At 33.4% G+C, this 126,415-nt stretch overlaps 8 protein-coding genes, 1 long non-coding RNA gene and 1 pseudogene across 16 annotated transcripts; 4 read left to right on the top strand and 6 right to left on the bottom strand.

Annotated features, from left to right (window-relative positions):
* Positions 1–18,867: 18,867 nt before the first annotated feature.
* On the bottom strand, positions 18,868–19,365 carry LOC146937812 (uncharacterized). The gene has a single exon (XM_085749528.1). The coding sequence runs from the start codon at positions 19,363–19,365 to the stop codon at positions 18,868–18,870; it is 498 nt and encodes a 165-aa protein (XP_085605654.1).
* A 12,736-nt stretch (positions 19,366–32,101) lies between these two features.
* LOC146937811 (ribose-phosphate pyrophosphokinase 4-like) lies at positions 32,102–43,045 on the bottom strand. 2 transcript variants are annotated; one of them, XM_085751928.1, is made up of 7 exons: positions 42,829–43,045; positions 34,138–34,453; positions 33,714–33,809; positions 33,517–33,585; positions 33,312–33,440; positions 32,769–32,865; positions 32,102–32,681 (listed from the first exon to the last, which is right to left on the bottom strand). In XM_085751928.1, exons 1-7 carry the CDS (start codon positions 42,951–42,953, stop codon positions 32,548–32,550), a joined length of 966 nt encoding a protein of 321 aa, XP_085608054.1. In that variant the 5' UTR covers positions 42,954–43,045; the 3' UTR covers positions 32,102–32,547. The 2 variants fall into 2 exon arrangements, with proteins under 2 accessions (XP_085608054.1, XP_085608053.1); XM_085751927.1 differs by lacking the exon at positions 42,829–43,045 and adding an exon at positions 36,728–36,935.
* Positions 43,046–50,221: 7,176 nt separating this feature from the next.
* LOC146937810 (histone H3-like 1) lies at positions 50,222–50,791 on the bottom strand. Its single transcript, XM_085749527.1, has 2 exons — positions 50,498–50,791; positions 50,222–50,392 (listed from the first exon to the last, which is right to left on the bottom strand). Exons 1-2 carry the CDS (start codon positions 50,789–50,791, stop codon positions 50,222–50,224), a joined length of 465 nt encoding a protein of 154 aa, XP_085605653.1.
* Positions 50,792–51,001: 210 nt separating this feature from the next.
* On the bottom strand, positions 51,002–53,961 carry LOC146937809 (uncharacterized). 3 transcript variants are annotated; one of them, XM_085751925.1, is made up of 7 exons: positions 53,671–53,961; positions 53,523–53,592; positions 52,588–52,737; positions 51,855–51,929; positions 51,606–51,652; positions 51,333–51,522; positions 51,002–51,054 (listed from the first exon to the last, which is right to left on the bottom strand). In XM_085751925.1, the coding sequence occupies exons 3-7, from the start codon at positions 52,720–52,722 to the stop codon at positions 51,013–51,015; spliced, it is 489 nt and encodes a 162-aa protein (XP_085608051.1). In that variant the 5' UTR covers positions 52,723–52,737; positions 53,523–53,592; positions 53,671–53,961; the 3' UTR covers positions 51,002–51,012. The 3 variants fall into 3 exon arrangements, with proteins under 3 accessions (XP_085608051.1, XP_085608052.1, XP_085608050.1); XM_085751926.1 differs by lacking the exon at positions 53,523–53,592; XM_085751924.1 differs by lacking the exon at positions 53,671–53,961 and having other exon boundaries at positions 53,523–53,661.
* A 17,122-nt stretch (positions 53,962–71,083) lies between these two features.
* On the top strand, positions 71,084–71,797 carry LOC146937808 (uncharacterized). Its single transcript, XM_085749526.1, has one exon. It carries the CDS (start codon positions 71,084–71,086, stop codon positions 71,795–71,797), a length of 714 nt encoding a protein of 237 aa, XP_085605652.1.
* Positions 71,798–72,568: 771 nt separating this feature from the next.
* Positions 72,569–75,791, top strand: LOC146937807 (glycerol-3-phosphate acyltransferase 1-like). The gene is made up of 2 exons (XM_085751923.1): positions 72,569–73,306; positions 74,708–75,791. The coding sequence occupies exons 1-2, from the start codon at positions 72,578–72,580 to the stop codon at positions 75,581–75,583; spliced, it is 1,605 nt and encodes a 534-aa protein (XP_085608049.1). The 5' UTR covers positions 72,569–72,577; the 3' UTR covers positions 75,584–75,791.
* Positions 75,792–86,477: 10,686 nt separating this feature from the next.
* Positions 86,478–92,655, bottom strand: LOC146937806 (uncharacterized; annotated as a pseudogene).
* A 3,227-nt stretch (positions 92,656–95,882) lies between these two features.
* On the top strand, positions 95,883–109,122 carry LOC146937805 (uncharacterized). The gene is made up of 4 exons (XM_085749524.1): positions 95,883–97,007; positions 97,925–98,026; positions 98,726–98,948; positions 109,091–109,122. Exons 1-4 carry the CDS (start codon positions 95,883–95,885, stop codon positions 109,120–109,122), a joined length of 1,482 nt encoding a protein of 493 aa, XP_085605650.1.
* Positions 109,123–116,427: 7,305 nt separating this feature from the next.
* LOC146937804 (glycerol-3-phosphate acyltransferase 1-like) lies at positions 116,428–120,309 on the top strand. Its single transcript, XM_085751922.1, has 2 exons — positions 116,428–117,275; positions 119,252–120,309. The coding sequence occupies exons 1-2, from the start codon at positions 116,562–116,564 to the stop codon at positions 120,125–120,127; spliced, it is 1,590 nt and encodes a 529-aa protein (XP_085608048.1). The 5' UTR covers positions 116,428–116,561; the 3' UTR covers positions 120,128–120,309.
* Positions 120,310–120,652: 343 nt separating this feature from the next.
* LOC146937803 (uncharacterized) lies at positions 120,653–124,447 on the bottom strand. 5 transcript variants are annotated; one of them, XR_015031044.1, is made up of 5 exons: positions 123,979–124,445; positions 122,643–122,747; positions 121,893–121,941; positions 121,609–121,741; positions 120,653–121,443 (listed from the first exon to the last, which is right to left on the bottom strand). It is a non-coding gene; the product is annotated as an uncharacterized LOC146937803 (long non-coding RNA). The 5 variants fall into 5 exon arrangements; XR_015031042.1 differs by having other exon boundaries at positions 122,643–122,751; positions 123,979–124,444; XR_015031043.1 differs by having other exon boundaries at positions 121,889–122,751; positions 123,979–124,447.
* Between the last annotated feature and the right edge of the window lie 1,968 nt (positions 124,448–126,415).

The raw sequence follows: 126,415 nt of genomic DNA, 5'->3' as shown, positions 1-126,415 counted from the left end.
AGCAGAAATGAAGGGGCATGTAATTAAAGAACTACAAAAAGCTTGTTTGAAGTAGAATTCAATTTGAGGTTGATCATTCAAGAACATTATTGGTTCATGTGTAAATTTGTTCCACCCTTGTTTATGATGTCATGGAGGCTCAATCAAAATTTAGAATTGCTAAGTTGGTAGATAATGTGATGAATGGTAAGGTTATGAACTTCTTAGTTGATTTCGATGGTGTTTTGGTGGTTGAAGTCTTGACTGTGTGTCTCAAATGTTGGTGATTTAAGGAGAAAAATATTAAGAAGAGGTACAACTACCATTCACCATATTCTAATACGACATGCTAAGCCATATGATAATTGTACTGCTGAGAAGGGAAAAAGAGAGATGTGATAGATTTTACCTCTAAGTGCTTGGTGCGCTAGAAAGTGAAGGTTGGACACCAAAATCGTGCAAGTTTACTTCAACTTGTTGAAATACACAAATGAAAGTGGGAATCCATGGCTATGGAATTCATTACAGGGTTACCACTAACTCAAAAGAGAATTATTACTTGGTGTGGGTGATTATAGACCGATTTACGAAGTCTGCACATTTCTTACTGGTGAAGGTTCCTTATACGACATCTCAATATGCTAAGACTTATTCAGAGGAGAACATTTCTTAAAATGGTGTATCTGTCTCTACTGTCTTTGAATTGGAGGCTCGTTTGAATCATAATACAACTTCCATCTTAAGATTGATGGTCAATATGTAGATGATATGCCATGTGCTTGTATTCTTGATTTTAGACGGAGTTGGCAACGATTTTTTTGCTTATGGTGGAATTTGCATATGACAACAGTTACCAATCTAGTATTTAGATGTCACTATTTGAGGCATTGTATGGTAACTAGTATAGGATTACAACTTGATGGTTTGAAAATGGAAAAGCTAGAGTTGATCACAATGTTATTCAAAAGATTAAATTGATCCGAGATTGTTTAGTAACATTTATGAATTGGAAAAGTCTTATTCTAACAAGAGACGCCATCCCTTAAAGTTCATTGTGGGAGAGCATGTATTCTTACGTGTTTCATTAATGAAGGATGTTTTATGATTTGGTAAAATAGGGGGAAAGTTAGTTAAACATTCATAGGAGCATTTGAGATTTTGGAAAGTCGGACTTGTAGCTTTTCGTTCGGTACTTCCACCGAATCACTCAAGATTTAGTCATGTATTTCATATTTCTATGCTTCGGAAATACCTTTATGACCCTTCTCATACAAGTAGTCGTGAAGATATGTAGTTGAAATAAAATTTGTTATACATTAAACATTCGGTAGCTATAGTAGATAAGGAAGTGTGATGTTTACGGTAAAAGGAGATTGTTTTAGTAGGTTCTTTGTAAAAGACTGTGCGGTAAAGAAACAACTTGGTAATCGAAGACATAATACGGGGAAAGTAACCACGCTGAATTGAAACCAAAGTTATAGTGGAGAAAAATTGGAGGATGAATTTTTTTAAGAGGAGAAGAATGAAACGCATCGTTCCTTTAAAGAAAATAATACTCCCTCCGTTTCAAAATGAGTGTCGTTTTAGGTGTTTACACACATATTAAGAAATGCAATGATTAAAAGAAAGAGAATGGTTATTTTACCAAATTATCCTTATTAACTATTGGTTAGTTTTAAAAGTAATACTTTGGAAGTAGTGTGTAGAGTATTAATTGGAGGGTACAATTGAAAAGAAAAAGTTATTATTGCATTGGAAACTGAAAGCGACACTCATTTTGAAACAAATTTTTTTGGCTAAAGCGACACTCATTTTGAAACGGAGGGAGTACTATAAAGCAAAACAAATAAAATAAAATAAAAATATAAACTAAAGCCCCACCCTTAATTTCCCTCACTCTGTCTCTCGAACTTTCCTCTTTTTTCTTCCACCAGTGCTATCCCTCACCTTGTAACCCATTCTTCTTCTCTCTCAATCACCAAATTTCTCCCATTTACCATGCATTCTTGGTGTTCAATTACACTTCTAATCAAAGATATCTCATAGTACAAGTGCAATGGAGTAGGATTTTGAGCTACAGTTTCTGCTTTAAGGAAGGAGAAGGAAACCCATTTTATGAAAATTTCTCATTAAGACTTTTTGAGGCATAGTTATCAACTTACAATGGAATTGGTGCATATTTAGGCATAACTAGTTTGTTAGAAATTAATTTTAGAGATTTGAGTAGATATTAGAGTATGTTATGGTAAGCTATAGTTATAGAAGTTGTAGAATGAGTTTCTAATTCATGAGAGAATATTATTCATGCTCAGATATGGCGCCGAAAGCTTCACATGCTTAGTGGTTGGAGAGCAAAGTTTGTTGATTCGTCATAACAATGAATTGATGACGATTATTATCACTTATTTTAATTATCCTTATTATTGATATTTTGGTGATTTTATAAGTTAAAGTATTTATCCAAACGGGAAACACACCCTTGAACATTTTTCTTGTCATTTAAATTTTATGTTTAAGGTCATGGATATTAACATGGTCTTTATTTGAACTTGTCTATGATTTATTGAGCACAGGTTTTGCAGTTGAGATTTGGTTGCATACACTACTGACATAAGTTTTGAGATGTTGACAAAAATGGTATTTGATAAATATGTTTTTGTTTTGAAAATTATTTTGATGCTATTATACACTCCATTTGGATTTGGGTTTTGGATTGACCTATGTTTTATAAAGTAGTGGATTTAAGAATTGAAATTTGATTTCATGTATCTTGGCACTAGTTTTCATACTTTGTAAAGCATGGTTTGAAGTATGCGTTTTTGAAAGGATTTGATATTAATATGTACGCGATTTGGATTTACTTACTGTAAAAAGTAGTAGATTTTCAATTGAGTTTTGATGATACATATTTTGACATAAGTTTCGTTATGTTGCGAAATATGGTTTTAGACATGTGTTCTAAGAGTGGTGTTTTGAAAATTACGATTATAATGACGACGACCTAGGTGCACCTAGTATGTGATTATGGTTATGGAGAGTTACTCATTATATGGAGTCGCCCCTATGGAAAGGCCACCATTAATTAGGAGGAGAGGGCTATCAATTAGATGTAAACTCCCTAATTGAAAATGATTTACAATTTATTTTGAGTTGAGAGAAAAGAGCTATCCGTTAGATGGAGCTACCACTAAGAGAAAGGCCACTGATAGTAGGAAAGAGTTATCAACGAGATGTAGTTAGTTTTCGATTCACCCATTTTGATTGTTTTCATTAAAGTTGGATTTTTATACTATCTTTGAAGTTGATTATTTTGATTCCATTTCATTAAATCCGATTTTTTTTAAGGAACGGTGCGTTCCAGACTATGTCGTTTCCCTAATGATTTTCTCACAAGGACAACATTTGCTAACCTTGTAGGGTACGTAATCTCATTAATGAATCGTGCCCTTTCATATTCTTAACATCTTTATCAACAACTTTTCTTCTTTCTTCTCCCATTTTATTTGCTTTTTTTTCACAATAGGCTTGGAGTTGGGATTAAGGGGAAGATAATGACATATGAGACTGACGTCAATTCTCGGAATGTTCAATGCGTTCTAGTTGTTCTTCCTCAAACTCCGTAAGGGTGGTGCCTATCTTTTTAGTTTGAGAACATGATTACCTATTTGGATTTCTTTAAGGTCCTTTATAGGTACTAGCCTATCCTGAATGTACTATTCCCTTCGATATCTAAATTAATTTTAAGGTTCCTATGTGCTGGTGAAATTTCTTGGTTTTGATTTGCCACTCTTATTCTAAGGCTATCTTGGTAACTGATGCATGAGGATTTTATTTGTAATTTAGTAGTATTTATAATTTTAGCTTAAAAGGATAACTTTTATTCAATCAATAATAATTTAGAGAATTTTCTCAATTTTTGGTGGATTCCGGAACCCTGTTTTCACAAGTTTGTCGCTTGCGAACTTGTTCTTTTCTATCTAGGTTTATCGCTTGCTAGCCTACACTTCCGTACTGTGTTACTTGGTATCAGAGCAGGTTTCTCCTGTTCTTTTCCTAACGTGATCAATCACGGGAGATCAACCGGTTATGAGGGCAGAATTTCACGGTTTAATTGCGACCGTACTGATAAGTCTACGTAGCCCAAAAATCAAGATGGGGTGGTGATGGCGCTACCACCACCTGAAAACTTGATTGGACTTGGAATCAAGTTTGGTGGTATTAGAGATGATAATTTACTTAGATGTAGAAAGCACGAAAATATTCCTGATCATGTTGATTCATATCACGCCCAAGAAAAAGGCTCAACTGCATCGTCTACTTACGCAGAGACTGTTCCTGACCAGCACATAGTCACACGGTTCGCAATTCGCTTCGGTACGTGGTACGAATTCGGGTACGCGGTTCGCCACTCTTAAAGAATTCGGTACGCAAGGGGGTATACAGAGTCGGTACGCTTGGGTTCGTTGTAAGTTTAAATTTAATAATCAGTATACTATTGATAACAAAATTATTTAATTAAAAATATAAAATAAACAATGAAAGTATTAATACCATCAATAAAAATAATAAAATTTAACCTTTACAAAAATTTAGAGTTATAGAGGTTTGAAAGCATGAGTACTAGTAGTTCAAATTGTCCCACATCGGCTAGTACAACAATGTTGAGTGGAAGGCTATGTTATAAATAAAGAAGCTTTGTATTGCATTTCACATTGAATAACCAAGAGATTCCCATGCCATTAATTGGTGGGACCAGGGCTTATTTCCTGCCTCTTTTCAAGAGCAGGATCACTTCCCTAGGCAATCTCTTAATTAGTTCAAGTTTTTTAGCGTGGTTCGCTGGTACGTGTATTTCCAACAATTCCCTTGCGAATTTTGGCGAACCGGTTTGTGAATGTACTGCGAACCAGTTCGTGCGAACCTGGTTCGAGGTTCTCAGGCTAGTACACGAATTCTGTGACTATGGACCAGCACTCTTCGTTGAGATGTGAGGATGAAAAAACCGAGAGAGAATAGTAAAGATGTTAAGAATATATCTCTGGAACATTCTAACATTCAAGAAGACAATGGGGAAATAATTATTGGTCCAGAAGTAGATACATTATGTCGTGATAACAAAACTGAACAAGTAAATAAAGAAACAAGCGATTGTGGTATTAATAATGAACATATGTCTGCCAATGATGATGTGGTGATTGCAAATGCTGTTAAGCATGATAATGAAATAGATGTTGTTTTCTTTGATTAAAGTGGCTTTAAGGGTTTGTTTGACTGGAAGCATTTTATTGATACACTGAAGGATGATGACCACCTACCTGGAATTCAGCCGTTGCGCAATAAATTGGGTGAGGCAAAATTTCAATCACTCTCACCTAACCGCTTCAATGTGTTTGCACAAACAGTTCCTTTAAGCTTCGACTGTCTCAAATGTTTCGATCCCGGGGGATCCATGCCGCTCTTGTTTCTCCCACAATTTTCTGTTTCTAATTCGTTGTTTTCATTGCGGTGTACAATGGCTACGCCATGGGCAGCTTCTGAATGGTGGATTTTTTCTGATGCTCGAATAGACAATCAAACACCGTTTCCGTTTCCGTTTCAAAACTGCGAATACAGTGAAACAGAAAACCATGATGAAGTTGTTGAATCTGTTAAGAAGGATATCAACACTATTGACATACTTGTGCACTCACTTGCTAATGGACTAGAAGTCAGTCAGCTATTGTCTGAGAAGTCTCGAAAAGTATATCTAGCTGCCTTCTTCGCATCTAGTTACTCGTATATTTCTTTACTAAAACATTCTTCCAATCATGAACCAAGATCTTCGCTATTTCTAACATATATTAGTTCAGAAAGGATTATTCCCGAATATGGTGGGGGTATGAGTTCTGCTAAAGCTGCTTTGGAAAGTGATACAAGCGTGCTTGCTTTTGAAAGCTAGTAGAAAGAAAAAGAATCAGAGTTAATACTATATTTGCAGGTCCACTTGGAAACCGTGCTGCAAAAGCAATTGGTTTCATTGACATGATGATTGATTATTCATCATTCTTTATGGACCAACAATACTCAAGAGAATTCAATTCTCCTATGGTAGTTGCTGTTAAGGAAGCTTGATGGAAAATGTTCTTCACCTTTCATGGATTGCTCAACTTCGTATTTGACAGAGGCAAGTTTTGGTGTGAAGGAAAGGGTTGGCTGCAAGGGATTCATATTTCACCCTTGAAGCTCTTAAGCATTTTAGTAATCACATGCTCACCAATTCCACATTATTTCATTCAATGGATCCCGGAGGGTGGTCTCTTGTTCATTGGAGGATGCAACATGCATGGGAATTTCTTTATCAGAATGAGAACTCGAGGTCGAGTTCTTCAGAGGTGGAGGAGACTGATGCAGGAGGGTTTTATTAGTAATTTAGTTATATTTATTATTTGTTTGTTTTATTTTCAGTTTGTTAATTTTAGGCCCATTAGGGTTTATTATTTCCCTATTTAAGCTTGACAATTGTACTTAAGAGGATAACTTTTATTCCATCAATAATAATTTAGACAGTTTTCTAAATTTTTGGTGGATTCCGGAATCCTATTTTCACAAGTTTGTCGCTTGCGAACTTGTTCTTTTCTATCTAAGTTTAGCGCTTACTAGCCTACACTTCTGTACTGCGTCAAAATAGACCGCCATCTTGTTCGTGATAAAGTGCAAGTTGATGTTTTGAGGTTGCTACATGTTTCTTATAAAGAACAATTGGTTGATTTCTTCACTAAATATCTACTTCCCAAGCCTTTTTCCAGTCTATTGTCCAAGATGAATTAGGTAAGCATTTACCAATCTTCATCTTGACAGGGGGTCTTAAAGGATATAGTTGATACAAGTGCTTCCCATCTTCATCGGTTATAGCTAGTCATCTTGACAGCTCATCAACTTCATAGACCCATAATTACACTAGATTCTAGTTTTTTATAGTTAGTTACAACTGTTAACTTGCTAGTCAAGTAATCTAGTTAGATAGCTAGCTCAATAAATAATCTTCATGTGACTAGCTTGTATTCAGATCATTAATTTAATAATTGAATTTTCTCTATCAACTCTCTGTATTCTTTATGTGTGCGAGCCTAAGTCATTTACATTAAGGATTGTGCTCAAGCAAGTGTTGCTCCATGTTTTTGCCATTACTGCAACTTTTCTTGTTTAGTAATATTCGGAGTGCTTGGAGAAGATCAGCATGGACAACAAAACTCTACTGTCAAAAAAACTCCATGTTCAAGGAAGAAGAATGTTGAATTACCACATTCAAATGCATCTCCGTGATCTTCTTCATCTTCTCTAAGACATCCAATTCAGTTAGGCCAATTTTAATGGAAGGGTTTCCCATACCAATACACTAGTCTTCATCACAGTCTTTTTCTCACGATTCATCCAGTTGGACTTGAGAATTTAAATAACATAATTTGTGGCATATACATCCCTCATGCTTCTTTGAACAACACATCTTCTTCGCCTAATGAGAGTAAGAATCTGGATTACGAGATTGATCTTGACACATGTGGTGAAGATACAAGGACTATTGTAATTATTAGAAACATTCCTCACGAGTAAGAACAAACAACAATTTGATCAATTGACGACTTTCTTTATGAATTTCTTGATGACTTTTGTGTGTTGCAATTGACTTTTAAGGTACACTTCAGATATGTTGCTTTCTGAAATTGAGAAGAATCACCTGGGGATTTATGATTTCATATACTTTCCAATGAACTTAAAAGTATGCTATCTATATATCTTTTTGATTCGGAATTTAGTTAGGATTTTCTATTTCTGTTTTCTAATGATTGTTCTTCTTGCAGGATTAGTGTAACTTGGGTTATGCTATCATCAATATGGTCTCTCCTTTACACATCGTCATGTTTTACCAGGTAATTATACTTTTCTCTATATTTCGATTTTCATGTTCATAGTTTGTAATGTTATTAGAGAATAAGGAGGAAGACAATAATGTTGTTACATAGCTTCTGATCACCAGAGTCTGAAGTTACAACTTCTGATCACGAGAGTCTGAAGTTACAGCTTCTGATCACCAGAGTCTGAAGTTACAGCTTCTGATCACTAGAGTCTGAAGTTACAGCTTCTAATCACTAGAGTCTGAAGTTAACTAGTTTTACAATTGAGTTTGTACTTGGATTAGCTTGTTCATAGGATGATTGTACTTTACTTTCTTCCTATATATACCTCTTGTAAACTCTTTCACATTTGTGAGAAATGAGAATATTCATTTTACACATTTCATAACATGGTATCTAGAGCCTTTCTCTCTCTCATCCTCATGAAGAAAGTTTGTTACAAAGTTAGTTACAACAACTTTTCTTCTTCATCTTCAACCTTTCGCCATTGATTTTCTGCAACTTTTTTCTGCATTTTCTTTGATTTCTTTGTGAATCCTTGCTATTTCTTTGCATTTTCTTGCTTTGATCTCGTCTCGTCTCGTTTCAATCATGCCTCGCCAAAATCCAGTTGATACTAAATCTGTGTTCTATGTGCATCCAAGCGAAGGTCCGAATTCTGTTCAGAGTTCCTCTCTTGGATGGATCCAATTATCTCTCATGGAGTCGCTCCATGATTCAAGCTTTAGGCACGAAAAACAAATTGAAGTTTGTTGACGGTTCCATGGAAGTTCCTGATGAAGAGGATTTGAATCGTAGTGCCCGGGAACGGTGCAATCATCTCATACAATCATGGATTATCAACTCTGTTTCTCCGCCAATTGCTCAGACTTTGGTTTTTCATGAAACCGCCATTGATGCGTGGTTAGATCTTAAGGATCGTTTTGCAAAAGCTGATAGGATTCGAATTGCTACACTTCGTTCCAATATCAATAGCTTGAAACAAGGTTCAAAATCTGTTTTAGAGTACTTCACATAGATGCGTACTCTATGGGAGGAGCTGAATTCTCATAGGCCTATGCCTCATTGTACTTTTCCTCATCCTTGTCGTTGTGCTGCTATGAGAGAAGCATGTAATTACAGACAAGAAGATCAAATCATCCAGTTTCTCACTGGATTGAATGATAAATTTGGAGTTATTAAAACTCAAATCCTCATGATGGATCCTCTTCCTACTATCAATAGAGTTTATGCATTGGTGATTCAGGAAGAAAGCAACAATAATTCAGCATCTCCAAGCATTGATGAATCCATTTCTTTGATCAATGCATCTGATTCTCGTAACAAATCAGATTATTCATCTGGCAGAGGCAGAGGGAGAGGTCATTCATCTAGTTCAAGGCCTACACGCCAGTGCACCTTTTGTGGAAGAAGCAATCATACTGTGGATTATTGTTATGCCAAGCATGGATATCCAAATAATTTCCAACGACAAACTCCTTCTGTTAATGCTTCAAGTAGTTTTGAAACAAATGAAGCACCATCAGGAAGTTGCAATGAAGCATCTTCATCCATTGCCAATATCTCACAAGAGAAGTATGATCAGCTTGTAAGTTTGCTTCAACAAGTGAATTTGTTGCCTTCATCATCCACACCTTCTGCCAGTGCCAATCAAATCAGCTTTTCTCCCTTTTCAGGTATATCATCCATATTCTCTTGTTCTATTTCTGCTAAGTCTGATATATGGATTTTAGATTCAGGAGCAATGAACATATCACTTCCTCTGCACACTGGTTCACATCTTATCACAAAATTGATCCTAAACCTGTTAATTTGCCCAATGGAACCTCAGTTTTAGTTCAATATGCTGACACTATCCATTTTTCACCTCAATTTTACCTTGAAAATGTCTTGTATTCATCATCATTCACTATGAACTTGATCTCTATCTCTAAAATATGTGAGTCTTTGAATTGTTATGCAAACTTTCATGACAAAAAGTGTTTGTTGCAGGATCTTCACTCCCAGAAGATGATTGGTTTGGGTGAACAGATTGAAGGTCTATATAGATTAGATTTAGATTTTTATAATAAGCCTTTGTGCAATAGTTTGTCTGTTAATCACATTTCCACCCATACCAATTTAACCATACCTTCATCTGCATTGTGGCACTTTAGATTAGGGCATGTTTCACCCAAAAGACTCATTCATATGTCTCAATTATATCCCACTCTCACTTTTGATCACAACGCCACATGTGATATATGTCATTTTGCCAAACAAAAGAAATTGTCTTTTCCTTCTAGTGTATTTGTAGCTTCCAGAAAGTTTGATCTTCTGCATTTTGATATTTGAGGTCCCAGTTCCACTCCTTCTGCTCATAATCATAGATATTTTCTTACTATTCTTGATGATTTCAGTAGATACGTTTGGATTGTGCTTTTAAAATCTAACTCTGAAGTTTCTGAACATGTTAAAAACTTCATTTCTCTTGTTGAAAACCAGTTTCATATAACCCCTAAAGCCATCAGGTCAGACAATGGGCCTGAATTTTTACTTCATTCTTTCTATGCCTCTAAGGGCATCATACATCATAGGTCATGTGTTGAGACCCCGCAACAGAATGGTAGAGTTGAGAGGAAGCATCAACACATCCTCAATGTAGGTAGAGCTCTTTTATATCAATCCAAACTACCTGCTCCATATTGGTCATATGCCCTTTTACATGCTACCTTTATCACCAACAGAGTCACTTCCCCTAATCTCCACAAAAAATCACCATACCACATTCTTCATAATAAACTCCCTGATATTGAGTCATTCAAAGTTTTTGGTTCTTTATGCTACTCCTCTACTTTTCAAACACACATATCCAAACTATCTGCTAGAGCCAGAAAATGTGTTTTCCTGGGTTATTCTATTGGTTTCAAAGGTTCAGTTCTTTTAGATATTCACTCAAGGGAGATTCATATATCTAGACATGTTCAATTCCATGAACACATTTTACCCTATCCATCCAACCCTTTGTACATAACCACTAACTGGACCTATTCTTCCTCTGATACTTGCACTGCAAGCAACCCTATACCTCCTACTTTCTCATCTCCACCACCACCTATTATTAACCCTGACCCACCACATGATGACTCTAAACCACCTACCACTCCTATTTCACCACCTATTCTCAGAAGATCTACCAGAACCAGTCACCCTCCATCTCATTTACAAGACTATATCTGCAATAATACTTCTGGTTCATTTCATGTTTTATCTGCCAATGTTAAATATCCCATTTCTGATTCCCTTTCTTATACTAATGTGTCTCCTTCTCATTGTGCTTTTTCTCAATCCATTGATTCACACATTGAGCCAACCACGTATGATGAGGCAAGCAAACACACTTGTTGGCAGCAGGCTGTGCAGGCTGAACTTGCAGCTCTTGAGAATACTGGCACTTGGAAACTAGTGGATTTTCCACCACACATCAAACCAATAGGATGTAGGTGGATATACAAGATCAAACATCATGCAGATGGTAATATTGAGAGATACAAAGCAACATTGGTTGCCAAAGGATACAATCAAGTTGAGGGACTGGACTATTTTGATACTTATTCACCGGTTGCCAAGCTCACCACAGTCAGAACTGTTATTGCTTTATTAGCTGTCAACAACTGGCACATACATCAACTTGATGTGAATAATGCATTTCTCCATGGAGACTTGCAAGAAGATGTATATATGATTGTTCTTCAAGGTGTCATTACTTCTAAACCAAATCAAGTCTGAAAATTACAAAAGTCTCTCTATGGTCTCAAGCAGGCAAGCAGAAAGTGGTATGAAAAACTCACTTCATTACTTCTTGCCAATCAATATACACAATCAACCTCTGATCATTCATTGTTTATCAAGAAAACTGCCACTACTTTCACAGTTATGTTAGTGTATGTTGATGATGTGATAATTGCTGGTGATTCATTGCTTGAGTTTCAACACATCAAATCCATCTTGCATTCTGCATTCAAGATTAAAGATCTTGGACAACTAAAATACTTTCTTGGTTTGGAGGTGGCACATTCTTCCACAGGCATCTCATTGTGTGAAAGGAAATATTGTCTTGATCTTCTCACTGATACAGGTCATTTAGCTTGCAAACCTGTATCTACACCTTCTGAACCTGCATGTAAGCTTCATCAAGACAATAGTGCACCTTACAATGATGTCCCCTCCTACAGAAGACTGATTGGTAGGCTGATATATCTCACCAATACCAGGCCAGATATCACCTTTGCTACTCAACAGCTCAGCCAATTTCTTTCTTCTCCAACAGAGAAACATTTTGCTGCAGCTACTAGAGTTCTCAGATATCTGAAGAAATGCCCAGGTCAAGGCCTCTTCTTCCCTAGAGCTTCTTCTCTATGTCTCTCAGGGTTTTCAGATGCTGACTGGGCAGGGTGCATAGATTCCAGAAGATCAATCTCTGGTCAATGCTTCTTTCTTGGCAGCTCTCTCATTTCATGGAGGACTAAGAAGCAATTGACTGTTTCAAGATCCTCATCAGAGGCTGAGTATAGAGCTTTGGGTGCAGCAACATGAGAACTGCAATGGCATTTGTATCTGCTCAAAGATCTTCATGTTTCCCTCATTAAACCTCATGTGCTCTATTGTGATAATCAGAGGGCTTTACATATAGCTGCTAATCCAGTTTTTCATGAAAGGACAAAGCACCTAGAGATAGACTGTCACTTGGTTAGGGAAAAATTGCAAGCAGGAATCATGAAGTTGGTACCAGTTTCTTCCAAAGATCAATTGGCAGATTTCTTCACTAAACCACTTCTTCCTCAACCATTTCACATTTTATTGTCCAAGCTGGGAATGCTTGACATTTACCATGTCCCAGCTTGTGGGGGACTATTAGAGAATAAGGAGGAAGACAATAATGCTATTACATAGCTTCTGATCACCAGAGTCTGAAGTTACAGCTTCTGATCACCAGAGTCTGAAGTTACAGCTTCTGATCACCAGAGTCTGAAGTTACAGCTTCTGATCACTAGAGTCTGAAGTTAACTAGTTTTACAATTGAGTTTGTACTTGGATTAGCTTGTTCATAGGATGATTGTAATTTACTTTCTTCCTATATATACCTCTTGTAAACTCTTTCACATTTGTGAGAAATGAGAATATTCATTTTACACATTTCATAACAAATGTAATAAATATAAGTAGAATTATTACTCTTCTGACTAAATTTTTAATGGTAGGTTTTGTTAAGTTGCTTGTATTAAACTTGACATAGTATGTTAAATGCATGATTAAAATTTAAGGATGAACATTTATGCAGGTTTATCATGGGAAGAGTTTACTACGAGCCACAAAGTTGCTTCAGTGACGTATGCATGGATTCAAGGAAACGCTGAAAAACTTGCGTTATATTTTAAGAAAATTTTAGACAAGGCCAAGACAATAATGACCATGTAATTAATATTTCATTCAATTGCTTACATAGTAATCACTTTCAATTACTTGAATAATTTTTAACATGGTTTTGAGTATAGCTTGGTTTTATTATGCAATGTATGAGTTCTCAATATCAATTACAATTGCACCTTTAATTGTAAAAGCTAAATCAATTTGTGAATTCATTCATGTAACTTTCAAGTGCTTGTGTAATTGTTTCTCTCTATCACCATTTAGGAAGTTCTTCCCTCCAGCAACTTGAATATGTTTTATTATGTTATGACCTAAACTATAACCTTAAGTATGCTGTAAAATAAAAATTATACATATATGCTCATACCCTGATGAAACTGGATATATAAAAAGCAGAACATAGAGACTGAATATGAAGCTAGAACTGTAGAGTATACATGGTATTTACTTTTATTTGCTTATAACAGATAAAAAAGATAATATCCATGGTAATCTGAAGTGAATATCATCTATTAAGCTAAAATATTATGGCTAATGTTAACTTGTGCCCTCAAGGCACATGTTAAGATACTCCTTATAGAAATACACATATCAAAAGACGTGCATTCAACTTCTTAAAAGTTGTTATATTGTGTTTTCCAATGCAAACTTGCTCTATTTAGATTGCTTAACATGTGCCCTAAGGGCACAAGTTAACATGACCCAAATATTATTTATATGTTTTTCTTTCTCCAACATGTATTCTACACATGCTATTGGAATAACAAAATTACAACCCAAGAGTGCATAGATGAGATAGTGCGGGACTCTTCTAACTTAACCAAGGTCCTGGTTCAAACGCAGCGTTGGGCATGCAACAGCGTTAAAACTCTTAAGGAGAGTTTGCCGTCCATTTGAGTCAATAAGGCTCGAGGGATTAATATCTAAAGTTGTGCCCGGAAAATATCTAGTGTAGACCAAAAAAAATATAAGTATTATAGAAGTACGATGTAAACATGATGCACTCATCATACATAGCCAGAAGAGGAAAGAAACTGCAACAACATTTCTATTAACAATGCAATCCAAAGCCGAGGGATAACAATCCAGGAGAAACTTTACAATGGACTCGTTACAATATTGTTCAAAGATGATTGTGAGTTCCTACTTTAAAATATGATTGTAACCACTTTTCTTTTAGTCAAAATGGAAAGAAGAATATTTGCTAGTGAATAGTGGTGCTAAGTAACGAATGGTTAACAAGGTTTGTCTTAAAATGAAGTTAAATATTTTGACAAAGAACCTCTGCATTAATAAAACCGTTTGTTAACAAGCTTCTAAGTAACGTATGGTTAACATTAACAATGAAAAAAAATTAAAACCATGACACAATTCAAATCCCTCCTTTCTTGTTTGAATTATGGAGGAACTAATTTATATTGGCATAAATCTTGATTAATCTTATTCTTTAAGTGGTGAGTAGTCTACGCTAAACCTTACCCTTATTTGTGGTTAGTTCTCTGGTCAAACTATAGTAATAGTTTGCAAAAGGATGTTGAGTGTGTTTTCAAAAGTGTTAGAGCATTCCCAACTATTTTATTTAGTAAGAGTCAATTTTTGACATGGTTTGACCTTCATAGCATTGTTGTGTAATTGATATATATATATATATATATATATATGGTTTTTGAATATTAGATAAATTATACATGATAGATTCTCCTTCTCATGAATTAAATATGACTATTGAAATCATTCATTTCAATTATAAAGAAGACCACCAACTAACATATATACATGTAACCAACATCACATATTGTAGAAGAATGCTCCTCATTTTCATTTATTCTATATGACTCTTGAAATCATCCATGTCATTTGAAAATGAAATATTATTATTTATGTATCTATTACAATTACGGATTATGTATCTATTATTTATTAGGTAACTAACTTTTGTTTTTAGAATACTCAGGTAAATTGTAAGGTTGTTTTTTTTCATAGACAAATTTTAAATTAAATCACTTCTCAGTTTTTTTTTTTTTGAATCAAAAAACTTAGATGATGAACATCATTAACACTAAGTTTTTGGTTTGTCTCTCATTTGTTTTATATTTTCTTCTCCGTCATGTTCTTTTTCCTCTTCTACTTCTTTTATTTTCTTTCTTCTTTTTTCACATATACTAATAATAAAAGACATATATGCAAACGCACGGGTACCTTACAAGTATTAAAACAAAAATTATTTCAGAAAAAAGTATTAAAACAAAAATTGTTATCTCTTTAACTATTAACATATATCATTAGTTTTAGACCCATCTTTAACTATTAACAAAAATAAAAGGGACTTCTTACGGGACTTCGCACTTCAAAATCTAAAATTTCATCGTTTAGACCTATTTTTTTAATTTTTCATATCCTCAAAAAATCTGAAAAAAATTTACATTAGTTTTATTTATTTTTAGAATTTTTTGGGTGGTATTTTATATTTTTATGATTTTATTTGACAGGTTTTATCATTTTGTATTTTGTTTTTTAGTTGTTTTTAAAAAAGTAAAATTCAAAACTGCTGAAATGGGAGAGATGGGTCCGTTTGTTACGGATTAAAATAAAAGTGATTTTGATATAAAATAATTTAGAGATTATATTTTAGAGATTATATGAAAAATCAGAATCTATTTTGCGTTTGTTTACTGTAATAAAAATCACTTTTTTTTAAACAAATAATCTAGTTTGTTTGGATACAACTATATAAAAGGGATTTTTTGTTACAAAATTAGTTCAATCTTTTAAATTATATTTTCTCTCTCCTCTAAAAAAAATCTATTTTATTTTAAGTTGCTCCTAACAGCTTCTCATTTGAAGCTGTTTTTAGATTATTTTTAGATTCTGATTTTTTTAAAAATCTGTAACAAACGGATGCAAAACTCTTAAAAGTGATTATTTGTTTAAAAAAAGTGATTTTTTTCTTAAAAAAACTATAACAAACGGGCTCATATGATTGTTGATTATATATAACATATTTCGGATTATATTACCGAACACATCTAAATTGTGTTCGGATTTTATAATTTGAAATCTCATGGCCATTTTTGTAAAAATTATAGGACGCGTGAGAAGTAGATAGGATGGGAAAAAGTAATAGTCAAAACAAAATATGGGCAACCCAAGAAAGGTGGGGAAACCGGCGTACAAACAAGCCAAAACCAATAGGCCCTAAACCAGAAAATCCCTCCCTAGCTACTAAGACAGTCTACAAATAACATAATATTATTCATCTATACTTCCTCATTGAAATATCAATAGAACGGGCGCGGGAGAGAGGATTACATTATGCTCCATGTCCCTGTAACCTAACATGGTCATTGTCCACGTCTCCAATGCCCTCCTAACCAACTCCCCTCCTAACCAACTCTGAACCCAACCACCTACAAACATTGTACTACACCTGATAAGTAAAGACACATGTGACAAATAAATGACGATCAGATTTGATTAGATCCCCATAAAACATACACAATGTACCTCTAAGATCAGTGATGACTTCTTAAGAGATTCTAATAGGTAGGAACATTATTTTTGTGCATCTGTCAAGTGAAGATAATTGCTTTAAAATGGATTCAACTTTTCCAAACTTTAATAAGAAGTTAGACCCATTTAAGTTAGAGACCTCTGCGGCGAAAGTGCACAATCACTTTGCAACGCTGCATTCTTTAAAATAATTTCAAGTACTGCACAATTGTTAGAACGATTTGTATTTTCTTGCATTAAATGTTGATGTTGATTGTTCATTACCACTTAAAATTGTCTTTTTCCTTACGGCTTCTTGTGACTTTTGGATTGTATTAATTTTATTTTTGGGTCATGCTAATTAGTGTTGCAAAAGCAAGACCAAAAAGGAAAATTTGACATTAAAAACATTATTTTTTACCTTAATACTATTGGACATTAATTAGCATTTTCATTTTCTTTTGTCACGATGCATTAACCAGATGAATTTTTATTTAAATTTATTGTTTAATAATGTTGAGAGGTTTCAGCAGCTTCATATCAATTGTCATACATTTTTACATTTTCAATACACTTTAAGCCTTAAGAAATCAATATATCAGTATATTTAGAGTATTACTTTTCCCACCCTATGGCCTCCTCGCGCGCCCTGTAAAAATTCCAAAAATACCCCTGGTCCGGATTACATTTTCCGAACCAGATTGTTAGTGTTTCCGGATTATAAAATCCGGACCAATTCGATATGCACATTTTGTGTCTTTCTTTGATGTCAAGGGTCTCTGTTGACCGTTATACGACCCCCGCATAAGCTGCAAAGCAATTGCAGGGGTCGTATGACCGGTCAACAATGACCATGACACCACAAACACTCCTAAAAGCTACCTAAAAAACTTAAAAAAATTGAAGAAAATGTAAGAAAGGAGGTGAAGAAGAATGAAGGAAAATGTTGAAGATCCATGCCTTTTTATAGTCTTATATGAGTCATAGGTCTTAATTACAGTCAAATAAAACGTGTTACACATTCAAAACCGTAAAAAAATGCATTCAAACTCCACTAACCGGCCTAACCTTTGGTGAAACATCACCGGCCAAAATGTTACTGAGGGTTTCCGGAAAATACGATCCGGAATGCATGCAGTGATTCCGGATTATATAGTCCGAACTTCACCTGACCCTTTATTTGGATCGTTTTCGTTGTGAATGCCTTGGAAAAAATAGATCAAAGATACATAACATAAATAAAAGCAACATAAGACAAATAAACAGTTAAAAAAAACCATAATAACATAAATGATGAATCTTTTGGGAAGGTGGTTCGAAGAGGAGCATTTGAACTCGATCTTGCCGGGCTGCCAACTGACATGTTACGATCGGCAGGCCGACATGATCGAGTTCATAAGAACCTCTTCTTTGGAGTTAGATCTGCAACACAATGAAGCAAGGCAAGGTGTTTTCAAGAGGATTTCTTTGAGTTAGATCCTGCTGCCTTGCCAAATGACATATTCATCTGGCAGGCAGCAAGATCTAACTCATAGAAACCTCTTGATATTTTTGAGTTATCTATCTATCAAGGAGGCATCAAGGACTATCTATATATTTTTGACAGCATGCTGAAGATCTTCATCATGCCGTTATATAGAGATCTATATATTTAAACCAGCATGAGAAAGATCCTCAGCTTGATGATAAAAATTTGCATGGTTTGGTTTGTTGTGTTTGTGTGTTTTGATGGTATTGAAGGTGAAAATCGGAGAGGATGTATTTATAGAGGTCCTTGGATGTTGTGGACCACATAAACTCTTAGTGCAATGTGGTCCATACAAAAGAATCATATGCTGAGGAATTCCGGATTACGTATTCCAAAATACACTTGCGCCCTGTGGTTTCCGGATTTAGTAATCCGAAAAGCATATATTTGGTTATTTTTATCTCATCTTTTCCGTAAATTAAAACATAATAACGCCGTACGCAATTAAATTCAACAACAGATAACTAACACGCAATTAAAACATAATGCAACAACTTAATTCAACAACACATTACTAACACGCAATTAAAACAACATAAAACACGCGATTAATTAAAACATAACACATTATCATGGATCATTCAAACTAACTTCTTCCTCCTCTGGTCCCTCCAGCAGAGCCCTGATCTCTTCGTAGTTCCTGGGCCGGTGCAAACTTTTCAGAATTTGTTCAGTAGATCTAACCAAAGAAGCGTCCAACTCGATCGGTCCTCTAGCGCTGTGTTGACCAAAGACATAGAACATGGTTCTCACGTCGTCGTCGTTTGTGAGTTTCATCCGACTGAAGCGAAGAGATCCGGCTAAGTCGGACAATGGACATCGATATTCGACACCGACCACCCTCCTTGTGTCTATGCGGTTGAGTTGACGGTTTATTTGATCCAGCTCATCCTTCAGCCCAGAGAGGGTGACATCGTCGCGAATCCAAAACAGATGGGGTGGTGTTCCACCGTTGTAGTAGACTGCCGCTACCTTGGTGTTCGGATCAAAGCTAGGGAATTCCATGAATTTTTTTTCCTGGCGTAGTTTACTTGTAATGAAATCAGGGACCCCTATTAATAGAGGCATTTGGGCGCTGTGGACCACAAAAATTGTCGGTGCAATGCAGGCCACACAGAAGAATCCAATGCTGAAGCAATCCGGATTATACAATCCGAACCAACCCTCACCATACACAACGTCCCAAGTTTCACTTTGGGACACCCCATTATCGTCTTTTTCCGGAATACGTTATCCGGAATGCATGTCTAATCTGGATTATATCTTCCGGACTGCAGCAGAAGCTTTAGGCCGGTGGTCTGCACCACAAAGAAAACGTTTTTCAAAAGTTTTGGGCGGTGGTCAAGTGTAAAAACACGTTTTTTGACCGGCATTGATGGCCTCCCACACGTTTTTTAACCCCCCTCCCCTATAAATATGGTTCATTTTCTCAAAAAATTTCACACCTTCTTCTTTCTTCTCTTCTCCTTTTCTACAACGATGTGTTTCCATCGTTGGCCTTTCATAGAAAGAGGCCTCTTTGGAAATCCATCAGGGGTCATATGATCGATCAATAGGGTATGGGTGAGTCTGAATCTGAGGTGGGTTTGTCTGGGTGTCATGTTGACCATCATGGTCTCTTGTTCCTTAGAGGCCCATGTGCCCCCTCTGTTTCCCCTCCAACAGATTTTCTTCTTCCCCGCCATCTTCTTTCCTCCCACCCTCTTTCCTCTTCATCAGTGACTGGAGTTAGAGCTGGAGCCACTGGTATAGCTTATTGTTATACCCTAATTTTGGACCTAAAAATACTAGTTCAATTCTTCTTTTCTTGCATTTCAAGTCGTTTGATATGTCTCTGATCAATTGCATCTTTCTCTGCATTTTATTTCAATATTATTTGCAAAATTCATGAAAAAGGGTATTTTAGTCATTTCCTGTATCCAAACTCATTTTAGTCCTAAAAAATTGTTTGAGTCTTTTCAAATGGTTTGAATAAGTCTTTATTTCAATTCTATGTCAAAATCCATTTCAAAAATTGCATTTGAAGTCATTTTGAGTCAGTTTAGCCCCTAGGGCCATTTTAGTCTTTTCATGTGTTAAAACTCTGCTTAATTTCTAAAAATTGTCTCTGGGTCTTGATGACATGCTGTCATTACGTAATTTTTAGGACTTATTGTGACATTTTGATAGAGTTCTCATGCAATTTATACTATTCTGGAGTGCAAAAAGCTGAAATATTGAAGTCTGTTTGAAGGAAATCGCGCCACGCCAATTTCAAGCCATGCTGCGATTTTGGAAGCAAAATTTCATCTTCCCTGTTTAGAGGAAATCGCGGCACGCCAATATATAGGCGCGGCACGATTTTGACGGGTCAGGCCCATGACTTCTATAAATACTGCACTCAATCTGAAGAACAAAAGAGGACGATTTTGGAGAGCAAAGTGCGATTTTGAGACATCGGAGACGGCTAGGAGGACGATTTCTTCAACCTTTTACCAATTCATGTATGTTTTAATTATTTCATTGATTATGCTATTTGTAAACTCGATTATGAGTAGCTAAATCTCTTAGAGATTAGATCCGAGATGAATCTTTGTAACCCTAATTGACACATGTTGCTGTGAAACTCTATTTTGTTTATGAATTCAATTCTAGTTTATTCAATTCAATTGTTCTTAATGCTTTTTATATCTTGATCACATATAACTTGATTTTGTGAGAACGAATGACCACTGACCATGGCTTTCGACTTAGACCTAATTGAATTGTTCTAATAAACAGGGTTAGTCTAGGAATAGATAATCGTTTGTTAGTGATAATAGGTTAACGTTCGGTAAAAACTTCAAGAATTATTAGACCACCTAAGGAATTAGGGGCTGTAGTTTAAGAAGAGGGTCCTAACTCAAGGGATTGATTAGGGCTAATTTGTTAATCATTGTAAACTAGAAGAGGGTTCATAACAAATAGGTGCAGTAGACCAATTAGGGGAACTTAGAGGATTCGACGGATCTGATCTCATCTTTCTCTCATATTTTCTTAATCAAATCTAATTTCTTTTATTTGATTTCATAAAATCAAACCAAATCTTCTGCCTAGTGGCAAAACAAAATAAACTTTACACATCCTAATTATATAACGAAATTGAATTATTGAAGTTAAAAACAGTCCTCGTGGGATCGATATTTTTACTACTTCGATAGTATTTGGTGCACTTGCCAGAGATCTATCAAGTTTTTGGCGCCGTTGCCGGGGACTGTTGAATTATTTCAACAAGGCAATTACGTTATTATTTAGAATTTCTGTCTTTTATATTTTTGTATATATATATATATATATATATATATATATATATATATATATATATATTAAAAAAAAAATATTATGCTCTTTGTTTTCTTCTCATTGTACTGTGCTAGTGAAAAGTTTATCCAAGTTTTGCAGCTATGATAGACAGGGTACTCCTCTATGACACAGAAGAGATTGCTAAGTTGTAGTATGAAAAATATATGCTATCTTTTAAGATCAAAATTTTGGACAACAAAATCTCGAGTTGTGATCATCATGAGGCAAATCAACCAGGTAGTGATGGTGAAGGGAAGAAAGAGATGATCAACATCGATTACAATACTCAACTTCAGAATATTTTAGATGATTTCTTGGTGTCAAATCAAGTTTCATTTGAGAAGTTTGATGTTCAGTGTGGTGATCTTGTTGAGAAAGCACATGAGTCTCAGAGGAAGCTGGTTCAGATGAAGAGTGAGTGTCACAAGGTTGAGGTGGAAGAAAAACGCAAAGTGAGGAGTGTTGATATATTCCCAAAGTCTGAACCAACGGGGGTTAAGGAAATCACTCGTGTGCAAATGGATGCTTGTCCTTCTCTAAGGTGGGAGAGCTTAAATTCCAAAGGTTTAACTGCGAGTGCATGGGAGCATCTACTTATTTGTTACAAATTCATGGAATTCCTACCAAACAAGAGGAAGAAGAAGGATGATGTGTTCTTTCTGACATATTTTCCACCCTAACAGTGGTTGAAGCGTCAAGCTCAATGACGTAAAAGAAAGCGCTTGGTGGGAGGCAACCCACTATTTATTTTTTAGGTATGATTTTATTGCTTTCAAATACAAAAATACAAAAATATTTTTCTTTTCTTTTTAATACGAGGCAGGAAAGTTTTAAAAAATTGTTCAAGTATACCTCCTGCAAAGAAAATCATGCAAGGTACTGATGTCTTGCATGATTCTTTCCTCAAAAGTTTTTCAAAAATTCAATGAACTCAGGCATTTTTCAAGAAAACAAAATTTTTGGCCTGAGGAAGCAAAGCATGCTCCCTGTTTGATCAAAATCGCGCCGCGCCTTGTTATATGGCGTGCCGCGATTTTGCCTACCAGTCTATAAAAACCCAGCTTTTCCACCATTTTTCCCATTCCATTCTTCCTACCTTTCTCTACCAAAACTTCCCTCAACTTCCACTCACGAATTTTTATCATCTTCATCTCCTTTTTCACTTCCTAAACATCATCTACCCACAATCCTATCACAAATTCATCAATTCAAAACATCATCTACCCACAATCCTATCACAAATTCATCAATTCAAAACACCATCAAACCACAATCATTCCCAAGTTTCCCAAACTTCACAAAATTTCCCATTCACCATCTTCCTTTCACTCACAAATGGCCTCCAACCAAAGAAACACCCGCTCAAAGAAAGCCACCAACCCCAAACCATCCACAAGCAAATCCAAACACCCTCGTGCCGCATCCGAACCACCCGAAAACGCCATCCATTTCATCAATGACCAAGCCCAAGAGTTCCATCAATCTATGAAGAGTTTCGAAGTCATAGGGGAGAGGAAGTTTGATTTCACAAAGCTTGTGAAGTATCCTTTCTTTGAGTCTGAATTACGAAGGAGGGGGTGGACGAGGTTGAATGAGATGATCGACGAAGCAAACAACAAAACGGTAATCGTCGAATTCTTTGCAAATGCAAGGGTGTCCGATACACCCTTTCAATCTTTTGTGCGAGGCAAATACATTGATTTCAGCCCGGATGCTCTCAATGCATGGCTGAATGTTCAAGCACCGGAGGAGTGTTGGGTTGAAAAATTAAGGAGGGAGAGATTTGGTATTACGGAGGATACCTTTGATGAGATAATCACCACCATGTGTAGGCCTGGGTCGACTTGGAAAAGGTCCCGGATGCTTACCAATGCAGAGATGCTGCCGATACCCAAGGCGTGGGTGTCCTATTTGGTCCAGACTCTTGAGAGTGCATCTTGCACTTCTGAAATTCCTCTCAAGAGGGTGCTTGCTGCCTACGCCATCATCAAGGAGCACCCTATAGATATTGGCCGCCTCTTGGCTAATAGTCTTCATGTTCTAGCAACCGGAAACACCACACAATTGGGGCATGGAAGTCTAATTAATTGGTTGTGTGAGCAAGAGCTTGTGCCGGCTTATGATAGTGATCTCAACACCAGCAATATGAAGCCAATCACGGACTCGGTAATGGATGGATTTGTGAAGAAATATGAAGGCTATATGAAGGAGAGAGAGAGGGAGGCAGCAAGGCAACAACAAATGGAGCAAGGAGGGAGTAGTAGCCAAGGGGGTTATGCTCCTCTTCACCCAAAGCTTGAGGAATTCATGCATGTGCAAGCTAATTGGATGAATGAGACTTCGGACCAGCTGTGGGTGAACCGTCCTAGGTTCTCAGCTGCGTTTGCTGCGGAGGCTCAATTGCATATGGGTCCGATTAGTGGGTCTTATGAGAGGTTTGGAGGCTCCCGTGAGCGCATAGAGCAATATTTTACACATCAAGAAGAGTATGGTCTGCGCATGAGGAGGGAAATCACTGATGATTTCAATACCACCGAGCAAGATCAAGGAGATGGCATCTTTGAAGGATTGAGGACACCGGGGGCTGGACACTCGGATGATGATGTGAACATGGGCTGATCTACTGATGGATTAGCACTTTCTGCTTTGTATTTTATTTTCAGTCATTTTTCTTTTGATGTATTTTCTTTATTTTCTTTTTATGTCGAAGTCCATTGAACTTATTTCCCTATTGTAATTGCTCCTGCACTTGTTTATTATTAATGAATTTGTTTTGTTTCATGTGACCTATTCCAGTTTAGTAACAGTTGTTTGATGAAACGGTATTCCAAAAGTTCTAAAGGAGGGGTGACTTGATTCAAAGGCGAAGTGTACGGCGTTGCTAGGTAGTCACATACTCCCAGAAATCTCAGCCATAAGGTTCATTGCCAAATTTGTTTTTCAATTTACTTATATTTAGATTAGTTTTCCATGCAACTACATTTCTAGAACTTGCATTGTTTCTCTATTATTGATTGGTCTTTGTCGATTACACACTGAGGCAAAAATGCTTGGTCATGTGAGCCTTTTTGAAGCCTACCCTGTTTTAGTTTGTTGAATTTATCCTTTCTTAACCAATTGTGAGCCGGTAGGATTAGAACTTTTTGTTCGGTGACAAACTACATTACAAGCCTAGAGACTTTTAGGACTTGTCCCTTAATGTATTTTCTGAGTTAAGGCATTGTAGAATGTTGCTAAAGATTAAGTTTGGGGTTGCTATTGGAATTTGCAACCAACTAAGTTTGGGGTGGGGGTACTAGAGAATAAGAGAACAAAAATGAAAGAAATAGGAAATTGTCATGCAAAATACACACAAAAATGGTGTATAAAAAAAAAGGAGAAATTGAATGACGAAAAAGGGACAAAACATTGAAAATTCGAGTAACTTCAAACTCGATTGTCCCTAAATGTTAAAAATGTTCTCTAGTACCTTTGCATTGATTGTATTTCCACAAGGTGAATGATTCCGTAGGAATGCCTAACTCAAATTTTGTGTAGCCTACTTATCCAAATATATCCCACCTTTCACCTAAGCCCCATTATAACCCTAAAGACCTCAAAAGTGTGTAATGATATTGACTTTGATTGATGTTTAGAAACTTTTCAAGCGTATGGTAATATGTAGACCTGCATGTCGACTGGTAGAACCCTATTTCAATTTGATGCGAGGAGTTGTGAATTGGTGGATGCGAACAAGTCAAACTAGCTCATCTTTAGCTAGAAGGAGAATGAACTTTTGGGTACTATCGTTTTGTCAGGTAACTGTTATTTTACTGTCGTTTGTCACTGTTGCAAGCAAATTCCTTGAGGACAAGGAATGGTTTAAGTTTGGGGTTGTGATGACATGCTGTCATTACGTAATTTTTAGGACTTATTGTGACATTTTGATAGAGTTCTCATGCAATTTATACTGTTCTGGAGTGCAAAAAGCTGAAATATTGAAGTCTGTTTGAAGGAAATCGCGCCACGCCAATTTCAAGCCATGCTGCGATTTTGGAAGCAAAATTTCATCTTCCCTGTTTAGAGGAAATCGCGGCACGCCAATATATAGGCGCGGCACGATTTTGACGGGTCAGGCCCATGACTTCTATAAATACTGCACTCAATCTGAAGAACAAAAGAGGACGATTTTGGAGAGCAAAGTGCGATTTTGAGACATCGGAGACGGCTAGGAGGACGATTTCTTCAACCTTTTACCAATTCATGTATGTTTTAATTATTTCATTGATTATGCTATTTGTAAACTCGATTATGAGTAGCTAAATCTCTTAGAGATTAGATCCGAGATGAATCTTTGTAACCCTAATTGACACATGTTGCTGTGAAACTCTATTTTGTTTATGAATTCAATTCTAGTTTATTCAATTCAATTGTTCTTAATGCTTTTTATATCTTGATCACATATAACTTGATTTTGTGAGAACGAATGACCACTGACGATGGCTTTCGACTTAGACCTAATTGAATTGTTCTAATAAACAGGGTTAGTCTAGGAATAGATAATCGTTTGTTAGTGATAATAGGTTAACGTTCGGTAAAACCTTCAAGAATTATTAGACCACCTAAGGAATTAGGGGCTGTAGTTTAAGAAGAGGGTCCTAACTCAAGGGATTGATTAGGGCTAATTTGTTAATCATCGTAAACTAGAAGAGGGTTCATAACAAATAGGTGCAGTAGACCAATTAGGGGAACTTAGAGGATTCGACGGATCTGATCTCATCTTTCTCTCATATTTTCTTAATCAAATCTAATTTCTTTTATTTGATTTCATAAAATCAAACCAAATCTTCTGCCTAGTGGCAAAACAAAATAAACTTTACACATCCTAATTATATAACGAAATTGAATTATTGAAGTTAAAAATAGTCCTCGTGGGATCGATATTTTTACTACTTCGATAGTATTTGGTGCACTTGCTAGAGATCTATCAGGTCTTTTCAATATGCTTGTATAAGCTTTTGCTTAAATTCCTTGTTAAAAATCATTTTAAAATTACATCTGAGCCATTTTGAGTCGTTTTGGTCCCCAGGGGCATTTTGGTCATTTCACACGAAATTTCGACAGAGAGAGGTTACTTTAAAGTACCTCATTTAAGTAATTGGTTCGTTTTAGTCCGTTTTGTTATTTTTAATCGTTTCACTTTACGTTCAGTCAAATTTACCAATTTTTAATCCAATTTTATTTTTAATTTTTCTTAAAGTCCTCAAACTTCTAATAATTGCATCCAAGTCCTTTTTGTTTCGAAATTTTTTTAAGTCCTTTTATTAAAATTGCAAAACAGTCCATATATTGTCCAAGTTTATTTTTTAGCCTTTTTTTTTAAATTTGCAGGATGGTCCTTTTAAGTTTCCAGAATTGCAGATTGGTCCTTTGATTTTTAAGAAATTGCATATCAGTCCCTCAAGGCAAAAAAGTCCAGATTTCAGTCCAAGCAAGTCCAGAGTACGTGGCAGGTCCTAAGTGGCTCAGAAGTCCACATGTCAGCCTATATAAGGCTGTGTCATCAATGCAACAGGGAGATACGATTCACTCAGTGACACATCAACAAAAAGTCCTAACAAACTTTCTCTTTCTTCTCCAAACCCTAGCCACCGTAACAAACCTTCAACCACCACAAAAACAACCGTAACAGAATCTCAACCACCGTAACAAACACAAATTCACACCAATTCGCACCAAAATCCTCATCAATTCAACACCCAGACACATCAATTCACAACGACTTTCGCGTAAATCCAACACAGAATAATCAAAACTCAGAATCAAATCAAGAACACGAAGGAACAATCACAAACCCTAAAAATTATAGAATGCAGATTCAAGGTCAAATGCGAAGAATTCATGATGATTCTCAATGATTCATCAAAGAATCATCATCATCGAATCATCACCTCTGCAATTCGAGTGCGAATTCACCATTGTTAACGGTGAACTCAAGCACGATCACAGAGGATTTGAAGAAGAGAAGAAGAGAGATCGAATTCGAAGTGAATCAGAGAAGAAGAAGACGAACAACAACGAAGTACTTACCAGAAGCTTAGGGAGAATCCGAGAAGGTTTTCTTCGTCTTCTCACTCGAATCTCCATTCGAAACCAGGTAAGCATACGAATCCTTCTCGTTTTTGTGTTTAAATCATCATCGAAGGTTCACAATCGAAAATAAACGGTGAAACAAAGTAGATCAACAAGTCCTAAGACTTGTTCGTTCGAAAAAACTGAAGAAGCTTGAAAAGATTTGAAAACCGAAACCCTAAGATATGGATCTGCCGTGAATCACCGTTTATTTTGTAAAATTAGTTGCGAATTTGTAATCAGCATGGAAAATAAGACAAATTAGGGTTTTGAATTGACGAACGGTGAGAACACCGGTTAAACCTCGATTTTCATGAGTATACAAAGAGAGAATGAACGGAATCCGTCGTTCTCATCGGAGAAGACGACGATTCCGTCGTTCTATAAGGTTTACAAGGTGTTCATCACCTTCCTCTTGTCCAACAGCGCCGTTAGGGTTTTAGGTTAGAGAGAAGGAAGGACGAGAGAGTCTGAAAGGAAGAGAGAGAAGAAAGAGTTGAAAATGGTAAAGGAACCGGTCCACATGTTTTATAGGAGTGTGAACCAAGCCGATTCACCTGAACCAGTCTGGTTCACCTCCAAACCGGTCCCTCATCCCTTTTTTCACCATCAGATCAACTCTGTGACACGTGTACGTCCTGGATCTTGTGTTTCCATGGCCTTACCATGCCTATCATATGCCACGCGCTCTCAACCCTTGGATTTAGGGTTTGAGAAGGAACTGGGTTGATCTGAGGGCTGCAAAGCAGTTGGATCACCCAGATCCAACTCAAACCTTTGGGCTTGGGCCTGTGTCTGCTGAATTTCGTTTTCTTGCTAGTTTCTTGCTATTTTACACTTTGTTTTAGCTTTTCACACCCCTGTCTGTCCAAAAATTTTCATAAAAAATCCTAAAAAAATTTCTATGTGTTCTTGATCATTTTCTTGACGTTTTTGTGATGTTGTTATGTGTTAAATCTTGATTAAAAAATATGTGGTATTTTCTAGTTAATTGTTTTCTATGTTTGTTAAAATTTGTGAAGTTTTATACGTTCTTATGTCTAAAAATTCTTTAAAAATTCTAAAAATTTTCATGCACACTTCTTGATAGTTTTGTGGTATTTTTGTGATGATTTTTGCATATTAAAACTTGGAAATAATGATTTGATGATTTTCTTGCTATTTTGTGATGTTTTGTATTAAAAAATTTGTGAAAATTTGCTTGATTCTAGTTCCAATTTCTTGATAAATGTTTGTGACCTATACCATATGATTTTGTGAAGTTTTAGCTACTGTTCGTATGTGTTTCTTGCTGCATGTGAATATGTGTAATTAGTTTCTTGTGTTACCAGTCATGTAAATGTGTGTATGTGAAAATAAAGTGCTAAGTGTACCTAAAAATATGTCATGATCCTTGACTTGAATATGCCCTATAATTCTCATACTCATAATACAATGAAGTCTTTGAAAATTGCTTATGATAGGAGAATTATAGGTCATGTACTTATTGAGAGGTTATGGTGAATTTTTACTACATTTTGACACTTTATTCTTGTCATTTTTACTATCCTTTGTTTAGTATTTCCTTGCCTATCTTTCTATCATTTTATGCCTTATTTTCACTAACCACTCTACTTCATGTTTCATACATCATGAGCATTTCATCCTCCATCTCACATTCTCATCCTTTTATTTCTTGCACTTTAGAATTCATGCAAAAATTAGAATGTAACACCTAGGAGCTCTTGTATTTTACTTTATGCCTTTAAAATTCTTGCAAGACCATAGAATGTATTTAGGCCAATGATGTAAAGGACAATAGACTCTAATGATGTACACCGACACAAGCACCGACACATGCACACACATCACATAGATATTTTTAGATGTATGTTTAGGATATGCATGCCTTAGATGTATGTTTAGGGTTTGAATGCTTTAGATGTATGTTTAGGATTTGAAACTTAGCAAAAATCATTTTTCCAACAAATATGAATAATATCACTCAAACCATTTTCTAAATAAACCTTAGGATCAAAATCCCATTGCATTTTCCTTTTATTTTCTTAAACAAAATTTTAATGAATTTTAATCATACTTTGGCTTTCTTTTGCAAAATGGCTAATTCAACTTCACAATTTTACAATCTTATGCCCTTGAGGCCTCTCTCTCTCATTCTTCAAATTCCAATTTTCAAACTTAAAATCAACCAACAAAAACAAAAACATTTTTGGAAGAGAACTACGGTGGATTTGATCCCTTAAAAGGGTACGTAGGCAAGGAATCAAGATTCCTTCAATTCAAATAAAATAAAAATTCAAACACATTCTTCTCCCTCCAATTCTTCACTTAGAAAACTCTTAGGTTTAAATAAACACTTTCAAAATAGCATTTAAAAATAAAGCGCGCGCGTAGAAAATAAAGACGGTTCCTATAGGTTACTATAGTCGTTATGGGTGCCTAACACCTTCCCGTAGCGGAAACAACTCCCGGACCTCGATTCTCAAGGGTTTTGCTTATTTTTTCCCTTCCCAAGAAAAAATGAGATATCATCGGTTAAAAAGGTTCAAACGTAATCAATGTTTGACACCCGAAAACCAAGATAAAACACTTATGTAATAGGATATGATTAGAAATAGATTTAGGATATTATGTAATAAGCTTAAAAAGCTTGAAAGCTTGAAAATTATTGTAATGTATTGTTCATATATTAATAAAATGAATTTGTTTTATGTTTTTGTCTTTTTATTTATGTTTTTTAGTTTATTTCCATTTTCTTTTACGAATTGTAGACCTTACAATTGCAAAAGTTCTAATAAAACACTATTCCGGATTATATAATCCAGAAACATCTGCAAATTTCTATCAATGAAATCCGGAAAACATAATCCGGACATGGGGTAAAATTGGAAAAAAAATAGGACGCGCGAGGAAAGTCATAGGGTGGGAAAAGTAATACTCGTATATTTATGTTATGCGGAGAAAGTAGAATAATCTAGAATTGCATGTGCTGTGTCAATGGGTTTTCTATTAGACAACGCACACATAAAACACTTTGATGTTTGCACCTTTCTATGAACAAATTATTGATCGGAAGGAGCAACTCAAGGTTGAACATTTACTAGTACACGTTTTTAAAAAAATTTGACTCAAACTTTCTATGAACAAATTAAGGTTGAACCTTTCTATGAACAAATTCGTTCCGTTATATTTTCAATGTTTTACTTGCATCAAAATACACAAGCATGTACTATATTTGACATAAGCATAAACCACTGTACTATATTTGACATAAGCATAAACCACTAGTGAAATAAAATGTTTAGAAGAGTTTATGACAATCTCAATGATGAACGTATATATTATTATGGTCTAAGAAAACTTATTTCACATACAATGATCATGAGCTGGAACATAAATAACAACAAGCTTTCAAGAATAAAAAACCCAACTCCATGTCCAAATAAGTGTCATTTTGATTGTCATAAAACATTGCACTAATGGAAAAGTTGACATAGTAACATTTGAATCCTAAGAATAATGCTATATTTAAGATAGCCATGCAACCTAAAATGAGTTCCTTCATTTCTTATTGAAGATGCTATATTTAAACTTGTGGCAAATACAAAATAATACGATGGTTTTTATCTATGGGGAAACCATGGAACAACCAGAGTAAACACAAACACAGGTTTGTTTATGCTATATAAAAGTCAAGCAGGACTCAAACTTCAATCACGCCAATGATGTGTGGCACTACCAGTGCAGGGTATTGCCACTGTTGTAAACGTCCATCAAATGCTACCATCCAATGTTGCTTCTGATAAACAAAATTTATAAAAGTAGACTTACATATCAATGTGTGCATAAAAAGAGTGATTTGTGTGTGTTTGAGAAACAACAGTGTTCTAAAAGTCACTTACAAAGTTTTGTTTTGGTCAACAACAAAGGTAATTTCTTCAACAAAAAAATGTGATTTCTCCTTAAAAAAAAAAAATAAAGGTTATTTCTCCCCCGTGTCAAGTTTTAGTTTTTAATAAAAGAAAGATAAAAAACAAACGCACTGGAACCCTAATATACCTCTTTTCAAGTTTACTCTTTCGGAAAGGATTGAAAGAACATTTCGGTATATGTCCCGGAAACCTACACATGAGTATTCCGAAAATTTCTCGGAAACATACGCATGAGTTCCAAAACAATTTCAGAAACATTTTACATCAAAGATAAAAATCTGATATACATAATTGGAACAATATCATGTGGGGGTGAACTCATACTGGATTGAGATTGGAAAATTTGAAGGTGAGAGTGGAAAATTAATGCATAAAAAGTTAAATAGAAAAAAGGGCAAAATTGGAATTTAAAAAAATGTGTAGGGGTGAAACTACGTATGTCGGGGTATAGGGTAAAATTTCCCTATCCAAACTCTATCTGAATCCTGTAAATGTATAAAAGTAAAGTTACACATTTCAAAGTGTTGTTTTAACAGCTTAATACAACTAAGGATATTTCCTAGATAAGATCTAGATTCTTCTCCTACCTTGAGCTTCTTCACCAAACCTTCATTGTCACTTTCAAAAACCACCTTTCTAAAACAACATAGTTCAATAAGATATAGTAATGTGAGGCATTATTCTACATTCAAATGGCTAGTACTTAACACTCAACATAGTTCAATAAGATATAGGGTTCAAAATGTTGGAAATTTAATCCACAGGTTTCAGTGTGCTAAGCTTATAGCAATGCACATAATAATGAAAGGATGTTATGGTAATAAGATTAAACTCTGAAAAGGTTGTACAAGAGAACCCCTTTATTCACAAAGCTGAACTTTTGCCTTCAAATTTGAAGGGCATCAGCAATTGACCCTGCTAGACTCAATACTTCAAAAGGAGCTTGATTCGCTAGAGCTTTGACAGTAACTGGACAAGAATCTGTGATCCAAAAGTAGGCAAATGCATTCTTTGTGGCGTCTGCGAGTTACGGATTAGATCACATTAACATTCAAATATATGAAAATATAGCAATGTATAAGTTGATGAGACGATGCTAGGACTGACCATCTTTATGAGTGAATCGCAACCATGATTGGTTAGGGAACACGCCATGAGTGACATAGGCACTCACTTTTCCTGCACCATTGGCTGCCAAAACTTTCTGGGAAAAAGAGAGAAAGGATAAGTTGTGTTTCGATGCAGAGACATGCATTGAAAATATAGGCATAAGCTGATGTGCATACACATGCATATAGAGATTAAGGGTCTATTTGGTCAGAGAATATGCTCTATTTTCATTTTCACTTTTAATTATAAAATACCATTTTGTTTTCATTCTATTTACCATTTTCAAAAATTTGTAACAAAATCAGTGGAAAAAATCTTTATTATTTTCAACTATCTTGTTCAAATATTTGAAAACAAGAAAAATGAAAGCAATGCAACAATCTTGTAATTAAAAATGAAAAAGAAAAATATGTTTTCTCAAACGAGTCTGAAGTGTTGCCTATTTTCAGTTGGTAAACATAACTGTAATCATCTTCAAAGATATACAGAATCTTTTGTATTAAGTATACATCTTTTACGATTTAGAAATTAATAATTCACCTGACACTCGATTAGGGTGCCTCCAGATTGGACTAAATCATCAACAATCACAACATGATGACCAGAGACATGACCTTCCTTGAGCCGAACTATCCTCTTGTCACCTTCACGTACCTTGGTACATACAACCTGCCACTCCAAAATTTAGACAACTATAAACAAATAAAATTAAAATTAAAAACATATATCCTTATGAGAGACTGACCACGGAATAATTGTCGAACAGCTTGTGGAATCGCTTCCATGCACCGTCATCTGGAAATGCAATAACTACCTGATAATAACAATAATAAATTCAGGCTGCAGGTATGAAAATTTGCCAAGTATAGAAAGTACATTGTTTTAAGTTTTAACAATTTTTTTTGTTTAAGAAAAGTGACTGAAACAATACAAAATACTTACATTATCCGCATCAGGAAGTTGTAGCAGACGTCGCTTTAGGAGAGGAATACCAGTCTCAAACAATGGCAAAACCTCATCTCCGAAATAAAACCTCTCCTGCATAATTTCAAATCATAAGTAGTAATAAAGAATATAGTACACTGTTAAAATATCAAGTACATAGCCTAACCATGCTCTTAAAACTCAATAAGTTTCTATATAGAAGCCATGATCTCCTAAAAGTTTACGAGAGAATGTTATAAAGACAATTTCATAAGTTTTATTATGTTGCTACTTAGCTTACGTAAGTCAAATTAATGGAGACCAATACTAGTATATTCAATAGTAGAAATTCATGAGGAAATTAAATTATACACCACAAAGTGAAGCAAAACAAAGTATATAATACAATAGAATTTGTTTTGAATGAATTAAAAAGACAAACCTGCAATGCATGAATGTCATATATGACTATACTAGTTGGGCCACCTCTTGAAATTGGAATATTTGACAACATCCTTGCAAGGGTGAAGGCAGTTGCTACATCTCCTTCTTCTTCCATTCGCTCAAATGATCCAGTTGGGAAGAAAGGCAATACCAATGTAAAGGAAGCAACAAATAGACGAGGGAGTGCATATATGACAGAAAGTTGTTCAAACACTTGAGCTGGAGAGCTGAATGACGCCAAAAAGGCAACGTGTTGACCTCTGAGCTCTTCTGCGTTATTTATAAATATATTGGGAAACCCATCGGCAAAGGACCTGGATAAGCATAAAATAAGTTCATTATTATTAGTCAAAAGTAAAAAACTACATTCATCATTCAGTTTGTTTGTTTGTAATGTTATATGTACAGATGGGATTTCATTTGAGAAGTCAAGATCCCCAAACTATGGAGGATATGAAAAAAATGACATAACTTAAGAAATTGGTATGACCAAGAATATAACTAAGATTTCTACTAAAGTAATTAGCATAACTAAATATCATGAGAATAAACTTTCAAACAAATGTCATTGAAAACATCAAATTAAATGAAGAACCAGATAAAGAACGTGTAATTTCTTCCATGCAAAAAATGATAACCTAATACTAAAAAGTAAAAAACTCCTTTCATTGGGGTGGAGGAAATAGTTGGATCCATTACAAATCTATTGTATCCAGTGTTGTTAGTACCACCATGGAAGAATGGAATTTTGACAACCGTCATAGGAAATTTGGTGGCGCCACAGGCTGCAAGGGCGTGTTTATATGGCGGATTTCAGGCCTTCATCCATATTCTGCTATCCGCCGTCGACAAGATTGATTGTAGGCAGTCTTATTAGAGTATAGTGAATAAACCATAGTTAGTTGATATGTAAACTATGGTTAGTTGATAGGTTAGGTGGTTAGGAGTTAGTTAGATTAACTCACCCCTATAAATAACTCTCACTATTGTACACTCTATTCATTTTTTATCAATATATGTTCACTCTACTATGAGTCTCTATGGGTATCTCTCACATGAATACTCTTATGCTATCTTTCTTGCTGATAATTATGAAATTTATCCCTGGGATTCCATGATTCGTAACAAGTCTGACCTTGCAGATCCTATGATGATCTAAAGCAGTGTTCACCACTGACATACATTGCATCATTAATCATCATTATTGTTTTCATCAGCTCCTCCACCACTGAATTTATACTCCTTCCTTCCTATTTTATGAGGGAGTCTCCTCCTTTTCAAAATACAGAGCTTTCTAGTTTGAATCTATTGAAATCAGCCTTTGATCTCTCTAGTTCCACAAAGTGTCATCACTAAAGACTTGGTATCAGTTGAAAAACACACCTCTATCTAAAATGAATCGTTCACTAATTTATGAAATCAAAGAGCTATCAATTTATCACAACCAATACATGTAAATTAACATATGATCTGATCATAATACTTTCTCGACTTTTTTTTTTTTTTTTTTTTTTATCTCAGCATCTACCTCTGCTGGAAGATTCCATACAGTCAGTCAGGAAAGACTAATTGTAATTCAACCCAAAAAAAAAGGACTCATAATCTTTACAAAGGATATACTGAAAAGCTTTAGAATATCTAAGCCTGATTAAATAGTGAGGTTCAAAAGTTGTGTGTTCAGAACATCTATTTATTGATCTCCGAAACCCAAACAGAGTTTTCTCCTAAACTACAACCCACAAATAAATTATTATCCAATGCTAAATCATAAAGAACAAACCAAATCGGGCCGGAAATGTGACACTTTTCAAATGAAAACAATAATAATAATTTAAGCAGATTCATCAAGAGAGGGGTAGATGAACTGTCTAGTTATTTCAAACAATGATTACACGAATTACCTTAAAGGGGAATACAACAAATCAAAAAGAATCTTACATATATTTATTAATCAGCTCAACTAGTTAGTTAGAAAGAATCCAATCAAATCATTCAAGTTATGTAGTTGCTATTGACAACAAGCAATTAAAATCTCCTAAAATGAATCATGGACACTGCTCGTATTAGGCATGTCCTAGTGTCAGACACACACCGACGATACCCTGACACATATGATTACATTGTATTATGTAGTTTTCTCAAATTATTATTGGTGTCGACGTGTCAATGTCAGCGTTTGCGCTTCAGTGTAAAACTATTGACCAGAACATTGTAATTTCTGACCATTCCATGTTACACATGAAAGTGGTAATGAAAGGTATCAGTGATGATGCCAAAAATTTAAAAAAAAAAAATAACAAAATTGATAGTCAACGGCAATTACACAAATCATGAAAAAATCACGTAATTCAAACACTAACACTAAAATTCAAAGAGTAAAGAGTAAATATGAAGCACGGATACTGATAGGGACACTAACAGTAACAGTAACACTAACACCGTCACCAACACAGTTAATAATTTGAAAAAATCACGTAATTCATTGTAATTATATGTATCGGTGTTGTGTCAGAGTCAGACGTGACACCGGAACACGCCTAATCTGAGGGGTGTCTGTGCTTCATAAAAGAGAAAGAGAGGAAGCTGACCTCCATTTGATATTCTGAAGAGTGATGTTAGTTTGTGAGTGAAAAGCAACTTTGTTGGCAAGTTCTTGACAATCAAGTGAGTAGAAAAGATTAACATGTTTCTTTGGTGACTTCACCATTGCCATTCTTCAATTTTCGCGTTGAGAGAAAGCAGAGAATATAGAGAAGAGGAGAATACAACACACGCCAAAACAGTAAAGTAGAAAACAAAAGGAAAATGGGTTTTTGGTCAGCCCCTAAAGAACAACGTAACGGGTCGGGTCGGGTCGGTATTGATTATTGGCCATGATGTAGGTTAATGTGTCAGCCAAACTCATTTCGTTTTTTATTTTTTGGTTTATTTAACACTTTGAATATTAACAGTTGTCGGATATTTAGTTGCTGTGATATGATTGTAAATAGAAAATCATTGTTATTTTTCATTTTCTTCCAAAAAAAATATATTTAAATATTTGTATTCTTTTTAATATTATGATGTTGATATTTTAAATTTTAAAAGTTGGATAAATATAGTTTCCCTCAAAAAAAAGGTGGATAAATATTTAATGGACGATGTTTTCTCTCCAATTCTAGGAGACAGATGCTCTATTAATCTAAACTCCAAGAATCTATCATGTATTAATTAAATTAGATATCAAACTTGTAAATAAAGAAATGATAAACAATTAATATATATATATATATATATATATATATATATATATGGAATTTGCTAGAACACACCCACTAGTTTTTATGTGGAAGTGTTTTAGCAAAGCTACACTTTAGGGTGTATTTAACCACTTTTTAGTTATTCACTTGCTAAAATACTCCTTCTAAAAAGTAAGTGGGTGTATCCTAGCAAACCCCTATAGGATTTGCTAGAACACACCCACTTGTTTTTGTTAGAAGGTGTGTTATAGCAACATACACCTTAAGGTGTATTTATTAACTTTTTAGTTATAACTTGCTAAAACACTCCCACATAAAAACTAGTGGGTGTGTTCTAGCAAACCCCTATATGTATGTGTGTATATATATATATATATATATATATATATATATATATATATATATATATATATATATATATATATAGACACACATACACACATATATGGATATATATCAATTTTAAAAATTTGATATCATACTTTTTTTTAAAGGATTGATAAATCATACATGATTGATTCTCCTCCTCATGAATTACATATGACTATTGAAGTCATTCATCTCGATTACAAAGAAGACAACCAACTAACATACATGCAACCACCATCACATATTGTATAAGAACACAAGCTCCTCATTCTATAACATCCCAAATTTTAGGATATTATTATTTTAATTGTTTGGTTGGTCTCTCATTTGTTAGTATTTTCTTCTTTGTCATCTTCTTTTCCCTCTTCTATTTCTTTTATTTTCTTTCTTCTTTTTGCACATATACTAAAAATAAAAGACATTTATGCAAATGCACCTTTTGTCAAATAAAAAAATTTTTATGCAAATGCACCTGTACCTTCCAAGTATTAAAACAAAAATTATTTTAAAAAAGATATTAATTAGAATAGACTGACGGTGTAAACACAACTTTACACAGACAACCAATTAAAATCACTCAATTAGACACATAATTTTAAGTGTTAAAAATAGAAAAAATTCAAATAAAATAAATTCTAATAATTGCCTTCTACCATTTTTCTTAGTTTAAGGTGGTTGTTGTTTTCTTCCCTCCTCGTCTTCACACTTATCATCATTCTTGTTCGTCTCTTCTTCTTTTCAATCCCTCTAAGTCTGGAAATACTTTGGTGCCATTAATGGCACCATACCATTAGATCTGGGTCACCCATTGCCCAAGTGTGTGTGTGTGTGATGTGTGTGTGTGGGTGCCATTAATGGCCAGGATTTAATGGCACGGTGCCATTAATGGCACCCAAGTGCTGCTCCTCTAAGTCCATGTAACTTATTTGTTCAATTTGTTTATTCCTTCAATATTAAATGTTTTTCTTGTGAAACACATTTTTTTTTTAAATGGGTCAAAAAATTTATCAAAAAAATGAAATTTGTTTAATCTATTCTATGGTCGTTTGGATGATCTTTTGGTACTAAATTAATGACAAAAACAAAAAGGGCTGTTTATTTGTGTTTGTTGGTGAATGTTTTTGATGATTTTGTTTGATTTTATCATGAAGAGATATTATTCTTAGGGAATGCAGTCAATCCATGGCAGAAGAAAACGGCTACATCAAATGCCTAAATTAATGGTGCAAAAAAAAAATGCCTAAATTAAGAAACGTGGTAGAAAGTAGTTATGAGAAAAGATTTTCTTTCATTTTTCATTTTTAACATTTTAATATGTCATCCACTCTTTTTTATTTATTGACCCACTCCGTTGTTTATTATTATTATTATTATTATTATTATTATTATTATTATTATTATTATTATTATTATTATTATGATCATCATCATCATTATCTATACTATATATAAAGAAAACAGGGTCTTTTGAGATGATTTTGGGCCGACTTTTTTGTAATTCCAATTATACCCTTAAACAAAATTTTCTATAATAATGTTATATTGTTTGTGTTATTAAAAAAGATAAGAAATTATGTTATATTTGTTATATTATTGTTTTCATTGAAAAATAAAAATATGATTTGTTCGGTTTGTTACATTTGAAAGTCACAAATATCTATACTTATAGTTTTAATCTATATCAAAAATTTATATAAAATATTGTTTGTAATTTACATGCATAATTTCTATAAAATATCGTTGATAATCTACATGCGTTAGCGAAATAAGAAAAAAAAAGCGGATAGACGGACACGCGAGTGCCTGTGTTTTCGATAGTAATGATAATGATTTTAACTTGCATTTCCGTCTCTTCATGTTTTCGTAAGTCTTTTCACTCTATTGCTTTCACAAATTATCACAAAAAAATATGAAAAAAAATGAAAAAAAAAAAAAGAAACCAAAAACAGTGTTGAGACGGTAGAAAAGACATAATTGAACTCTACAACATAACAAAATCATTTTATTGAGACATAACAACTGCAAATTTAAGAGGAAAAAGGTTTTCTCCTTCTAAATGATGGCTTTTTCTCACAACCTACTAAATAGTTATCCTATGTTGAGCTGAATAGTTATCGTAGCAGAAGAAACAATGGATACGCAATTTTAGAAAAGAGGATAAATAAGCTAGAAACAATGCTGGCAAATTTAAAAGCAAATTCAAACCATCTGAAAGAAATTATTCAACAGAAAGCAAGGCACAATTGCACAACGATCCCATCCTCGTGTGGGTCACCTCCTCTGTTATAACCATCCTCGTGTGGGTCACCTCTTTTGTTCTAAGCTTATTTTACAAAGTAATCAGAATCTTAATTATGCATTCTTAAATACGTTATCTCCAAAACACATTATCACCATCTACATGGCTATCATCCTATCTTTTTAAATTGATAGATTAAATTTCCTATATTTAATTCTAGTCCTTAAAATATACGAGTTATCTTTTTAAATGAGGGATGCTATATATCCCGATGAAATATATCCTGAAAGCTTCCCGATTGGATATTGCTTTGACTCCAAAAAAAAAAATGCTCCCACTTACCAAACTTGATGTCAGCAGCAATAAATGTATTTGTGTTTTAAACGGTCGGGACACTCTCGTGTAGGGCTGTACAGATTGGGCCGACCCGCCCAAAACCGGCCGGCCCGTGAAGACAAAAAGGGAAACGGGCGGGTTGAATATGGTCGTCGGGTTGTCGGGTGTCTTCTAACCGGTTTCGAATGGGTAGTTACGGTCGAACATGGGGGATGAAAATGAACCCGTAAAACACCTGTAACCGTCCGAACCTTTTAATTTAAAATTGAATTGGTGATATGACTAGGCACTGCTGCTGCTGAATTCTTGAAACCCACCCTCAATAGTTTGACTCTTTGACTTAATAATGCTCCTTGAAAGTGGGAAAAGTAGCTGCTTTTAGAAAATCTATACTCTATCAGATAGAGATAGAGTCTAGCTGTCTATCACTTTAATTTTTTTACTAGAAAAAAATAAGAAATGGACAAATCTTAATCACATTAACCTTTCACTGAATGTTTTTCTATTTCACTCCTTTTAGGTTCACCGGCCACTAATGCATCCTAAAACAAAAACAAAGAAGCTTAAGAATTTTAGAAATTTTTCTGGTGTACCAAGGCTTTTGATATGTATTGTATCTCTAAAAGCAAAACTCATTGCAGTTTGCGATCCAAATCTTGTCATACTTGCTACCATGGTTCACCACTGCAAAATAAAGGAAAAAACAACGTTGATGTTGTTCTCTACCATGGTTCTGTACTAAGCGAATTTCTCTTCTTCTTCATATTCTTTCACCCGCGGTTACCCGTCCGTTCCGCCTGAAACCCGTAAAAACCGTCCTCCGAGTTAACCGAACACAAGAACGGACGAAGATGGGTTGGCATTTCTGGACCGCGGGTTTCAACGGACTGAGGTTTCGAGCCCGAAAACCGGCCGAAACTGTCCGCTGTCCACCCCTACTCTCGTGATTCAAGTTATCGGGATATACATCATTTTCCTTTTTAAATTGCTAGTATTAAATTTCAACCACGAACATTTATGCAGTAATTTAACAAGAATAAATGGGATGATAACATTATTGACACACAAATAAATGCTTCGTTTAAGTATTCAAAGGTTCAGGGCTATTAAATTTGGATCATTTAAAGTGAAAAGTCCACTTTAAAATATCAATTAAGTATGTGTCCTGCTAACCGGTGCCCAACGACACTGGTTAAACATACCATAAAAGGGAATTATTACTATAAAAGAAAATTGCTTGACTTTATTATAAATTAATTACACAATTTCAATGCATTAATTACTATATAATTTCCTTTTTCATATCCTTAACCAGTTCCCCCAAGGGCACCGGTTAGCATTTCCCATTAAGTATATATAGGGGTGTAACGGTTCGGTTTGGACCGGTTTTTAGTTAAAAAAAATATCTGATTCGATGAAATATTCATCGATTCGGTTGGTTCGGTTTTCACTCTTTTTCATAAAAGGATCCGAACCAAATTAATCGGCTTGGTTCGGTTTGGATCGGTTCGGTTGATCGGTTTAATTGAAACAAAAATCTTCTAGAATATGGTAATTGATTCTATATATTCTTACTTTTTTTATTGGTACATATCTGTTATACCTACCTTAAGATAACAAAAAGATAAAAGGAAATGCATTCTTTTTGGTGTTGGCTTTCTAATCTTCATTAAACAATGGTATATAATGAGTATAAAACAATGAAGTAAAAAAAGAGCATAAAGAACAATGTACGATATAATGAGTATAAATCAATGACATAGAAAACAATGGTATAAAACGATTTTTTTAAATAGTTTGAAGGCATGAACATAATAAAACTAACCAACATATGGACGATCTCGACGGTGGTAAGGAACGATGGGTTATGTGTGGTTGACGACTAGGGTTTATTTATTAGAAGAAATGAAATAGAGTTTGAGTGATGAGATGGGATGAGACGATGATGGGAGTAAGTGAATGAATTAAGGAGTATTTTATGTTGGACTTTAGTTCTGGGCCTAATCATAAGTGTGTGAGAGGAGAGATAATATTAGTAAAATGGGGAGTGAGATTAGCATTTGTTCGGTTCATCGGTTCCTTGGATCTCGAAATGAAAAACCGAGAACCGAACCAAATAAGGTCGGTTTAGATTGGATCGGTTCCTTTTTTAACCAAACTAGACAAGATCATATACTTTTTCGGTTTGGTTCGGTTTGGACTTTCGGTTTCGTCGGTTATGTCCGAGCCGCTTACAGCCCTAAGTATATAAACCAATATATGAAAAATTTAAAGTAAATATTGTATGTATATCATAACAAATTACGAGTTTGTTGAAATAACAAATTTCCGGCCATTCCATGTTACACATGTAAGTGGTGATGAAAGGTATCAGTGATGCCAAAAATAAAAAACAAAATTGATAGTCAACACTAAGTACACAAATCCATTAGCAAATTGTAACAGACCCTTAAACTGAAATGAAAGACCAAACACATAATTGAAAGAGTAAAGAGACGAAGCTGACCTCCATTTGATATTCTGAAGAGTGATGTTAGTTTGTGAGTGAGAAGCAACCTTATTGGCAAGTTCTTCACAATCAAGTGAGTACAAAAGATTAACATGTTTCTTTGGAGACTTCACCAATGCCATTCTTCAATTTTCTCTTACAAAGCCAAAGCGTAGAGAGAAAGCATAATATAGAGGAAGCGAACACGGTCCAAGTAGAAAACAAAAGAAAAAAAGGTTTTTGGTCAGCCCCTAAAGAACAAGTTTAGGTCATGGGTCAGGTCGGGTCGGGTCGGTAAACTAGTCAACTAGGCTTATGTCACATCAAACTTTCATGACCAATGTCTATGTGTCAGCCAAAGTCATTTCATTATTCATTTTTTGGGTTTATTTGTTATTTTATTCGAGGTAATAGTCATTTTGATTCTTGAATATATAACGAGTAGTCACAAAAATTCTTTAATGTATCGAAATTTAAAATTAGTTTCTGATTGTATCATTTGTTAGTGATAATAGCCTGTGACATTAAAATACTACGTTAATATTGTCACATTAGCATTTAAATATACTTGATTATTGTCATATTATCTTTATAAGTATTTACTTATTATCATTTCAGTCATGTATGAAAAGAGTTATTGTGTGTATAGAGAGATTACTTAAGAGTCGTGAATTATTTTGACTAACAAAGTGCATAATCAAAGATTATTTTGAAATTTTGATACATTGAAAGACTATTCTGACTATTACTCCTTTTATTTATTGTCTATGACACTTTGAAATACTAATAAGTGACAAATATTTATTTGTTGTGATATGATTTGATGTAAGTGTAAATAATTTTTACATTAAAGTTGAATATCAAATATTTTTTACTTTTTGAAGAAGCCAAATACAAAATATATCAAAAATCATACTAGTTAAGCACAAGATGTGTCTAACTAAAAATAGTACAATGAGTCAGAGTAGTAAACAAGGCAAAAACAAAAACACTAATTACAAATTTTTGTAACCTATACAAAGAGATGGTATAAACAGAATTAGATTCACTCTATTCGAAACCTATGCATTTAGTTTAGTTTTGGAGTTATTTTGGTTATTACAATAATCAATGTCATCTCCCTCCTGTTGGGTTTTGTCTTGTGTTGGCTGCATTTTGTTAAAATAAGATGTTGTAGTAAGATGTTGCACCAGATGTCTTAGACATGTAAGTGTGACATCTTAGCATAAGGTGAAGTGCTTTATTTTGCATTCTTGGAAGATTGTGTTTTCTCGTGAGATCATTTAAGATATTTTTGAAGATTTAATTCATGTAGCTTGTGCTCCAAGAGGCGTGTGTTTCTACAAGCTTGATATGTCGGTTTAAGATTTGTCGTATTTTCTAAGTTAAATGTCTTAAACATTTTAGGAAATAATATATTTGCTTCTAGAATATTGTAACTGAAGACTATTTTGGTCAACTGATTTTTTTAGCCCGGTTGAAGAATATGCCCATGCATTCTTTGGCTATATAAAGGAAGACTCAAACTTTGTGAAGATTGATCAAATCCGTCATTTTGAAAGAGTGACATTTAGAGTTTCATGTTTGTCCTTGTTATTTGTATGTCTCTCTTTGTATCACCTTGATGCATTGAGCTGGACTGTTTTAGTTGAGTTGTATTATTGTCTTTGTACACCACTATAGTGCATCTTGCAAGAGTTTGTTTGTTTATTAGAGGTGTTATCCTATTTGATTGTAGTCATTGTTGAATTAATCACGGGTTGTGTGATTGAGAGAGAGTGAGATGGGATATCATATCTAGGCGGAGTCTTAGATAGAAATTCATGGGTAATGTTTAGGTGTCAAGAAAGTGAACAAGGTTTGTTCACATAAGACTACGAACCAAAACTATTATAGTGGATTTCTTTTCTTGGCATGGCTGCCCCTAGAAGTAGGTGATGTTACACCGAACTAGGTTACCAAATCTCTTGTGTTCTTCCTTCCATGCACTTTGTTTTATTACTATTTATTGTTTGTTGTGCTACGTTGTTATATCTAGTGTCCAGAACATTCCATAAGACATTCCTGGTGTCCTGGACATCACGTAGGACATGTCCAGCGAGTGCCAGAATTTCACCTCCAATCTCTCTTTTGACGTATTTACACTAAATGCAGAACCCTGTAGTTATTTGCAACTGCAGAGGATCGTGTAACCCGACATAAACCACCAATAAAGAAAAGCAAAAGAGAAACTTGGTTTATGCCTTCGGCCAACACGAAAAATTTAGCTTAATATTATCGAGAAGTGAATCTTGAGAAGACACTTTGCTGTTGAAAAATTTCGAATTACACTCCTTTTATATGACCCAGATACAGGCCAACAAAAAATCCTGAAAACAAGAAAAAAATTTCCTTCCATAAAGCATATGTGTGACATCCAATGTTAGATGGAACAATAGTAGAAATACCTAACCAACGATGAACGAGATGCCAAATCTTACCAAAGAAGTCGCACTCCAAAAATTTATGTTTAATAGTGTCCGAGCATAAAATAGAATCGGATAAAATTACTCCTTTTCGAATTAAGTTATCCTTGTGGAAATTCTCTTATGATTTGTTCTACATGCAAAAAGTGACACCTTGAGAGACACTGTTTTGCTCCAAATTAATTTCGAATGCATGTCGACAAGAAGTTGATATGTTTTTGTAAGAATATGATAGCCACTTTTTACCGGGTACCCTTCTTTAAGGTCATTTTTCCAAATCTATTTGTCAATTATGTTATCCTTCAAGAAAATGTTATCAAGTAGACCAACACAATCTACCAATTGTTCCTCGTTCCAAGAAAACAGTCTCCTTCTCCACCTCCAACCCACAACATCAACCTCTCAACCTTCGCTTCTCATCACCGCCACATAAACAGTACGATACACACTTAGCTCGAACAAACGGCTAAATCTATACCGCAATATCAAACGCTCTAACCAGAAATAACTCCAAATGATGTATTTTCACCCTTAATGATATCACACAAGTCCTTCCACCAAATAGAAAACAATCGACCCCCTTTTCTAACATGTCCTCCCTCATTCCCGTATTTAGCAGCTACTTTAAACCAAAACCCACCATCATTATCATACAGAATGATAATATGAAGTTGATGTTTGATGAAAGCGTACACGGAGACAAAAATGGGTTTTATTGAATTGTAAATGTAATTTAAAATATTCTTTTTAGTGTACTATGTTCTTCTGTTAGAAAATAATAAATTATGAACAATAATTTTCTTTCAATTTATTTAAATAGCCTATCTTTCTATTAGTTTCATTTCAATAGTTTATTTATAAAAAAAATAGCATCATACTTTCTAAAGAAAATGAATATTTTTAAGTAATCTCTTGAAAAAAAAGTCGGGGCGTTACAGCTTTCACCCTTAATGATATCGCACAGGTTCCTCCACCAGATAGAAGACAATTGAACCACTTTCTAACATGTCCTCTCTCAGTCTCGTATTTAGCAGCTACTTTAAACCACAATCCACCATGATTATCATACGAAAGACAACACCATTTCACTAACAAAGTTAAATTAAACTCCTTAATCCTCGTAACCTTTAGAACTCTGTACTTCTTACAAGAACAAACATATCTTTCTTTCAATTTCGCATCGTCCACCACCTCATTTGCAATCCTCAACAAATGTCATTTGTGCTTCAGATAACACATTATCGATGACCAACTTTAATATGTTTGATAGGACTTCAAATAAAATTTTGTACATACCCCGTCAAGAGAGATTGGTCGAAAGTCATTAAAAGCGCAGTTCGATCCTTTCACTAATTTGTTGTGCATAAAAAAATGAGATGAACCACATAACATCAAATTTGAGCTCTCCCCGAAGATTTTTAACAAAACCAAGATTGACGTCTTCAAGATCTGGAGTTATCTTGCGGTACCAATTTTGGATTGGTCTAATGGTGATAGTTGCTCTCTCTCTCTCTCTCTCTCTCTCTCTCTCTCTCTCTCTCTCTCCCCCTCTCCCTCCCTCTCTCTCTCTCCCTCTCTCCCTCCCGCCCCACCACACCACATATCTTAGGGTGTTGCAACCCATTTGCCTAAAAAAATATACATTATGTCTCAATTTCATTGAAATTTTTTATTGACACAAACAATAACATTTACAAATCCACATTCTCTATAATTTTCCAAATTCCTTAAATTTCTCGAAAATTACGTTAAAAACCATTTTTTTAGAGTTATGCTAAAAGACTCCTTAACAAACACAATATTTTTTTATAAATAATTAATAAAAATAAAATAAAAAATTATGAATACTATAATAGAATAGAATCAAGCGTTGTTATTTCAACAATCCCATAATTTGTTATGATATACCTATAATATCTACTTTAAAATTTTCATATACTTGTATATATACTTAACTGATATTTTAAAGTGGACTTCTCACTTTAAAGGATCCAAATCTAATAGAAAGAGAATAAAATAAATGAAAAGGAAAATTGACCGGTTGAGAGAGACATGCGCAATGGGACTTTTTCTTATTGATGATCCAGCACGGGTGTGGTTATGGTGCATAAGGAGATCCTTATGCACCGTGCATAATTGCTTTCTACACCCAACATAATTGCTTTCTACACCTCAAGTAAGTCCACTATAAAATCTATTTATTTGTGGGCCTAATAAAACCCCATATTATAATTTTTTTCTTAACAATTTATTTATGCAAAACAACTTATTAGAATGATTTTTTAAAAACCGCTTATTCAAAACAACTTATTTATGCAAAACAGCTTATTCCGATCTCATTTTAAAAAACGACTTATTCAACCGCTTATTCAAAACAACTTATTTATGCAAAACAGCTTATTCCGATCTCATTTTAAAAAACAACTTATTCAAAATAGCTTATTTATGCAAAACAGCTTATTTGAAACAACTTATTAGGATCACTTTTTTAAAAACTGCGTATTCAAAACAGCTTATTTATGCAAAACAGCTTATTTGTGCAAAACAGCTTATTCAAAACAGCTTATTTATACAAAACAGTTTATTCCGATTTCATTTTAAAAAACAACTTATTCAAAACAACTTATTTATGCAAAACAACATATTTATGCAAAACAACTTATTCAAAACAGCTTATTTATGCAAAACAGCTTATTCGAAACAACTTATTTATACAAAATAGCTTATTTGTGCAAAACAGCTTATTCAAAACAACTTATTTATGCAAAACATCTTATTTGTGCAAAACAGCTTATTCAAAACAACTTATTTATACAAAACAGCTTATTTGTGCAAAACAACTTATTCAAAACAGCTTATTTATGCAAAACAGCTTATTCGAAACAACTTATTTATACAAAATAGCTTATTTGTGTAAAACAACTTATTTATACAAAACAGCTTATTCCGATTTCATTTTAAAAAACAACTTATTTATGCAAAACAACATATTTATGCAAAACAACTTATTCAAAACAGCTTATTTATGCAAAACAGCTTATTCGAAACAACTTATTTATATAAAATAGCTTATTTGTGCAAAACAACTTATTCAAAACAACTTATTTATACAAAACAGCTTATTTGTGCAAAACAGCTTATTTATACAATACAACTTATTCCAATTTCATTTTAAAAAACAACTTATTCAAAACAACTTATTTATGCAAAACAACACATTTATGCAAAACAACTTATTCAAAACAGTTTATTTATGCAAAACAGCTTATTCGAAACAACTTATTTATACAAAATAGCTTATTTGTGCAAAACAGCTTATTCAAAACAACTTATTTATACAAAACAGCTTATTTGTGTAAAACAACTTATTCAAAACAACTTATTTATACAAAACAGCTTATTCGAAACAACTTATTTATACAAAATAGCTTATTTGTGCAAAACAGATTATTCAAAACAACTTATTTATACAAAACATCTTATTTGTGCAAAACAGCTATTTTGCACAAAATAAGCTGTTTTGAATAAGCTTTTTATGAGTTAGGGAGAGAAATGAGTATGGATTATGAGTTTCTTTACTGGAACGTTGTTTAACATGTTATACACTGAAATTATTATTGAAACCATAATTATGGTTTAATGGTTTTGATAATCATGTATGTGAAACCAAGATAAATGTGTAATGGTTTTTAATGAAATTATTATTGTTAGATGGTTTTGAATAATGATTAAGATGTTATACACTGAAATTATTACTGAAACCATAATTATGGTTTAATGGTTTTGATAGTCTTCTATGAGAAACCAAATTAATTGTCTAATGGTTTTGCTATGGCTATGGTTTCTGTGAGTTGTACTCCAAAACCATTTTGCAGTGAAAATGGTTTCCGTGAGTTGTACTCCAAAACCATTTTGCAGTGAAAATAGTTTCCGTGAGTTAAACTCCAAAACCATTTTGCAGTGAAAATGGTTTCCTTGAGTAATGCTAACACCAGATCCGAACCGGATTGATCATAAACAACACAATTCATCACAACATTCTCAATAATACTAGTTGTTTATAGTATCTATCATATTATATTATTCATCTTATTTAATTTTTGGCCCAATAATGTTCAATTTAATTTAATTTTACTAAAATTAGGGGTATGGAATACTGAAACCATAAGTACGGTTAAATGGTTTTGATAGTGTTCTATGTGAAACCAAAATAACTGCCTAATGATTTTAAATGAAATTATTAATTTGTTTTAAACAATTTATCTTCTAGAAAAAGAAAACATACTTTTGCTTTATTTTATGTTTGTTTTTCGTGTTAAACCTCTCGAGTTTCTACGAAAAGTGACATAATCAGTTGATTGTGTCTTTTTATAGTATCTATCATAGTATACCGTTCATTTTATTTAATTTTTGGCCCAAGAATGTTCAATTTTATTAAAATTAGTTTTCAATGTAACCACTTAATAGTTTTCAATGTGAAACCAAAATAATTATCTAATGGTTTTGTAATAAAAAAAATGTGATAAACATTAAAATCATTATTAAGTAACCACTTAATAGTACACACTCATAACCTATTAAATAATTGTCAAATGGTAAATAAAATAAAAGAATAGTGAAAATTATTATTGATAAATGGTTTTAAATAAAAACAATTACTGAAACCATAAGTATGGTTCAATGGTTTTGCTAGTGTTCTATGTGAAACCAAACTAATTGTCTAATGGTTTTGTACACCTATAATCATGAATACGTAACAACAAAGAATGTGAATGTTACAAACTTATAATAGCACAAACTAATCATAATCCAAAATATGTCTGTTGTTAAAAATTGAACATTATAGGTTCAGAACTATACAACGCATAAAAGAAAATTCAATTCATAAAACCCTAAATCCTTCCAAAATACTAATCCGCCATAACCCTAAAAGCACCTTCACCACCCTAAGTACATTCACTACGAATGCGACGAGCAAGCTGAATGTCCTTTGGCATAATTGTCACCCTCTTAGCATGAATTGCACACAGATTGGTGTCCTCAAACAATCCAACCAGGTAAGCCTCAACTGCTTCCTGAAGTGCAAGAACTGCATGGCTCTGGAATCTCAGATCCGTCTATAACAACAATATCAAAAACAAAAATTACAAACTAAATAAACCAAAGAGGAACAAGATTTCACACAAACTCGATTATGAAACTAATTAACAATATTTACCAGCATTTATAAGCTGAGTCATTATCATAAACGGGATGTGATTATCAAGGTGGAAATCACTCTCAGGATGCTTCACAACGATATCAATATACACACTAACTGTTTCATCCATTCTACCATGAGCACAAAGAGCGGTTACTAGTTCTGTAAAACAATCTTTATCTGGTATAAAACCTTCAGAAAGCATGACATTGACCAAATGCAAAGCATCATCCACCTTATTGGAATCCAGAAATGCCTTCAATAAAACATTATGTGTGACAGGGACAACCCTAGAAGAACAATCAGTTTGAATCATGTTAAAGAAAAACTTGGTAGCATCATGGATTCTCCCTAATTCACAACATTTAAGAATGATTGAAGTCCAACCATCGGTAGAGAATTCAATTCCTAACTTAACTTTAGACCCAAAAGTTGATACACGGGCGACATGACATCAATCTTGTCATCATTTGGGTTTTGAGAAGTTCTAAATAGAGAATTGACAAGCAAATGTATTTGGAGCAAACCCGTGAGATTTTACCATGTGGTGATAAGCATCAGTGAGCATCTGGTTTTTACCTGCATAGGCCAAAAGTGATAACAAGTTTGTGCTTGAATAATCATTGAGAAGACCAATAGATTGTAATTCTGATCTAAGAGTTTCAACTGATTTAGAACCAATGATACGGTCTAGAACTACACAGATGAAATGAGAACTACACAGCAGATAGCGTTAAAAACTAGTAAACGGAAAAATGGATGTTATGATCCTCCGAAATCGAAACCAAATATACGCTAAGTAACTCAAAACAGTGAATATATACGATCATCATTAACCATTAAAAAAAGTAATGAACCTGAGAAAAGTAAACATTGTTATGATGAAGGATCAAATGGTTGAAAGGTTTAGAAGCACGTCCATCAAAATGAACTGTTCTAACAAAAGGATCACGAAACTTGAACTGATGCAAATCAGTGTGTCTAGAAATGTACAGTTCTCTCGCCGGCACCGATGTCGCATCCGGTAATTCTCGATTCCAACGATTTCTGCAACAATAACAATATTTTCGATTAATTCAATTGAATAATTCGAATTCAGAATTAGAATTTTGAAGAGATTTGGGGTTCACCCGACATTGTTTTCCAACGATGTTGATGTGTAACTGTTATCAGTAATCTGCATAGATAAAACACAAGAAATCCTTAGGTGGAACACAATATGAGACGGTAAAACACAAGAAATATAACTTTGGACTTGGATAAATGATCCAGTAAATAATTCTAATAAGTTATCACATCATAATTTGTTCTGAATAAAAGACATATTTGAACGAAGTGCCAAAGAAAACTAAAGACTTCTTAGAACATAACTGTTTTACCTTAGGAATTCTCAATGGATTTTTAGAAGCATAGTCACATAGCTTTCCAATTTTTCTATCATTAGGTTCAGCTACCTGCCAAAAACAGCAACCATCATGCGCATCAGACACTAGGAAGAGGAGAGATAGAAAGAGAGAGGGTTCAAGGCATTAAAAATATTAATGAAACTTTCAGAAAATTTACAAGAACAAGAAATAATTTTTTTCATAAAGAACCCTCCAGTACCCTTTTTCTTCTGAAAATTGAAGATAGCAGTCATCATAACATAATAATGCAATAGCTACTACGAGTGGAAATGATGAACCGCAAAATTTCATTACAAATAAGAGTGCAAGAAAATACAGTAAATTAAATACAAAACGTAGATTAAAAATTACATAATCAAATCACTGATAATATGTTTCAAACATAAAACTCTAGCCTTCACTAAACTTAAAAACCATCTCACCAGTACTCACAAATAATTACTAAAATCAATATAAGCATTTTCCCAGATACCGGTACCTTGATCATTAGAGTCAAACATATATAATTATCAGTTTTATGGTCATTGATTTTCACAATAAATGTTCGGAGTCCACCAAGTATTACCAAACCAACAACCCCAAAGTACAGAAAGCTATGCAAACCATAGTGCTAAGTAAGTTGGCAACTCAAACAAGTACCAACATAAACCTTCCAAATGTAGCTGATATGTCAAACAAAATGGCCTAAATAAGCTGAAAACCTCACCTGATTACGAGGGAAAATTTCAGCCAACAACTTCTTGTAACGCTTCACCGGTTGTCTCGAGCTAGCACGAAGAGAAGGACAAACACAGCAGAGGTTGCCACAGGCGGGCACAACCCTCCTTGACATAACCCCCATTTTGCTACTAAGACCCTGTTTGGATAAACAACTTAATGAAGCACTTATATCATAAATACTTATCATATAAACTACAAACTGTTCATAAACTATCTTGCACAACTTATGAAAATAAGCTGAAAAACAACTTGTGAACATATCATAAATTGTTTCCATAAACTCTCTTAAACAGTCTCACGAGTGATTATATCAGTAGATAAGTACAAATAAGTCAATCCAAGCAGACCCTAAATTACAAACCCTCATCCCATCAAGAATTTCCTCACAAACAAACCTACCTACGACCAAAATTAACGCATTCGATCAATAAGAACTTAAACTCACAATAATCCATCCAAAAAAACCTTGTTCATCATGTGTATACAATTGCAAAACATCCAAACACGAACAAAAATTAAAAGACATACATAATTTTTCTAAGCTCGCTAATAAAAGAGAATTATGACCTCACAGGATCTTAGAACTAAACATAAAATATAAACTATCATGGAAAGCTTATAGAAATAAGCTTAAAACAGCTTATGGAGAGGTCTTAAGTTGTTTCCATAAGCTCTGACAAGTGATTACGTCAGTACATAAGTTCAAATAAGTCAATCCAAACCCAATCTCCAACCAAAATTCACACATTCCATCATTAACATCTTAAATTCACACCAGTTCATCATTCTTGCAATTGCAACTTTTTTTAAGAAGCTCTTACAATTGCAACTTACAAGCAAGAACTAAAATTCAATAAAATTTAAAACCTCACCGAATTTTAGAACTAAACAGAAAAAAAAAATAAATTAACATTAACATACCTGAAATCCAAAGAAGGAAATTCTAGTTGGTAACAAATTCAAGTCACTCAAACAACGATCTGAAAATAAACTAATCACACATTTCACAAAATTAAAAACTTAAGATCAAATTGAAATGAATGAATTAGAATTAAAATTAAAATAAGACCTCTCGGAATAATAATGAGAATGGGGTTCACCCGACAAATTGTGCTGTTAACAGTTACACATCAACATCGTGGGAAATTGTTGTTGTCGCCGGCGGAGACGGTGTCGACGACGGTGACGGTGGTGGTGAAGCGGCCATTAAACCGTAAGGTTTTGGGAAGAGTTTTTGGGAGTGGTTGTGATGAAAACAATGGAAAAGAGCTGAAGCACAAGATTATAACACGTGTCCCTGATCTGACGGTTGTGATTAACTTATGCATGGTGCATAAGTTATGGCTTATGCACCATAACTTTTGCCATCCAGCACATGACTACAAGATTGAGATACTGGTTTATCTCCAATTATTTAGTATGATTGATGTTTTTTCTTTATTTTGCTTAATTTTTTTTTTTAGAAAATCATTATTATTTTTCATTTTCTTCCAAAAAAAATATATTTAAATATTTGTATTCTTTTGAATACTATTATGATGTTGATATTTTAAATTTTAAAAGTTGAATAAATATTTAATGGACAATATTTTCTCTCCAATTCTAGGAGACAAATGCTCTATATTTATATGGACAATATTTTCTCTCCAATTCTAGGAGACAGATGCTCTATTAATCTAAACTCCAAGAAAATGAGTAAAATCTATCATGTATTAATTAAATTAGATATCCAACTTGGATACTTAATTATGATTGATAATTATGAACTGAATAAAAAATTGATAATTTTAATTTAAAAATATTAAGTGTTGCAAATTGTAAATAAAGAAAATATAAACAATTTTATATATATATATATATATATATATATATATATATATATATATATATATATATATATATATATATATATATATATATATATGAGACAGGATCCGTTGACACCAAATCCCAACCGTCCAGATCTCTTAATCATGCGGTTCACAATATATAGACACACACATGGATATATATCAATTTTGAATATTTGATAAATCATACATTTTTTTAAGGATTGATAAATCATACATGATTGATTCTCCTTCTCATGAATTAAATATGACTATTGAAGTCATTCATTTTGATTACAAAGAAGACTGCCAACAAGCATATATGTAACCACCATCACATATTGTATAAGAATACAAACTTCTCATTTTCATGTATTATGTAACATCCCAATTTTTAGGATATTATTATTTTAATTGTTTGATTGGTCTCTCATTTGTTAGTATTTTCTTCTTTGTCATCTTCTTTTTCCTCTTCTACTTCTTTTATTTTCTTTCTTCTTTATGCACATATACTAAAAATAAAAGACATTTATGAAAATGCACGGAGACCTTACAAGTATTAAAACAAAAATTATTTAAAAAAAAAAGTATTAAAACAAAAATTGTTATCTCTTTAACTATTAACATATATCATTATAAAATATCTAGTTTCCTCATTATTTTTATATATTATAAATCTATTATCTATATAAGAATATTAATTATATATATATATATATATATATATATATATATTTACATTATTATCCTTCATTCAAATAAATAAAATAAATTTTATTAACGATAAATGCTAACAAGGAACTTTTGATTTTCTGTTTTTGCCCATGGTGGTGAGTTACATAATACGTATCAATTTCAAGTTTAATTGCTATTTTTTGTTCTTATCAGATTATGATTATATTAATGTCACTTTTGCCTAAACTCATCGTCCCCTTATATGCATACTTTTTTCATATGTTTATATTCTCTCTTGTGTCAATTTTTATCTTCGTATTTTCTAATATAATGTATAAAGTATGAATAATTTTTATTAATCAATATGCAGGAATTGATTGGGAATACACGGATAGCTGCCAAAAAAGTGGTTTGAGTAATGTTAGGGTCACACCCTTTAACACACTATTTTAGTTTTTAACACACTCCAATAATAATTAAACACCACATCCACTCTTTTATTTATTTATTTGACCCACTCCGTTATTATAATGATAGATAATGATTTTAACTTGTATTTCCGTCTCTTCATGTTTTCATAAGTCCTTTCACTCTATTGCTTTCACAAATTCTCACGTGTACACGTTTTTTTGTACTGTCGGTTCTCTTTTCTCTTTTAATCTTAATCAACATGTTGTTTGGATTTGAATTCTTATCATAAAGCATGAACTTCATTCAACCATTGTAAGAAAAATAATGGAAGAAATTCAAATAAAGGAAAATAAAATAAAAAATCACATTTGCTATTGAATCAATAAGAGAATCCCAACAATCACATTCACCGGATTTGGTTTAGGTAAAAAAATATGAAAAAATTTGAAGAAAAAAAAAAAACCCAAAACAGTGTTGAGACTATAGAAAAGACATAGAATTAAACTCTACAACACAGCAAAATCATTCTCTAAAATCTGAATATCTATTCACCACCGAATCCAAAAACGAAAGAAATGAAACTTATAAAAGTTGACCGCGACAAATGAAACTTATAACAGTTGACCGCGGCAAACGAAAGAAAACGAAGCCCAACTGCATAACCATCCCATCTGAGTCCTCGGTTCCACATAGATGTCACAAGAGTGATACACAAGTTATATGTTGTCTCCAAAACATATTGTTGCTTTTTACTTGGTCATGATCCTATATTTAATTCTAGTCCTTAAAGTATCCGAGTTATTTTTTTTTAATTGCTAGGATTAAATTTCAACCACAAATGTTTATGAATGAATTTAATAAAAATAAAAGGGACGATAAACGTTCGAGAATTCTTTTGTTCAATTCAAGTGCTCAAAAAACCAATATTAAAAAGGTAATTTTCATGCATGAATATTTTTTATTGAAAAAAAAAATCAACAATTGCCCAATTACTTTTGTAATAGGAACATCTTAATGTTGCGGTTCTAAACAAGCGTGGATCCTATTCGACTTTTATGTTGGAAAGCTAGAAGGGGATCCTTAACCACCTTAGATTCTCACGTTGTTCATCTTGGTTTATAAACTAGACAGCTATAATATATTCTCTTGTGTCTCCAAGCTTGCAATGTGAAGTAATAAACTGGTTTTTGAATCTATTTTTGATAAACTTTTATCATACTTAATTATGTTATTTCAAACAATCATCTTTTCTAGAGTCAAATTAAATGCAAATTGCATTTAATTTGTTCTTCCTATCATTTTCTCCATAACAAATAGCCAATGAAAATTGTTTTTAGATCTTCTCATAAAACCAATTCGTTACTTAGAAACAAAGCAATATGGCCTGTGTAATAACTCCAACCCGATAGAATCAAATATCATGAATGAGAGTCGAATGTTGTCATCCTCTCCAAAAAGTGGTAGTTACTTAGAAACAACTCATAAAATAAATACATAAAAATTTAAACATAAAACAGATATGGCCTTATGGAAGAAAAAAACATTGGAATCAAGATCCGTCTAAACATATCATATTACATGTGCATAACAAAAGAGATGCAATTTAATTGAATATGATGATTCAAATGCAATTCAGCAGCAAAGAGAACAAAGCAATATCTAGCCAATAATCAGATCAATATCTAGCCAAGTTGAGAAATACTATTGTACCTTATAACTTATTAACCTCACTCAATATGATAAACTAGCCTACGATAAAACAGATTCAAGTTTTAAGCATAAACTAGCCTCAACTTCAGATACTACATTTCCTTCAAAAGTATCAACTAGTCTGCACTCTGCAGTAAAACAAAAAATAAATATAGACACATATGCTACTTAGTGTGAGTAGATTTTGACAGGCTCTCCTCTAGGCATTTTCAAATATCCTAAATCCTCATTTTCTGCATTGTTGCCATTGCAATAAGAACTCACATCTGTAAGGTAAAATGTAAAATATCTATTATTGTTGTTAATTAAAATCCACAAAATGAAAAAGAATACTATGATATATCTTATGCACATATTATATTGTATATCAGTCAAAAAACCAAACCAGGTGGAACATTAATAGACAGGGAGTAATCTAATTGACTTAATTTTTATAGTGCAGTGATCCTAATCAATAACTTCAAAAGAATGATCTTGCAAGTTCAAAGTTAAGCAATAACTATATATCGGAAGACAGAGAAATGTGCCTCAATGTTGCCAAGCAAATTCAAAGTAAGAGAAATCTCCAGAAACCAAAGAATTTCAGTTGGAACGAAGCCGGACAAGAATATACTAATTCATTATCTGGCTGAAAAAGGAAGTGTTGCAACACCATATGCACCATGTTTTCCATACAAACAGTAAATAAAGTCTGATAAGTAGTCCAATACACTAAGATCGTGCTCGACAGTATTTACATAGCTGAAAAAAAGAGGATTTCTGTACATGTTCTGTGTACAGCAGAAGAGACCCTCCTTGCCATGGTGATGACAATGGGGAGCTCTTAGGATGGATGAAGGTGCCGCTGGCTTTGAACAAACGGGTGGGGTAATGTTACTACCTAAATTATCGTGGCGGTAGAAGATTTAGGTTCCCATCACGATCTTCAGTTCCCATCAAGGTCCCTTTACTATAATTTTCCTATAAGGTATACGTACACGACCCAAATTAAGAACTCTAAAGACTAAATCATAATACACCAAGTCATGAAGCATCTGGGACTGCAAGCGGCCTAAGTAAAAATTATTTGGAGACATGCAGGTCCTAACAGAAACCCTTTTTATCCTTTATGAGAACATACATAAACATGATAATACGAAATTCCCTACTAGCTTTTCATTTGTACATCAATACATCTTTACTATTAATATAAAACATGTGCACGAAAGTTTGCAACCATTAACTCCTAAAATAATGCAACATATGTAGAACTGTAGACTACTTCCCATTAACTTAGTGCATACAATACAAGTCAGGTACTGCACAACTAGAAACCGGTTCGTATAGTATACTCCCTATATTCTGTTAGTTTATCCAAAAAATGTGCATTGCTTTGTGAAATTGAGTTTGACTTGGTATACACACTGTTAATTCATTTTAGTATAATTGTTCAAATACTCCTAAATCAATTCATTCTTAGAAATCAAGGAAACTCACAGCCTATTTGAAACACTTCCCAAAAACTCTTTTTTAGTTTTTAAAAACTTAAAATTAAAAACTTGTTTGCTAAACTATTTTTAAAATTACAGTTTTGGAAACTGTTTTGAATTTTTAAGTTTTGGGGACTAAAAAACTAAAACATGTAAAAGGATAACCATTGTGAAAAGAGGACTTGTATATTTCAAAAACTGAAAACAAAAACTATTTCAAACAGGCCCTTAAGTGTTCCGAAATTTTAAGCACATCGAAATCAATAGCTTTGGGATCGATAACTTATTATATTAAATTAAAACAATAACATACATATACATACTGGGATATAAATGAAGGAAATGACACTGTAAACCACAACTGTACACCATATACACATGAAATCCAAAACTTTATAGCATTCACAAAATTCCCATTGAAGCACAACTGTTGAGCCATTTGATTCACGTAATAAACCTTGTTTTTTCTTGTTGTTGAAGTGAACACAACAAAACTTACATTTTTTAGAGAGAAAAAAAAAACTTACTTAGCCTAACTATTTCATACTGCTTTATGAAAAACCTAGCTATTTTATTTAAATTTCCCGATTAATAAAACATGGTAAAGAAAGTGGAGCCCATGTTGACCAATCTAGTCTAGCCAAACATAAATTAAAAATACTATTATTACTAGTATTCGAAAAGAACAAACCAATCAAGGAACGTTCGTTAGAGAAAAGATATAGCCCACGACGATTACCTAATTACACTCAGTCATAGGAAAAGGATCCAAATCTAATAGAAAGAGAATAAAATAAATGAATGAAAAGGAAAATTGATCGGTTGAGAGAGGCAGGCACAATGAGACTTTTTTGATTGATGATCCAACACAATGAGCAAAAAAAGATTGAGAGATATTAAAGGCACTACATGACTACAAGATTAAAATTTAATTCAAATACTTTTACCTCCAATTATTTCGTATGATTGATGTTTTTTTTATCTTGCTTGAATATATTTTTTTATTTTTAGAAAATCATTATTATTTTTAATTTTAGGGTTAAATAAGTAACTAGTCCTTTTGTCAAAAAAAAAAATAAGTAACTAGTCCTCTTAAATATACCAACTTTTCATTTGAGTATTAGATAAATCATACAGGACTGATTCTCCTTCTCTTGAATTAAATATGACTATAGGAGTCATTCATTTCAATTACAAAGACCACCAACTAACATTCATGTAACCACCATCACATTTTGTCAACAAAAAAAATGTAACCACCATCACATATTGTATAAAAATACAAGCTCCACATTTTCATGTATTCAATATGACTTTTGAAATCATGCATGTCATTTGAAAATGAATATTATATATATTAAAAATATGAAGTAATGGTAAATTCTAAAATCTATTTTTTTTTTGGTAGTGAAATTCTAAAATCTATTACAATTATGGATTATATATGTATTATTTATTAGGTAACTAATTTTTGTTTTTAGAATACTCGCATAGATTTGCTCAAAAAAAAAAAAAGTACTCGCATAGATTGTAACATTGTTATCTCTTAAACTATTAACATATATCATTATAAAATATATAGTTTTCTCATTATTTTAATATACTATATATATATATATATATATATATATATATATATATATATATATATATATATATAAGAATATTAATTATCTATATATTTACATTACTATCCTTGATTCAAAGAAATAAAATAAATTTTATTAACCGTAAATATGAGATGAACCACATAACATCAAATTTGAGCGCTCCCCAAAAATCCTTAGCAAAACCAAGATTGATGCCATCAAGCCTGGAGTTTTGTAACTATCACAATCCCAAACAGTCCTCCTTACCTCATCTTTGGTAACAGACATCTGGCGGCTGGCGCCCACCAAACTAAGAGTCTTGAAAGAAAGATTCTCCATACCAGGTCTGACCAACATAACAAATTTGAAGTGATTATCAAAATGATTAAAAACCGCTTCTCTATCATTATTAACACCTTCAATCCTCTCACCATTAACCTCAACACGCATTATAACATAGGTTTGTGTCCTACTAAACATCACACCATGAAAAATTTTTGAGTTAGCATCTCCCCTTTTATCCAAAGTACACACGGATTTTGCCATTGCATACTACGCTGAATCTTGGAAAGAGACAAAATAGAGGAAGATGTGAAATGCAATCCCTCTTGTTTAAAATCATTCAAACCCACCTTCTCCCTCTTTGTATCCAACTGAAGATTCTTAGCCTATGTTATTTTTCCATCAATATTAGAGCTATGTATTGAATGTCATTCATGCAAACTGCTCTTGATCATCTTCAACTTCTCCTTTAACACAAACCCTCCTCATCCGTCAACCTCAAAAGATGTCCACTTGTTTCTAACAAATTCCTTATAACCCGGAAAATCCTTTTAACATTTCAACATAGAGAATGGCTCAAGACCCCGATTCTTATCAACAACAACAAGCATAATTTTATTCCTTCAATTAAACCAAATTAATACTTGGTATATTTTGAAATTTTTTTACTAAAAAAAAATTACATATTAAATATACTTTTATTAATAATTTGTAAATTCGATCGTAATTTTTTTTTTTTAGAAAAACTGTATGAAAATATCGATAGTGGTCATGTCAGAAATCCGCTGTCTCGTTTATATCCATTAAACTCTTGTATATATATTAACAGAGATTATTATAATTTTTTTTTTTAGAAAAACCATATGAAAATGTTGATAGATGTCATGTCAGAAGTCCACTATCCCATTATATCCATTAAACTCCGATATATATATTAACAAAGATTATTACTCCCTCCGGTCTCAAATATAAGAAAATATTCCTTTTTTAGGTTCATTGAATAGTTAATGTATCTGGTCTACATTGTAAAGCAAATACATTAATTATTCAATGAATCTAAAAAATGAATTTTTCCTTATATTTGAGACCAGAGGGAGTACCTTATACATTCGTGAACACGAACATTAACAATTTTTTTTGGAAGAAGCCAAAATGGCCAAAATGGTATATAATAAATCACCATGAGTGATTCGTCTCGCACAAGGTGTGCAAAAGAGAATCACTCAAAAAAAATACAATGTTAAGTATTTGTTGCCATAGAAACACAACGAAAAAATAACAAGAAGAAAGCTACTCTATAACACCCATACATAATAAAGGGTGTCGCCACCAGTCAGTATAACTGAAAGCAGAAGTGAGCATATTAGTTTTTAACCATAAAAAAGATATAGAGTGAAAGCACAAATATATCAAATATATCAAGAAAAGTCTAAAGATTCGTATGTTCTTACTTTGGAATATTTTTGATTCCAGGCATTGTTCTATTGTCCTCTGTAAATACCTTTATTGTATTTAATTCAAAAATCTTATATAATAAAATAAATATATCTTGCAATTGGTTGTGATATAAGTACGAAATGTTATGTTTATTTTTAGAGAAAATTACATTGGCCTCCCTCAAAATTTCACTAAACAACACAAACACCTCGTCTAGTTTTAAAAAAACACTCACCTCCCCTCAGGTTAACATGGTTGGTTAGAACAACAGAGTTCTACACTACCTCGTTAACTAAGGCCTATTTGTAGTTAACACCGTTAGAATGAGAACCATTAGATTAGAATACATTAATATAGTTTGAGGGCTTTTCATCATGTGCTTCTGTCATGACAGATGCTTATCACATTGAAAATTAAGTAAGGGAGGTTTATGTCTGATCAAAAAATAGAAGGGGTGTGTAAGTGATATGCAAACCTCAAGGGAGGATTTTGCAATTTGCCATTATTTTTAAATGGGTTAATTAAGTAAATGGTCCCTATAAATATCCAGAATTTTGTTTTTAGTCCTTACAAAATAAAATCACACTTTTTAGTCCCTATAAAATTTTTCGTCAGCATTTTTAGTCCCTATAAAATTTTTCCATCATCATTTTTAGTCCCTGTCAAAAATTTCTGTCAACATTTTTGGTCCCTAAAATACTTAAGGAAAATGTCACAGGGACTAAAAAGATTTTATTTTATAGGGACTAAAAACAAAATTCTGAATATTTATAGGGACCATTTACTTAATTAATCCTTTAAAAATTAAAACAAAATAGTCACGTTCCCCTTAAAAACAGTCACATTATATGCATTCATTGACATTAATTTAAATCAATTTTATTGATTGAGTTTGATTGTCTTTTATGTAAACTTTTTGAATGTAAATTAAAATTTTAGATTTGAATCAATTCATTGATTTATTACTTTAAAAGTGATTGTGAATCAATATAACTTTTGAAATCATGCATGTCAATTGAAAATGAATATTATGTATATTAGAAATATAAACTAATGATAAATTCTAAAATCTATTACATTTAGAAGAAACATGTAGCAACCTCAAAACACCAACTTGCACTTTATAACAAAGAAACAAGCATTTGCGTGCTCTAGACTGTAATTTTGTTCTATGTGTAGTAAGAGTTGAAGCATAGCACAAAGAGCTAAAAAACCTTTAAGGTATGTAAATCAGGTACATCATTATACAAAAGATTATTTGGTGATTGATTTTTAAGTAAAGGATTAGAAACTCTATCGACTATGTAAGTAGTATGAATAACAACATAATACCAAAAAGAAAGAGGAAGTTTATATTGGAAAAGAAGAGCTCTGCCAACATTATGTAGATGTTGATGTTTTATGTCAACCCCATTTTGTTGTTGAGATGCTTGGTGAATGATACACTTAGATTGATGAAATTGAGTAAGAAAAAAAATTCAGGGCCATTATTAGTGCATATGATTTTAACTTCGGTGTAAAATTATGTTTCGAACCACGGACACCTCACTTCTCCACATTAAAAATGTGTAAGTTCCAGCCACTAGGCTGCCTGACAAAAAAAATAAAAAATTGTGTTTCTACCATAATAACAAAACTTTTGACCAAAGAAGAAACTTATAATTTATGTTTTAACAAAATAATGCATACAAATCTTGAATGATGATCTAGCGCAGTTAAGAATTATTTATGACCATAAATAGAAGTAGGGCCCCATATATGAGAATGGAGCAATGCAAAGTTTGAACTAGCTTTGTTATTACTTGCGGTATAAGGAAGCCTATATTGTTTGGAAAAATGGTAGGTATCACAAACAAGCTTGTGATCATGATTAGACAAAAAAAGAAAAGTTTTATTCATAAGCTTCATTCTCTCATGAGAAAGATGTACTAACGTAAAATGCCAAATGGCTGACTAAAGAATGGTACAGGTACTGTCAGTGTAGAATTGTTTTGAATCCACTGAAAGATAGTATGAACCATCTATTTGCTTAACTATAGTATTAATTAAATCATGTGTCGTAGGAAATGTCATGAAGAATCTAGAAAGAAGCATTGATAATATGACATCCACATTATAAATAGGCAAGTATGTACTTATTTGTACTCTATTTTTGAAATATGTTTTTAGTCCCTGCAAATATGTCTCCTTTTGGTTTTAGTCCATGTAAAAAAAATTGTACAAAAAAGTCCCTCCAATTTTTTTGGTTTTTTAAAGTAGTCCCTAACCCTATTTTTGTGATGATTTGCATACGTGACACATGATGACTGTACGTATTTTGTAGAAAAAGGTTCTTGCAAAATATTTTGTTTTTTAAAATAGTCCATACAACTGGGACAAATCAGCAATAAAGTGGGTCTAGGGACTATTTTAAAAAACAAAAAAATTTGCAGAGACTTTTTTCTAGATTTTTTTTTTACAGGAACTAAAACCAAAACGAGACATATTTGCAGGGACGAAAACCATATTTTAGCCTAATTAAATCATATGTTGTAGGAAATATCATGGAGAATCTAGAATATGACATTCTGGCTATAAATAGGCAAGTATTTACTCATTTATAATCAATCCAATTTAAAGAGAAATGGAATGTATTCTTTGCTCCAAATCCTCGCACTACTTACTACTATTATGGACTATTTTATGAATCAGGCTCATTCTTTTCAAAATCCATGGCTGCCATTTTCTTGCTTATTGGATGGTATATGTTCTCATCTCTGATTCTCCAGTTCCAAACAATGTGCCATCACTAAAGGCTTTGGTATCATTTAAAATACCCATCTATACAATGAATCGTTCACTACTTTAAGATATTGTATAAGAGATATGGGTTTACAACAATCACTCTATTCTGAAAAGCACAAGAATACTATATTGTACTGTTGATCTTCATAAATATCAAAACCTAATAAAAGTTCTCTGTTCAAAACATCAGCTTTCTGATCTCTGAAACGCAAACAGAGTTTTCTCCAAAACTACAGCTCTCAAATAAATTATCATCCAATGCTAAACCTTAAAGAACAAACCAAAACCTACGAGACAAAATGACACTTTTGAAAATAGAACAACCAAGCCTTATCCCACTCAATGGGGTCGGCTATATGGATCAAATTTGAGATAATATTATGGAGAGTCGTTGATTTAGTAAAGTTGAGTGGAAGTAAATTTATATTTAAAGTTTAACGTGTCGATTATATTTTATTTAGTCAACTTTGATATATGTTAATTGTGTGAAACCTAGAAAATCTCTAACAAAAGTTTAAAGATAAAAGATCTTGGGGACACCTCTTTTGTATTAGGCATTTCGATACTAAGAGACTCTTCTCAATGTATCATTTAGATATCAGAAAAGAGTTATATCAATAAAGTTGAAAATGAATTGACATAATTTATGGATGACATCAATCACCAAATGACTATTTAGTCTCAAATGTTGCCCCTTAGAAAATTTATAAATTCAGAAAATTAAGTATTTTCCTACGTTTTGTCTATAAGATTCTTACATATGATCTTATTTATATGCATTTGGAATAACATATATAATCTGATTGTTTGGCAGATAATTGAGAAATTCAAAACTTGAATTGCTGAAAACACAACCATAAGGATTTTTCTAAAGAGAACAAGAGAGCTTATACTCACATCAGATATTTGACAATTTGAATAGTAAGCGGTGTCCCCCCACCCCACTGTGGCACTTAACTTTTGACTTTTCCTTCTAGAATAATTCTTCAATATTCAAAGCATTTTCAAGGTTGAGCTGAGCAGATATTTCTTGATCAATAAGAGAGTCTGAATGGCCAGTAGTATCTGTCCACATTTGAATATCTTCAAAAGCTTTAGTTGCAATTGAAACTTGTGAATGCACATCTCCAAAAGTTTCTTTGTTCCAAAGTTTCAGCTTTTGAGATAAAATGAACATGGGGCATCCAACTATATTGGTGTTCCAGATTTGTTTAATAATGTTTTCACAATCAGGGTGAGAGGACCACATTTTCATGAATTTGAAGGAAGATGAGAATAGAGGAAAGTGAAGGGATTTAAAGAGAGGTTTCTCAAAATATTTAATTTCTTGAGAGGACCAACTATATAGGGTGAGAAGACCATCCTATTTTATTAATTTCTTGGAGGTGTTTTTCACCAAGAAGAGTACATGTAACCCGAAATGAGGACGAAAGGGTGAGCTACTATAAAAATCTCGGTGTCGTTCTCTTTTCCCTATCCTCTTTAATTTTGATAGTTGTATATGTTAATTGATTAATTGATAGAGTAGAAATTAATATTGATCTAAGTTGTTTTTGATAAAAAATGATCTAATTCCTTGAATTAGGTTTTTACTATTTTACTTGGATCAATTAGTTTCAATTCCTATCCAATTCATCAATTGCATATGCATTCTGTTTTTGATTGACAGATTATTATATTTTCTTATAGGTTTGAATTTGAAATTGTCTAGTTTAGCAAATTGTTCAAGAACTGTTGATATTTGACTGTAATAAGATTTATCTTGTGAATCTCTGGATCCTATTGTGAATCTTATTAGCACATAGTCTTAACTTTTTGTAATTGTGGTGATTGGTCAAGTTTGTTTCCAATTAGTCAAAACATTTCAAATCGCTTTCGCTAAAACTCCGCAAAAAAATATCAAACCGCTATTCACCCCAACTAACATACATGTAACCAACTAAATTTTCCTTCTCTTAAATTCAATATGACTATAGGAATCATTCATTTCAATAACAAAGACCACCAACTAACATACATGTAACCAACATCACATTTTGTCAACAAAAAAAAATGTAACCACCATCACATATTGTATAGGAATATAAGCTCTTCATTTTCATGTATTCAATATGACTTTTGAAATAATGCATGTCATTTGACAATAAATATTATATATATTAAAAATATAAAATAATGGTAAATTCTAAAATATTTTACAATTATGGATCATGTATGTATTATTTATTAGGTAACTCATTTTGTTTTTTAGAATACTCACATACATTGTAACATTGTTTTATTTTATAGACAAATTTTAAATTAAATTACTTTGAAATTTAAACTTAGACGATAAACATAATGTTAAATTTTTGGTTTGTAAAATAAAGTTTAAATTTTTTATTGGTCTCTCATTTAGCTAGTATTTTCTTCTTTGTCATCTTCTTTTTCCTCTTCTACTTCTTTTATTTTCTTTCTTCTTTTTGCACGTATACTAAGAATAAAAGACATTTATGCAAACACATGGGTACCTTCCAAGTACTAAAACAACAATTATTTAAAAAAAAAAGGTATTAAAACAGATTAAAAATTGTCCTCTCTTTTTTTCTTTCAAGAATTGTTATCTCTTTAACTATTAACATATATCATTATAAAATATCTAGTTTCCTCATTATTTTTACATACTATACATCTACTATATATATATATATATATATATATATATATATATATATATATATATAAGAATATTAATTACCTATATATTTACATTACTATCCTTGATTCGAAGAAATAAAATAAGTTTTATTAACCGTAAATATGAAATGAACAATATAACATCAAATTTATGCTCTTCCCAAAAATCCTTAACAAAACCAAGATTGATGCCATCAAGACCTGGAGTTTTGTAATTATCAAAATTCCAAATAGCCCTCCTTACCTCATCTCCGGTAAAAGACATATGGGTCTGGCGGCTGCCGCCCACCAAACTAATAGTCTTGAAAGAAAGATTCTCCATACCTGGTCTTACCAACATAACAAATTTGAAGTGATTCTCAAAATGATTAAAAATCACTTCTCTAACATTATTAACACCATCAATCCTACCATTAACCTCAACACTCATTATAGCATTGTTTCGTGTTCAATTAGACATCACACTATGGAAAAATTTTGAGTTAGCATCTCCCCCTTTTTTATCCAAAGTATACACAGCTTTTGCCATTGCATACTACGCTGAATCTTGGAAAGGGACAAAATCAAGGAAGATGTGGAATCCAATTCCTCTTGTTTAAAACCATTCAAACCCACCTCCTCCCTCTTTGTACCAATTGAAGATTCTTAGCCTATGTTATTTTGCCATCAATATTAGAGCTATGTATTGAATGCCATTCATGCAAACTGCTCTTGATCATCTTCAAGATTCTCCTTTAACACAAACCCTCCTCATCCATCAACCTCAAAAGATGTCCGCTTGTTTCTAACAAATTCCTTATAATCCAGAAAATCCTTCCAACGTTTCAACATGCAAAATGGCTCAAGGCCACAGTTCTCGTCAACAACAACTAGCATAATTTTATTCCATCAATTAAACAAACTTAATACTTTATATATTTTGAAATTTTAAATTTTTTTAATTAAACGTATCCCTTTTTATTAAAATTGCATATTAAATATCTTTTTTATTAATAATTTTTAAATTTGATGGTAATTTTTTTTTTTTAACAAAAACCATATGAAAATGTTGATAATGGTCATGTTAGAAGTTCAATGTCCCATTTATATTCATTAAAATCTTATATATATATATATATATATATATATATATATATATAACAAAGATTATTATAATTATTTTTTCTAGAAAAACCATATGAAAATGTTGATAGCGGTCATGTCAGAAGTCCACTATCCCATTATATCCATTAAACTCCGGTATATATATTAACAAAGATTATTACATTATATATTCGAGAATACGAACATTAACAATTAAATACACAGGAAAAAAATAACCTTATAAAAAAGCATGATCAGATAAGGGGATAAGAGGTTAATAAAAGCATAACCCATAGTTATATTACCTTGCAAGAAGTCAAGTAAATAATTTGAAAAACAAAAATAACAAGCAATATAATATCCTTAAAATTGATACATAGTATAATAATACTCACCACCATCGACAAACACAGAAAATCGAATGTTGATACATAGTATAACATTAATTGCTTGTAACAACAAGTTTAAGTTAAACCTTAAAAAACTAATTTTCCAGATATATGAGTGAAAGCACAAGAATATATCAAGAAAAGATTATTGATTCGTATATTCATACCTATACCCTTGTGGAATACTTTTTATGACGGACATTGTTCTCTTGTCCTTGCCTTCAATCACCTTATGAAGATTGATCCCCAGATTTTTACTATTGTGCGGAAACCGAGGTGGTTACCCACACGAACTCTGTTTTGAATAACTCTCCTCACGTATTGATGTTGGAGTAAGTCCTAATAGTCAATCTATTTTGATTAAATTTGCCTTTGTATAATGACTTTGATATAGATTTATGAATATATAATAAAACATTTCTTTATTCTTTAAAAAAAACATTTCTTTATTGGTTTCAAAAGACGATTAGTTTGAATGTAACCGTGTGGTACGATTCCAATTATTTTATTTTAATTTTGGAGAATTAGAGTTAAGTAAACCTGTTATTTGATCTGCCAAACTGTAAAGTTATACCGATTACTTTTGTTATGTTAGAAAATTATTTTAATACATCCGAAAATATGTACCGAAAATATTGATTGAGTTTGAATGTCATTTATACAAATCTTTGATTGTGAATTAAAAGATTAAATCTCTAGGTTTCTTTTGTTTGACCTCACTTATATTAGAGGGTCATAATAAGAATCTCGAATTACATGGTCAAAATATGCGTTTTTTATTTTACAGGATCATTTTTCAGACTTTGTGTATATTACAAGGTCAATTTCAATAATTAACCCATTTAAGAATATTAATTAAAAAAAATAGAGCACATGGAATTAGGGGTGATATCGCTTTCCTGTAACACAATCGCTTTTGTCACTGTAACAGAAAGAAGTAGAAGAAATCCGATAAACTTCTCACAAAAAAGGAGAGAGACTTCTCACTAGGTTAATTGAAAGCCTAGGAGAGAAAAACTATTACGGCACCGCAAAATAGATTTTTTGTTAAATCGCTAATCTTCGTATATAGTTCATGTTAAAATTTCCATTTTCTCGCATAAAATTGAAAAATTATTAAGACAAAATTGGAATGCTCGATCTCTTTCACGTGCAGGTAAAGAAGTGCTTCTAAAATCAATAGCCCAATCTATTCCCACTTACTGTTGTATGAGCGATTTTCTTCTCCCTACATATTTTGGGGAGGAAATAGAGCGCATGATGAATTCCTTTTACTGGGGTTCGAAGAAGAATGGAGGTCGAAGTATTAATTGGTTAAATTGGGATAAGATGACTGCTTGTAAGGATCAAGGTGGTCTTAATTTTCGTGACCTTGAAGGTTTTAATCTTGCCATGCTTGGTAAGCAAGGATGGAAGCTCCTCAAAAACTCTTCCTCTCTCCTCACTAGAGTTCTCAAAGCTAAATATTTCCCTAGAAGCGGTTTTTTGGGCGCCAATATTGGTCACAGCCGAAGTTTCACATGGAGGAGTATCTGGAGCACTATTCCGATGTTATCTCTTGGTTATAGGTGGAAAATCGGCGATGGTAATGATATTAATGTCTGGAAAGACCCTTGGATCCGCAATCGTCAGAATTTGCGGCCTTCCTCAATTCCGTCAAGCAATCTTCTCAACATGACTGTCTCTAAACTTTTCAATCCAACCACCAACACTTGGAATCAAGACTTTATTGCTTCTATCATGAACACACAAGATACATCTGATATTTGTAAGTTACCTTTGCACTCTCAAACTCATTATGATACAATTATTTGGAACGCATCTCCCAACGGCTCAGACACAGTCAAATATGCCTACAAGATGTGTTCGAGTATTTCTGACCAAAGGACAAACTATCATGTCTCTGGTGATTGGAAGTTGATATGGTCATTGCGTGTTCCGCCTAAAATTAAACATTTTTGTTGGAGATTGCTTCGTATTTGCTTACCCACAAGGTCTAATTTGCAAAGTCGTGGAGTCCATTGCCAGTCAGTTTGTGTGGTTTGCAGTAATGACCTAGAAGATGAAATGCACATGTTTATGCACTGCAAGTTTGCTATTGATTGTTGGAAAGAGGCAAACTTTTAGGGAAAGATTGAGTCGTACGTGATGTCAAGCGGTAGTTTTTCATCTATTATGTTTTCCATTCTTAGAGCGCTTGAAGTGGACAATCGTGCTAGATTTGTCGCTATTTTATGGAGTATTTGGCGCGCGCGTAATGCTTGTTTATGGGAGCAAAAATCTGTCAATGCACATGCATCTTGTGTCCTAGCCATGGATACGGTTCGCGATTACATGTGGTGCCACCGTCTCAATGATGATGCACAGTCTGATACTCCAGTTTGGTCTAAACCACAAACAGATTGGATCATGTGTAACGTTGATTGTGCCCTTTTCGAAGCTGAAGGAAAATTTGGTGTTGACATCTGTTTTCGAGATAACCTTGGACATCTTATCCAAGCTAACTCTATGGTTTTTCCTTCTTTTACAACCGCATCTGAGTGTGAAGCTACCGCTCTACAACAAGCCTTCCAAATTGCTCTTGAACTTGGCCTGAATCGGGTAGTGTTCAAAAGTGATTGTCAACTAGTTGTGAATGCAGTCCTTAATAATAGATCTTATATGAATGAACTACGAAGTTTACTCTCTAATTGCAGGACTTTGCTTTTATCTAATGCTAGTTATGCTCTAGCTTATATTAGGAGACAAGCTAATATAGTCGCTCATAACCTTGCTCGAACGTCTATATTACATGTTAGTCCTAGTATTTTCTATCATCCTCCCGATTATATTCACTCTAATATTTTGGATGAAATGAAATGAGTTACCTTTCCCTAAAAAAACAAGAACTATAAGGTGGAGTTAATTAATGCGACTAGAGTGTTTAACCAAATGCTACTTTATATATGTATACCTTCCCTTGCAGTTTAGCTAGATGCCATTTTAATGACTCTAAATATTCTCTACTATGTCCCTTTTCATCACCAAATTGTCAGCAACATCAATATCTCAAGCATCATAAACAATCAATATCATTAGTATTCCAAAGGCTAACAGAATGGTTATGGTACCATGTGATTGTTAAGTTATGTTATGGAGCTAGAAGGAAATTGAAAAGTCATGGATTTAGTTTGTTTGACTTGTCATCTAAGCCCACTTCAGAAACCTTCAACTCTTCCTAGTCTTGCAACAATGATATAATTATCTCTCTTAAAGTCAAATTAGAGACTACGAAGCACAAACACTCCTCGGATTAGGCATGTTCCGGTGTCGGACACTTGTCGTGTCTGACAGTGACACGACATCGACACATAATTACACTGAATTATGTGATTTTCACAAATTATTAGCGGTGTCGGCGTATCAGTGTCCGAGTCGTGTCCGTGTCTGTATCCGTGCTTCATTTTAGATATAATTATATCAAAGTAGGGTGGTACCAAATGCTACTATCTATTTCTATAGTCTACCTTCCCCTGCCGTTCAGCAAGATACAATTTTAATGACTATAAATATTCTCTACTATCTTCCATTCAACACAAAAATGTCAGAAACAGTGATATCTAAACTATCACAGACAATTAATAGGGAGAAAAACTGAAAAAAATGGTTTTTCTTTTAGCACTCATAAGCCTTACAAAATGGTTTTGGTACCATGTGATTGTCAAAACTTGTTATCAAACTGCAAGGATATTGATAAATAATGGCTTTAATTTTGTTGATCTTTCATCTAAGCCACTTCAACAACCTTCAAATATCCCTAGCATTTCGAATTGTGATTTGGAAGGTAGAGAGTCACAAACACTTGTTTGTGACATTCATAGTGTCCTCTTAAAGACTCATTATTTCTTTCCTTATTTCATGCTTGTTGCCTTCGAAGGTGGTAGCATTTTAAGAGCTTTTCTTTTACTTTGTTCATGTCCTATATTATGCTTTTTGAGCTATGAACATAAACTTAAAGTCATGATCTTCATCACTTTTTGTGGACTGAAAATAAAGGACATGGAAATGACTGCAAGGGTAGTTTTACCAAAGTTTTACATGGAGAATCTTAACCTTAAGGCTTATGAGGTTTTGTCTTCAGTAGGATCAAGAGTTTTCTTCACTTGTGTGCCTAAAGTTATGGTGGAAGGGTTTCTTAAGGAATATTTGAATGGTGATGATGTTGTAGCTACAGAGTTACACACTGTTGGATGCTACTTCACTGGTTTGATTTCTAGGCATGGTTTGGTTGATAAGGATAGTGCTCTCATTGATTATTTTGGATATACAAAGCCTGATTTAGGAATTGGAAGCACATGTGTCAATGATCATCATTTTATCTCTTATTGTAAGGTATATGTGAAGTTAGTTACTCTTTTAGCTATATATCATGTTCTTGGTATTAATTAACTGGGTAGTGTTAACTTGTGCCCTCAGGGCACATGTTAAGAATCTAAAAATGGAATTAAATAATAAATTTTGTCTTGAAAAGATAAGATTTCAAATTTCAAGAATATTGAATGCACAATTTCCAACAAAATATTTCTATCTTTGGCTTCTTAACTTGTGCCTTGAGGGCACAAGATAACATTTCCCTAATTAACAATAAGTTTTTTTTGGTAAAATGGTTAACAATAAATTTTTTAAAGGTAGTAAGTTCTTAAAATGAAAGGAATGGAATGATAAATTATCATAAAACATAATGTTTTGATCGATCCGTATAAACATTTGATTTGAGCCAGAAAATGTTCATATGTATATCATGATGACTCTTCTGTTAAAACATTTCATTCATACCCCTACATCTGATCCTCTTACCCTCACAAGCCCAACGGATTTCCCATTTTACCCTTAACCACCTGTAATTATAACTTATTTCACTTTTTTATTTTGCATATTTTTCACTTGTGTTGACAAGCTTGGTGGATTTTAGAAACTAACGATTTTTATTAGTCAAAAAAATTTACAACTAACGAGTTTTAGAAATTAGCCTTGTGTACCGCCTCACTTGAATTTTAATTTAGTTAGCACATAAACATAATTTCATAAATATATACACCATTAATGTAAAACAGTTTTACATTGACATTCGATCAAAATCCTCTATTTTGTCACATAACCTCATTTTTGTAAAGGTAATTAGAATTTATTTCGTCACATCATCACACTCTTTCATGAGTAGTTTTTTTTTTTTTGAAGGAACTCTTGTATGAGTAGTTTTTTTTTTTTGAAGGAACATAAAAGTATTGTGATCTCTCATTGGATTTATTTATTTTTTTTTTTGAAGTGATCTCTCATTGGATATCAACGTCAAAATTACATTGACGGTGCATGTGCATTATACACTTCTTGAATACCGGTTGTTCTTGAAATCTTTGAACACTCCTTATCTATTTTAAAATGCAGTTGTTTTGAAGAGAAATTCGCAAAGCTGAGAAAAAGATATTTTATGAAAAGTGATTCAAGCGAAATGGGAAATTTGTCAAAATATGTAAATGTGGGGGGTTAGAAATTAAAATTTTACTATGTTATTATAGTGGTCTATATTTTTTTTTTTAAATCCACAAGTATCATACCTAGATGATACAAGCCAAAAGAAAGAAATTGAATACTTTTTTGTTTGGAATAAAATAAAATAAAATGTGGTGAGAACCCAAAGCTGTACGTTTTCATTTATTTTTGGCATATGATTATAATTGGTACACAATATAACAAACCTTATCTAACTAACTACATTATTACAATGAATGATAGGAAGCTTATGTGGTGAGCAATGAAATATGTCCAAGTTCAATTATGCCAAGGGAAAAGTATCCAAAGCCATTAATATTTCATGATGGAAGACTAGCATTTTTCCCTACACCTTCTTCAACTCTATACATGTTCATGTGGCTTCCAATTGCAATTCCATTATCAATTTATAGATTATTTCTTGGGACAATAGTTTATTACAAATGGGGACTTGCATTAGTAGCATATAGTGGTATAACTATAAATATCAAAGGCTATAGTATTAGTAACCCTAAAAAAAATTCAATAACAAATAAAGGTGTACTCTATGTTTGTACACATAGGACATTATTAGATCCTGTTTTTCTTAGCATGAGTTTGAGAAAACCTTTGACTACGGTAACTTATAGCTTAAGCAAAGTGTCAGAGATTATGTCTCCTATAAAGACAATGAGTTTAACAAGGGACAAAGAACAAGATAGAGAAACAATGCAAAGGTTGTTAAGTGAAGGTGATTTAGTTGTGTGTCCTGAAGGAACAACTTGTAGGGAGCCTTATCTATTGAGATTTAGTTCACTTTTTGCTGAACTTGCTGATGAGATTGTTCCTGTGGCTATGAATGTTAATGTGAGTATGTTTTATGGTACAACTGCTAATGGATTAAAATGGTTGGACTCTTTTCTATTTTTGATGAATCCATGGCCTAGTTATAATATTGAAGTACTTGAAAAGGTTCCAAAAGAACTCACTTGTGCTGGTGGAAAGTCTTCTTTTGAAGTGGCTAACTATATACAAAAAGAGTTGGGTAATGCTTTGGGATTTGAGTGTACCGATATTACAAGGAGGGATAAATATATGATGTTAGCGGGGAATGAAGGTGTTGTTCAAAAAAAGAAGTGAAAATTATGGTGTTTGAAGTTTCACATTCAAGAAGATACCCATAAAATGAATGAAAGAAAATGAGGGTGGCTATGTTTTTTTTTAGGTAAAGAGTGTGGCAATGTACATACATAAAAGAATGTATAAAATTATATTTACATCAAAATGATTATTTCATACATGCTTGTATCGCACTCAATTATGAAATATTAGAGTCTATATTGCAATAGGTAATTTATCTTCTTTGGTTAGAAAAAAAAATGCTAACAAGTGTCATTGAGGTATTGTATAAGCAACTAAATGTAGTAATGTTTACATAGAAAGTTGTGTAATTATTACTTTTACATGTGTTTGACTTATGTTTTTAAGATAAAATTTCTTTGTTTGCGAGTTTGGAGGAGAAGGGAGGGGAAGGCTTGGGAAAAAAGGAATGAGCAAGTGGAAGAAATAGAGGAAAATGGAAGGGGAGGGCTTTGGAGGGTTAACTTTTGTTCATAATACTAAATCCTCCTCATTTGGGGGAACTAAAAAATTGTATTAGAGGAGGGTTTTGGGGGGTTTTATATGAATACTTCAAATTTAATCTATGTTGTTATATTATTTTTAAAATAAAAAATATAGTATCATATGCATTAATTTATCATTCTCTAAAAAAAACTACTCTTTTAAATTTTTTAAAAGATTTCTCCATTTTCCCTCATATTTTCCACCCCTCAAAGCCTTCCCTTCCCCTTCCCTCCAAACTCGCATCGCAAACAAAGCCTTAGGCTTTGTTTGGGAGTTTGGAAGGTAGGGGAAGGAAGGGCTTTGAAGGGTGGAAAATATAGAGAAATGGAGAAATCTTACACATTTTTTTTTAGAGAATGATAAACTAATATTTATGATTCACGTATTTTTAATATTAAGAATATTATAACATAGAATAAACTAATGTTTATGATTCACAACTTTTTAGTTCCCCCAAATAAGGTGGGTTTTGTATTATGAAGAAAAATTATCTGCCGAAAGCTCTCCCCTCCCAATGTACTCTATTTCTTCCACTTGCTCCTTCATTCTTTCTAAAAGCCTTTCCTCCCTTTCCCTCCAAACTCCCAAACAAAACCTTAAGATATTTGTTAGCATAACCCATAAAAAAAAAAATTAGTGTAAAGAATGTTGTACAAAAGAATCCAAATATTGTTGGATGAATGTATACGATTGATGTTTATTACTACCTCCGTCCCTAATTATAAGACCCTTTTGAGAAATTTTTTTGTCCCTTTTTATAAGACCCCTTTGCTATTTCCAATTACTTTAGTTATTTCTTTACCACCATACCCCTATTTATTTTGCATCTTTTTCTTCAATCAACAATAAATATTATGTTGAAAACATAAACTAACTCTCTCTCTTAAGGATAAAATTGTAAAAACAATAGTAATTATAAACAAATTTAATACTATTTTCAACTTTCTTAATTCCCGTGATTTTGGCAAAAGGGTCCTATAATTAGGGACGGAGGTAGTACATTTTATTTTGGGTAATGGTATCAAATTTGAAAGTTCAATTCGATGCATTGTCAATATCATAGTGTTATTACTCAATTATATGTAAATCACACTATCATTAAAATGTTATGACGTTTGAGCTACCACAATTATACGCCAAACGTATTTAATTAGTCAGACTCAACTCACTACCACAAAATGTTGTTTGTCGCAGGTATATTAGTTAGGTCCATGCTAATTTGTGTCTTAAGGGCACGTATTTTTAAAAAGTTGAATGCACAACTTTTGATGTGTACTTTTCTATAATGAGTTCCTTAACATGTACACCCTCCGGTTACAAATATAAGCAAAAATTTACTTTTAAGGTTCATTCAATAAATGATGTATGTGGACTATTAATAGTCCACATACATCATTTATTGAATGAACCTTAAAAGTGAATTTTTGTTTATATTTTTGACCAGAGGGTGTATCCTTAATGGCACAAGTTAGCATTTGCCGATTAGTTAAGGCGGTGACATCCTAAACTAAAAAATACTCTGCAAAGATATCATTTCATTTATAATTATAAATCTTACAAGTTCTTAACGTCAAAAAAAAAAAAAATCTTACAAGTTCTCTAATCATTTTTTCTCGTCCAAATCCTCCTATTCCCTCCAAAAGCTCCTATTGATTCTATTGATCCTTTCCCTCCAAAACTTCCTATTAGTAAATTAATTTAATTAAAAAATGAAAATGAAAATAACCCCACTCTTTAAATGAGAATAACCCCACTCTCTCCAAAACCTCCTGTCATGTCTATTAATTAATTAATTTAATTAAAAAATGAAAATGAAAATAACCCCACACATTAAATGAAAATAACTCCACTCTTTCAATTTTAAATTAATTAAATAAAAAATTAGGAATTAAAACACACGGTAAAATGAAAATGAAAATAACCCCACTTTTTAAATGAAAATAACCCCACTCTCTCCAAAACCTCCTATTAGTTCTATTAATTAATTAATTTAATTAAAAAATAAAAATGAAAATAACCCCACTCTTTAAATTAAAATAACCCCACTCTTTCTATTTTAAATTAATTAAATAAAAAAATAGGAATTAAAACACACGATAAAATGAAAATGAAAATAGCCTCACTCTTTAAATGAAAATAACCCCACTCTCTCCAAAACCTCCTATTAGTTCTATTAATTAATTAATTTAAGTAAAAGATAAAAATGAAAATAACCCAACTCTTTAGATGAAAATAACTCCACTCTTTAAATTAAAATATCCCCACTTTTTCTATTTTAAATTAATTAAATAAAAAATTAGGAATTAAAACACACGGTAAATTGAAAATGAAAATAGCCCTACTCTTTAAATGAAAATAACCCCACTCTCTCCAAAACCTCCTATTAGTTCTATTAATTAATTAATTTAATTAGAAAATCAAAATCAAAATAACCCCACTCTTTAAATTAAAATAACCCCACTCTTTCTATTTTAAATTAATTAAATAAAAATGATAATAACCCAACTCTTTAAATGAAAATAACCCCACTCTCTCAAAAACCTCCTATTAGTTCTATTAATTAATTAATTAATTTAAAAAATGAAAATGAAAATAACCCCACTCTTTAGATGAAAATAACCCCACTCTTTAAATTAAAATAACCTCACACTTTCTATTTTAAATTAATTAAATAAGAAATTAGGAATTAAAACACATGGTAAAATGAAAATGAAAATAACCCCACCCTTTAAATGAAAATTGTTGGAACAAAATGTGTTTAACATTAACCTTTGAGTTTTGATGATAACAGGGTATTAAAAAATATCAATTGGATATGTTAATATTTGTTCAAGTGTGCAGGACCATATACAAAAATTTTAAGTGTCTTTATATCAAGCATAGGTTCTGAAAGAACAAATTAGAGCAATGGAATCTACAAAAAGGGAGCTTGTGTTACAAGATAGAGTTGGAAGAAGATAACATCTGAAGACATTTGAAACAGCTCATTAGAAGCAGTTCATCAGAAGCTGTTACCAGAAGTTGACGTCATCAGAAGCTGAAGATCATCAGAAGCTGAAAGACTGGAAGCTTCAGAGTTTGTTAAAAGTTGTTATTCTCATGCCTGTGTTTGCAGAAGGAATGGAAGCCTGGAGCAATGGCTAATTCAGAGAAATTTGAAGGTATTGGATGCTTGTCCACTGAAGAGCGCCGAAAAGTACAATAGTACAATTGAACAACTACTACTCCACTCTTCATGTCTGCAATAGTACAACATAACAGCTATATCAACGCTGATGTCACTCTATTCTTGGAAGAGATTTGAAATTGGTCCTTCATAGGACAATAACCAAATCCAGCAACAGATCATTGGTGATTTGATCAAGCTCCAACAACGACTCTTTTTGATGTGCTGACAATCTACAACGTTCATCTCACACCTCTATATAAAGGAGTGGAGACTTGAAGATTTTAAGAGACTTACAACAATTTTACAAGTGCCAAAACTCTGCTGAAATTGTTTCACATCAAAGTTCACTTAGAATTTCTTAACAACTTTCATATCTTAGAAATTCTAGAGTCTTAAGAGTCTGTATCTGATTTGTATTGTGAACACCACTGATTGTATATCAAGTGTTCAACCTCAAACAAGTAATTCTATTTAAATAGAAGTCTCTTGCATTTGTGCTTGAGCATATGAAGTCTCTTGCAGTTGTGCTTGAGCATTAGGAAACCTCTTGTAGTTGTGCTTGAGTTAGTTTGAAGTCTCTTGCTTTGGTGCTTGAGCAATTGTAATCAGATATTGATTTTAGTGAACTCTCCTTGGAAGTGCAAGGAGGAGTGGACTACTTCCGGATTGTGGAAGGAACCACTATAAATTGCTTTGTGTCTTTCTTCTTTCTCTCTCTATCTTTATTTATCCGCTGCAACTAGACTCTGAATACTACTTCAGAAGCTTAACTCTATCAGGTTCTGAATAGTGATTTCAGTTTAAGGAGAAGAAAAAGAAAACACAATTCAACCTCCCCTTCTTGTGTTTTTCTCACCTTCAATTGGTATCAGAGCCTTAGTTTGTTGTCTTAACACTTAACAGTGTAACAAATAAAGATCTGAGAAAAACAGGGCTTCTGCTGATAGCTCAAGCTCTGGTCAGAATAACAATGTTGTTCATTATGACAATGGTACCTCTGAGGATAAGAATCTGACTCCAGCAAAGCTCCAAGGTTTAATGGAAATTCTGAAGAATTTTCCTAGTGGAAAACCAATATGTACAGTCACATCATGGGATTAGATGAAGAATTGTGGGATATTCTTGAAGATGGTGTTGATGACTTGTTCCTTGATGAAGAAGGAGCTGCTATTGATAGAAAGAAACATAATCCTGCTCAGAAGAAGCTTTTCAAGAAACATCACAAGATCAGAGGAATACTTGTTGCTTCTATACCTCATACAGAGTATATGAAGATGAGTGAAAAATCTACTGCAAAGGCAATGTTTGCTTCACTTTGTGCAAACTTTGAAGGTAGTAAGTAGGTTAGAGAAGCAAAGGCTACCATGCTTGTTCATCAGTATGAGTTGTTCAAGATGAAGGATGATGAAAGTATTGAGGAAATGTACTCAAGATTTCAGACCCTAGTCTCTGGACTTCAAATATTGAAGAAAAGCTATGTAGCTTGTGATCAAGTGAGCAAGATTCTAAGAAGCTTATCTGCTAGATGGAGACCTAAAGTTACTGTTATTGAGGAAGCTAAGGATTTAAACACTTGAAGATCTTATGAGCTCTCTCAAGGTTCATGAGATTACTCTTAATGAACATGATTCTGCTAAGAAGACTAAATCTATTGCTCTACTATCTAAAGGAAAGTCTTCAAAAGCTCTCAAAGTCATTAAGTCTGAAGAAGAATCACCTGATGGAGATTCTGATGAAGGGCCTGCTGAGATGATGGCTATGCTTTCCAGCAAGCTTTTGTATCTGGCTAAGAAGAACAAAAAGTTTTTGAGCAGAAGAGGTAGTTACAAAGGCTCCAAGAAGGAAGATCAGAAGGGTTGCTTTAACTGTAAGAAGCATGGACACTTCATTGTTGACTGTCCTAATCTTCAGAAGGAGAAATTAAAGGAGAAGTCCAAGAAACCAACTTTCAAATCAAACAAGTTCAGGAAGCAGATTAAGCAGAGTTTGATGGCCACTTGGGAAGATTTAAACAGTGAATCTGGGTCAGATAAGGAAGAAGCTAGAGATGAAGCAAATGTAACTAGGGGGTTAGTTGCTACAGTGACTTCAGAAGTTGAACCCGAATCAGACTCTGGAGATGAAAATGAGGTATATTCTAAAATTCCCAGAGAAGAACTTATTGACTCACTTAAAGAGCGTCTTACACACTTTGAACACAGAACCAATGAGATGAATGATTTAAAAGAAAAATATGTTGATTTAATGAAACAACAAGAATCAACTCTATTGGATCTGAAAGCATCTGATGAAAGACTTAGAGGCTTTGACTTCATTTGTAGAACTTATGAAGACAAACTCATGTTTCTTTGTCAGAAGCATCAAGAAAAGTGTGAAGGAAAACCTTTAAGCAAGTATGAAATTGCTCTTGAAGATTTTATTATATCTGGCATTGACAGAAGCAAAGTAGCTTCTATGATTTATAGCATTTACAAGAACAATGGTAATTGGATTGGATTCTCAGAAGGGAGACCTAATGGAATCAGTCTTAAAGCATGTTGTGAATGCATTAAGGAAGCGTTGAAAACCTTCTTTGTTCTTGAAGGTGCTAAATCTGAAACTGTTGATCAGTCAGAACCTGAAGCTTCTAGCTCTAAGACTAAGATTGTTTCAAAGTCAAAGAACTCTAAGTCTAAGGTAATGACCAACTCTAATTCTAAGACTCCAAAGATTATGATTTTGAAGAGATCAGAATCTATACCTCAGAGTCTGATGAACGCAGAGTCTGGCATCTTAAAGCCTAAGTTTCAAACGAAGAAAACAGTTGTTGCTTCTTGGGAACCAAAACCAAAAGGTATTAAACCTAAGGTATTGAGTGAATAGAAGTCACTAAACTTTCAGCACAAGGCACAAAAGAAGAAGAGTAAAACTCTCAGTACTAACCCCAAAGGACCCATAAAGATATGGGTACCTAAATCTGAAATTGCCAATGTTGCAGATATGTCTAAGATCAAAGGAAAAGCAAAGATCATGGTACATAGACAGCGGTTGCTCAAGACACATGACATGAGATAAGTCTATTTTCCTTACTCTAACAATGAAAGAGGGAGGAAATGTGAAATTTGGAGGCAACCAAGCTGGCAAGATTATTAGTACATGAACTATTGGTAACTATTCTATCTCTATTAATAATGTGTGGTTGGTAGATGGTCTTAGTCATAACCTGCTTAGTATCAGTCAGTTCTATGATAATGGTTATGATATGATGTTTGAAAAGACCAACTGCACCGTAGTTAACAAAAATGACAACTTCATAGTATTTAAGGGAAAGAGGATAAATAATGTCTATAAAATTAACTTCTCTGAACTGGTTGATCAGAATGTAGTTTGCCTTCTATCAATGAGTGATAAGAAATGGGTGTGGCACAAAAGGTTGGGACATGCTAACTGGAAATTAATCTCTAAGCTTAGTAAGTTACAACTGGTCAGAGGCTTACCAAACATTGACTATCATTCAGATGCACTCTATGGTGCATGCCAGAAAGGGAAGATTGCTAAATCATCTTTTTAAATAAAAGACATTGTCACACCCTCCAGACCCTTATAATTACTCCATATTGATTTATTTGGACCAGTTAACACAGCATCTTTATATGGATTAGTCATTGTTGATGATTATAGCATATGGACTTGGGTTAAATTCCTAAGAAGTAAAGATAATGTATATGATGTGTTCAGCAGCTTCTGCACTCAAATATAGTCTGAAAAAGAAATGAAAATTTTAAAGGTCAGAAGTGATCATGGTGGAGAATTTGAAAATGAGTCATTTGAAACTTTTTGTGAAAAACATGGAATTGTCCATGAATTCTCTTCTCCTAGAACTCGACAGCAAAATGGGGTTGTAGAGAGAAAGAATAGAACTTTACAAGAAATGGCAAGAACTAAGATATAGTTAATATTAGGCCATTAATTCATATTTCAAAAATTTGAAAAAATACCATCGTAGACGAGTTTCCAGTAGAAAAGAGATCTTAGGGATTGGAGTTTGGAAGTTCGTCATATTACAGACTCTTAGCTATAACATTACTTTTACAAATGATTCATGTTAACACCAACAACCTATAGTCACTATTTTTCTATTAAGAATGAATGTTTCAAGAATGAATCACATTATTTATTTTTTCTTGACAAATATACTAATTCTTGGCATTTTTTTTTCTTCTTGATATCAAAGTCCATGGAATATTTGATTTCAAACAATATACATATTTCAGTAAATAATCTAGAACTTTAAGCTAAGATCATAATTGCATAAATGTCTGAAATCCTTACTGCTAAGGATCCCTTTGCCATTACTTTATTCTTTTCTATCATCTTCATTTCATATTACATAGGTTTCTAATTTTGTTGATTTGAGAGTTTTTGTTTCAATTTTTTCAATTCTTTCTTTATGTGAGTACTTTTGTTGGTTTGTGTGTTTATGATAGTAGTTATGAGATGAAAGTGCAATATGATGGGATGTGGGATGATGAAAGCAAGATAGAAGATGAGCTTCAATTTGAGATTTATGAAAGGATAAAAGATGTTGGAATGTAGTGGTCTCCATCTCCATGATATGACTGTATTACATTTGCTATTAATTAATTGTATTACTTTTTAAACTGACTTCTATGTACCTAACAGTTAGGGTGTGTTTGGAAGGAGGGTTTAGGAGGGGAATGGAGGGGATGGTTTACTCTTCATTTTTAAATTACGTACATTAGGAAATGTTTTTTTAAAAAAGTTAACATATTAACATGATAAACGATCATATAATACGTCAATCACACTTAATTTATTTTTTAAAAAAAACATGTTATATAGTTCGTAATTTAAAAAAGAAAAGTAAACTCTCCCCTCCCTTCCCCTCCTAAACCCTCAATCCAAACACTCCCTTAGTGACCGGTGTCTTTTTTCTTCAAGGTTAGGAAGTTTAGCATGTTTATTTTATCATCTTAGACTGCTCCATCTTCAGTGATGTGTCAGTTGTAAAAAGTAATACAGTTTTTTTTTTAAGAAGCTAAGATGAAATATACATTATTATGAACATTAAACACGGGTAGAAGTTGTACCAGTGAAACAATCAAAATATATCTATGTGGTGGGCAAAATGGTCACCCTGTATTGTTCTTGAAAAGGAAAAAGAAAATGGGGAAGAATGTCAGCTACCATGATTTCAGGTTGCTTACTAATTTCTATCAATTAAGTGTAGCAAAATTGCAATTTGTATACTAAATGATGATGATTTTATGAAGTCGCAAGTCTATATGAAAGTTAATGATCTACCATGGTTAAAAGTTTTTTTTTCTTACCCATCAAGTGCATACAAGATTTAACGGTCTAATTTTCTAATCAAGAATAATATTCCATTGTACTTATCCTAATCCAATGCTAAATAAAAATTTATATAGGCAACAACCACATATAATCATTAAGAGAAACTTCCTTATCCACGTTTAGCCTTTGAAACATTAAGAAAGGTAGTAGATATAATATCCTATTTAAATAGTTCAATCATTCATAGTGTAACGGATTCTTCAATCTTGACAGCTCTTAATATTGGCAACTATTACATAAGATCGTCAAGAGCAACCTCTAATAGGAAAATAGAGAAATGATTCTTGTTGATGTGTTTACAATTCATATATATACAATAGTGAAGGTGCATAGTAAGTAAATATATGCTAGCAAGTAGAAAACTATGGTTGCTTGAGCGGCAAGTTATCTTGTTCTATAGCATTTTGCACTTCTTCCTCAGCACTATGTGATAGCCCCCCACAAGATGGAAGCTGATAGATGTCTTTCAACTCCATCTTGGACAGAAAGAATGAAAAATGCTTAGGAATTAATGACTTGGTGAAGAAGTCAGCTAATTGATCTTGAGAAGCAACTGGTAAAAGTTTCAATATGCCATTGTGAAGCTTTTCTCTGACTATATAACAGTCAATCTCAAGGTGTTTGGTCCTCTCATGGAAAACAGGATTTGCAGCAATATGTAGAGCACTTTGGTTGTCACAATAAAGAACAGGAAGCTTAGAACAAGTGATGTGAAGATCATGAAGCACATAGAGGATTCACTGAAGTTCACAAGTAGCTGAAGCAAGAGCTCTATACTCAGCTTCAGAAGAGGATCCTGAAACAGTGGTTTGTTTCTTAGTTCTCCATGAAATGAAAGAATCACCCAGAAAGAAACAATGACCAGAGATTGATCTTCTGGTGTCTAAGCAACCTGCCTAATCAGCATCTGTGAAGCCTTGAATATGTATGGAAGAATGTCTAGGAAAGAATAAACCTTTACCAGGGCAACCCTTCAATGAAGCCTGAATCAGAAAGTAAATCAAGACAATACTTTCTTTAGCAAAGAGATTTCCCTGATTTGGAATAAACAACCTTAATACCAAGAAAATATTTGAGTTGTCCAAGATCGTTGATTTTGAACAAATCATCTAAAACAGTCTTGATGTGATGAAACTCAGAAAGAGAGTCACCAATGAGTATGATATCATCAACATACACCAGAAGCACAGTGAATGACTGGTCAGTTTTCTTGATGAACAAGGAATGATCTGAAGATGCTTGAACATAGTGATGTTGAAGTAGCACAGATGTCAATTTCTCATACCACTTCCTACTAGTCTGTTTTAAACCAAAAAGAGATTTCTTGAGTTTGCACACCTGATTGGATTTGATGGTTTTGATGCCTGGAGGTATAAGCATATAAACATTTTCTTGTAAGTCATCATGCAGAAAAGCATTGTTGACATCAAGTTGATGAATAAACTAATTGTTGATGGATGCTAAAGCTATGACAAGTCTGACTGTAGTCATTTTAGCAACATGAGAATAAGTATCAAAATAGTCAAGACCTTCAATTTTTGTGTATCCCTTAGCAGCCAATCTTGCCTTGTACCTTTCAACTGACCCATCAGCATGATGTTTTACTTTGAAAATCCATCTACAACCAATAGGTTTAGCATGAGGTGGCAGATCCACAATGTCCCAAGTACCAGTTTTCTCAAGAGCCAATAACTCAACTTGCATAGCTTGTTTCCAACAATCATGCTTGCTTGCCTCAGCATATGTTTTTGGTTCAGGGTGAGTTTGTAAAGAAAGAACTAAATAAGCATATTATCATAAGAAATATAATTGGACAAAGGATATGTGGAAGTATTAAAATTATTACAAACATAATCTTGTAAATGAGATGGGGCATTTCTAGTTCTAGTGGATCTTCTGGGGGGAAGGAGGAGTATCATCATTCACAGGTGAAGATGAAAGAGGTGGTAAAATATGATCAATGACAGGAAGAGGAATAGAGGTTGATTGGTCAGTTGAAGCAATGGGAACTTGAGTGGGTGAAATAACAAAGTACTGCCAATCATGAGTAGTGGATGATGAATTTTGAGGGTAAGGGAGCACATTTTCATGAAAAGTAACATGTCTAGAGATTGAAATTTCTCTAGAATGAAGATCAAACAAGACAAAACCTTTATAACCATACTTGTAACCCAAGAAAACTGTCTTTTTAGCTCTTGATTGAAGTTTGGTTCTGTGATTATGTAAAGTGGAAGCTTAACAAAGACAACCAAAAACCTTGAAAAGATTAATGTCAGGTAACTATTGATAGAGGATGAAATAAGGAGACTGATTGTTAAGTAAAGGAGTAGGGAATCTATTGATGAGAAACACAGCATGTAAAATGGCATACGACCAAAAAGAGGGTGGCAATTTTGACTGGAACGATAAGGATCTACCAACATTAAGAATATGTTGAAGTTTTCTTTCAACTCTCCCATTTTGTTGGGGAGTTTCAACACAAGATCTCTGGTGGACAATACCATGAGATGCATAAAAGTCATGAAGTAAAAACTTTGGTCCATTATCAGTTCTAATGTATTTAGGAGTAATATGAAACTGATTCTGAATCAAAGTAATGAAGTTTTTAACATGATTAGAGACCTCAGCTTTGGTCTTAAGTAAAATAACCCAAAGAAATCTGCTATGATCATCTAGTATAGTCAAAAAATATCTATGACCATGAATAGAAGCAGTAGAAATGGGGCCCCAAATGTCAAAGTGAATGAGTTCAAAATTACTAGAAGCATTGTGTTTACTGATAGAAAAAGGTAAATGTTTATGTTGTGCAAAATGGCACAAATCACACACAGATTTATTATTGATATGAATAGAGGGATACAATGTAGACATTTGAAGTAATCTAGAATGAGATAAATGTCCAAGTCTGAAATGCCACAAGGCATCAGATGGTACAATATTTTCTGAAGTACAAGAAGAACTAATACTTGAATTACAAACTTTATTTTGGGAAAAACTAGAAACTAAAGTTGAAGCAGGAGCAGGAGGATAGTAATGATATAGGCCATTTACTTGCTTAGCCAAACCAATCATCTTCATAGACAAGTTGTCATGTATCATCACTGATTTAGTGAAAAATGTAGACTGCAAGACAATGAATCACATAATTTTGCAACAGAAATAAGGTTCAATTGGAAATGAAGAGAACACAAAACATGATGAAGATGAAATTGGGAAGGGAATGTAATTGTACCAACATAGGTGTTATACCCTAATTTTGGACCTAAAAATACTTGTTCAATTCTTCTTTTCTTGCATTATAAGTCATTTGAACTGTCTCTGATCAATTGCATCTTTCTCTGCATTTTATTTCAATATTACCTGCAAAATTCACATAAAAGGGTATTTTAGTCATTTCCTGCATTCAACTCATTGTAATCCTTGAAAATTGTTTGAGTCTTTTAAATTGGTTTGTATAAGTCCTTGTTTCAGTCTCATGTCAAAATTCATTTAAAAAAATATCAGTTGAGTCATTTTCTAGTCAGTTTAGCCCCTAGGGGCATTTTAGTCATTTCTCATGTTAAAATTTCTTTCAGTCTTTTAAAAATTTGTTTGAGTCCTTTTAAATAGTTTGAATAAGTCTTCATTTCAATTTTATGTCAAAATCCATTTCAAAAAATTGCATTTGAAGTCATTTTGAGTCAGTTTTGCCCCTAGGGGCATTTTAGTCTTTTCATGTGTTAAAACCCTGTTTAAATTCTAAAAATTGTCTCTGAGTCTTTTAATTCGCTTGAATAAACTCTTGCTTTAATCCCTTGTTAAAAAATCATTTTTAAATTTCATCTGAGTCATTTTTAGTCGTTTTAAGCCCCTAGGGGCATTTTGGTCATTTTTCATTTTAATCTGCTTTGTTGTTTTTAATCGTCTCGCTTTGCGTTAATTTTCGATTTACTTTTTTAATTCAATTTTAGTTTTAATTTTTATTTCGGTCCTTGTACTTTTGTTATTTACATTTTAATCCCTTTTAAGTTTGTTAAAGTTCAAGTGTCATGTATCCAAATGCTATTGGTCCTTAAGAGTTTGTTACAAGTCTAGTGCCACATGTCCCACTCCAATTGGTCCAAGGCTTACCACATCACCTTTATAAGTCAAACCTATGGTCAATTTTCAACAACTAATCATTTTTACACTAATCATTTTTTTTTCACTAATTATTTTCACAAAAAATCACAAAATTAATTTCTTTTTTTCCTCTTTCTTTCTCCACCCTAACAAACTTTTTCCACCTCCATCACCACCCTAACAAACCACCACCATCATCATCAACATTCACCACCAACTTCACCGCAATCTTCCATAACCACCGCCATCATCAACGCAATTTTCGCACCATCAATTCACAACACCATCATCACGCCAACACAGAGCTGAACCGCTTGAAGCTTCATTGCAGCAATACGGTGACGGATTCGTGACGGTACAGTGACGGAATTGTAAGAAGGAAACAGAGAAGAAAACGGAGAAGAAGCAAGAACGTGAAAGAAATAGCTGAAGCCGTTCCCAAATCATTCAAATCGGAACAGAATCAGTGACAGAAGAAGGTGGAATCACGAGTCAAGAATCAAGAACAACGGAATCAACAGCTTCGAATCGGAATCGCAGCAGCAAGAGGAATCCAGAACAGAAATTGAAGGAATTCGTGAAAGGATCGAAGGAAGAAGGTACGTTTGAAATCTGTGAGTTGTTATACGATTCGTCATGATTTTCTTTTAAAACTTGTATGCTAGATCCAGGTCATGTTATGGCTTTTCTTTGAGAGCTAAGTGCAGATTTGGATAGAGGAGATGAAATAGATTGGTTTGGCATAAAAAAATTTTGAAAAAGAGTGAAGAATAAACTCCGACGCGGCGGCGCTCCGACGAACCACCGCGTCGGAAAAACTCCAGCCGCCGCATCCCCCTTCTTCTCCGATTCACCTGGTTTTACTGCTTGAGAGAAAGAAAATGCTTCTGTGCTCTTTTTGAAAGGCATCTCACGTTTTTTAATTAACAAAACCGTTTTATACAAAGCCATGAACCCATAGCATGACCCATGGGTCTGCTCCATACCCAACAAGCTTGCTCCAAGCCCATATGCGTTTGCTTCTAGGCCCAACTCTCTATTGCTGTGTTTCTGTTTCTTGCATGTTTAAACAACCATGCATGCTTCCCACACCCCCCTATATATATGATCTTATGTTAAAAATCTCCAAAACTCTGTTCTATATTTTCTTGGCTTTTTTTTTTGAGAATCTTGATGTTTTTACATGTTCTTCTTGATTAGGAGAATATGTAAAAATATTTTGTTCCCAAAATTCAATACTTGTCTTTCAATTTTGTTTAAATCTTGTTAAAAGTTTCCTAAAATTTTCGTGAATGTTGTTGTGTTAAATCTTGACATTTGAGGCCTACTTTTTGGGATGTAATTACATGTTCAAACCTACTTCAAAATAATGTGTGCTTGTTTTTGCCATTTTTGCCACTTTTTGTTAACATTTTTGTGAAGTTTTGATGTGGTTTTGAACTTGAAATTTTGTTACATAATTGTGGCTTTTAACATGTGATTTCTTGGAGTGAATTTGTCTATTAAATGTGACATGTGCTTGCTGTTTTGAGTTAAATTTTTGTGGACTTTGTGTTGTAAATAATGTGAAACGCTCTAGTGAAATAAAGTGCATAAAAGACTTGAAAATCTTATAATCTTTGGCATGTCGATTTTCCTTGATTCTCATATTTCTTTCCTTGAAATAAGTCACCTAAAATTTCCGATGTTGTGAGAATTTAGGCCTCAAACTTGCTCTAGAAGCATATTGAATTTCAAGTCCCTTTGTCACTTTTTTTACTAAAGTTGGTAGTTTACTTTACTTGCAAGTTATATTTGTTTTACTATGCATTTGTCATTTTGTTTCTATATCATTGGTGCTACTAACTCCTTTTGTTTCATGTCTCATATTCCATAGCATCTTGCATATTCACCTTGCATATTTTCCTTTTTTTCTTTTTATATTTCACTTGTAGGCAAATAGAATGTAAAACTAGGACTTTGTAATTCTTTTTTTATTTTCATGTCTTTAATTTCTTGGCAAAGAGGCCATAGAATGTATCTAGGGTATGATGTAAAGGACAATGGACTCTAATGATGTACACCGACACAAGCACCGACACATGCACACATATCACTATATAGTTAGAATATGCATGTTTAGATGTATGTTAGGATTGTATGTTTAGATGTATGTTTAGGCTTTATACTTAGAAAAATCATTTTCCCAAAAAACTTGAACAAACTTCACTCAAACATTTTTTCATAATAAACCTTGGGGTCAAAACCCCATTGAATTTTCCTTTTATTTTCTTAATCAAATTTCAATGAAAAATAATCAAACTTTGACTTCTTTTGCAAAATGACTAATCCAACCTCGCAATTTCATAAGTCTCATGCCCTTGAGGCCTCTCTCTTATTCTCCAAATTCCATTTTCAAACTTAAAATCAACCAACAAAAACAAAAAAAAACATTTTTGGAAGAGAACTACGGTGGATTTGATCCCTTAAACGGGTACGTAGGCAAGGAACAAAATTCCTTCAATTCAACTAAAATAAAAATTCAAACACATTCTTCTCCCTCCAATTCTTCACTTAGAAACTCTTAGGCTTAATATTTTCTTTCAAAATAGCATTTAAAAATAAAGCGCGCGCGTAGAAATTAAAGACGGTTCCTATAGGATACTATAGTCGTTATGGGTGCCTAACACCTTCCCGTAGCGAAAACAACTCCCGGACCTCGATTCTCAAGGGTTTTGCTTACTTTTTCCCTTCCCAAGAAAAAATAGGATATCACCGGTTTAAAAGGTTCAAACGTAATCAATGTTTGACACCCGAAAACCAAGATAAAACAATAGGAAACAATAAGAGAGTTACCATTAGGTAAAGTCACTTTGACAGGTTTAATTCTATAAAAAGCATTGAAATAAGACATGGTACAATTAATATGTTCATTAGCTCCTGAATCAATGATCCATGAAGTAGGAGGAGAATCAAAAGGTATACCTGAAGAGGTGGCCTCATTAGCAGAAATGTTAGAGGACAGAAGAGGAGAAAAGGTGATATTGTTGGAAGCAGGGCCAGAAGAGGTAGATGCAGGGGCAACCAAGCTTGCTTGTTGTAACAGAGATACAAGTTGAGCATATTGTTCCTGAGAAATACCAGTATTGGAACTTGCAGATGCATTCACGCTTGCACCAGTGGTTGATTCATCAGATTTTTCCTGCACCACAGAGTTTGAACGAGGCTGCTGCTTGTAAGAGTTAGGATATCCATGCTTTTCATAGCAAAATTCAACAGTGTGATTATTGCGATGACAAAAGGTGCAATATCTGGGAGGTTTGTTTGAATTGGTAGGGGAAGCACCATTACCACGAGGTTGATACCTTCTAGCATCAGTGGCATTCAATTGAATAGATGTATCTTCACCAACACTGATAGGTAGAAGTGAAGTTGAATTACTCTCTTCTTGAATCACAAGTGAGTAAACTTTATTCAACGAAGGAAGAGGATCAAGCAGTAAAATCTGGGTTTAAACTACTGAAAAATATTCATTCAAGCCAGTGAGAAATTGCATGATTTGATCCTCATTTCTATGATTCTTAGCAACTTTGGTGGCATCACAACGACAGGGATGAATACACACACAGTTAAGTATAGGACGGTGTGAAGAAAATTCCTCCCAAAGAGCTTTCAATTCAGTGAAGTAATCAATAACAGTCTTGTTACCTTGTTTCAATGAATTGATAGATGAACATAAATTCGCAATGCGTATTCTATCAACCTTACTGAAACGTTCATGAAGATCATGCCAAATTTCCAAAGCAGGATCATAGAAAACAACTGTTTGAGCAATGGACTCAGAAAGTGAATTGATTATCCAAGACTGCACCAAATGATTGCATCTTTCCCATGCAGAATGAAGCAAATCATCACTATCAGGTACTGGTATGTTACCATTGATGAAACCAAGCGTGTTCTTCGTTCCAAATGCACGTTCCATTGAACGTTTCCAAGCCAAATAGTTCGATCCATTGAGTTTTGGTGAAACAGTTAAAGAGTTTGGTCCTTCGCTAGGGTGAACAAAATACTCAGATTCAGTGTCTTGTTGCAATGCACCTCGCGCCATGGATGAAAAAGAACAAGTTTCAAAGAAGAAATTCACAGAAATTGTGAAAAACAAAGAACAAAATCAATTGAACAAAATCAATTGAAAAACAGAGAAGAATAGAAACAAGAAACTCTCAACAATTGAATGCAAAATTTGCAAGTCAATGGAGAAGGAACACGGAGAAATGAATCAGAAATGAAGGATCCATGATGAACAAGAAGAAATTTTGCAACGGAAAACGGTTACACGATCGTAACAAACTTTCCCAAAGAGGGAGAAAAAGCTCGTGATACCATATTAGGAAAATAGAGAAATGATTCTTATTGATGAAATGAGTGTTTACAATTCATATATATACAATAGTGAAGGTGCATAGTAAGTAAACATATGCTAGCAAGTAGAAAACTATGGTTGCTTCAGCGGCAAGTTATCTTGTTCTCTAGCATTTTGCACTTCTTCCTCAACACTCTGTGATAACCTCCTCCCCAATCAACAATAGTTACTGAGATATTTTAATGATTCCCATGGTTTTCTTTGCGGACGTTATTTTTTTTTTGACAAAAATAAACGATATGCATTCATTCAAATTGATAGAGCACATCGATACATTGAAAATTCACTAAAAACAAGAAGGATGAATCTGTGAACAAACTCACATCATCCATGTTAATAGCATAAAACGGCAAAGTACTAAAGCCTACACATATGACTATATTTAAGTCTCTGGAATACCCATGTCTCCGGATCTGCAATGTTGACGACTCCAAAGTCATTGATTTGATCTGCACTGGTTCGAAGCTGATATGACCATCTAAATCGAATAAATACCTGAACGAAACAAGACAAACAATGTCGCACAAAGACGACAAACAAAACAACGTCGCATTAAGACGACCAAATCACGAAAGAAAAAACGAAATAGATGTGAAAATCACATATTTCAATAAAAGGGAAATAGAAAAACAAGTTAGAGGGGTGATTTTGGGTCAAAAATTGACCCTAAATCACCCCCTCTTTGGTGGATGAAGGAGAAGAAACTAGGGTTTTAGTGACGGCTCAAAAGATAGAAGGGGAAGAGGGAACTCTTTTTTTATTGTGTAGCTAAAGTGTCTGAGGTGAGACTGGTGTCACTTACCAACTCATTTTAAATGCACACACGCTTTTGAACTCATTTGTTCAGTTTTTATTATCAACTTGATCATGTTTTCCATCCACGTGGCATTAATTAATGTCTTCTTTTTGTGTTATTTGTATAATTTACTTCAATTGATCTTGGCTTGGGTGTTTTGATATATTTCAATATATTTATATTTTGGTGTAACGATAACATATATATTAACCCGTGCGAACGCACGGTTGCTGCACACTTGTTTTCTCTACAAAACCAAAGTGTAGGGAGAAAGCAGAATATAAAGGAAGCGAACACTGTAACGCCCGTCTTAATTATTTAATTATTTTAATGAGTTTTAGAAATATATTTATATGATTGGCGTGATTTGTATGAGCGATGTGCGATCTATGTGGTTTATATGAATTATGAGATTTTAGAGATTTTATGAGATGTTGTGACATATTTTATTATATAATAAAATAAGATTTGAAAATAAAATAAATATTAAGTTGAGGGGTTATTTTGTGAATATTAGAAAGTTTGGTGGTAGAAAGAAATAAGATAAAATTAGATGAGGGGTTATAAATAGGAGAAGTTAGGTTAGAAAGACACAGAACGCGTACGATCAGTTTTTGGTGAAAAAGGGAGAAAAAGACAAGGGAAGATGAGAAGACCTGGAGGCTGCCGATTTCATCTGTTATAAGGTAAGGGTGAGACTAACTTTCAGTAATATTAATCATGTGATTCAGAAATTACAATTAACATGATGTAGGATGAGTTTGTGAGGATTGAGAATTAGGGTTTAATGAGAGGATTTGATGATTAGATGATGAAAACTTGTTGAATTAATGTAGAAACTGTGTACAAACCTTAAATAATCCATAGGGTGATAATTAGAATCAGTTTTGAGGTTAGAACCATAAGATTAGATGAAAAATTGAGAAATTCTGCATTCTGCCCGAACCTGATATTCATCGCTCGCAACCGCGAGCAGAATAGCTCGCCTCGCGAGCTAAGAACATCATCGCTCGCCTCGCGAGCAATATCGCTCGCCACCGCGAGCAAGTCCAGGAAGCTCTCCACTGCGAGCAAAGTAGCTCGCCTCGCGAGCAAGTGGTCAATTAAGTTGGGGGCTTGATGCCCTGGAGCCTTTTTACGCTCATATATGTTGGGGGCTTGATGCCCTGGATTGGTACCACATGCATTTGCATATTCAAGATGATCTAAGATGATAAGAGTTGCATAGTCGAGTCGAGTTGCATTTGTCGAGTCAAGAGTTAAGTTGTCTTATGAAGTTGATGTTGATGTCGATTAAGAAGTTGTCTATGGTGATGATATGGTGCTAAATGTTTATGTTGATGAATGATTATGATGCAATGATTTTACATAATTGTTATTATGATATATTGATAATGCTTAAGTTGTTAAATATAATTGATGAATTATATGCTTAATATTGTTGTTTGTGAAATCTCACCCATTCTGCTTGAAAATGTTTCCCTTCGTATGGGTAACTTGCAGGTAACCAAGATTAGTTGCGGTCGTGAGTGGACTCCTCACAAGTGTGTCTTAGGTGCTCTGATATGTAATGGGATGGGAAATTATGTTGTTGCTTTCTGTTCCTTACATATTATTTTAAGGAGATTTTTATGATTTATTTTTGAACTATGTTTATGAGATTTTATGTTGAGGCCCTTGTGCCAAAGATTATTTAAGTCGTTGAACTATTCCGCTGCGAAGTTTTAAATAAACATGTTGTTGGATTTTGAAGGATAAATATTCATTTATTCAGTTTATGATTTTAAGAAAAGAATGTGACATTCCGTTTATGATTGAGAAACTCTGATTTTTATTATGAAATTTTAAAGTTGTGAAAACGGGGTGTTACAATTGGTATCAGAGCAGGTTGGTCCGTCTGGCCAAGTAGTTGAGTCGAGTAGTGTCGTTTAACAGTTGGAATACCATTATTATGTTATTATGATTGTTGTGTGTAGAGCAGAGAACTAAGATGGCTGGAAGAAATGATGCTGCTATTACTGCTGCGTTGGAAGTTGTGGCTCAAGCTGTGGGGCAACATCCTAATGTTGGTGCTGGTGCTAATGCCGAAGTGAGAATGTTGGAGACTTTTCTGAGGAATCATCCCCCTACTTTCAAAGGAAGGTACGACCCTGATGGAGCTCAGACGTGGCTCAAAGAGATTGAGAGGGTCTTCCGTGTTATGCAATGTACGGACGATCAGAAGGTGCGTTTTGGTACGCACATGCTGGCTGAGGAAGCTGATGACTGGTGGGTGAGTCTTCTACCTACTTTAGATACTTGGGTTGTGTTTAGGAGAGAGTTTCTAAACAGATATTTTCCGGAGGATGTTCGCGGACGGAAAGAGATTGAGTTCCTTGAGCTGAAGCAAGGTTACATGACTGTGACAGAGTATGCTGCAAAGTTTGTGGAGCTAGCTAAGTTTTATCCGCACTACACCGCTGAGAATGCTGAGTTTTCCAAGTGTATCAAGTTTGCGAATGGTTTGCGTGCTGACATCAAGCGGGCCATTGGTTACCAAGAGATCCGTGACTTTTCTGAACTAGTGAGCAGCTGCAGAATCTATGAAGAGGATATTAGAGCCCATTATAAGATTGTGAATGAGAAGAGAGGTAAAAGTCAGCAAAGTCGCCCAAAGCCTTACAGTGCTCCTGCTGATAAAGGAAAACAAAGAGTTAATGATGAGAGGAGGTCGAGGAAAAATGATGTTATTGCTGAGATTGTTTGCTTCACTTGTGGCGAGAAAGGTCATAAGAGTAATGCTTGTACTAGAGATGAGAAACGGTGTTTACGTTGTGGCAAGAAAGGACATTCACTTGCAGAGTGTAAGCATAAGGATATTGTGTGCTTTAATTGCAATGAAGAAGGTCATATTGGGTCTCAATGCAAGAAACCGAAGAAGACTAAGACTACTCGGAGAGTGTTTGCTTTGACTGGTACTCAGACAGAGAACGAGGATCGCTTGATCAGAGGTACTTGCTATAGTGATAATACCCCTTTAGTTGTTATTATTGATACTGGTGCTACGCATTTTTTTATTGCTATTGATTGTGCTACTAAGTTGGGTCTTGCCATGTCTGATATGAATGGAGAGATGGTTGTCGAAACTCCAGCTAAGGGTTCGGTGACCACTTCTTTTGTTTGTTTAAGATGTCCTTTGTCTATGTTTGGTCGAGATTTTGAAATTGATTTGGTTTGTCTACCTTTGAGTGGAATGGATGTAATTCTTGGTATGAACTGGTTAGAGTACAACCACGTTCACATTAATTGTTTTAGTAAGTCGGTGTATTTCTCTTCTGCTGAAGAAGAAAGTGGAGCAGAGTTTTTGTCTACTAAGCAGCTGAAGCAGTTAGAACGTGATGGAATTTTAATGTTTCCTTTGATGGCATCTTTATCTTTGGAGAACCAAGCAATGATTGATCAGCTACGAGTGGTATGCGATTTTCCAGAAGTTTTTCCATATGAGATTCCTGATTTGCCGCCGGAGAGAGAAATTAAATTTACGATTGATCTTATTTCGGGAACGAAGCTTGTGTCTATGACTCCTTACCGTATATCGGCTTCTGAGTTGGCCGAGTTGAAGAAACAGTTGGAGGATTTGCTTGATAAGAAGTTTATACGACTGAGTGTTTCACCTTGGGGAGCGCCGATAATGCTAGTGAAGAAGAAAGATGGTAGTATGAGGTTGTGCATTGATGATCGACAGCTGAATAAAGTAACTATAAAGAATAGGTATCCACTTCCAAGAATTGATGATTTGATGGATCAGTTAGTGGGTGCACGTGTGTTTAGTAAGATTGATTTGAGGTCCGGCTATCACCAGATTAAAGTAAAAGATGAAGATATGCAAAAGACATTTTTAGAACCCGCTATGGACATTATGAGTATAAAGTGATGCCTTTCGGTGTTACGAATGCACCTTGTGTGTTTATGGAGTATATGAATCGCATCTTCCATGCATTTTTGGATCGTTTTGTGGTGGTATTCATTGACGATATTTTGATATACTCCAAGTCTGAAGAAGAAAATGCTGAGCATCTGAAGATTGTTTTGCAAGTGCTGAAAGAGAAGAAGCTATATGCTAAATTGTCAAAGTGTGAATTTCGGTTAAAGGAGGTAAGTTTTCTTGGCCATGTTATTTCTGGTAGTGGTATTGCAGTAGATCCGTCTAAAGTTGCTGCAGTATCACAATGGGAGACTCCTAAGTCGGTTACAAAGATTAGAAGCTTTTTGGGATTGACTGATTATTATAGAAGATTTATAGAAGGATTTTCTAAGTTAGCACTACCGTTAACACAATTGACTTGTAAAGGAAAAGCTTTTGTGTGAGATGTCCAGTGTGAGAACAGTTTTAATGAATTGAAGAAGCGTTTGACGACGGCCCCCGTTTTAATTTTACCAGAATCTGATAAACCTTTTGTGGTGTATTGTGATGCGTCCAAGTTGGGCGTAGGTGGTGTGCTTATGCAAGATGGTAAAGTGGTTGCTTATGCATCAAGACAGTTGAGAATTCATGAACGGAATTATCCTACGCATGATCTTGAGTTAGCTGCAGTTGTATTTGTGCTTAAGATTTGGAGACATTACTTGTATGGTTTGAGATTTGAGGTGTTTAGTGATCACAAGAGCTTGAAGTATTTGTTTGATCAGAAAGAATTGAATATGAGACAGCGAAGGTGGCTTGAATTGTTGAAACATTATGAGTTTGGGTTGAATTATCATCCGAGTAAAGCTAATGTTGTTGCAGATGCCCTAAGTAGGAAGACTTTACATATGTCTGATATGATGGCTAAAGAGTTTGAGTTACTGGAACAGTTTAGAGATTTGAGCTTAGTCTGTGAAATATCACCTCAGAGTGTAAAGCTGGGAATGCTGAAGATTGATAGTGATTTCTTGAAAAGTATTAAAGAAGCGCAGAAAGTGGATGTTAAGTTTGTGGACTTGTTGGTTGCCAGTAATCAGACTGAAGATAGTGACTTTAAGGTCGATGATCATGGTGTGTTGAGATTTCGAGCTAGGATTTGCATCCCTGACAACGGTGAGATGAAGAAGATGATTCTTGAAGAGAGTCATAGAAGTAGCTTGAGTATTCATCCGGGAGCTACGAATATGTATCATGACTTAAAGAAGTTGTGTTGGTGGTCTGGACTGAAACGTGATGTGGCACAGTTTGTGTATTCTTGTTTGATTTGACAGAAGTCAAAAGTTGATCATCAGAAACCTGCTGGGTTGATGACACCTTTAGATGTGCCAGAATGGAAATGGGATAGTATATCCATGGATTTTGTGACGAGTTTGCCGAATACTCCTAAAGGGCATGACGCGATATGGGTGGTTGTTGATAGATTGACGAAGTCGGCACACTTTATTCCGATTAATATTAGTTTTCCTGTAGCTCAGTTGGCTGAGATTTATATTTGAGACATAGTGAAGCTACATGGTGTTCCGTCGAGCATTGTATCAGATAGAGATCCAAGGTTCACTTCTAGATTTTGGAAGAGTTTGCAAGAGGCTTTAGGTTCTAAGTTGAGGTTGAGTTTGGCTTATCATCCTCAGACAGATGGTCAGTCGGAAAGAACAATTCAGTCACTTGAGGACTTGTTGAGAGTTTGTGTACTTGAGCAAGGTGGAACTTGGGACAGTCATCTTCCATTGATAGAGTTCACGTACAATAATAGGTTGAGTTTGGCTTATCATCCTCAGACAGATGGTCAGTCGGAAAGAACAATTCAGTCACTTGAGGACTTGTTGAGAGTTTGTGTACTTGAGCAAGGTGGAACTTGGGACAGTCATCTTCCATTGATAGAGTTCACGTACAATAATAGTTACCATTCTAGCATTGGAATGGCACCTTTTGAGGCTTTGTATGGTAGGAGGTGCAGAACTCTGTTGTGTTGGTTTGAGTCAGGTGAGAATGTGGTTTTAGGACCAGAAATTGTTCAACAGACTACTGAGAAGGTGAAAATGATTCGGGAAAAGATGAAAGCGTCGCAGAGTCGACAAAAGAGTTATCATGATAAGCGTAGGAAAGACCTTGAGTTTCAAGAAGGAGATCATGTATTTCTAAGAGTTACTCCCATGACCGGTGTTGGTCGTGCTTTAAAGTCAAAGAAGTTGACTCCGCTTGTGAAAGTCGTTTGGGACGGAGCGACTGGTGAAAGCATGACGTGGGAGCTAAAGAGTAAGATGCAGGAGTCTTATCCAGAGTTGTTTGCTTGAGGTAAATTTTCGAGGACGAAAATTCTATAAGTTGGGGAGAGTTGTAACGTCCGTCTTAATTATTTAATTATTTTAATGAGTTTTAGAAATATATTTATATGATTGGCGTGATTTGTAAGAGCGATGTGTGATCTATGTGGTTTGTATGAATTATGAGATTTTAGAGATTTTATGAGATGTTGTGACTTATTTTATTATTTAATAAAATAAGATTTGAAAATAAAATAAATATTAAGTTAAGGGGTTATTTTGTGAATATTAGAAAGTTTGGTGGTAGAAAGAAGAAATAAGATAAAATTAGATGAGGGGTTATAAATAGGAGAAGTTAGGTTAGAAAGACATAGAACGAGTACGATCAGATTTTGGTGAAAAAGGGAGAAAAAGACAAGGGAAGAGGAGAAGACCTGGAGGCTCATTTGTTATAAGGTAAGGGTGAGACTAACTTTCAGTAATATTAATCATGTGATTCAAAAATTACAATTAACATGATGTAGGATGAGTTTGTGAGGATTTAAAATTAGGGTTTAATGAGAGGATTTGATGATTAGATGATGAAAACTTGTTGAATTGATGTAGAAACTGTGTACAGACCTTAGATAATCCATAGGGTGATAATTAGAATCAGTTTTAAGGTTAGAACCATGAGATTAGATGAAAAATTGAGAAATTCTGCATTCTGCCCGAGCCTGATATTCATCGCTCGCAACCGCGAGCAGCATAGCTCGCCTCGCGAGCTAAGAACATCATCGCTCGCCTCGCGAGCAATATCGCTCGCCACCGCGAGCAAGTACAGGAAGCTTGCCACTGCGAGCAAAGTAGCTCGCCTCGCGAGCAAGTGGTTTTGTGAGTTCCAGAGAGCACGTTCTGCTCGCCCTCGCGAGCAAACCAACTCGCCTCGCGAGTAAGTGCTATTAGTTGCCTAAGTTGTTTTTCCTTACGATCCTTTCGCACGTGTAGACTTGAGATGACCTTGGGAAATGGAAGTCATTTATGATGTTAGGAGCTGACCTGAAAGCCTGTATTAAGATGGTTAATATTGTTAGTGATGTGATGTTGTTAAATAAGTACTATAAGTATTATTTATGATGATTAAGTTAAGGCGATTCATTCTTTAATGATTATATGATGTATAAGACTCTTATATGCTGCATATGTGTTGTTTGCTGTTGTTGACCATTAATGTCATGAAGTTGTATATGTCTGTCTAAGTTGTAAAGTTGTGAGATGTCGTCCAAACTATTGGAGTCACATAAGATATTCAAGATGTTTAAGATGTAAGATGTTGAGTCCATTGCATACTCATTAAATTTGGGGGTTTGATGCCCTGGAGCCTAGTTCAACCATGTTGGGGGCTTGATACCCTGGAGCTTTTGCTCAATTAAGTTGGGGGCTTGATGCCCTAGAGCCTTTTTACGCTCATATATGTTGGGGGCTTGATGCCCTGGATTGGTACCACATGCATTTTCATATTCAAGATGATCTAAGATGATAAGAGTTGCATAGTCGAGTCAAGTTGCATTTGTCGATTCAAGAGTTAAGTAGTCTTATGAAGTTGATGTTGATGCCGATTAAGAAGTTGTCTATAGTGATGATATGGTGCTAAATGTTTATGTTGATGAATGATTATGATGCAATGATTTTAAATAATTGTTATTATGATATATTGATAATGCTTAAGTTGTTAAATGTAATTGATGAATTATATGCTTAATATTGTTGTTTGTGAAATCTCACCCCTTCTGCTTGAAAACGTTGCCCTTCGTATGGGTAACTTGCAGGTAACCAATATTAGTTGCGGTCGTGAGTGGACTCCTCACAAGTGTGTCTTAGGTGCTCTGATACGTAACGGGATGGGAAATTATGTTGTTGCTTTCTGTTCCTTACGTATTATTTTAAGGAGATTTTCATGATTTATTTTCGAACGATGTTTATGAGATTTTATGTTGAGGCCCTTGTGCCAAAGATTATTTAAGTCGTTGAACTATTCCGCTGCGAAGTTTTAAATAAATATGTTGTTGGATTTTGAAGGATAAATATTCATTTATTCAGTTTATGATTTTAAGAAAAGAATGTGACATTCCGTTTATGATTGAGAAACTCTGATTTTTATTATGAAATTTTTAAGTTGGAAAAACGGGGTGTTACAAACACATTCCAAGTAGAAAACAAAGAAAAAAGGGTTTTTGGTCAGCACCTAAAGAACAAAGTAGTGGGTCAGGTCGGGTCGGTTTGCTAAACTAGTCAACTAGTCTTATGTCACATCACAATTTAATCACCCATATCATATTGGCCACACAGGTTAATGTGTCAGCCAAACTCATTTCCATTTTAATTTTTTTGTTGTTTTTGTAACACTTTGAAATATTAATAGTTGTCAGATATTTATTTGTTGTGATATGATTGTAAATAATTTTTACATTAGTTGAATATCAATTAATTTTTTTTCATTTTGAAGAAGCCAAATACTATGAGACCGAGTAGTAAACAAGGCGAAAACAAAAACAATGATTATAAATTGTTGTAATCTTTAAAAATAGATGGTATACACAACCAATAAGGAAAAGTAAAAGAGAAACTTGGTTTATGCCTTCGGCCAGCACTAAGAATTGAGCTTAATACTATTAAGAAGTGAATCCTGAGAAGACACTTTGTTGTTGAAAATTCTCGAATTACACTCCTTTCATATGACCCAGAGACAAGCCAACAAAACAACCTGAAAACAAGAATGAATTTCCTTCTAGAAAGCATGTGTGTAACATCCAATGTTAGTTGGAACAACGGTAGAAATACCTAACCAGCGATGAATGAGATGCCAAATGATACCAAAGAAGTCGCACTTCAAAAATTTATGATTGATTTTCCATTGTCCTGCACGCGCCCGAGCACAAAACAAAATTAGATGGAAATAGTCGTCTGTAAATTAATTTCTCCTTCGTGGAAATACTCTTATAATTTTTTCTTCATGCTAAGATTGACACCTTGAGAGACATTACTTTAAAAACCATCGTATTTTTTCATAAGAATATGATAGCCACCTTCTACATGGTCATATTTCCAAATATATATGTCAGTTATATTATCCTTGAAAAAAATGTTATCAAGTATACTAGCAGAATCTACCAAATGTTCCTCCTTCCAAGCAAACAGTCACCTTCTCCACCTCGTCAACCTCCCAACCTTCCCTCCTCATTTCCGCCACATAAACATTACAATCATACTTAACTTAACAAACGTCTAAATCTATACCACAATACCTTTCCATTTGACCACAAATAACTGTAAAAGATTTATTTTCACCATCACAAATTCTACAACCTACCCATAATTAAACCAACCTATTCCATTGTCGTCTTCGACCTTAATGATATCACACAGGTCCCTCCACTAGATAGAAGATAATCGACCCCCTCTTCTAACACATTCCCCTTAGTCTCGTATTTAGCAGTCACTTTAAACCACGACCCATTATGGTTATTATATAGAAGTCAACACCATTTTCCTAACAAATCTAAATTTAACTCCTTAATCCTTGTAACCCCCAAAACTATGTACTGCTAACTAGAACACAGACCTTGTCCCAGTTTATCCAATGTATTTTGCAAGCTTCGCCACCCCCCCCCCCCCCCCCCCAAATGATAGAAATTATACTTGTGGGAGCCTTGAAGAAGCCCACGGTTAGGTTTTCACTTATCCAAGAAGATAGTCTTTTATGAATTTTATCAATCAATGGATTCCAAAACAACTGATGTCGCTGATTCCCACTAATAGGAAATCTTAGGCACACAAACGAAATTGACCAATCTTACAATTAAAAAGTAGTGACACTTCCACCAACCAAAAGGCTCTTATGAAAACTAACTTTTAAACCTGAGATGAGTTCAAACAGTATCAAAGTTGCTTCAACATCCAAACATTTCTATAGCTATTATCTCCGAAAAGCAAAGTATCATCAGCTAATTGAAGGTGTGAAACACGAATGAAGATGCTTCGTCAATTTTCTAATTTGAAAAAGACATGTGTCAACAACAGCTCTAATAAGCATAACATTCAGACCTTCCGCCCCTATCAAAAACAAGAATGGTGAGATAATGTCTCCTTGGTGAGACAGGGTCTCACTGCATATCATAAACTCGTCAGTTGGACTACCATTAACCAACATTGAGCAAAGTTTGTACTAACACATTCCATTACGCACTCATCAGATATCGATATGCAATCAACCCACATAACTCATGATCAAACTTAATTTGAGATCGGGCCATATCCACTCATTATATATCGATATGCAATCAATCAAACTTCAATCACCTCGATTAGTTTCTCAGTTGAATTGCAACCTAATTAGATAATTCATGTAAAATTTATGAAATCAATTACACATAGAGAAAGTAATTTTGAATGAGTATGTCACAATAGATGGAATTTAAGGTTTCGGAATGAGTAGAACATATGTCCCGATCTAATAATTGAAATACTTCCAACAATTTCATATCTTTTTTTGTGGTGGTCAGAGGTTTGAACCCATACCTTGCATATATTATGCATTATCCATACCAACTGAGCTAAGCTCACGAGGACCAACAATTTCATATCTGAATACATATAAATAAAATAAATTGTGTGGTTTTGGTAAAATAGAAAACCTTTTGAATAAAATTGAACTCGTAATTGAGATCGGTATGAACCCACATGCTTTAATTTGTTCTGTTTCAAACTTTGTTGGTGTACACACAATCAGAAATCTAGTGTTGATGGAATGAAACAAACAATCTTTATTGTATTTTTGATGGCAAATGATATCGAATACAAGAGATCAGAAGTATAGCTGAACTATTTCTCCAAAAACACCATAAGCATGACCGAGGGAGTTCAGAAAAAAGAGGGTGTGATTTCTTTTATCCACTATAGAGTCCGCATGTTAAAAACTAAAGTGAATAAATGTTCGTCATTAGATAAGAAAATTGTGTGGACAAGATTTGGTGTCAAACTTTACTTTGACACCTGGTGTCAATGGATCATGTCTTTGTATGTATATATTAATTTTAAATATTAGATAAATCTTACACAATTTATTCTCCTTCTCATGAATTAAATATGACTATTGGAGTCATTCATTTCAATTACAAAGAAGACCAACAACTAACATACATGTAACCACCATCACATATTGCATAAGAATACAAGCTACTCATTTTCATGTATTCAATATGACTTTTGGAATCATGCATGAAATTTGAAAATGAATATTATAGATATTATAAATATAGAGTAACGGTAAATTCTAAAATCTATTACGATTATTGATTATGTATCTATTATTTTATAGACAAATTTTAAATTAAATTTCTTATCACTTTGAATTTAAACGATGAACATCATCAGCATTAAATTTTTGGTTGGTTTTTCATTTGTCTTGTATTTTCTTCTTCGTCATCTTCTTTTACCTCTTCCATTTCTTTTATTTTCTTTCTTCTTTTTACACATATACTAAAAATAAAATACATTTATGCAAACGCACGGATACCTTACAAGTATTAAAACAAAAATTATTTAAAAAAAAGTATTAAAACAAAAATTGTTACCTCTTTAACTATTAACATATATCATTATAAAATATCTAGTTTCCACATTATTTTTATATACTATACATCTATTATCTATATAAGAAGAGTTAATTGTTCAAATTGACCTTGTAAGATACACTATAAAAAATGACACTGTAAAATAGAAAACGTATATTATAGCCTTGCAATTTGAGATTCTTCTTATTTTCGACTCTATAATGTACGCGTAATCCAAAAAAAATGATCCAGAGGTTGGATTTTTCATGATTATTTTCAGGCATGTGCTCAGACATTAAAATATGGCTTTACAAAAAAAAATTAGATTTTTTCGAGTAGGGACGGATTAATTATCAATTTTTATTCACCATAATTATAAATTTCTTAAACAATTTATAGTTAACCTGTCTCTCGTTTAAAAACTATAAAATTTCATTGTGGATGTTGTTATTATGTTCTAACTATACCCATAAAATTAGGGAACATAATTTGACTTGTCAGTATACACATACTAGGAACAAAATTTCAATTTTGTACGTTTTAGTTGAAAACTAAAAATAAATTGAAACGACTTCGAAATGTTATGAAACTTTGCAGATCCTTTTTATGTATTTTGATAGATGTATCTGCAAACAATGAGCTCAAAATTCTATTTATAGATTGAGATTTTTGTTGTTTTATTTTTTGAGTTTTTGACACTTTAAAAATTCATAATTAATTTGTCGATCGTAGAAAATTTCTAATTTTTTTTGTACAAAGCCATATTTTAACGGTTTTAACATGCCTCTAAACAATCATAAAAAAATTAGAGGGTCATAATAAGAATCTCGAATTAGATGGTCATAATATGCGTTTTTTATTTTACAGGGTCATTTTTCAGACTTTGTGTGTATTACAAGGTCAATTTCAATAATTAACCCATTTAAGAATATTAATTACCTATATATTTACATTACTATCCTTCATTCAAATACAAATAAAATAAATTTTATTAACGATGTATTCTTTTAAGCAAATGGGGTGCAAATAGTGAACCAAATGCAACACCTTATATTTATACTATATATAAAGAAAACAACATCTTTCAGCTATTTTAGGATGACTTTTTCTCTTTCCAAAAATACCATCAATTTTTAATACAAATAACACATTAACTGTGGTATGAGCCTGAAAAAGCGTTTTGAGGCTCATAATACCCTCTCTAAAGGTATGTTACAGTATTGATTGTGGTCTTTCATTGGATTTCATTTCTTTTCTTGCTTTTCCTTTTTTCTTAGTTTTGCTTTATTGTTATTTTCTTGTTATTTTTCTTTTTACGGGTTTGGCTTTTGTCCTAAAAAATTTTCTAAGCTTTTTTGATTGAGAAGTTTTTGGTCGATGTCCCTCTTCTCCTTTGGTCCTTCTTCCTTCTATTGCAACAAGCAAAAAGACGGGTACTCACGTGTCCGTCTTTCCTCTCCTTTTATTGCGTTAACGTTTGAAAATTATGAACAGTGTATTTTGTTTGAAATTTTGATTTTGATTAAAACTAAAAATATAAATGTTTGTTGCTTTCAAGTCATAGCAAATCAAACTTATTATCTATCTATTTCAATGACCCAACAATGTAACAAAAAAATGTAATCTAAATTCTTTTTTTAATGACACCAACAACAATCATTATTATAAAAAAATTGTTTAAGGGTATAATTGAGATAATGAAAAAGTAAGTATGAATATACTCATATAGTTTGTTACACTTTTTAAATGATAAAGGAAAAAAAACCGAACATATATATATTCATATCGTGTTTGTTGCATTTTTTTTTAATATTTAAATTTATTTTTATCCATTTGTTACCAAAACAGTGTTCACATTCACTGGATTTTGTTTAAGTGAAAAATATATGAAAAAATTTGAAGAAAAAAAAAACAAGAAACCCAAAACAGTGCTGAGACGGTAAGAAAGAAATAGAATTGAACTTTACTACACAACAACAAAATAATTCTTTAAAATTTGAAAATTCAGATTCACTGCCAAATCCAGAAACGGAACAAACGAAACTTGCAGGTGAAACGGTGACCAAAAGATCTAGCGACTGTAACCGTCGACCGCGGAAAGGAGTGCTGGTGGAGATGAACACAGCGCAGACAAGAAGAGGGTTGACACATAGCAGCCGCAAATTTGGAAAACGAGTTTTCTCTCAACCTACTAACTAGGTTACCAAGCAAAGGATTAAGAAAATAATAGGCTGAAGTGGTGCAATAGATAAGAGTGTGTTGAAAGAATGTGTGATCCTTGCGGTTTTTCGGTCTCAGTATGCTGATATCAAGGAAAATCAGAACTTTCGTTTTGGTTCTGATGCCAAATCGAAAATCCAGGGTACCATGAAATATCTATCATTTATCAATTTTACTGCAAAAGACAAATTAAAAATTAACTGAATTTATAATTATTTTCCTATGAGGAAAATGTTAATCTGAAGATACATCATCCGGTACATATACAACATTGAGGTTCTTGTTGGGTGGGTCCCTCCTCAAGTGGGGACCACACACTTATTTAAGAAAAAGAAGAAAAAAAATTAGTGTGTGTGTGTTTGGGGATAAAGCCCACGTGATGTGTTTGTGTGTGAATGGGTAATAAAAAACCTATGTCACATGTTATTATATAAAAAGGAAATTGCTTTCCCTAATATTGTAACAGTGTGGCGTGAAAACGTTTTGGTAACCGCAACTGTGAAAATAATTGAGAGAGAGCAGTACGACAGAAGAGGAAGGAATTTGATTTCCGGTGACAAAAGTGTGTTCGGCAAACGATCTTCGTTTCGGTTGAAATTTGAGTAAGTTATTTTTGTTACCTAGATTGATATTTAGATAATTTTTTCTAAGTAGTTTTGTCTTCTCTTTGTATCTGTTTGGGATACCTATTTAGGGTTTGCTCTCTGGTTGTTAGAATCATCATAGTTGGTGATTATTTGATGATTGTCAGTTCCTAGAGGTTTTTGGAAGACATTGATTGTAACCATTATTGTGATAGTGGAAGTTTTTGGCTGGACTAGGTCCCGTGGTTTTTATTCTCTCACATTGAGAGGAGTTTTCCATGTTAAAATTCTGGTGTTCTCATTTACAGTTTTTTACTCCTTTTTATTGTTGCTACTGTTGTTGTTGGTTGTGCTGGGATTGTTCAGGTTCCACAAAAAGAGATAATTTAAGCTTCCGTATATTTTACATTGCGCACTCTGATCCCAACAACTGGCATCAGAGCTTCGGTTCTTTTGTGGAAATAAATTTTTGGTGAACAATGGAAGTCAACACAACTCGCATGTTGTCTTTGAATGGATCAAATTATGCCCTTTGGAAAACTAAGATGGAGGATCTGCTTTATGTTAAGAAATATATGAACCTGTGTTGGTTGCAGCGAAGCCCAAAGAGAAGACTGATGATGAGTAGACTCTACTACATAGACAGGGGTGTGGATACATGCGTCAGTGGGTTGATGACAATGTTTTGAACCACATTAATGGGAAGAACAATGCAAAATCATTATGGGATAAGCTTGAGCAACTGTATGCGAAGAAGACAGGTAATAATAAGATGTTTCTGATAAAGAAAATGTTAGGTTTGAAGCTCCAAGAAGGGACTTCGTGTGCAGATCATTTGAATACTTTTCAAGGAATTATGAATCAGTTATCTGCTATGGGTATTAAGTTTGATGATGAAATTCAAGGTTTGTTTCTTCTCGGTTCTTTGCCCGACTTGTGGGAAACATTTAGAATGTCTTTGTCTAATTCTGCTTCTGATGGTGTGTTGTCAATGGACCTTGTCAAGAGCAATGATTTGAATGAGGAAATGAGAAGAAAGTCTCAAGACTCATCTTCGGAGTCAGGGGTATTGGTTACTGAATTAAGGGGGAGAAACATGAATCGGTATTCAGGTAATAGTGACCAAAGTAGAAGTAATTCCAAGAAAGTTGTTGAGTGTTACAATTGTGGCAGAAAAGGACATAAACAGAGATTTTGTTGGGATTTGAAAAAGGAGAATGAAGACAAAGGTAAAGGTAAAAAGAAAGAAGAAGATTCAGATGGTGGCTCGACTAATCTGACATATGATGATGAATTGCTTCTTGTTGAAGAGCATGATATTGTTGATAGTGCATCCAGTTGGGTGATTGATAGTGGTACTTCAGTACATATCACTTCCAGGAGAGATGTTTTTTGCTCATATACTTCAGGTGAATTTGGTGATGTGAAGTTGGATCATAAAGGTGTGTTAAAGTGTGTTGGCCTTGGGGATGTTAATTTGGAGATGTCTAATGGGACAAAATTAACTCTCAAGTATGTGAAGCATGTTCCAGACATCCGGTTGAATTTGCTTTCTGTGGCTAAACTATGTGATGAAGGTTATAACAGTTTGTTCTCAAGGGATTCTTGGAAACTTTCCAAGGGATCTATGATTGTTGCAAGAGGTACAAAATGTTCTAACCTTTATTTGACACATGCAAAAATAATTAAAGGTGTGCATGTGGTTGAATCAGCTGAGAAAGTTGAGTTGTGGCATAAGAGGTTATGTCACATGAGTGAGATAAACATGGTTAAGCTATGCAAGAGTAATGTGTTGTCTGACATGAGTAATCCACATTTGAAGAATTTTGATCACTGTTTTGTTGAAAAGAAGTGCAAAGTTTCTTTTGAGGTTCACTTACCTAGAAGACCAGAAATTCTTGATTTGGTGCATTGTCATTTATGCGGTCCTATGAAGACAAGAACAATTGGGGGAAGCGCATACTTTCTGAGTTTTGTTGATGACCATTCAAGAAAGACTTGGGTTTACACATTGAAGAGTAAAAATGATGTTTTGAGCATGTTTAAGAAATTTAAGGTCTCGGTTGAGCGCGAAACTGGGAAGAAGTTGAAGTGCATACACATAGATAATGGACGTGATTTTCTGAGAAAAATTAGAGTTTATTGTAGAGAGAACTGGATTAGGTATCAGAGGTCTCTACAATTTAATGGTGTTGCTGAGAGGATGAATGGAGCTTTGGTGGAAAGAATTAATTGTTTGTTGTTAGATGGAGAGCTTCTAGAATCATTTTGGGGGAGAAGCATTGAGCACAATTGTGCATGTTTTTAATCTTTCACCATGTGTGTCCTTGCAACATGAAGTACCAGAGATGATTTGGTCAGGTAAGAATGTTTCTTATGACCATTTACTTGTTTTTGGATGCAAAGCTTTTGTGAAGAGTCAGCAGTGTGTGTTTTTAGGCTATGGCCTAGATGGAGTTAGTTACAGGTTGTATGATCCTGTTTTGAAGAAACTTATCAGATGTTGTGAGGCTGAGTTCATTGAAGACCAGCGGTTGAAAGACATTGATAGAGTTATTGTTGATGATCCAACTCAAGATGAAAATCGTGAAAATTGTCACGGGGGAGAGGTGCAGTCTGAGGTTGAGACTGTTGCACAGATAAAAACCACCCAAGTTAGAAATCCTTTGAAGAGGTACACTGCTGAAGGAGTTGCTATTGCAATTGATGATAGAGCACTTGGTTTTGATTCTCAAGAAATGGAGAATGTTGATTTTGGCGGCATAGTTGTTGAAAAGACAACTGATTGTGCCACTTGAGTCGTGAGGGGGAGAATTGTTGGATGGGTCCCTCCTCAAGTGGGGACCACACACTTATTTAAGAAAAAGAAAAAAAAATAGTGTGTGTGTTTGGGCATAAAGCCCACGTGATGTGTTTGTGTGTGAATGGGTAATAAAAAACCTATGTCACGTGTTATTATATAAAAAGGAAATTGCTTTCCCTAATATTGTAACAGTATGGCGTGAAAACGTTTTGGTAGCCGCAACTGTGAAAATAATTGAGAGAGAGCAGTACGACAGAAGAGGAAGAAATTTGGTTTCCGGTGACAAAAGTGTGTTCGGAAAACGATCTCCGTTTCGGTTGAAATTTGAGTATGTTATTTTTGTTACCTAGTTTGATATTTAGATAATTTTTTCTAAGTAGTTTTGTCTTCTTTTTGTGTTTGTTTGGGATACTTATTTAGGGTTTGCTCTCTGGTTGTTAGAATCATCATAGTTGGTTGATTATTTGATGATTGTCAGTTCCTAGAGGTTTTAGGAAGACATTGATTGTAACTATTATTGTGATAGTTGAAATTTTTGGCTGGACTAGGTCCCGTGGTTTTTATTCTCTCACATTGAGAGGAGTTTTCCACGTTAAAATTCTGGTGTTCTCATTTACAGTTTTTTACTCCTTTTTATTGTTGCTACTGTTGTTGTTGGTTGTGCTGGTAAATTGGATTGTTCAGGTTCCACAAAAAGAGATAATTTAAGCTTCCGCATATTCCGCATTGCGCACTTTGATCCCAACAGCTCGAGAGCTCGGAAAAAGTGTTAAATCAACTTGGTGGTACTCTAGATTGATTTGTTTAGTTGTTGTGTTTTTAAACTATTATTTTCCGTGCAACTATGGTCACAATGACCTGATTGTATTTGGGTTAGTCTTTATGAGGCTCGGCCTATATAAATACTTGGGCTAAATATTATATCTACACAACGTTGTTACAAGTGTTATTCTCATCAATTTGTGATTAATCGACTTATAATACAAATGCATGTTTATTTGTTCAGATATGATAAATATCTAAAATAATATTAGGATAGGATATGATAGAATAGACAATTATTCATAATTGACTACAAATTCAATCAATTAATTTATTAACTAAAGCTATAAGTTGGGTGATAAATTATTCGCTATAAACTTATTTGTTATAAGTTTGTATACAAGTTATCCTCTATTCTTTTCCTTTTTCTTTTTTTTTGTTTTGTTTTTTTCTTAGCAAATATCCGCTATTTTTTCACCAAACATAACCTTACTTTTAATCATTTCTAAATTTTCATGAGGGAGTGGCCTTGAAAAGTCAATTTAAAAAGGCAGTGCTAATTAATGCAAGTAGTGTATGTATACATGTCATAGTCACTACCTTCACTTGCAGTTCAGCAAGATACCAGTTTAATGACTAAATAAATATTCTCTAATCTTCCTTTTCATCACAAAATTATCAGAAACATCAATATCACAATCCCAATTATCATAAACAGTAAATAGTGAGTGAAGTTTAAATAGAATGGTTTTTCTATTAGTACTCCTAAGGCTTTACCATGTGATTGTTAAATCATGTTATGAAGCTGCAAAGAAATTGAAAAGTCATGACTTTAATTTTATTGATCTATCATCTAAACAACTTCATCAACCTTCAACTTTTCCTAGTATTTTGAATTGTGATTTAAACGGGAGAAATTCACAAACATTTGTTTGCGACATTCATGATGTCCTATTAAGGAACCATTCCTTCTTTCCTTATTTCATGCTAGTTGCCTTTGAAGGTGGTAGCATTTTAAGACCTTTTATATTACTTTTTTTTTTTTTGAAGAATTTTATATTACTTTGTTATATTATGCTTTTTGAGCTATGAACATAAACTTAAAGTTATGACCTTCATCACTTTTTGTGGACTTAAAATTAAGGACATGGAAATGATTGCAAGGGTAGTTTTACCAAAGTTTTACATGGAGAATCTTAACCTTAAGGTTATGAGGTTTTTGTTTTTGTAGGGTCTAGAGTTTTCTTCACTTGTGTGCCTAGAGTTATGGTGGTTGATATTTTAAATTTTAAAAGTTGGATAAAAATTTAAAGACGATAATTTATCTCCAATTCTAAGAGACTGATGATCTATTAATCTAAACTCTAAGAAAGTTAGTAAAGTTCATTTTTACAATGTGCACTATTCATATCACTTATTTGGACTATACTTTTTAATTAATATATAAATACAAATGGTAGCATGTAAGATGTTGTTTGATTTATCTTGACAAATATTTTTAAAATATTAAATTTTTATAATTTTTTACTTTAGATAATTAAAGATATTAACGGTCAAAGTTGTTCATTGGTATGTGTGAAGTGGTTGACTGCGAGTCTGCGACATGTATTTTGAAACGGATGGAGTATTAATTAAAGGGAAATGATAACAATTGGCATAAGAGCACTTGATAAGCTTAAAGTAGCAATTTCATCTTGGATATCAAACTTGGATATCAAACTTAATTAAATTATCATAACCCTTAATTAAATTAGATATCAAACTTGGATACTTAATTATGATTGATAATTTAACTATAAACTTCATAAAAAATTGATAATTTTAATTTAAAATATTAAGTGTTGCAAATTGTAAATTAAATAATGATAAAAAAATTAAATTAATATATATATATATAAATTAATACACACACATATACATATACATCAATTTTGAATATGAGATAAATTATACACGATTGATTCTCATTCTCATGAATTAAATATGATTATTGAAGTCATTCATTTCCATTACAAAGAACACCACCAACTAACATACATGTAACCACCATCACGTATTGTGTAAGAATACAAACTCTTCATTTTCATGTATTTAATATGACTTTTGGAATCATGCATGTCATTTGAAAATAAATATTTTATATATATATATATATATATATATATATATATATATTATATTTTATAGACTAATTTTAAAATAAATCACTTATCACTTTGAACTTAGAGGATGAACATCATCAAAACTAAATTTTTGGTTGGTATGTCATTTGTCTAGTATTTTCTTCTTCGTCCTCTTCTTTTTCCTATTCTACTTCTTTTATTTTATTTCTCCTTTTTGCACACATACTAAGAATAAAAGACATTTATGCAAAGACACGGGTACTTTACCATTATTAAAACAAAATTTATATCTAAAAAAAAGTACTAAAACAAAAATTGCTACGTGTTTAAAATACTCTTTTCACACACTCCAATAATAATTAAACATGTCATCCACTCCTTTTTATTTATTGACCCACTATACCATTTCATAACCAGATTATTTTATTTTTATTATTATATATACTTTATATAAAGAAAATAGCATGGTTTGCCTCCTGTGAGCTGACTTTTTCTCTTTTCAAAACCATTCTCAACTTTCAATACAAATAACACACATAACAAATAAACAAGAGTAAATTCTAATATTAAAATAAAAGTTAGCGCAACAAAAAGAGCAATAACAAAAAGACATAATTTTTATTTTTAATCAAAATCAAAATTTCATAAAAAAAAAACTGTTCATAATTTTTAAACGTTAGCGCAACAAAAAGAGTGGAAAAACGGACACGTGAGTGTCATCTTTTCGCTAGTAATGATAATGATTTTATCTGTAGCTTGTAACTCCGTCTTTTCATGTGTTCTAAATCCTTTCACTCTCTTGCTTTTTGTAACTCCGTCTTTTCATGTGTTCTAAATCCTTTCACTCTCTTGCTTTCAACGGTGTTATTTTGATATGAATTCTTCTCTTATTGCTTTGAATTCTAAACCAAAAACTTCATTCAACCATTGTAAGCAAAATAATGGAAGAAATTCAAATAAAGGAAAATAAAATAAAAATCACATTTGTTGTTGAATCAATCAACTTCTAAGAATCCTAAAAATCAATGAAAAAATTTGAAGAAAAAAAAAACCAAAACAATTTTGAACCGTAAAAAAAAAAAACAGTGTTGAACACGACAACAAAATCATTCTATAAACTCTAAAAATCCAGATCTGCCACCAAATTCATAAACGTAAAAAAAACGAAACTTGCAGTTGAAACGGTGACTAAGAGATACATCGATTTTAACCGTCGATCGCGGAGAGTGGTGAAGATGAACACAATACATAAAAGGAGAGGTTGAGATATAACAGCCTCAAATTATGAAGAAATAAGGGTTTAGTGGTTTTTTCTCTTAAAGATAAATAAGTTATGGATTAAAAAAAAGGTGATGTTACCCAATAGATAAGAATGTATTGTTACCCAATAGATAAGAATGTGACCCTAACACTACTCAAGTCGTTTTTCGGTCAAGTACGCAGAGATTCAGTGCAAATCTGAACTTCTGTTAAAAAATGGAAAATTCAAGGTACCATAAAATATCTATCATTTAACAATTCTATTGCAAAAAATAAATAAAAAATCAACTGAATTTATAATTATTTTCCGCTCAAAAAAGTGTTAATATGAAAGATATGTCATATTTGAAAGTGTTAAAATCAACTTAGTGGTACTCTGTATTGATCAGTTTGGTTGTTGTGTTCTTTAAACTATTATTTTCCGTGCAACTATGGTCACAATGACTTGTATTTGTGTTAGTTTCTGTGAGGCTCAGCCTATATAAATGTTATCTCTACACAACGTTGTTACAAGGGTATTGTTATCAATTTTGTGATCGATAGACTTATTATACAAATGCATGTTTATTTGTTGAGATATGATAGATATATAAAAAAATGGTAGGATATGAGATGGGAAGAATAGACAATTGCTCATAATTGACATGATAATAAATTACATATTGGCTTAATTGTACTTTTCATTCTACATGCATTAAATCAACTCTAAACTAGTTCAACCAACCGCCAGTTTTATCAAATTCTGTAAAATCAACAATTAATTTATTAACTAAAGCTATAAGTTGGATTATAAGTTATTCGCTATAAACTTATTTGTGATGAGTTTGTATATAAGATATCCACTATTCTTGTCACCAAACAGAACCTTACTTTAAATCATTTCTAAATTTTCATGAGGGAGTGGCTTTGAAAAGTCAATTTAAAAAGGTAGTGGTAATTAATGCAAGTATTGTATGTATACATGTCATAATCACTACCTTCACTTGCAGTTCAGCAAGATACCAATTTAATGACTATAAATATTCTCTAATCTTCCTTTTCATCACAAAATTATCAGAAACATCAATATCTCAATCCCAATTATCATAAACAGTAAATAGTGAGAGAAACTTAAATACAATGGTGTTTCTTTTAGTACTCCTAAGGCTTTACCATGTGATTGTTAAATCATGTTATGAAGCTGCAAAGAAATTGAAAAGTCACAGCTTTAATTTCATTGATCTATCATCTAAACAACTTCATCAACCTTCAACCTTTCCTAGTATTTTGAATTGTGATTTAAAGGGGAGAGAGTCCCAAACACTTGTTTGTGACATTCATGATATCCTATTAAGGAACCATTCATTCTTTCCTTATTTCATGCTAGTTGCCTTTGAAGGTGGTAGCATTTTAAGAGCTTTCCTCTTACTTTGTTCATGTCCTATGTTATGCTTTTTGAGCTATGAACATAAGCTTAAAGTCATGATCTTCATTACTTTTTGTGGACTTAAAATAAAGGACATGGAAATGATTGCAAGGGTAGTTTTACCAAAGTTTTACATGGAGAATCTTAACCTTAAGGCTTGTGAGGTTTTGTCTTCAGTAGGGTCAAGAATTTTCTTCACTTGTGTGCCTAGAGTTATGGTGGAAGGGTTTCTTAAGGAATATTTGAATGTTGATGATGTTGTAGCTACTGAGTTACACACTGTTGGATGCTATTTCACTGGTTTGATTTCTAGGCATGGTTTGGTTGATAAGGATAGTGCTCTCATGGATTATTTTGGATATAGAAGGCCTGATTTAGGAATTGGAAGCACATGTGTCAATGATCATCATTTTATCTCTTATTGTAAGGTATATGTGAAGTTAGTTACTCTTTTAGCTATATTATATTCTTGGTATTCCATAAATTTTTTAAAAGTATCTTTGGATAGAGGAAAATGAAAGGAAGTTAGGATTAATTGTATACATTCTATAGGTAGTAAGTTTTTATTTTTCTTGATAGGTCTAGGTAGTAAGTTCTTAAAATGAAAGGAATGGAATGATAAATTATCATAAAACATAATGTTTTGATCGATCCCTATAAACATTTGATTTGAGCCAGAAAATGTTCATATGCATATCATGAGATGGTTGCCTTTTTGACATTGAATGTTTCTTATAAACACATGAAAAAGACTAAAAAACCCAATTGTAGTTTAACTACTGCCCAGTTTTCTAGTTATAAGTCAGCGGTATTTAACTACCGCTGGAGACATTTTAATATTTTACATGTGTTTCTAGGAAGTTTTTGATGTTAGAAAAGCAATTTTCATATCATGATGACTCATGGAACATAAACATAAGTTTGACTATTCTTTTAAAACATTTCATTCATACCCCTACATCTCAACTTCTTACCCCCACAAGACCAACGGATTTCCCATTTTACCCTTAACCACCTGTAACTGTAAGTTATTACAATTTTTCATTTACCTAGTTTCACTTGTATTGACAAGTTTAGTGGATTTTTAAAAACTAACGATTTTTATTTGTCAAAAAAGAAAATTCCAAATTAGCCTTGTGTACCGACAAACTTAAATTTGAATTGTTGGAACATAAATATGTTCCGTATAAATGGTACTTGTGTTTTCCTTAACCGATTCATTGGATATGCATAGATGATGTAAAACAGTTTGACATTGACATTTAATCAAAATCCACTATTTTCCTTCATGAAAATCAAAATCAACTTTTTTGTCATATCACCTCACTCATGTATGGGTAGTTAAAATTTAATAATGGGACATAAAAGTAGGAAAATTCTATGGTGAAGTCATGAGAATGACTTTTCTGGTGAAGTTAATATTATAGCATCAAAAATGTAGTGAGTAACACCTCACTATTTGTATAGTGGCATCAAAAGTTCAGTCCATATAGTGTCATCAATTCATCAGATTAACAAGACTACACTTAATCTAATTTTATCCTACCTTGTTTCAAGTGTAACACCCCACAAAGTGTAACACTTAAGACTATCACATAATATCATCAACTATGTTTGTATGTTAAAGATGTCAACGATAAAATAGTACATGTAAGTCCAAGATGTTGCAAGCATTACTAGATGAATTACTATTGATCATTAATCGGTAATCAACAATTTAAAAATGAATCAAACATTAAGATCAAAGTTAACTTTTCCAAAAAAGTCAGTTTCCGGACTGCACCATAGAAGCTCCCATAAAAGTATTGTCCATTAAACTCTCATTAATATCGGTTGTTCTTGAAATCTTTGAAAACTCATTATTTATTTTCAAATTCAGTTGTTTTGAAGAGAAATTCGAAAAATTGAGAGAATTATTTTTTATAAAAAGTGATCCAAGCGAAATAGGGAATTTGTCAAAATATATGTACAAAGGACTAAATGTGGAGGTATGAGTCCTCGTGAGCTTAACTCATAGAAACAATGTATAATATATGCAAGGTCCAGAGTACAAACCACGGCCACAAAAAAAAAAAGTGGGGTATGAAGTTAACTTTACTATGTTATAGTCTTCTTTATTTTTTTTTAAACCCACAAGTATAAGGCCCAGATGATGCAAGCAAAAATAAAGAAATTAAATACATTTTTTTTTGTCAAAAAAAGTAAAATGTGGTGATAACCCAAAGCTGTACGTTTTCATTTATTTTTGGCATATGATTATAATAGGTATAGTACAATATAACAAACCTTATCTTATCTAACTAACTACATTATTACAATGAAGTGTACACCTTTAATTTCATTTTCCATATTAATTATTCCATATTAATTCCCATCTAACTCCATAAATATATGATAATGATAGGAAGCTTATGTGGTGAGCAATGAAATATGTCCAAGTTCAATCATGCCAAGGGAAAAGTATCCAAAGCCATTAATATTTCATGATGGAAGACTAGCATTTTTCCCTACACATTCATCAACTCTCTACATGTTCATGTGGCTTCCAATTGCAATTTCATTATCAATTTATAGATTATTTCTTGGGACAATAGTTTATTACAAATGGGGACTTGCATTAGTAGCATATAGTGGTATAACTATAAATATCAAAGGCTATAGTATTAGTAACCCTAAAAAAAATTCAATAACAAATAAAGGTGTACTCTATGTTTGTACACATAGGACATTATTAGATCCTGTTTTTCTTAGCATGAGTTTGAGAAAACCTTTGACTACGGTAACTTATAGCTTAAGCAAAGTGTCAGAGATTATGTCTCCTATAAAGACAATGAGTTTAATAAGGGACAAAGAACAAGATAGAGAAACAATGCAAAGGTTGTTAAGTGAAGGTGATTTAGTTGTGTGTCCTGAAGGAACAACTTGTAGGGAGCCTTATCTATTGAGATTTAGTTCACTTTTTGCTGAACTTGCTGATGAGATTGTTCCTGTGGCTATGAATGCTAATGTGAGTATGTTTTATGGTACAACAGCTAGTGGATTAAAATGTTTGGACTCTTTTCTATTTTTGATGAATCCATGGCCTAGTTATAATATTGAAGTACTTGAAAAGGTTCCAAAAGAACTCACTTGTGCTGGTGGAAAGTCTCCTTTTGAAGTGGCTAATTGTATGCAAAAGGAATTGGGTGATGCTTTGGGATTTGAGTGTACCAATATTACAAGGAGGGATAAATATATGATGTTAGCTGGGAATGAAGGTGTTGTTCAAAAGAAGAAGTGAAAATTATGGTGTTTGAAATTTCACATTCAAGAAGATACATAACTCTTTTCCACTGAGGGTGTGTTTGGATTGAGAGTTTAGGAGGGAAAGGGAGGGGAGGGTTTAGTTTTCTTTTTTAAACTACAGATCATATGACATGTTTTTCTAAAATAAATCAAGTGTGATTGAAGTATTATTATATTCACTACTACAAAATACCCCCTTTAATAGCACTTATTTTGGCTCTTAATAGCGCTTCTCAAGCGCTAAGAAAGCCCCCGCTATAAAAGGTCAGGAGCCTATAATAGCGCTTTCCAAACGCTATTAAATAGCAACACGTCAATAGCGCTTTCAGAAAAGCGCTAATATAGCCCTATTCTAGTGCTATTAAAGTAGCTTTTCTAACAGTTTTTTCTTAGCACTTTCTGAGAAGCGCTATCGTAGCCTTTCTACTCAAATAGGGGTTTCTTAGCGTTTTACTAAAAGCGCTAATAAAAGTTGCGTATTTTTTTTTTTAAATTTGTAACCAAAAATGCTATAATAAAATGCTATAATAAGATACTGAAATTTGAATATAGCAAATTACATTCATGATAATCTCATTACAATCTTCAGAATTCATTCCATAAAAAGATAAAAGTACAAAATAAAGATGAAGATGAGGGGGACATAAAACCAAAACCCTCCAAAAAGTACTAATTTGGGAAACCAGTCTTGTTCCTAGCAAATTCTGCCAAAATCTGAGAGGCAAATCATTGTACCAAAAATGTGAGGATAAAGCAAGACCAATGTTAGCTAATATGTCTGCACATTTGTTACCCTCTCTATATATATGAGTAACCTGAAATCTGAAGCTATTCAACAAAAACAGTTATCCCACCTATTGTAATTCATCATTCCCATTACTGATAATATATACGCACAAGCTCTAATATTTAACTTTAAAGTATGAATGAGTCTGTGGATTTCAGTTTATGATAGATCATTGACAAGAATCGTACTTACCTTTTTAGAGAACTCAACTCTCCAAAATGCAAGTGCATCATCAAGGTTCAAATCAAAACCCTACTTGTTACTGAGAAAAGACAAAAGATGAGAACACTGAGACAGGGGAGAGAACAAACAGCCATTGAGAAGAAAGCGAATTAAATAAACGTCTATTCACAAAGGAATGATCTGTCAAACCAATAAGATAAGCTGCATCGTGGACACCTGCGTATAAAAGCGTGTGAAATGTAAAGCTACATTAATAGTATTTTCAATATGCTCAGACTAACCTTGAGAAAGAGGCCTAGTTGCATCCTTCCCCCATGCTTTAAATGATGGTCCTCTTTCAACTACATAAGTGTGGCATAAATAAGGAGTCAGGACAGATGAGACAAAAACAGAACAATATGAAGACTCATTATAAAAGACAAACGAGTTAAGGAAAAAATTAATAAAAATGAACCGGAGAGTGATAAACACAGCCTATGGATTGTAGTTTATGACTAATCTCTTACCTTGTCATCAGGTGACGCATACACAAAGGAATGTGCTCTTGGCAACTTAATCAATGTCCTTTAAAGATATCTCAACATATTCTCTACACTATGGAGGTTCTCAGTCAAAAGGACAATCAATCGCATGAATTACCTGAGGAACGAATATACCACATGAATTACCTAAGAAAAATCAGGACCTAGATAACTTGAGCACTGTGCTTCCACAATCTACACAAAATCTAGTCAACTTCAATTAAAAAAGAAAGGATATACTGTTAAAAAAAGAGCACAATCACACCTACAAGAGTCAATCTACGTTTCTCTTGTTCTCTGATTGAAGATGTCCATTTTCTGCAACAATATAGAAACCCTAGGAATCTGAAATTCTAAAATTGCATATGAAGAAAGAAAATTCTCCTGGAATAAATATTAGAACATTTATTGTGAAAGAATCAGAATTGAAACATAATAAAGATTTACTATAACCAATACACGCTGACATTACCCAAACCGACTCATTGCAACATAAGCATATAGCCTTGACTTATAAACAATGAAGCATGGAATCCGACACAGACACTTGACACGACACTGACACGGACACGTCGACACCGCTAATGTAAAAAATATAGGACACCGACACCGTTACATATATGTTAATTTATTTATAGACGATCTAAAATTAAAATACATAAATAAACATCTAACTTAAGCAATTTATGTCATTAGAAAAAGTTCTACAACAAGATATCATAGTATTTGACCTTTATTTATTCATCTACTATAAAAAAAAGCTAAAAATGATGTAATCAACTATAATGTCTATAACTCCTAATTGATCAACATTTCTTAAAACATACGCAACTCTTGTATCTATGGTGTGTGGAAGCAAGAGAGAAAAAATATGGTTTTAGATATTTGTTTGAGTTAAAATCCAAAGAAGCATGCATGATTAAATCAAAATACAGTTTACATTAACCTTAAACCATTTGACAATGGGATTAGCTATTCCCTTATCTATTTATCATATGATAGGGCCAGATATTTCTCACCTGATGAGATCCTACTTATGTCGGAGGCTCTGGTTGGTCAAGCCTAGAAGCTTAAGAAAATTGTTGACAACTTTTACAACTGCTTTGGACAATGTGACTTGAATGCTTGCTTAAAACAAAAACAAATTCATATGATAAATTAGTAAAAAAGTATCAAATGCCATAAGTTTGCATCAAAAGAATATAAATGTAAGATGAAACCAATTATCTCACTTTATTTAGGACTAAAGTGACCTGCAATTGAGATTCTTATCGACTAAATTGACATTTTTTTCTCAAAACCAAATCGCTCTATATTTTTCATCGGACACCAATTTGAATATTTATTTACTCCATCTAATATATAAAATACATGTTTTCTTCATATATAGAACGTACATGGTTCAAGGGGAGTAAATAATGTTAGACTAATGCACTCACAAATTACACAGGAAACTAAATTGCTTAAGTTTTTTTAGAAACTAAATTACATTAATATCATTAGCAGGTAAACTTCTTAATGTTAAATAAATGGTTGCTGTTGCTAGGTAATTGCCCATCAATAACATAAGGAATCCAACTTCAAGCACACAAATAACAAGGATCACACTTCTAATGCTAACCACTCATTTTCTCACTTTTGAACATGTCCTCAAACAATTATAAAAAAAACCTAAGATAAAGCCCAAGTTAAATGGGTCTATCTTCTTATATACGTGTCCTAAATGACAGCTACCATAGGGACACAAGGGTAACATGAAAAGATTAAAAGATAGTCCACATTTGAGAGTGTTCAAAACGTGTGTTGATGCTCATGCTGCTCAAATTCATTCATTTGATTCACAACTAGAAAAGGATAATAATTTGTTGACTGAGAACACGTTTAGACAAGCAATGGTACTAATACTCATAAATATTTCAAAATCAAAAGTACTTTTACAACCTAAACTCAATAACCAACCTAAATTAGACAAGCAATGATCATCATTTTGTCTAAAAAAACACCATCAGAACCTGTTAAGTTACGTACTACCATCGGGATGAAATTAGTTTTATCTATCCTTCTAGGAAAGGAAAAAATAATATTAGGTAATTATTAATGAAGTGTAGGGATATGATCAGTTGACAGAAAAATCAAATTAATATGATAATATTTTTCATAAAAAAATGGATTTTGAAAGCAGAAAAGCAAAAGGGTTACATGATTCAACTCTCAAAATCTAAGCAAAAGGGTCACCAAATATTAATCCAAATCAAAATCCAAATCCAAATCAAAATATATTGAGAGAAGATGTGAAAAGGGTCACAAAATCAAAATCTAAGAGAAGGAACAAAAAGTAAATTGAGTGAACAGTACCTGCGAATCAGAAGAAGCAATTGAGAGAAGAAACGGTTCAGTGAGAAGGTTGAGAAGAAGATGACGTGATTGAAGTATGGAGGAACGATGAAGAAGAAGGAACACAGCGATTGAGAAGAAGGAACGTGTTCTTTGGTGATTTTTTTTTGTTGATTTGGGTGAATTTCTTTTTTTGTTGATTGAGAACACTATGGAGAGCTTGTGTGAACTGTGGGGCCCTTTTTTATTTTCAATTTGCAAAAAGCTTAAACGCTATCTATACCCCCCTCTAACAATAGCGTTTCATGATAAGCGCTATTAGTGAGAACCAAACTAATAGCGTTTACAGAAAAGCGCTATCAAACCCAGTTTTTAACATATTTTTCTTAGCGCTTTGTGAAAAGTGCTATAACTGGTCTATGAGTTGCATTTTTAATAGCATTTATCCAAAAACGCTATTAAAATTGTGCTATTAAAAGCCAAAATTGTGGTAGTGATTATCGTTTATCATGTTAATATGTTAACTTTTTAAAAGACATTTCATAGTGTCTGTAATTTAAAAATGAAAAGTGTACCCTCCCCTCCATTCCCCTCCTAAACTCTCCATCCAAACACACCCATGAATGAAAGAAAATGAGTGTGGCTGTGTTATTTTTAGGTAAAGACTGTGGCTATGTACATACATGTAAAAAAGAATGTATAAAATTATATTTGAACATCAAAATGATTATTACTTCATAGATGCTTGTATCGCACTCAATTATGAAGTATTTGTGTATATTAATTGCAAAAGGTAATTTATCTTCTTTGATTAGAAAAAAAAATGTTAACAAGTGTCTTTAAGACATTGTTTAATTAAGCAATTAAATGCGGTAATTTTTGAAAAATAAATAAAAAAGGGTCTTGCTAACCGGTGCCCCTGGGGTACTGGTTAAGTATACCATAAAAGGGAATTATTACCATAAAAGGAAACTCTTTTTGACCTTTTTTTTATTATAAATTAATTACACAATTTCAATGCATTAACTACTATATAATTTCCTTTTTCATATCCTTAACCAGAGCCCCGGGGGCACCGGTTAGCATTTCCCATAAAAAAAAGTAGTGTAAAGAATGTTGTATAAAAGAATCCAAATATTGTGGGATGAATGTATACGATTGATGTTTATTACATTTTATTTTGGGTAATGGTATCAAATTTGAAAGTTCAATTCGATGCATTGTCAATATCATAGTGTTATTACTCAATTATGTAAAATTGTAAAGCGTACTATCATTAAAATGTTATGACGTTTGAGCTACCACAATTATATGCCAAACGTATTCAATTAGTGGATCAGACTCACTACAACAAAATATTATGTTGTGGCAAGTATATTAGTTAAAATGGTGACATCCTAAACTGCAAAATACTTTGCAAAGATATTTACTAAATAATATAGTAAATTCCTCTTGCGAAAATATTTGATTTTTAAAATCTTTTACAATTCACACTCATAACACGTTTTCAAACTAACACATTCATGTTGGGTCATAGGGGGGCCAGAGGGACCGTGCATATTGTGGCCAGAACAACCATACAAGTGAGAGAGACGTCACACTCTTACCCAAAATCTTAAGTCAATGAGTTTATGGGTCCTCTCACTTATAAAGTATTCAACATTCACTTTTTTATCCGACGTGGGACATATAACTCACACTTGCACACAACACTCCCCCTCAAGTGTGAGTTCATCTATTCATCATGTTCCCCCTTCAAGTGGAAGTTCTTACTTGTTGGTGTCATCGTTGCTGTTTTCTCCGCAACGAAACCGACACAAGGAACCACTTGCTGCTTGTACCACCGTTGATGCTTTTTGCGCAACAGACCGACACAAGGAGCTTATACCGCCGTTGTTGGTTTCTCTGCAACAGTCGTACCCTTCGTCGATCCAGGCTCTGATACCAGTTTGTTGGGGAGTCTGGGGAGAGCTTGGATGGGCTAAACGTCTCGGATCCGCTAAGAGAGAGACATCATACTCTTACCCAAAACTATAAGGCAATGAGTTTATGGGTCTCCTCTCTTATATATCCAATATTTGTTCCATTTCGAGTCAATGTGGGACATTATCACTCATACTTGATTTCCAACAATCGCTCCCTCAAATGTGACTCACCCTCATTACTAGGATAATCCACACTAGGATCCCGCTCCCACTCCCCTCCAGCAAGCCTAACCAGGCTCGGATACCAGTGTTGCGTCATAAGAGGAGCCAGGAAGACCGCCCACATCGAGGCCACAACATTCGTTGTCACTTGTCACCAATAAGAACGAGGGTACAAAATACCAAAAGGTAGATACCAGACATGCAAAGCCAATCAAACAACTCATCAAAATAATAAGTTTTCAAACATCAATCACAAAATAAACTCACAACTACTCTTCACGTGTTTGTTTGTCTTTGTGCCATCAGAAGTA

The sequence above is a fragment of the Medicago sativa genome, chromosome 3 (genome assembly GCF_051527215.1).
Source record: "Medicago sativa cultivar Bolivia chromosome 3, Bolivia_mono, whole genome shotgun sequence".
In the NCBI taxonomy this organism is placed as follows: Eukaryota; Viridiplantae; Streptophyta; class Magnoliopsida; order Fabales; family Fabaceae; genus Medicago; species Medicago sativa.
Note: the sequence above shows the minus strand (reverse complement) of the source record. Positions and strands in the feature narration are given on the sequence as shown.

Excerpts from the sequence above, each read along its gene's own strand:
- LOC146937812 (XM_085749528.1), bottom strand. The coding sequence starts at position 19,365 with ATGCCTCTATTAATAGGGGTCCCTGATTTCATTACAAGTAAACTACGC.
- LOC146937811 (XM_085751928.1), bottom strand. The coding sequence starts at position 42,953 with ATGGCATTGGTGAAGTCTCCAAAGAAACATGTTAATCTTTTGTACTCA. Across the intron at positions 33,810-34,137 it reads ATGACATTCATGCATTGCAG|GAGAGGTTTTATTTCGGAGA; the intron begins GTTTGTCTTTTT and ends GAAATTATGCAG. Across the intron at positions 33,586-33,713 it reads AACTTCCTGATGCGGATAAT|GTAGTTATTGCATTTCCAGA; the intron begins GTAAGTATTTTG and ends TGTTATTATCAG.
- LOC146937810 (XM_085749527.1), bottom strand. The coding sequence starts at position 50,791 with ATGATTCAAACTGATTGTTCTTCTAGGGTTGTCCCTGTCACACATAAT. Across the intron at positions 50,393-50,497 it reads TAATGACTCAGCTTATAAAT|ACGGATCTGAGATTCCAGAG; the intron begins GCTGGTAAATAT and ends TTGTTGTTATAG.
- LOC146937809 (XM_085751925.1), bottom strand. The coding sequence starts at position 52,722 with ATGGGGGTTATGTCAAGGAGGGTTGTGCCCGCCTGTGGCAACCTCTGC. Across the intron at positions 51,930-52,587 it reads AAATTTTCCCTCGTAATCAG|GTAGCTGAACCTAATGATAG; the intron begins GTGAGGTTTTCA and ends TGTTTTTGGCAG. Across the intron at positions 51,653-51,854 it reads ATCCATTGAGAATTCCTAAG|ATTACTGATAACAGTTACAC; the intron begins GTAAAACAGTTA and ends TTATCTATGCAG.
- LOC146937808 (XM_085749526.1), top strand. The coding sequence starts at position 71,084 with ATGTCAAGCGGTAGTTTTTCATCTATTATGTTTTCCATTCTTAGAGCG.
- LOC146937807 (XM_085751923.1), top strand. The coding sequence starts at position 72,578 with ATGGTTTTTCTTTTAGCACTCATAAGCCTTACAAAATGGTTTTGGTAC. Across the intron at positions 73,307-74,707 it reads ATTTTATCTCTTATTGTAAG|GAAGCTTATGTGGTGAGCAA; the intron begins GTATATGTGAAG and ends AATGAATGATAG.
- LOC146937805 (XM_085749524.1), top strand. The coding sequence starts at position 95,883 with ATGGCTGGAAGAAATGATGCTGCTATTACTGCTGCGTTGGAAGTTGTG. Across the intron at positions 97,008-97,924 it reads CTGATATGAATGGAGAGATG|TCTGAAGAAGAAAATGCTGA; the intron begins GTTGTCGAAACT and ends ATATACTCCAAG. Across the intron at positions 98,027-98,725 it reads GTGAATTTCGGTTAAAGGAG|TTTAGAGATTTGAGCTTAGT; the intron begins GTAAGTTTTCTT and ends TTACTGGAACAG.
- LOC146937804 (XM_085751922.1), top strand. The coding sequence starts at position 116,562 with ATGGTGTTTCTTTTAGTACTCCTAAGGCTTTACCATGTGATTGTTAAA. Across the intron at positions 117,276-119,251 it reads ATTTTATCTCTTATTGTAAG|GAAGCTTATGTGGTGAGCAA; the intron begins GTATATGTGAAG and ends TGATAATGATAG.